Source organism: Lolium perenne, chromosome 4 (assembly GCF_019359855.2).
Source record: "Lolium perenne isolate Kyuss_39 chromosome 4, Kyuss_2.0, whole genome shotgun sequence".
In the NCBI taxonomy this organism is placed as follows: Eukaryota; Viridiplantae; Streptophyta; class Magnoliopsida; order Poales; family Poaceae; genus Lolium; species Lolium perenne.
Genome location: NC_067247.2, coordinates 118,460,217 through 118,604,395, shown reverse-complemented (window position 1 = coordinate 118,604,395; position 144,179 = coordinate 118,460,217). Strand labels below are relative to the sequence as shown.

The window sequence follows — 144,179 nt, the reverse complement described above, 5'->3', positions numbered from 1 at the left end:
CAATCTCCTCATGTTGAACTGCTGCTTCAATCTCAAGTTGAATTGCCGCTTCATTCTCCTCTGCATTTGCTGCTCCCGCCTGATCTTCCATTCCAAAAGCTGGGTCAACTCCATTTTTACAAAGCCTAGCAATGTGTCCAGGGATTCCACAACGTTTGCACTTACGTTTTCGAATCGGTGCACCACCCTCTGCACTAGCTCTGATCCTATTCTTCCTCGGCCTACCTGCCGGTCTAGTCAATACTGGAGAGTACAGTTTGAAGCCTGGATCGACTTTCATCCATTGGTCTTTTCCCGACAAGGTAGGAACATTAATAGCATATGCAGCCCTAAATTTGGTAACAGAGAAATATTCTGACACATACTGATCAACTTCACCATCTTCACCCCCTATAACACTCATGAAAAACAATGCGTGTATGCAGGGTATCCCACGGATCTGCCATCCCCTACAATGGCATGTCCTATCAACCAAACTCACTGGATACCTCCACTGCCTGTTTTGACTGTCAGTGTAGGTTACCTCAGCCTCCATTCCTTTTCTGACGCATTGCATCCTCAATTGTTTTGCCCTGTCATGCAAATACTTAATCAAAGATGGGAGCATGAGATGGCCAGCATATTTTGTGGATGCAATTCTTTGACGCAGATCGATCTTTATCATGATCATCTGCCTAATCTTATCAAATATTTGCCACAGCATAAGCCCTTTCAATGACTTGACCTTTGAATTGAAACTCTCCGCAAGGTTACTTGTTACATAGTCTACCTTGCAAATTTCATTGAATTGGCTTCTTGACCACACCCTACCATGATGTTCATCCAAGTACTCCTTCACCCCAGGTTTTTGTTTATACAACACATCCAAATGAAACAGATGCTTCCTAGAGCTGCATGTGTATGAAGCTGGCCATAGGTTGTCAGTAAAAACTTTACCCTTGAATTTCTTTGTAAAATTCTGTACCAAGTGTCGCATACATTCCCTATGCTCCACTCCAGGGAATACTGCTTCTACCGCAGTCTCCAAACCTTTGCAAGCGTCTGTGTGGATAACAAGTCCTGGTGGATGACCTATAAGGTCGCGCAAATTCTGCAGAAACCAAGTCCAACTTTCCTGTGACTCAACCTCCAAAACCCCATAAGCAACAGGGAACATCCAATTATGTCCATCAACTGCAGTAGCAGCAACTAGCTGTCCTTTAAACCTGCCATGAAGAGCTGATGCATCCACGGCCAAATAAGGCCTGCAACCGTCCAAAAAGCCTTTCCAGCAAGCTTTGAAACAAACAAAAGCCCTTCTAAAACATTCCTTGTGCATTACCTTCCCGCTTTTCAATTTGTAGGGAACTGTATGCTTGTCTATCGCTACAACACTGCCTGGACTAGCCATCTCCACTTCAGCTTTGAAAGTGTAAAGCAACTGAAAGCTTTCATTCCATGGACCATTGATCTTGTCAAGAGCCATTTCCTTTGCATAGAACATCCTCATGTAAGGTACTTCCATTTTATACTTCTCAACCACCTTTTTTATGAGTGTTGTTGGACCAAGTGAAGGATTTTCTCTCAGCCAATCTAGGATTATATCTGCCAACCACCTAGTCTTCGTGATAAGGGGTGGCCCGATCTTCTCAGTAAGCAACGGTGGTGATGATGATCACGGGGTGATGGCAGCGGAGATACACGAGGATGAAGTGGAAGATAACTTGTATGACGCAACGAGATCTCTCGATTGATCCCTGTCGCCAAGGCAACAGCTGTCAACCCTGCAAGATATTCGCAACTCCACACACTTGCGCACGTAGCCGCCGACCACGAAGCGGTAAGTTGCAACCGTCTAATTTCCAATGGAACAGCAGATCACACAAGACTTTTTCAGGATCTACACAATATCAAGCAATATGGTGTAGGGATTCAATAGTTTTGCTAGAGAAAACAACTAAGAACTAGGGTTTATCTTAAACATGGTCTAAAGCAGCTAGGGGGCGTCCTGGGCACTTATATAGGCGTCCGGGACGAGTTCTGGTCGAAAAGATACAAAAATAACCGACCCAGAATAGATCTGGTCGAGACAGACTCGGACGAATCCAGTCTGGAATCCGGTCAACCGGGCCAGGGACCAGATCGGCCGGTCTGGCGTCCGGTCAACCGGGCGGCAATCGGAAAGTTGCGAGGTTTTCCGGTTTTGATCCGGTACGAGGCAACACGTCCGATTGGCGCCCGGTCAACCGGGCCAGGGACCGGACTGGCCGGTCTGGAGGCCGGTCTAACCGGGTGCTGGACCGGCCTGGACGTCTTCTTCTCCTCTCGCACATGCCTCCCGCTCCTTCCTCGCGCGTCCATGAGATATCTTCATGTCCAGCTACATGTCCAGCTTCACGTCCATCTTGACGTCCGTCTTCATGTCCAGCTGCTCCTCTCCTCCTCGTGCGATGTTTGTCTCCTCTTGATACCTGATGATACATAAGTAATAGGACTTAGGCAGTATAAAGTTCTCATCAATCAAAGTACCGTTTAGAAACAAGTTCACCTGTTGTTTAAGTAGCTTCGCACGAGCCCTTGTAATTGGTCCAGTCCGAACTTCATTGGACTTGAGCTTCACAGCAGGTTCATCTTCATTTATCAATGACGGAGGTAATGGTGTAGTAGGGATGTCCTCATCACTTCGCTAGCTTTGTTTTCAGCTCTGGCTCTCCCCCTAGAGGTGGACAAGAATGGACGTGCTCATTCTTCTTTATCTGAAACATAATGATAAGGGATGTCAGTAATAGATAACAAATTTTACACCGTGATCTAAAATACACAACTGGTTGGCGTAGTACCTGAACCAAGGCACAAGCGCATTGTGGATGCATGCAGCCTCCACCTACACCTCTTGTATGGGCATTTAACTGTGAACCTACCTGGCTCACTTTTAATAACCTCATAATTATTCTTAGAGAGAATGCAATATGTAGTAATTGCATTACGGCAGTCCATCATCGTTTGAAACACGGTGCCTTCTGCAAGCTGAGGGTTCTCCCTGTTCCACTCAATTGTTGGCAAGTCTTCACCTTCGTAATCGGCTAAAACGAGGCTGTCATCATTCTCATTCTTCTCTTCATCATCAGTGTCATCAAATCTGGCACCAAAAGCAATATCTTCCATGTATTGATCCTCCATTGCACCTTCTTGCATCGATCTACCAATTCAGGAAACATCAACTCATCCTCATCATCTTGAGGAGACTGATCCTCAATGTCTGCATCGTCCTCCACATCGACCGTACGAACGATCTGGCTACCACTAGCACTGGGGACAGATGGTGCTGCTGTGGACCTACAAGGAGTGCCACGGCGCACACTATTAGCAGAGGCAGCAGCAGTAGAGAGACATGATGCCCGACCACCTGATGATGCCCCAGCACCAGATGATGCCTGGCCCCTGTCCACATGGATACAAATTTTACCGAACCGGCAAGAAGCATTCAAAGCAAAAAGAATTCCCAGATCGTCTTCGGAAATTAGTGGAACAAATCTTCCCTCCGGGCTGTTGAAATATTCGAAATGAACTGCATCGAAAGAGCTCCAGGGGTACTGATCGAAGATGTTAGCTTTGAAATCCCTTAACGAGATGGTGGTTGCAACCACCGCAGGGAAGTCAAACCCAGTCTTACAGCGTTTAGAATCACGCGTAAAGCTAGAATCCACCCTAACCACCAGCCGAAAAGCTAGCGCTGGATCCATCCTATTCGAAAAGCAACGCAGTTAGTTGAGCAACAACGATTGGCGCTCAAAACCTTCCTACTATTAATTCACATAGGTAGATGATGCTTACCCAGATGGAATCCATGCGTTAGATCCCTCCGATTCCCAATCTTCTCCACGGCTAACGGGAATAGTCGGCACACCAGACGGAATTACAAAGAGGACAGGGGTAGATCCAGTTCTGGTGGAGGCGGAGCCTGGGGGTGGTGGTGGGGGCGGGGCCGGCTCGGCGACGGACGACGCCATAAGCTAGGTGGGCAGGATGGCGTGGCGGCGGAGGGGCGGTGTGTGAGCTCCTCCAGTCTCGGGCGGAGGGGAAAGCTTTGGGTCAGCTCTTCCAGTCAATAGTCAACACATTTCGAAAGCAACGGTCAAGTCAAAACCACCGCGGCTCCCTAGCCGTCACCGGTAGCGGAAGGCCTCTGACCAGACGGCAACCCTCCCGTCCGAGCCTTGATGACCCACAAGTATAGGGGGTGTATCGTAGTGTCTTCGATAAGTAAGAATGTCGATCCCAACGAGGAGCAGAAGGTGTTGACAAGCAGTTTCGATGAAAGATTCACTGTAAATGCTCATAGACAAGTATTCAGGGGGTTTTGATGTAACAGTTGAATAAAGTACGAGTATGTAAAGTGCGAGAGTAACAATTGCAGCGAGTGGCCCAATCCTTTTTAGCACAAAGGACAAGCCGGTTTGTTTACTTATAATGACCAAACGTTCTCGAGGACACACGGGATTTTAGTCTAGTGCTTTCGCTACATACGGCTAAATAATCTTCATTGTTATGATAAGTGTTGTGTGGGTGAACCTACGCTAATGTATCGCCCTTCCTAGGACTAATACATACTTGTGATTATACCCCTTGAAAGCATCCGCAACTACAAGAAAGTAATTAAGAATAAATCTAACCACAGCCTTAAACTCTGAGATCCTGCGATCCCTCCTGCATCGATATACCAACGGGGGTTTAGGTTTCTGTCACTCCAGCAACCCCGCAATTAGCAAACGAATACAAGATGCATTCCCCTAGGCCCATAAATGGTGAAGTGTCATGTAGTCGACGTTCACATGACACCACTAGAAGAATAACACCACAACTTAAATATCATACCATTGAATATTACTCAACCATAGTTCACTACTAACATTTAGACTTCACCCATGTCCTCAAGAACTAAACGAACTACTCACAAGACATCATATGGAACATGATCAGAGGTGATATGATGATGAATAACAATCTGAACATAAACTTGGTTCAATGGTTTCACTCAATAGCATCAACAACAAGTAGAGATCGATACCGGGAGAGTTTCCCCTATCAAACAATCAAGATCAAACCCAAATTGCTACGGCGGTGACGGTGTCCAGCGGTGAAGACGGCGGTGATGATGGTGGAGATGATGATGATGGTGATGGAGATGATGTCCAGCTCGATGACGGTGACGATGGCGTCGATTTCCCCCTCCCGGAGGGAATTTCCTACGGATTCCCTGCCCGCCGGAGAGCTCTTTCTCTCTGGTGTTCTCCGCCCCGCAGAGGCGGTCAGTAACTCTTCGCGAGGTACCCCCTGTGGCTTAGGTTTTCGGGACGAAGGATTTCGCGAAGAAAAAGAGGCGAAAGGGGTCGTGGGCCCCCCAAACCACATGGCGGCGCGGCCAGGGCATGGGCCGCGCCGCCCTAGGGTGTGGGCCCACCCTGGGTCCTCCTGGCCCCTCCTTCTGGCTTCCTTCGTCATCTTGAAAAATAGGATTTTTGGTATAATTTCCTCCCACAGTTGATCTTCCGAAATATTGCGTTCTGACGGTGCTTTTTCCAGCAGAATCCTGGCTCCGGTGCTTGATCCTCCAATAATGATGAAACATGCAAAATAGATGAAATAACATAAGTATTGTGTCCCAATATGAAATATATCAATGAATAACAGCAAATTATGATATAAAATAGTGATGCAAATTGGACGTATCAACTCCCCCCAAGCTTAGACTTCGCTTGTCCCCAAGCGAAACTGAACTCGATAGACAGGACCACATGTTTATGGAGTGAAGAGTCGATAAATAAAATACGGACAAGAAGCATCATATTCATTCACACAGGACATTATAGTAAACAACCTCTTATAACTCATCTTGAAACAAGTATAAGGTAATCACAAGTAAAGGTGCATAAGAAATCATAATTGGTGATGGCAAACTTCGTTCTTGGTCAGAGAACAATTAACAGATTATATTTATCTCATTGAGCAGCGCTCTCATGTTAAAGTTTATAAGGCACAACTTGCATACTCAATCATAATGGTCTTTTCATGATCATTGATAACTTGCAAAGCTATATTCATTCGGATAAAACTTGTACTAAACAAAGAAGAATAGAAGACATGACGTAGCAAATCACAATATAATGGTTTGATCACAACTACTCAAATGCTTGCTTGAGATGGAGGGAAATAGGTTTACTGACTCAACATAAAGTAAAAGACAGGCCCTTCGCAGAGGGAAGCAGGGATTAAATCATGTGCTAGAGCTTTTTCAATTTTGAAATCATATAAAGAGAATAAAAGTAACATTTTGAGAGGTGTTTGTTGTTGTCAACGACTGGTAGCGGGTACTCTAACCCCCTTGCCAAACAACCTCCAAAGAGCGGCTCCCATATTATTTTCATTTTGTGTGGCACTCCTTCCAACCTTTCTTTCACAAACCATGGCTAACCGAATCCTCGGGTGCCTGCCAACAATCTCATACCATGAAGGAGTGCCTTTTTATTTTAGCTTTATGATGATGATGACACTCCCCCCAACCTTTGCTTACACAAGCCATGGCTAACCGAATCCTTCGGGTGCCGTCCATCAATCACAGACCATGGAGGAGTGTCTATTTAGTTTAATTAATTTGGGACTGGGAATCCCATTGCCAGCTCTTTTTGCAAAGTTATTGGATAAGCGGATGAAACCACTAGTCCATTGGTGGAAGTTGCCCAACAAGATTGAAAGATAAAACACCACATACTTCCTCATGAGCTATGAAACATTGACACAAATAAGAGATACTAAGTTTTGAATTGTTTAAAGGTAGCACATGAAGTATTTACTTGGAATGGCAGAAAATACCATGTAGTAGGTAGGTATGGTGGACACAAATGACATAGGTTTGGGTTAAGGTTTGGATGCACGAGAAGTATTCCCTCTCAGTACAGGTCTTTGGCTAGCAAGGTTAATTAGCAAGCATAAGAGTCGAGGGAAACAAACAAATATACATATGATAGAAACAATCATGCATCTTCCTTGTAAGCACAAACAATCTTAACTTCGGAATAGTAAGCTATGAGCTAACAAGAAAGACAATGAAACATCTACATGTATTTCTCTTTTCTACTTAAACCTCAAAGTGTTGTTGCTATTGACCAATGCTAAGTCTGCCAAAACCAAATAAATTTATTCAATGCTCCCAAAGTGATACCAATACTAACAACAAGGTAAATCATATAATAGAGATTGCAAACTAGAATAAGATGTGCAATATGTAAATGATAAGACTTCTCATTAATATTCCATAACGATAACTCACACCAAGGGATACATAGATAACCAACTAAAGGAGAGATACTTCCAAACGCAACCCATTTTATATGATAACTTCCCTACTCATGATATGACACTACTTGACAAATAAAAGTAAAAGGTAGTGATAATGTGATACCGCGGCACTCCCCCAAGCTTGGAACAAACCAAGGGGATGCCAATACCGATGATGAATTACTCCTGCGGAGATGGTGGTGATGAATTCCCGTCATCAAACTTCCAAGGAAGAGGCTCTCCATCAAGAAACGACATCTTGGTCTCGGGGATCCTGAAACTAGCAGCACGGCTTATGTATTTAAACCTGTTTTCATACTCACAGTTCTGATTCTGAAAATCATAGAGTTGTGCTTGGAGCTTGTTGGTGGTGTCGTGAAGTGAGAGGATGTCGCTCCAAAGCTTTGCAGTTTCCTTCTCATGTTCAGCAATGAGTTCAGACACAATCCTGTGGAAGATATCCACCTCACGCTCAGCCATCTTCTTGTATTTGAAAACCTCTTGTTCTAGCTTCTCCATCCTGTCTTCCAGGCTTCCTTCTCCTTTAGGACCCTGGACATCCTTGACCTGCAGTTCTCCTTCAACGAGCAGCAACTCCTTGGGGTGCATCCCCAGCTCTTCCATGTACAAGTTCCCAACATCTTTGCTGGAGCTGTCCTTCGGAGTTTCCGACGAAGACATGATGGCTCTAGATCCGAAGCAAATCCTGGCAGAAACAACTCGAAACAAAACACGTCGAGAACACGATATACGGACCTCCAGGGGTCCGGGGGATTATATAGCAAAAAATTTCACGACAAACGGAAAGTACCAGATCGAACCAGAGTCGGAAAGGGGCGACGGGGCGGCCAAACCATAGGTCGGCGCGGGCCCAGGCTTGGCCGCGCCGGCCTATGGTGGCGCCCCCTCGTGCGTCCTTTCCACTCCGTTTCGAACTCGTAATTTTTCATATTTTCCAAAAACAGCAAAAATATTGTTCGGAAAGTAAATTGCGTACTTTTCATTACCGCATCATACCTATTCAAAGTCGAGTTCTGGCGGACTGTCAATTTGCCCTTTGATGAAAGCTTCCGGTGTTTCCACTTGAATAATATCAACATCAACATCAACATTATAAGAATCACCCGAGATATAATGCTTGAGTCTTTGTCCATTCACCACTTGCGTAGCATTGCCTTGGAGAGAGCTAATTTTGATTGCTCCTGAACGATACACCTCCTCGACAACATACGGTCCTTCCCATTTCGAAAGTAATTTCCCTGCAAAGAATCTGAGACGAGACCGATACAATAGGACTTTATCCCCAATATTAAATTCTCTTTTGATAATCCTCCTATCATGCCATTTTTTAACTTTCTCTTTAAAGAGTTTAGCATTTTCATAAGCTTCACTTCTCCATTCATCTAGAGAACTCAATTGCAACAACCTCTTATCACCGGCAAGTTTAGGATCTTTATTTAATTCTCTAACAGCCCAATAAGCTTTGTGCTCTAGTTCTAAAGGTAAATGACAAGCTTTCCCATAAACCATTTTATAAGGTGACATTCCCATGGGATTTTTATAAGCAGTTCTATAAGCCCATAGTGCATCCTTCAATTTACTAGCCCAATTCTTTCTAGTTTTATTAACGGTCTTTCCCAAAATAGATTTAATCTCTCTATTTGATAATTCTACTTGACCACTAGTTTGAGGATGATAAGCGGAAGCAATTCTATGATTAATGCCATACTTAGCAAGAGTTTTTCTAAAACCTCCATGAATAAAATGAGAACCTCCATCAGTCATAATATATCTAGGTACTCCAAATCTAGGAAAAATAATATCTAAAAGCATTCTTAAAGAGGTCTCACCATCAGCACTTTTTGTAGGTATAGCTTCCACCCATTTAGTAACATAATCAACAGCAACAAGTATATGAGTGTTACCTTCCGAAGACGGAAAAGGTCCCATGAAGTCAAATCCCCAACAATCAAATGGTTCAATAACAAGGGTATAATTCATAGGCATTTCATTGCGTCTGGAGATATTACCAACCCTTTGGCATTCATCACAAGATAAAATAAACTTTCTCGCATCCTTGAAGAGAGTTGGCCAATAAAAACCTGATTGTAGAACCTTTTGCGCGGTTCTTTCTCCGGCATGATGTCCTCCATAAGCACTACCATGACATTTACTCAATATCTCCTGTTGTTCATATTCGGGAACACATCTTCGCATAATACCATCCACTCCTTCTTTATATAAGTGTGGGTCATCCCAGAAATAATGCCTCAAGTCATAAAAGAATTTCCTCCTTTCTTTGAGCTGAAAAGGTTGGAGGCAAGTACTTGGAAACAATAAAGTTAGCATAATCAAGATACCAAGGACTGTCTCATGAGCTCACCTTTATTACAGCCAATTGTTCATTTGGAAAACTATCATTAACAGGAACAGGATCATAAGCAATATTTTCCAATCTAGACAAGTTATCAGCAACAGGATTATCAGCACCTTTCCTATCTACAATATGTAAATCAAATTCTTGCAAAAGAAGTACCCATCTAATAAGCCTCGGCTTAGCATCTTTCTTTGTCATTAGGTATCTAATTGCAGCATGATCAGTATGAATAGTAACTTTTGAATCAACAATATAAGATCTAAATTTATCACAAGCAAAGACTACAGCTAATAATTCTTTTTCAGTCGTAGCATAATTTCGTTGAGCAGCATCAAGAGTTTTACTAGCATAGTGAATAACATTCAGTTTTTTATCTACTCGCTGTCCAAGAACAGCGCCTACAGCAAAATCACTAGCATCACACATAATCTCAAAGGGTAAGTTCCAATCAGGAGGTTCAACTATAGGAGCAGTTGTTAAGGCTCTCTTAAGAGTTTCAAAAGCTTCCTTACAATCATCATCAAAAACAAATGGTATATCTTTTTGAAGAAGATTAGTAAGAGGCTTTGAAATCTTGGAGAAATCTTTAATAAATCTCCTATAAAACCCAGCATGACCAAGAACACTACGAATACCTTTAACATCCCTCGGATAGGGCATCTTCTCAATTGCTTCAACTTTAGCTCTATCAACTTCAATACCTCTCTCAGAAATTTTATGTCCCAATACAATTCCTTCATTAACCATAAAGTGGCATTTCTCCCAATTAAGAACAAGGTTAGTTTCTTCACATCTCTGCAAAACTTTATCAAGGTTTCGCAAGCAACTATCAAAAGAATTCCCATAGACGGAAAAATCATCCATGAATACCTCTACAATACTTTCACAAAAACCATGAAAAATAGCAGACATGCATCTTTGAAAAGTAGCAGGAGCATTACATAAACCAAAAGGCATGCGTCTATAAGCATAAGTTCCATAAGGACAAGTAAAAGTGGTTTTCTCTTGATCTTTAGCTTTAACAGCAATTTGTGAAAACCCAGAATAACCATCAAGAAAGCAAAAATGAGTATTTTTAGACAATCTTTCTAGCATTTGATCAATAAATGGTAAAGGGTAATGATCTTTCTTAGTAACTTTATTAACTTTTCGAAAATCAATGCACATTCTATACCCTACAACTACTCTTTGAGGGATGAGCTCATCATTATCATTAGGCACAACAGTAATTCCTCCTTTCTTGGGAACGCAATGCACATGACTAACCCATCTACTATCAGCAATAGGATATATAATACCAGCTTCAAGAAGTCGTAATACCTCATTCCTTACCACTTCCTTCATCTTCAGAATTAGACGACGCTGATGTTCAACAACAGGCTTTGCATCATCTTCCATATTAATAGCATGTTGGCAAATAGAAGGAGAAATCCCTTTCAAATCATCAAGAGTGTAGCCAATAGCTCCTCGGTGCTTCTTCAATATTTCCAATAACCTTTCTTCCTCAATCTCTGAAAGCTTAGAACTAATAATAACAGGATATATTTTCTTATCATCAATATGAGCATATTTAAGATTATCAGGCAAAGGCTTTAAATCAAAAACAGGATCTTCCTTTGGTGGAGGTGTTGTACCCAAATCTTCTACCGGTAAATCATGCTTGAGAATAGGTTGGCGAAGAAAAATTTCCTCAAGCTCATCTCTTTCTTTCCTAAAAACTTCACTCTCGCTATCCTCCAAATGTTGCTGCAAAGGATTGTTAGGAACAAGAACGATAGATGCACACTGTTCCATTTTAAAATCATTACTAGGCAAATCAGCTTTATAAGGAGTTTTGGTAAATTTAGAGAAGTTAAACTCATAAGATTCACCAGCAAATTTAGTCAAATTTTTCTCTTTCTTGCAATCTATAATAGCTCCACAAGTATTTAGAAAAGGTCTACCAAAAATAATAGGACAATAATCACTAGCAGCAGAACCAAGTACCAAAAAGTCAGCAGGATATTTAATCTTACCGCATAAAACTTCCACATCTCGAACAATACCAATTGGAGAAATAGTTTCTCTATTAGCCAGCTGAATAACCACATCAATATCTTCAAGTTCACAAGAATCAATTTCGTGCATAATCTCCGTGTAAAGCTCATAAGGAATAGCACTAACACTTGCACCAATATCACATAATCCATAATAGCAATGATCACCAATTCTAACAGATAGCATAGGAACACTAGCTTGTTTGGGTTTATTAGGATGTGAAACAATATTAGAAGCATCTTCACAGAAAATAATATGACCATCCTCCACATTTTCTGTCACAAGATCTTTAGTTATTGCAACAGCAGGTTCAACTTTTATTTGTTCTTCAGGTTCTACAGGTTTCTTTTCACTTTTATGAACTGCACTATTTATAACAGAGTACTCCTTCATTTTAGCAGGGAAAGGAGTTTTTTCAATATAAACTTCAGGAATAACATGATCAGCAGTTTCAACTACAACGCATTTATTAATAGATGAATCAATTTTATCTTTATACGGTTCATGATACTTATCAAAATTCTTCTTTGGCAATTCATAATGAGAAGCAAAAGCTTTATAAAGATTTGCAGCAACTTGAGAATCAAGACCATATGTAGCACTCATATTATGAAATTTATCAGTATCCATAAAAGCTTCAATGCATTTATAATCATAAATTATACCTGATTCTCTATTCTTGTCGTTCTCCCAACCTTCAGTATTTTATTGGATTCGATCAAGAAGGTCCCTTTTAAACCCTTCTTTGTTGCGTGTAAATGATCCAGAACAAGAAGTATCCAGCAAGGTCTTGTCTTGAAAAGAAAGTCTTGCATAGAAATTATCAATAATAACATTACCAGGAAGCTCATGAATGGGGCATTTGAGCATTAAAGACTTCAATCTCCCCCAAGCTTGGGCAATACTCTCTCCATCATGAGGCCAAAAATTATATATGCGATTCCGATCCTTGTGAATTTCACTTGGAGGATAGAACTTAGAATAAAACCGGGGCACAATATCATTCCATTCAAGAGAATCCCCATTATCCAGTAATTTATACCAATGCGCCGCTTTACCAGACAGCGATAAATATAATAGTTTCTTCCTCACTTCATCCATAGCAATACCTGCACATTTGAATAAACCGCATAATTCATGCAAAAACAGTAAATGATCACCGGGATGGACAGTTCCATCCCCTTCATAGCGGTTATCCATAACACGTTCAATAATTTTCATAGGTATTTTATATGGTATTACTTCCTCACCTGGCGCCTCATCCACTACCGTTGCAGTAGTAGTAGATTTCCCAAATAAAAATTGAAGAGAAGATCTCTCCATAATGACTTATAGCAGCAGGCAGAAATAAAATCAGCACAACAGTAAAGGTTTTCCTTACCAATTCCACTTACCAATAGCGCTTCACTCCCCGGCAACGGCGCCAGAAAATAGTCTTGATGACCCACAAGTATAGGGGGTGTATCGTAGTATCTTCGATAAGTAAGAATGTCGATCCCAACGAGGAGCAGAAGGTGTTGACAAGCAGTTTCGATGAAAGATTCACTGTAAATGCTCACAGACAAGTATTCAGGGGGTTTTGATGTAACAGTTGAATAAAGTACGAGTATGTAAAGTGCGAGAGTAACAATTGCAGCGAGTGGCCCAATCCTTTTTAGCACAAAGGACAAGCCGGTTTGTTTACTTATAATGACCAAACGTTCTCGAGGACACACGGGATTTTAGTCTAGTGCTTTCGCTACATACGGCTAAATAATCTTCATTGTTATGATAAGTGTTGTGTGGGTGAACCTACGCTAATGTACCGCCCTTCCTAGGACTAATACATACTTGTGATTATACCCCTTGCAAGCATCCGCAACTACAAGAAAGTAATTAAGAATAAATCTAACCACAAACTTAAACTACGAGATCCTGCGATCCCTCCTGCATCGATATACCAACGGGGGTTTAGGTTTCTGTCACTCCAGCAACCCCGCAATTAGCAAACGAATACAAGATGCATTCCCCTAGGCCCATAAATGGTGAAGTGTCATGTAGTCGACGTTCACATGACACCACTAGAAGAATAACACCACAACTTAAATATCATACCATTGAATATTACTCAACCATAGTTCACTACTAACATTTAGACTTCACCCATGTCCTCAAGAACTAAACGAACTACTCACAAGACATCATATGGAACATGATCAGAGGTGATATGATGATGAATAACAATCTGAACATAAACTTGGTTCAATGGTTTCACTCAATAGCATCAACAACAAGTAGAGATCGATACCGGGAGAGTTTCCCCTATCAAACAATCAAGATCAAACCCAAATTGCTACGGCGGTGACGGTGTCCAGCGGTGAAGACGGCGGTGATGATGGTGGAGATGATGATGATGGTGATGGAGATGATGTCCAGCTCGATGACGGTGACGATGGCGTCGATTTCCCCCTCCCGGAGGGAATTTCCCCGGCGGATTCCTGCCCGCCGGAGAGCTCTTTTCTCTCTGGTGTTCTCCGCCCCGCAGAGGCGGCTGTAACTCTTCGCGAGGTACCCCCTGTGGCTTAGGTTTTCGGGACGAAGGATTTCGCGAAGAAAAAGAGGCGAAAGGGGTCGTGGGCCCCCCAAACCACATGGCGGCGCGGCCAGGGCATGGGCCGCGCCGCCCTAGGGTGTGGGACCACCCTGGGTCCTCCTGGCCCCTCCTTCTGGCTTCCTTCGTCATCTTGAAAAATAGGATTTTTGGTATAATTTCCTCCCACAGTTGATCTTCCGAAATATTGCGTTCTGACGGTGCTTTTTCCAGCAGAATCCACAGCTCAGGTGCTTGATCCTCCAATAATGATGAAACATGCAAAATAGATGAAATAACATAAGTATTGTGTCCCAATATGAAATATATCAATGAATAACAGCAAATTATGATATAAAATAGTGATGCAAATTGGACGTATCAAGCCTCTGCGAGGGGTTTCAAACTAGAGGGAGGGGAAAACTGAGGAAAAGTTAGGAGGCTGGGGAAAACTGAGTACAACTAACGAACCAGGGGCACGAGAACAAATATCCCTAAGTTATTTGCTATAAGCTTTCGATACATAGTTACCTAGTCCTTATGACCATGAGATCATGTAAATCACTTATACCGGAAAGGTACTTTGATTACATCAAACGCCACTGCGTAAATGGGTGGTTATAAAGGTGGGATTAAGTATCCGGAAAGTATGAGTTGAGGCATATGGATCAACAGTGGGATTTGTCCATCCCGATGACGGATAGATATACTCTGGGCCCTCTCGGTGGAATGTCGTCTAATGTCTTGCAAGCATATGAATAAGTTCATAAGAGACCACATACCACTGTACGAGTAAAGAGTACTTGTCAGGAGACGAGGTTGAACAAGGTATAGAGTGATACCGATGATCAAAACTCGGACAAGTAAAATATCGCGTGACAAAGGGAATTGGTATCGTATGTGAATGGTTCATTCGATCACTAAAGTCATCGTTGAATATGTGGGAGCCATTATGGATCTCCAGATCCCGCTATTGGTTATTGGTCGGAGAGAGTTCTCACCCATGTCCACATAGTTCGAAGTCCCGGATGGGATCCCGGACATCACGAGGAGTTCCGGAATGGTCCGGAGAATAAGATTCATATATAGGAAGTCATTTTATAAGTTTGAAAATGATCCGGTGATTTTACGGAAGGTTCTAGAAGGTTCTAGAAAAGTCCGGAAGGAATCACTAAGGAAGGAGGAGTCCCGGAGGGACTCCACCTCCCCATGGCCGGCCAACCCTAGAGGGGGGAGTCCAAGGTGGACTCCACCTAAGGGGGCCGGTGTAATATCCCAGGTTTAGAGGCAACAAGATGAGAGAACACCAAAGTGTGCATTGCATTCATGCATAGAAAATCCGGGGGATTTTCGCGCTTTCAAATAAAACTTACCACAGTAACTGAAGTTTCACTTGACTTGATGGAATTGAAGTAGATCATCAAGTCAAGCGCTATAAACTTCACTGTTATCTTTGTTAAAACCTTGTTTTGGGAAGAGATGATTTGATCTATGGATTAGATCAAACGGAATTAGTTTTACAACAACACATTCTTTAAGAATCAAACCCTAACTTATTAACACTCAAAAGTTAGCAACTACCTTTGTGTGTAAATTAATTCACTTCTAAACTTATTACCAAATAAGGTAAACCACAGGGTCTAAAGTGCATAAAAGCCACACATTCTTATTTAAATCATAACTTATTAAGTATATGGAATATCATAAAACTAAATACATTTACATTACGATTTATGGTTCAAACTATTTGAATCAAACTGACTATGAGTATTTTGAAACTCATATGATCATGCCTTGGTAAAATCAAACACCAACTATCCAAATTTGAGGAATAACCTTCAACTTTGATCTTTTGATCAATATTATAATGAAATCCAATTCAATATGATATAGTGACTCATCCACAATAATAACACCATCCACAAGATATTTAGTAACAAATGCCACTTGGCTATCCAAAAATAAATCATATGAGAGGATAATGATCTTGCCACATAGGATGAAAATATCTACATGACTTGCTTTCCAAGCTATGCCACCTCATGCTCAAAGGATTGCTATGGATGAGGGCATGACAACCAAGCACCTTAGTCATCTAACCAACACAAGAGTCACCACCTATGTGTCATGATGCTAGAGCTTGCCCAAGCCTATAAATAGAGCCACACCCTTCATTCCTTTGCTCATTTTGTAGCATGATACATGGGAACAAATTCATAGAGCCACTCCATGTGAATTAGCTAGGATCAAGATGAAGAAGCTAGGAGGTGGAGGCATACCACAAGATGTAGGTTTATCAGATTTCCTGAAGAACAAGCTTCAGAAGATACCAAGGTAGAATCCCTAGGCAAACCATATATTTAGAGGATCATATCATCATATCTTGAGTAGGACCTTAGGCTATTACAAGACATTTAGAAGTGATAGAGATTATAGATGCTAACCATAGCCATGTCTATCTTAGAGAATTTTAGAGTAGTATTACATATTACTTGTTTAAACCAACCTTTAATCTTGTAGATGAGAGCCATGTTCCATTAGTGAAACATAACCAAAGCCTATGCTCATATTCTAATCCTAGTTGTGTATCACATTGGTGATCACTACTTAAACCCTAAACTACATCTGAATTCCAACCCATGGATTAACTTGGATTATAATTAGAACCCTGCCATACCTCATGCCTATTTATACTTCAATTTAGTGAAGCTTATGCAAAACCCTAAACCTTTCAAGTAAAATTCACACCACATAGAATATAAGGTCCTAACTTGTGTATCATGGATCACAAGTATAAACCAATCCATATACACTTATAAACTAAATGCCATTTGGTGAGTAGAGTGAAACAAACATTCAATTCTATTTGGTTTTCCAAGTACTTGCTTTGGGAACCAAATGAAATAGTATTTTTATAAAATAGAATCACCACAAGAGCAATTGAATTAACTATGAGGATTAGAGGATTCATCCTAAATAATTTAAGTCAAAGCTTGATTGATGATTATAGAGGTTATATCACCACTCTTCTTAAACTCTAAGAACCATCATTCACATAAAATCATGAACCAATCCCATTTCCTTTACCATTTGTTAAACCCTAGCCATAATTAATTTATATGTGAATAACCAATATGGTTAAGCACTTGCAAAATAGAATATGTTCATCATTCACATTTCAAATTATTTACACAGATTTTGTTCCTAAGTAAAAAGGAATAAACATTTAAACCATACCCATTTTCAATTTAAAATGCACTTCATAATAACACCAAGTTAATCATCTATTAAATAGTTGTTTGAACAAAAGAACTATGCAGTGAGTATTATCATAAAATGATATTGATATTCAAATAGTTTTGAACCTGCAAAACAAAATAGAAATCAGATCTGAATTCAAATAGAAATATCAAACATAAAATAAAAACAGAAAATAGAAATTTGAAATAAGAAAGAGAGGGAAAGCTCACCTGGCTTACCTGGCCGTGCAGCCCATCACCACCATGTCGACCAGGCCCAGCACCAACCCAGCCCACCAAAGGAAACAACCCAACCCACCTTACCGATTCGTCAAGGAAGAAAAGGAACATCGTCGTCTTCTCCAACGACGACAGCGCACAGGAGCACCCCGGCCACCTCACCGTGAAGGATAGGGACGACCCGGGCGCCGCAGAAGGTTCTAGAACTCCACTCTATACTCCTCGCGTCCGAGCCTATCCAAAACCATCAAGATTCGCGCTCAGAACAAGCACCGACCTCGCTGTGCATCCCGGCCATTGTCGCCGGTGAAATGCCGATACGAACCTCGCCGTGCTCTATAAATAGGCCTAGAGCTTCTCCAGGAAACCCTAGTTCCTCGCCGCCCATCCATTCTCTCTCAATCGCTCTCTATCTCTCACCATTATCCACTTACTGTCGCCGGCGTCGTGGACGAGTTCGACGGAGGAGACCACCCCTAGCTCCGTGCAGTGGCTCATTGGAAGCGCCTCGTCGAGAGGAGCCACTGGGTGCAAGCAATCATCAAGCGAAGCAAGGTGCAGGGCGAATTTGAAGGTTCCCTTTCTCAGTACATCGCCGGCAATGGTGGAATCAAGCTCAACTCCGGCGGCAAACGTCGTCGCCGACCACACCTTGAGCTTCACGGTGAGATTCCGCGTCTGTAGAGCATACTCCCGCATCCTATCGACGTCCGTAGCTCCGATTAGCCACCTCGCCGGAGTGCACCGCCGCGGGACATGGTTTCCGACGAAGCTCCGGTGAGTCCCCGCACAAACCATCACCACCAGTAGTTTTGTTTCGTTGTTCTCGTTCGATTGGTACCAACCACGCGTCCCGGGGAACCCTAAATCGGCGGCGCCACCGTGCTCTGGCCGCCGGCGTTTAAACGCCGGTGAGGTCAAAGGCCACGGTCAATTTTGACCAAACCTTGCCGACGTGGCACCTGACGTGTAACTTGGTCCCACTCGTCAGTGTCTGGGACTAGAAGTGAACTGGTACATTTAGTATTTTCTGTTTAATTTAAAAACCAGTAAATTGCTGAAACTTTGCAAAATCCTATAAAATTCATTTCAACTCAGAAAAATGCAAATAATATATCAAAATGCTCATAAAAATAAACTCTATTCAAATAAAATATAAAACAAAAATGTGTGTCAAAATCAAAATTCATTTATTTTTAACCATATTAACTATGCCATTTCATTTATTTAAAATACCATTTGAATTCAACAAATTGTTAAGTGTAAAAAATTAAATTTTAACTATCCAGTAACTAAGTAAAATGTTAAGATTAATTTTATTTATCATATTTTCATTAACTTAATCATTAGTGGTAATTCATAAACCCTAATTTGCAAGTTACCATTTACCATTTTCTTTAAATAGTAATAACTCAAGAAAATATTATAAGCCAATATTATTTTGGTAGCTCAACAATTATTTACTTAAACATTCTTAAGTTAACAAGTTACATACTTTAAACCTAATAACAATTATTAAATCCTGATTCTTAATTAAACCTAAATAAGAATTACTCTAATTATTAAATCTTGTAAAAATTAATAAAATGTTAAACCATTCCTAATTTTGATTCAAAGTAATTAGTAACCACAACTCTATTACCAATTATCATTTTAGGAGTTGTACCATAACTTAGAAACCCTAGTTTCAATTTAAGTAAGACATTGATCCCATTATTTCATGTGATCATTCCACTTTAGTAGTAACTCTAAAACCCTAGTTATGTGTCATATGAGATCATATGAGATTCATATATACCTATAGAACCCTAATAAGAAACCAATGAATGCATGCTTATGATCCATTAGCATAAACCAAGTCACATGAGATTATCATTTCATGTTCCTATTCTTAATTAAAACCTATATGATTCACTAGTATCACCTAGGTATAAACCCTAACTTATTAATTGAATTATTAGCATTGAACACTATTCTATATACCACACCATTAGGATTAACCTCAACCATCAAACCCTAGTTAAACCATGATGATAAACCCTAATACCAACCTTGTGTAGCAAATCACATCACATGCTCCTAATCAACTAAACCCTACTTAGGAAATGATAAGTCACTTAGCTTAGAAACTATTAGTGATTATTTAGTGAAGCAAATGAGAAACCATAGTAAACACTAGTAGCTAATTTATAAAACCATCTGGATAACCATCCTTTGATATGATATCATAATCAACCATAGTAATAAACCTGCCCATACTTGTTGTATATAGAACCAATTCAACTTAAGCACCCAACTAGTTCCTATTAGTGGAACTAAATGAATTCAATAGTAAACCCTAGAAAGCCATAGCTCCTATGCATAGTAGTTCATATTCTTATTTAACCTGTTCTTCAAAAGTTATTCTTTTGAAGTACAAATGTCAATCAAACCTTAGAAGCCCTATCCTTCTTTGCAATACTAAATGTTTCTTAAACAACATGTTCTTCAAAAGTTATTCTTTTGAAGTATAATATAAATAATCATCAACCATGTTCTGTAGAACTTAAAATTGACAATTGTTCTTTACATATTATTCCATCACTATTCTTATGTGTATGATTGTTATGATGCCTTACATCACTTGGTTATGATGCTAATATAACCAAACCCTAATAAGAACCTTGTTTGAGAACCATTCTAAAAATGCAACCAACCCTAAAGAAATCTTTACAACTCATACATCCTAAATCATTGAGGTTAGGTTACGCTCGGGATGATTGCATCTCATACTATACATTATAGCATCTTTGCCAGTTCTTTAAACATTGTCCTTACCGGACGATGATGGTATTTCAGCATTTGGAGTTCTCACGTATCGAAGCTTTTGCCTGCATAATCTTGCAGTCAAGAAAGGCAAGTTCATCGCTTGCTCATGTCATTTGATTAATTGTATCAAACTATATGCAAAGTACTATACTTATCACTCATGCATTGAAAAGCAAAGTATTATTTTACAATTATGAATATGACTATGTGGTGGGCAATGGAACCATGGTATGCGTTGATATGGTGGAGGTTCCATTGCATGGGTACTACTCATCTAGGACTAAGTACCAATGTCGTCCAGTGATTCTAGCGCCGTACATATCGCGTTATCCATAAGATCTATAATGGCTCTGGGGAAGTCAGCTCTATCTTTTCCCTTCTGCACACCAACGGATTGGTAGAGCCGGCGGGGTGTTGGAGGCACTGCCGTAGGTTGGGATAGCCTTTTAAATCCCCATCCATTAGTGATGATGGCTCTACGATCTATGATGGATTGTCCGGAGTACACCATGAGTAAAGCCGTATTATCGGGGGAAGTCTACTGGAGGTGTACGGTTGGACAAAAGGGTGGGTTTGCAGGGTCGCGGAGAAGGCAGTGATTGGCTTGGATCTTATACTGGGCCTCACACCAAAGGAAGTGTGGACGAGGACATACTCTCGGCCGGCAACATGGTTAAGATCTCTTGTGGGGTAAAGTAACGCACCTCTGCAGAGGGTATCAAGAATTGTATTGTCACTCCTGTTCGGGAAGGGAACTATGACGCGCAGAAAGGAACTCCACGAAGTTCTAGTCAACCCGTGAAGACTGACGGGCATAGTTTTCAGAATAAAATAAACCTTTTGAAGAAATGTTTATGAAAACTTGCATTGGCCTATGACTTTCTGGTCTATGGCTGTAGCTAGTGCATGATACACCTATTTCCTAATATGAACTTGCTGAGTACGCTCGTACTCATTCTATCTCGTTTGAACCCCCTTCTTAGATCAAGGCACCGAAGGAGAAACTACCGTGGAACCCGAAGACAAAGGAGTCAACTGCAACAAGATGAAGAATCCAATCAAAGAAGTCAATGGAGTCAACTTCTGCATCAGCCATGATGGAAACCTAGACTAGTAATAGAAGGGAACCTTTCCCTAATCCTAGCACCTAAATAGCTAGAGTTCTATAACAAGCCAATTAGCTCTTAAACTTGAGTTAGCAAAATAAGATAGACTACGAGTCGTTCTTCTGGAGCTTTATTTGAAGTTTTACCTCACTGTAAAGTAGGAGGTTGTGTTGATCTTATGTAAACAGTTCGTGTGTACTTCTATAGACATACCTTGGACTCGCATATGTTTCTGTTGTACCACTCTGAGAGATGTAATATGAGTGGAACGGTGTTTCACTTGTGTTATGTCAATGACTTGTGTACTACACCATGCAGTGGTACGCTGGGTCACCGCAGCTGGTATCAGAGCAAATGCTTTGACCCTAGGATTAAAACCCTTTAAAGGAGACCTATAGGTTTGGTAGTGTCTATAGGAAGGGATTTAGCTAAGCCAACTATGCTAAACCAACTATTCTTTTGACTTGAGATGGGTATTCACTTGAGAATAATCCTGACACACTTGAGTCAATCTTTCTTATCTATCTTTCTTAAGTAAAGTTAGTTAGTTATATAGCTTCATTCCAAATAATTAGAACACCATTGAAGCTTAAGATAAATGGTGGTAGTAAACCACAGTTGGTATACAACACATGGTAGTCCAAAGAGAGGATACAACCATAAGGAAGATATCCTATTGGAAGAAGTATACCAATGCAAGTTATAGTTAAGTACGAGTCATTATAAATGTCAAATGGCTGATGTTAAGTAAGGGAGATAAGTTATATAAGGTAGTATATGTCTATGATGAGTCAATCATAGGAGGTAAGGAAGAGTGATAGGAGTTACATGAGTCTACTTTTAATAATAAACTAGGTACTCATATATGATTCACTTGAGAATCATGGTATGATGGAGTAGAACATCATAAGTACGATAACAAAAGGATGATAAGGAGTAGGATTTAGGGAATAGTTCGAAAGCTTAGGCCTTAAAATCCTAATAACTGTGTCAAGAATGTTAGAACCATAGTCCTTAATTTAAAGAAGGCTTATTTAGAGCATATCACATAGAGAAATCCTAGAGTTATAGGTGGTATATTCTAAACAATCATGTGTTTAGAGTAGACATGTTAGAACTAATTGTATTATAGGAAGTAGTCCTCAATAGCACATATATATGGTATACCATTTTGTTAGTACTTCCAAAGAAAACTAGGTTAACTTCAATTATCCCAGGCCATCTTTCTCGAGTTTATTTGATTGCAATTGTGCAATTAAGATAAATGTTGAGACAAATAGTAGAAATTCACGTATTGTGCTAAGTATCACAACCTAAACCTATCTTATGTGGTGTTATATACTACACATCTGATCCTGATGTTTAGGGATGTCTTACCCAACTTTTATATTCAGGCATATAAGGATGTGTATTATAAGCACAAAGCTGGATCTTCTTGGATTTTCTTGAATCTTCATTGATTGACTAGATCCATACATGAAGTTTGACTTTGATATGCAAATGCATGTTGCAATATCAAGCACTTACTTGATGTTATAGGTCTAGAGGGTAAAGGTATTCTTGTGAGGAAGTGACGAATTATGAAGATTTTTGGAAGACAAGATGAAGGTTCACTAAAAGAAGGAAGTAAAGTTGTGGGAAGCAACCACAACAATCTGAAGGAAGGACCAATTAAAACTCACTTCTATCCTTAATCGAGGAGTACTTCAACATGGAAGTATCACGGAAGTGAGAAAAATAGTGAATATGGAGTAGTAGAAGTAGAGCTGTATTCATTTTGGAAGAAGGGAATGCAAGTGAAGTCACTTACAATACTATTTTCATAGTGTCCACAAGTGGTTATTTTGCAAAACAAACCCTAGAAGAAGGAAAATAGACAAGTGAAGTCGCAGTTGGTATAATAAGACCGCAACTGATATAGGATAACCATGAAGAGAAAGTATGTGAAGTGAGGTATATTTTATCTAAAACTATAAAAGTAGCCACAACTGGTAAGTAGATATTGACTAGAACCATAACATAGCCACAGCTGGTATCCAATAAGCCACATCTGGTACTAGGTAGTCTGCAGCTGGTACCAGATAGCCACAGCCTGAACATTTCTTTACCCTAAAAGAAAGGGGGATTCCGCAGCTAGTATTTCACAGCTGGTATTTCGTAGTTGGTAAATATTTAGTCGGAGGATTCATAATGGATACCCACAACTGTGTGGATACACCAGAAAGAATTCTTCGTGAGACTCTTGAAAAGTACAAACTATAAGCCAGACCAAAACTAATCTTCTAACCTTGGAGTTTAATGATTAGAAGAAAGGAAGTTTGAAGATTATTAGTAAACTCCAAGGGGGAGAGGAAGGCTGAAGGAGAAGTATTAAGATATTATTGGTAGTGTGATAGATGGAGAAAAAGGTCTGAACTGAGAGGAAGTCCGATCTTATTTTTATAAGGTTGTTGGGAAGAACCCATATAAAAGTACTCTCAGGAGGTTGTCAGACCAGAAGCCGAGGTTCATATCTCGAGGAAGTAAGGGTTAGACCTTAACTTGAGTGGGTAATTGTAATTACTCGAAACCAAGAGAACTTAAGTAAGTATTCGATAATGATGTTGGAGGAAGAAGTTATCGGAGGACAATCAAAGCCTAAGAAAACAACAGACCAAAGGGTTTGACCATACCAGAACATAAGCCTATTAGAAAGATTCCTTTCATGGAACCTAAAGAAACCAAAAGGAAGATAATTAGTACAAACTAGAAGCCATGATTGGATGGACTAAATGAGTCTAATCCATTCGTAGGAATAAACCACCAGGACCATGCTTATTGTAAATACCTTACCAAGTACCATTACTTTTGTTATGGTAGTAAGGGAAAACAATACTTTACCTTAAATGAATCTTTTAGAATTAAGGTTTGGACATCGCAGCTGGTACACCATAGTGCCATATTACATCGCAGTTGGATTATCGCAGCTGATAGAACCAAGTTTTAAGTACCCAAATAGGAAGATGTCACCACAGCCATTAGTAAAGTCCATTAACACAATAAGATGTCTTAATCCAAGAATCTTTGGATAGTAAGCCTATAAGCTTAGAGTGTTGGAAGAAATCATAGATTAGAAGAAAGTATCAGTGCCAGACATCAGAAGACTTCCGGAAGGATCTGGACAAGGGATATATTTCACTATATCTAGTGTGATCACCATGGAGTTGAAGGATGGTGATCTGTTCAAGACATTTCAACAATTCCGAAACATGAGAGCGTTCGAACTTCGGGACGGAGTTCAGTTTAAGGGGGAGAGGCTGTAATATCCCAGGTTTAGAGGCAACAAGATGAGAGAACACCAAAGTGTGCATTGCATTCATGCATAGAAAATCCGGGGGATTTTCGCACTTTCAAATAAAACTTACCACAGTAACTGAAGTTTCACTTGACTTGATGGAATTGAAGTAGATCATCAAGTCAAGCGCTATAAACTTCACTGTTATCTTTGTTAAAACCTTGTTTTGGGAAGAGATGATTTGATCTATGGATTAGATCAAATGGAATTAGTTTTACAACAACACATTCTTTAAGAATCAAACCCTAACTTATTAACACTCAAAAGTTAGCAACTACCTTTGTGTGTAAATTAATTCACTTCTAAACTTATTACCAAATAAGGTAAACCACAGGGTCTAAAGTGCATAAAAGCCACACATTCTTATTTAAATCATAACTTATTAAGTATATGGAATATCATAAAACTAAATACATTTACATTACGATTTATAGTTCAAACTATTTGAATCAAACTGACTATGAGTATTTTGAAACTCATATGATCATGCCTTGGTAAAATCAAACACCAACTATCCAAATTTGAGGAATAACCTTCAACTTTGATCTTTTGATCAATATTATAATGAAATCCAATTCAATATGATATAGTGACTCATCCACAATAATAACACCATCCACAAGATATTTAGTAACAAATGCCACTTGGCTATCCAAAAATAAATCATACGAGAGGATAATGATCTTGCCACATAGGATGAAAATATCTACATGACTTGCTTTCCAAGCTATGCCACCTCATGCTCAAAGGATTGCTATGGATGAGGGCATGACAACCAAGCACCTTAGTCATCTAACCAACACAAGAGTCACCACCTATGTGTCATGATGCTAGAGCTTGCCCAAGCCTATAAATAGAGCCACACCCTTCATTCCTTTGCTCATCTTGTAGCATGATACATGGGAACAAATTCATAGAGCCACTCCATGTGAATTAGCTAGGATCAAGATGAAGAAGCTAGGAGGTGGAGGCATACCACAAGATGTGGGTTTATCAGATTTCCTGAAGAACAAGCTTCAGAAGATACCAAGGTAGAATCCCTAGGCAAACCATATATTTAGAGGATCATATCATCATATCTTGAGTAGGACCTTAGGCTATTACAAGACATTTAGAAGTGATAGAGATTATAGATGCTAACCATAGCCATGTCTATCCTAGAGAATTTCAGAGTAGTATTACATATTACTTGTTTAAACCAACCTTTAATCTTGTAGATGAGAGCCATGTCCCATTAGTGAAACATAACCAAAGCCTATTCTCATATTCTAATCCTAGTTGTGTATCACATTGGTGATCACTACTTAAACCCTAAACTACATCTGAATTCCAACCCATGGATTAACTTGGATTATAATTAGAACCCTGCCATACCTGATGCCTATTTATACTTCAATTTAGTGAAGCTTATGCAAAACCCTAAACCTTTCAAGTAAAATTCACACCACATAGAATATAAGGTCCTAACTTGTGTATCATGGATCACAAGTATAAACCAATCCATATACACTTATAAACTAAATGCCATTTGGTGAGTAGAGTGAAACAAACATTCAATTCTATTTGGTTTTCCAAGTACTTGCTTTGGGAACCAAATGAAATAGTATTTTTATAAAATAGAATCACCACAAGAGCAATTGAATTAACTATGAGGATTATAGGATTCATCCTAAATAATTTAAGTCAAAGCTTGATTGATGATTATAGAGGTTATATCACCACTCTTCTTAAACTCTAAGAACCATCATTCACATAAAATCATGAACCAATCCCATTTCCTTTACCATTTGTTAAACCCTAGCCATAATTAATTTATATGTGAATAACCAATATGGTTAAGCACTTGCAAAATAGAATATGTTCATCATTCACATTTCAAATTATTTACACGGATTTTGTTCCTAAGTAAAAAGGAATAAACATTTAAACCATACCCATTTTCAATTTAAAATGCACTTCATAATAACACCAAGTTAATCATCTATTAAATAGTTGTTTGAACAAAAGAACTATGCAGTGAGTATTATCATAAAATGATATTGATATTCAAATAGTTTTGAACCTGCAAAACAAAATAGAAATCAGATCTGAATTCAAATAGAAATATCAAACATAAAATAAAAACAGAAAATAGAAATTTGAAATAAGAAAGAGAGGGAAAGCTCACCTGGCTTACCTGGCCGTGCAGCCCATCACCACCATGTCGACCAGGCCCAGCACCAGCCCAGCCCACCAAAGGAAACAACCCAACCCACCTTACCGATTCGTCAAGGAAGAAAAGGAACATCGTCGTCTTCTCCAACGACGACAGCGCACAGGAGCACCCCGGCCACCTCACCGTGAAGGATAGGGACGACCCGGGCGCCGCAGAAGGTTCCAAAACTCCACTCTATACTGCTCGCGTCCGAGCCTATCCAAAACCATCAAGATTCGTGCTCAGAACAAGCACCGACCTCGCTGTGCATCCCGGCCATTGTCGCCAGTGAAATGCCGATACGAACCTCGCCGTGCTCTATAAATAGGCCTAGAGCTTCTCCAGGAAACCCTAGTTCCTCGCCGCCCATCCATTCTCTCTCAATCGCTCTCTATCTCTCACCATTATCCACTTACTGTCGCCGGCGTCGTGGACGAGTTTGACGGAGGAGACCACCCCTAGCTCCGTGCAGTGGCTCGTTGGAAGCGCCTCGTCGAGAGGAGCCACTGGGTGCAAGCAATCATCAAGCGAAGCAAGGTGCAGGGCGAATTTGAAGGTTCCCTTTCTCAGTACATCGCCGGCAATGGTGGAATCAAGCTCAACTCCGGCGGCAAACGTCGTCGCCGACCACACCTTGAGCTTCACGGTGAGATTCCGCGTCTGTAGAGCATACTCCCGCATCCTATCGACGTCCGTAGCTCCGATTAGCCACCTCGCCGGAGTGCACCGCCGCGGGACATGGTTTCCGACGAAGCTCCGGTGAGTCCCCGCACAAACCATCACCACCAGTAGTTTTGTTTCGTTGTTCTCGTTCGATTGGTACCAACCACGCGTCCCGGGGAACCCTAAATCGGCGGCGCCACCGTGCTCTGGCCGCCGGCGTTTAAACGCCGGTGAGGTCAAAGGCCACGGTCAATTTTGACCAAACCTTGCCGACGTGGCACCTGACGTGTAACTTGGTCCCACTCGTCAGTGTCTGGGACTAGAAGTGAACTGGTACATTTAGTATTTTCTGTTTAATTTAAAAACCAGTAAATTGCTGAAACTTTGCAAAATCCTATAAAATTCATTTCAACTCAGAAAAATGCAAATAATATATCAAAATGCTCATAAAAATAAACTCTATTCAAATAAAATATAAAACAAAAATGTGTGTCAAAATCAAAATTCATTTATTTTTAACCATATTAACTATGCCATTTCATTTATTTAAAATACCATTTGAATTCAACAAATTGTTAAGTGTAAAAAATTAAATTTTAACTATCCAGTAACTAAGTAAAATGTTAAGATTAATTTTATTTATCATATTTTCATTAACTTAATCATTAGTGGTAATTCATAAACCCTAATTTGCAAGTTACCATTTACCATTTTCTTTAAATAGTAATAACTCAAGAAAATATTATAAGCCAATATTATTTTGGTAGCTCAACAATTATTTACTTAAACATTCTTAAGTTAACAAGTTACATACTTTAAACCTAATAACAATTATTAAATCCTGATTCTTAATTAAACCTAAATAAGAATTACTCTAATTATTAAATCTTGTAAAAATTAATAAAATGTTAAACCATTCCTAATTTTGATTCAAAGTAATTAGTAACCACAACTCTATTACCAATTATCATTTTAGGAGTTGTACCATAACTTAGAAACCCTAGTTTCAATTTAAGTAAGACATTGATCCCATTATTTCATGTGATCATTCCACTTTAGTAGTAACTCTAAAACCCTAGTTATGTGTCATATGAGATCATATGAGATTCATATATACCTATAGAACCCTAATAAGAAACCAATGAATGCATGCTTATGATCCATTAGCATAAACCAAGTCACATGAGATTATCATTTCATGTTCCTATTCTTAATTAAAACCTATATGATTCACTAGTATCACCTAGGTATAAACCCTAACTTATTAATTGAATTATTAGCATTGAACACTATTCTATATACCACACCATTAGGATTAACCTCAACCATCAAACCCTAGTTAAACCATGATGATAAACCCTAATACCAACCTTGTGTAGCAAATCACATCACATGCTCCTAATCAACTAAACCCTACTTAGGAAATGATAAGTCACTTAGCTTAGAAACTATTAGTGATTATTTAGTGAAGCAAATGAGAAACCATAGTAAACCCTAGTAGCTAATTTATAGAACCATCTGGATAACCATCCTTTGATATGATATCATAATCAACCATAGTAATAAACCTGCCCATACTTGTTGTATATAGAACCAATTCAACTTAAGCACCCAACTAGTTCCTATTAGTGGAACTAAATGAATTCAATAGTAAACCCTAGAAAGCCATAGCTCCTATGCATAGTAGTTCATATTCTTATTTAACCTGTTCTTCAAAAGTTATTCTTTTGAAGTACAAATGTCAATCAAACCTTAGAAGCCCTATCCTTCTTTGCAATACTAAATGTTTCTTAAACAACATGTTCTTCAAAAGTTATTCTTTTGAAGTATAATATAAATAATCATCAACCATGTTCTGTAGAACTTAAAATTGACAATTGTTCTTTACATATTATTCCATCACTATTCTTATGTGTATGATTGTTATGATGCCTTACATCACTTGGTTATGATGCTAATATAACCAAACCCTAATAAGAACCTTGTTTGAGAACCATTCTAAAAATGCAACCAACCCTAAAGAAATCTTTACAACTCATACATCCTAAATCATTGAGGTTAGGTTACGCTCGGGATGATTGCATCTCATACTATACATTATAGCATCTTTGCCAGTTCTTTAAACATTGTCCTTACCGGACGATGATGGTATTTCAGCATTTGGAGTTCTCACGTATCAAAGCTTTTGCCTGCATAATCTTGCAGTCAAGAAAGGCAAGTTCATCGCTTGCTCATGTCATTTGATTAATTGTATCAAACTATATGCAAAGTACTATACTTATCACTCATGCATTGAAAAGCAAAGTATTATTTTACAATTATGAATAAGACTATGTGGTGGGCAATGGAACCATGGTATGTGTTGATATGGTGGAGGTTCCATTGCATGGGTACTACTCATCTAGGACTAAGTACCAATGCCGTCCAGTGATTCTAGCGCCGTACATATCGCGTTATCCATAAGATCTATAATGGCTCTGGGGAAGTCAACTGTATCTTTTCCCTTCTGCACGCCAACGGATTGGTAGAGCCGGCGGGGTGTTGGAGGCACTGCCGTAGGTTGGGATATCCTTTTAAATCCCCATCCATTAGTGATGATGGCTCTACGATCTATGATGGATTGTCCGGAGTACACCATGAGTAAAGCCGTATTATCGGGGGAAGTCTACTGGAGGTGTACGGTTGGACAAAAGGGTGGGTTTGCAGGGTCGCGGAGAAGGCAGTGATTGGCTTGGATCTTATACTGGGCCTCACACCAAAGGAAGTGTGGACGAGGACATACTCTCGGCCGGCAACATGGTTAAGATCTCTTGTGGGGTAAAGTAACGCACCTCTGCAGAGGGTATCAAGAATTGTGACTGTCACTCCCTGTTCGGGAAGGAAGCTATGACGCGGCAGGAAAGGAACTCCACGAAGTTCTAGTCAACCTGTGAAGACTGACGGGCATAGTTTTCAGAATAAAATAAACCTTTTGAAGAAATGTTTATGAAAACTTGCATTGGCCTATGACTTTCTGGTCTATGGCTGTAGCTAGTGCATGATACACCTATTTCCTAATATGAACTTGCTGAGTACGCTCGTACTCATTCTATCTCGTTTGAACCCCCTTCTTAGATCAAGGCACCGAAGGAGAAACTACCGTGGAACCCGAAGACAAAGGAGTCAACTGCAACAAGATGAAGAATCCAATCAAAGAAGTCAATGGAGTCAACTTCTGCATCAGCCATGATGGAAACCTAGACTAGTAATAGAAGGGAACCTTTCCCTAATCCTAGCACCTAAATAGCTAGAGTTCTATAGCAAGCCAATTAGCTCTTAAACTTGAGTTAGCAAAATAAGATAGACTACGAGTCGTTCTTCTGGAGCTTTATTTGAAGTTTTACCTCACTGTAAAGTAGGAGGTTGTGTTGATCTTATGTAAACAGTTCGTGTGTACTTCTATAGACATACCTTGGACTCGCATATGTTTCTGTTGTACCACTCTGAGAGATGTAATATGAGTGGAACGGTGTTTCACTTGTGTTATGTCAACGACTTGTGTACTACACCATGCAGTGGTACGCTGGGTCACCGCAGCCGGCCACCCCGCCACATGGAAGGGGAGAATCCCACTTGAGGTGGGAGTCCCACCTTGGGTAGGATTCCCTACTACATGGAAGGTTCTTGTGTTGGGGTCTTATTCGAAGACTTGTAGTCCAACACTTGGGGTTCCACCTATATAATGAGGGGCATAGGGGAGGGGGCCGGCCACCACAAATCCACAAGCTGGCCGCACCCCTTGAGGCCGGCCACCCCCTCTCCAAAACCCTAGCCGCCCCCCTCTCTCCTCCACCTCTCCCGCACGCTTAGCGAAGCTCCGTCGGAGTTCTCCATCGCCACCGCCACCACGCCGTCATGCTGCCGGATTCAAGGAGGAGCTACTACTTCCGCTGCCCGCTGGAACGGGGAGAAGGACGTCATCTTCATCAACACCGAACGTGTGACCGAGTACGGAGGTGCTGCCCGATCGTGGCACCATGATCAAGATCTTCTACGCGCTTTTGCAAGCGGCAAGTGATCGTCTACCGCAACAATAAGAGCCTACTCTTATAGGCTTTGGAAATCTTCAAGGGTGAGTCTCGACCATCCCCTCGTTGCTCCCGTTTTCTAGATTGCATCTTGGCTTGGATTGCGTTCTCGCGGTAGGATTTTTTTTTCTATGCAACGAATCCCTACAGTGGTATCAGAGCCGTGTCTATGCATAGATGGTTGCACGAGTAGAACACAATGGTTTGTGGGCGTTGATGCTTTTGTTGTCTTTAGTTTGAGTACTTTGCATCTTTGTGGCATAGTGGGATGAAGCGGCTCGGACTAACTTTACATGACCGCGTTCGTGAGACTTGTTCCTCGTTCGACATGCAACTTGTATTGCATAAGAGGCTTTGCGGGTGTCTGTCTCTCCTACTATAGTGAAGATTCAATTTACTCTTCTATTGACAACACTAGTATCACCGTTGTGGTTCATGTTCGTAGGTAGATTAGATCTCTCTCTCGAAAACCGTAAACCACGTAAAATATGCAAACCAAATTAGAGACGTCTAACTTGTTTTTGCAGGGTTTGGTGATGTGATATGGCCATAATGTGATGATGAATATGTATGAGATGATCATTATTGTATTGTGGCAACCGGCAGGAGCCTTATGGTTGTCTTTAAATTTCATGTTGAGTAGTATTTCAAAGTAGTTGTAATAGTTGCTACATGAGGTGAACAACCATGAAGACGGCGCCATGGACCTTGACGCTACGCCGACGATGATGGAGATCATGCCCGTTGATGATGGAGATCATGTCCGTGCTTTGGAGATGAAGATCAAAGGCGCAAAGACAAAAGGGCCATATCATATCACATATGAACTGCATGTGATGTTAATCCTTTTATGCATCTTATTTTGCTTAGGTCGCGACGGTAGCATTATAAGATGATCCCTCTCACTAAATATCAAGATAATAAAGTGTTCATCCTTAGTAGCACCGTTGCCAAGACTTGTCGTTTCGAAGCATCTCGTGATGATCGGGTGTGATAGAATCAACAAGTGCATACAATGGGTGCAAGCCAGTTTTGCACATGCGGATACTAAGGTGGCCTTGACGAGCCTAGCATGTACAGACATGGTCTCGGAACACGTGATACCGAAAGGTAGAGCATGAATCATATGATTGATATGATGAACACTTTGAGTGTTCGCCATTGAAATTACATCTTGTCTCGTGATGATCGGACTTAGATGTGATGGATTTGGTTCGTGTGATCACTAAGACAATTCGAGGGATATTGTTTTGAGTGGGAGTTCACCTAGATTTTTAATTATGTTGAATTAAAATTTGAACTCAATTTGTCATAAACTTAGTCTAAACTATTGCAAATATATGTTGTAGATATGGCGTCCCCAATGAGTTACCTGAACTCTTTGGCCTGCTAAAAGCTGCAGAGATTGAGATCAAGAAAGAGCACCAAGTGTTGATGGTCAACAAGACCACCAGTTTCAAGAAACAGGGCAAGTCTAAGGGAAAATTCAAGAAGGGTGGCAAGAAAGCTGCCACGCCTCCTATGAAACCTAAGAACGGCCCTAAGCCTGATGCTGAGTGCTATTACTGCAAGGAGAAGGGACACTGGAAGCGTAATTGCTCCAAGTATCTGGCTGATCTGAAGAGCGGCCTTGTCAAGAAGAAGAAAGAAGGTATATCTGATATACATGTTATAGATGTTTATCTCACTGGTTCTCGTACTAGTACCTGGGTATTTGATACTGGTTCGGTTGCTCATATTTGTAACTCGAAACAGGAACTAAAGAATAAACGAAGACTACTGAAAGATGAAGTGACGATGCGCGTTAGAAACGGATCCAAAGTCGATGTGATCGCTGTCGGCACACTTCCTCTACATCTACCTTCGGGATTAGTTTTAAGCCTAAATAATTGTTATTTTGTACCCACGTTGAGCATGAACATTATATCTGGATCTTGTTTAATGCAAGATGGTTATTCATTCAAGTCTGAGAATAATGGTTGTTCTATTTTTATGAATAATATCTTTTATGGTCGAGCACCTGAAAAGAATGGCTTATTCCTGTTAGATCTCGATAGTAGTGATACACATATACATAACATTGATGCTAAGCGAATTAAATTGAATGATAATTCTACTTATATGTGGCACTGTCGTCTTGGTCATATTGGAGTGAAACGCATGAAGAAACTCCATACTGATGGATTACTGGAATCACTTGACTTTGAGTCACTTGATAGATGCGAAGCATGTCTGATGGGAAAAATGACTAAGACTCCATTTTCTGGTATGATGGAGCGAGCTATTGACTTATTGGAAATCATACATACCGATGTGTGTGGACCAATGAGTGTAGCATCGCGCGGTGGTTATCGTTATGTTCTAACCTTCACAGATGATCTGAGTAGATATGGGTATATCTATTTCATGAAACATAAATCCGAAACTTTCGAGAAGTTTAAGGAATTCCAAAGTGAAGTAGAAAATCAACGTAACAAGAAGATTAAATTTCTACGATCTGATCGTGGAGGTGAATATCTGAGTTATGAGTTTGGCATGCATTTAAAGAAATGCGGAATACTTTCACAATTGACACCGCCGGGAACACCACAACGAAACGGTGTATCCGAACGTCGTAATCGAACTCTCTTAGATATGGTTCGTTCTATGATGTCTCTTACTGATTTGTCATTATCATTTTGGAGTTATGCATTAGAGACAGCCGCATTCACTTTAAATAGAGCACCATCAAAATCCGTTGAAACGACACCGCTAAGCTGTCGTTCCTTAAAGATTGGGGTTGCGAAGCCTATGTAAAGAAGTTACAACCGGACAAGCTAGAACCCAAAGCGGAGAAATGCGTCTTCATAGGATACCCTAAGGAAACTATAGGGTACACTTTCTATCACAGATCCGAAGGCAAAATCTTTGTTGCTAAGAACGGAACCTTTCTTGAGAAAGAATTTCTCACTAAAGAAGTGACTGGAAGAAAAGTAGAACTCGATGAGATTGATGAATCTTTACTCGTTGATCAGAGTAGCGCAGTACCGGAAGTTGTTCCTGTGCCGCCTACACCGGCAACAGAGGAAGCTAATGACAATGATCATGAAACTTCGAACGAGGAAACTACTGAACCTCGCAGATCGACAAGGGAACGTGCCACTCCTGATTGGTATGATCCTTGTCTAAATGTCATGATTGTGGACCAATGATGAAGACCCTGCGACGTATGAAGAAGCGATGATGAGCCCAGATTCCAACAAATGGCAAGAAGCCATGAAATCTGAAATGGGATCCATGTATGATAACAAAGTATGGACTTTGGTAGACTTACCTGATAGCCGCAAGGCTGTCGAGAATAAATGGATCTTCAAAAGAAAAACAGATGCTGATGGTAATATTACTGTCTATAAAGCTCGACTTGTCGCAAAGGGTTTCCGACAAATTCAAGGAGTTGACTACGATGAGACTTTCTCACCTGTAGCGAAGCTAAAATCTGTGAGGATTTTGTTAGCAATAGCTGCATTTTTCGATTATGAGATTTGGCAGATGGATGTCAAAACGGCGTTACTTAATGGAGACATTGAGGAAGAGTTGTATATGGTACAACCCAAAGGTTTTGTCGATCCTAAAAATGGTGACAAAGTATGCAAACTTCAGCGTTCAATCCATGGACTGAAGCAAGCATCGAGAAGTTGGAACTGACGCTTTGATAAGGTGATCAAAGACTTCGGGTTTATACAGTGTCATGGAGAGGCCTGTATTTACAAGAAAGTGAGTGGGAGCTCTGTAGCATTCCTGATATTATGTGTAGATGACATATTACTGATTGGGAATGATATAGAACTATTAAGCAGTGTAAAAGGTTATTTGAATAATAGTTTTTCAATGAAAGATCTTGGTGAAGCATTGTAACGGCCCCGGGTAGTACCCCATATTAGACTTGTTTGTGCCTTCCTATTATGCATCATCATGCATCCTATCATTCACAAGATTTTATTAAATAAAAATTATTTCTCCAATAAAAACTATTTGTGTTTCCCTCTCATATGGTTTTATAATAAACCTCCCCTCTCTATTTCTTTTAACTAAAACCTAACAATCAAAACTATATTAATAAATAAAACTATTTCAAATGTTTCACAGTTTTAAAAATGGTTTGGTTTTGTTTGGTTCTGTTTTCAAATACCAAAGCAGTTTTGAGAATAAGAGAGAAAAGAAAACAGTTTCAAAATCAAAATCCTAACCCCTCTTCCCTAGGCTCTCTCTCCCCCGGCCCAGCCCTCTCTCCCTCTCTCTTTTCCTCTCCCTCTCTCCTCTTCCGCAACAGCCCAGCCCACCTATCCTGGCCCGTACCGCTTCTGCAAAGCGACGGAGTTGCTCGTCGCTTTCCCCTTCATGCAGGAAGCGTGATCCTTTTTCCCATGGCCGTGGTCCTCCCCTCCTCACACACCTCCGATGCTTTTCCCCCTCCTGCAAATAAGACCACAGAGCCAACCACTCCATCGCCTCTCCTTATCTTCTCCTCCCCTTTTTCTTCTTCCTCTCCAAGCCATAAACCGAAGGAGAAACCCCCATAGTACATCTCCTCCCCGCCATGGCGCCGCCGCTGCGGGCACCCCCCTCGCCGTCCGAGCGCACCAGAAGGACCGCAACGTCGCCCTGAGCCTCTCCACGGAAGGAATCGCTCCGGGAGCGCGTGAATCGACGTCACCGACCTCGTTTCTTCCTCAGCCCCGGCGGACCTTCTACTCGATTCCGGCCGCCGTGGTCCACCTCCGACGTCATCGACCACACCAACAGCTGCGGGGTGAGCTCACGCACCCCCTGCACCTCCTCTCATCTCTCCTTGCTTCCTGGTCTGTGTCCTCACCGCGTTGCCGACGCCGCTCGCCGCAGATCCTCGTCGCCGGCGCGCCTCCATTGACCCCTGTGCTCGCCGCCGCCTCCGTCAGGTCCGCGCCACCGAGCCGAAGCCTTGGCGCCCACTCTCGCATCTTGGGAGCCCCCACACCGCCCGCGCTCTTCCTCGCCGTGCCGCGGTGACCGTCTCCGAGAACGCGCGCGGCAAGCCTGTGATCGAACACCTTGCGCGCGTGCGCACGGAAGCTTCGCCACGTCGGCATCCACCGTGGCGCACGGGCCCACCCGTCATCCTCTTCGGCTAGCCAGCCCGCGGGTGAGAAAACCCCCACCCCCTCAGATCTGTAACTTTGCATCCGGGCCCCTGCCTGTTTTGTTTTATTAACCCGCAGCCCCCAGCGCTGCTGCTTTTCAGCATAACCCCCTGAAACTATGTGAATCTAACCCGGGGTCCTTCCCCTGGATAGATTTTGTTTTTGGGTCCTTTCCTAATTAAAATAAACCCTGTTTTTCTATTTTCTACCAATAAACACTAATATGTTAATAACTTTTAAATGGTAATTCATATGAAAATGTTTTCTATATGAAAATTGATCGGAAAAATGCACTGAACATGAATATGCCATCCATTCATCTTTTTGCATCTCGCATCATGTCGCGCGTTGATAGTTGTGCATTTCCACCTCACATATATGCGGAGTATTTCGGAATTCCAACTAGGTTTTCCCCGCTCCGTTTAATTTTGAAGTAGCGCACCCTTGCCATGTCGTGCCATGCTAATCAACACTTAACTTTGTCGGTAAAAATGCAACTCCAACCTTAATTGTTTGTTCGGGGTTCCGACTCCGATTAAATTGGATAAGATGCATTGCACCATCTATGCCATGTCATGCATATCATCTTGATCATGCTGGATCTTCTTTATCCGTAGTAGTAAGGCTTGCATACATTGTGTGTGTTCCAGCATTTGCTTCTTCCCGGATAGGATCGCGAAGTGTTGATGTGAGATACGATGAGTTCTCCGACAAGTTCTTCTTCAGCTTTTCACAGGCGAGCCCTCTCTCTTCACCTATTTTACTCTCTCCCTCGCATTGCTATCCTTATGTTGCGCTTCTTTATCGAGTCACGTGTCCTATTCCACTTGTTACCATAATAATCCTATATGCACCCTTCCTTAACCATAGCCGTTGCTTGATGTTTGAGCCTTGCGAGTCGTAGGCGTATTTAGGTTCTGTTGTTTATCTCGATCTGTTATCGGGATATGTTGGGTTGTTGGGAGGTTATCACATGCTATATCAGTTGTTGGAGACACACATGCTTTACTTATTTGTTAACAACTAAAATTGTAAGCAGAGGCATCTGTGAGCCCCTTTGCGAAAGCATCGGAACTTTGACTTGCTAATGTCCCCTAGGACCCGAGTTCTTGTTATCTGTTCCGAGATTGAGCGCTCTACCCATGCGTGGGGACGATTATTGGGACCCCCCTCACCCATTACCTTTTCTCAAGTCAGTTGAAAAGGGGGCCACAACCTTGGTTTTATTTGCCTATACCATGTATGCCATGCTTTACTTACTGTTGCCTTCGGGTGTTTACTTCCTGTTGCCTTCGGGTGTTTATATTCTGTACTGTACCCCGCGGGACGTTTAGCGAAAGCGTGTGGTTCGCACGCCTAGCCGCCGTCGCAAACCCTGAGTCCGCTTCGGAGTACGGCCGGACTTCGTTACGGGTAGCTTAGTCGGGTGGCCCCCCTAGACTTTCTTGTTGAACTGGGAACGGTCTTGTTGTGAGACATCCACCTATCGTAAGTGGGTCGAGCATGCGTATGGTTACATTTGGGCAACCCCTGCAGGGTGTACATCTTATCGATAAGCCGTGTCCGCGGTTATGGACGACTTGGAATTGTATAGCTTGATCATAGAACAACTTACACCTTTATGTTGTTGATAATAATTTGCTAATAACTTGATTAGTAATATAGCATTACTACAACCGATACCTAATAAAACTTGTCCACCGTTGAGTGCCTTTTACATTGCCTCTTCGCTTTGTTGAAGGGGACATGTGTATTTGGCTGGGTTATGTTTGTGTAGTATTTATCTGTTACCTTATGCGCTCTCTTATCTTATCTGAGTAGATGGATGTTGTAGTGTGTCTCTATTGGTTATAGTTTTGCTGCCGCTAAACCGACCATATAGCCCCCGGCGATATATATATTATACTCGCCCGGCAAGCATAACCATTTCTAGTCTCGCTAAGTACGTGCCGGAGTTCGTTCCTTGGTACTTACTCTCGCCTTTTCCCCTTTCTCTTTTGCTTCCTCCCTCTTGTCGGCAACCGATGGCCCGACTTTGACAGGTACAAGATGATGATGTTAGCAAGGTTACCCTTCCGGCTTGGCCTGGGCAGGGTTATGGACGCTACTGGTTATCTTCAGGACTCTTAGTCCAATTTGTATCTTGTCTGTACTCGGACGTATTCGATCTTCTGTATGATTTGGATCTTTGTATTGTATATTTGTATCTTGACTCGTTGGAGTCGTTGTTGTAATATATGTTTCTTGTGGGCTCTATTGTAATCCTGTTGTAATGTTACCGCTCGTGTTAATTCCTCTGGCATCACGTGTGTGATTCGTCGCGCACGTCGTGTCGGAGGGCGTCTCTGAATCGATATCGTGCGGATTTCGGCGGGATCGCTGGAATCCTCAGGATACCAGTTCCGGGGCGTCACAAGCATCGTATATATTAGGCATCAAGATTTATAGAGATAGATCAAGACGTCTAATAGGGCTATCACAGAGTACATACCTGGACAAGATTCTAAAGAAGTTTAGAATGGACGAAAGTAAGAAAGGGTTCTTACCTATGTTACCAGGCAAGGTCTTGAGTAAGACTCAAGGACCGGCTACGGCAGAAGAAAGAGAAAGGATGAGTCAGATCCCCTATGCCTCGGCAGTAGGCTCTATTATGTATGCCATGCTATGTACTAGACCGGATATAGCATATGCTGTTAGTTTGACTAGCAGATATCAAAGTGATCCAGGGATGGAACACTGGATAACGGTCAAGAATATCCTGAAGTACTTGAAAAGAACTAAGGATATGTTTCTTTGTTATGGAGGTGACCAAGAGCTCGTTGTAACCAGTTACACCGATGCAAGTTGGAACACTGATCCTGATGACTCTAAGTCACAGTCTGGGTACGTGTTTATATTGAATGGTGCTGCAGTAAGCTGGGCAAGCTCGAAGCAGTGCACGGTGGCGAAGTCTTCAACAGAATCAGAGTACATAGCGGCTTCAGAGGCTTCATCAGAAACGGTATGGATGAAGAGGTTCATTGTAGAGCTCGGTGTGGTTCCTAGTGCATTGGACCCACTAGTCATCTACTGTGACAACATGGGTGCCATCGCCAATGCACAAGAACCAAGGTCACACAAGAGGCTGAAGCATATCAAGCTGCGTTATCACTCGATTCGCGAGTACATCGAAGATGGAGAAGTAAAGATTTGCAAAGTACACACTGATCTGAATGTAGCAGATCCGTTCACTAAAGCTCTCCCTAGGGAAAGCATGACCAACACCAGAATGCCATGGGTGTTAGGTACCTTACAATGTAATCTAGATTATTGACTCTAGTGCAAGTGGGAGACTGTTGGAGATATGCCCAAGAGGCAATAATAAAAGTGGTTATTATATATCTTTATGTTTATGATAAATGTTTATATACCATGCTATAATTGTATTAACCGAAACATTAATACATGTGTGATATGTAAACAACAAAGAGTCCCTAGTATGCCTCTTAACTAGCTTGTTGATTAATGGATGATTAGTTTCATAATCATGAACATTGGATGTTATTAATAACAAGGTTATATCATTGTATGAATGATGTAATGGACACACCCAATTAAGCATAGCATAAGATCACGTCATTAAGTTATTTGCTATAAGCTTTCGATACATAGTTACCTAGTCCTTATGACCATGAGATCATGTAAATCACTTATACCGGAAAGGTACTTTGATTACATCAAACGCCACTGCGTAAATGGGTGGTTATAAAGGTGGGATTAAGTATCCGGAAAGTATGAGTTGAGGCATATGGATCAACAGTGGGATTTGTCCATCCCGATGACGGATAGATATACTCTGGGCCCTCTCGGTGGAATGTCGTCTAATGTCTTGCAAGCATATGAATAAGTTCATAAGAGACCACATACCACGGTACGAGTAAAGAGTACTTGTCAGGAGACGAGGTTGAACAAGGTATAGAGTGATACCGATGATCAAACCTCGGACAAGTAAAATATCGCTTGACAAAGGGAATTGGTATCGTATGTGAATGGTCAATTCGATCACTAAAGTCATCGTTGAATATGTGGGAGCCATTATGGATCTCCAGATCCCGCTATTGGTTATTGGTCGGAGAGAGTTCTCACCCATGTCCACATAGTTCACGAACCGTAGGGTGACACACTTAAGGTTTGATGTTGTAATTGTAGAACTTGAATATGTAATGGAGTTCGAAGTATTGTTCGAAGTCCCGGATGGGATCCCGGACATCACGAGGAGTTCCGGAATGGTCCGGAGAATAAGATTCATATATAGGAAGTCATTTTATAAGTTTGAAAATGATCCGGTGATTTTACGGAAGGTTCTAGAAGGTTCTAGAAAAGTTCGGAAGGAATCACTAAGGAAGGAGGAGTCCCGGAGGGACTCCACCTCCCCATGGCCGGCCAACCCTAGAGGGGGGAGTCCAAGGTGGACTCCACCTAAGGGGGCCGGCCACCCCCCCACATGGAAGGGGGGAATCCCACTTGAGGTGGGAGTCCCACCTTGGGTAGGATTCCCTACTACATGGAAGGTTCTTGTGTTGGGGTCTTATTCAAAGACTTGTAGTCCAACACTTGGGGTTCCACCTATATAATGAGGGGCATAGGGGAGGGGGCTGGCCACCAAAAAGCCACAAGCTGGCCGCACCCCTTGAGGCCGGCCACCCCCTCTCCGAAACCCTAGCCGCCCCCTCTCTCCTCCACCTCTCCCGCACGATTAGCGAAGCTCCACCGGAGTTCTCCATCGCCACCGCCACCACGCCGTCGTGCTGCCGGATTCAAGGAGGAGCTACAACTTCCGCTGCCCGCTGGAACGGGGAGAAGGACGTCGTCTTCATCAACACCGAACGTGTGACCGAGTACGGAGGTGCTGCCCGATCGTGGCACCGTGATCAAGATCTTCTACGCACTTTTGCAAGCGGCAAGTGATCGTCTACCGCAGCAATAAGAGCCTACTCTTATAGGCTTTGGAAATCTTCAAGGGTGAGTCTCGATCATCCCCTCGTTGCTCCCGTCTTCTAGATTGCATCTTGGCTTGGATTGCGTTCTCGCGGTAGGAAATGTTTTGTTTTCTATGCAACGAATCCCTACAAAAACCGTCACTGCCATGCCACAGAAGAAGAAGGCTCTGGCAAAACCGCGCGCGGTGGCGCCGAAGGAGAAGCCGACGAACATGACGCAACAGGAGTGGGAAGGCGAGAAGCGGCGCTGCTCCATCTTGACGGCGGACCGCAGACGGCGCCGCCTCGCGAGTGATGCGGAAAAATTGAGGAAGCGGTGGCGGCCGTGGCCGAGGTGTGCCACAGCTTGGGTGGAACGTCGTCCGAAGCCAGAAATGACTCCTACCCCCTCACGGCCGCAACATGGCCACTCCCTCTTCACCGGCGTACTTCGTCGAGCATCCGTTGCTCCCACAGATGCGTTTCTAACAAATGGAGGGGCGCGCCTGATGACCCACAAGTATAGGAGATCGCAACAGTCTTCGAGATTCGACACAAGGGGAGCCAAAGAATATTTATAAGTTTTAACAAATGAGTTGTCAATTCACCTGCACCTGGAAATAGACTTGCTCGCAACAGTTTATCAGTAGTAACAGTTTTATAGTAGTGGTAGTAGTGAAGTAACGGTAGTAGCAAAATAAAGACAGCAGTAGCGATGATTGCAGTAGACAGCAGGATTAAAATGTTGTAGGCACATGGATGAATGAACCTGCGTTGCATGAATGAGAGAGTCCATATAATAGAAAGATATAGGCATTGTAAGTAATAATGATATAAGTATCCTAGCATAATATAACCATATGCATGTGTTCCTATTTAGTCGTGCATGCTCGCAATGAGAAACTTGCACGATATTTGTTGTCCTACCAGCCCGTTGCAGAGGGGCCTCAAAGAAAACTACTGGTAATTAAGGTACTCCTTTTAATAGAGTACCGGAGCAGAGCATTAACACTTCATGAACACACGGGGATCCTCACATCATAGCCATCCCCTCCGGTTATCCCAATTTTTGTCACTTTGGGGTCTCGGGTTCCGAACAACAATATGTGTATACAACTTGCAGATATGATCAAAAACAATAATTATCATCATGAATCAATAACATGTTCAGATCTAAGATCATGGCACTCGGGCCCAAATTGACAAGCATTAAGCATAGTAAGTTGCAACAATATCAAAAATACTAACAACGGATACTAGACACTATGCCCATAACAATCTTATAGCTATTACATGACCAATCTCATTCAATACCTACCATCCCCTACAACCTACATCGGGGAATTACTCACACATGGATGGGGAATCATGGATGGTTGATGGAGAGGCGTCGGTTATGGCGATGGCGGTGATCTCCTCCAACTCCCCGTCCCGGTAGGGTGCCAGAACGGAGTTTCTGGTCCCCGGATTTGGGTTTCTAGTGACGGCGGAGCAACGGAACTCTTTCTAGAAAAACATCGAACCCCCTCGGTTTTCAGGTCAGGAGGCTTATATAGTGCGAAGGAGAGGTCGAGGGGTGTCCGAGGTAGCCAGACCACCCCTAGGCGCGGCCAAGGCCTAGCCCGCGCCTAGGGTAGGTGTGGGCCCCTCGTTTCCCCCCTCCATCTCGTCTTCTGACTCCGTGAGTCTTCAGGTGAAATATGAGTTTTTCTATATTTTCCGAGAATTTTCCCAAAAGTTGGATTGCTGCACAAAAATGAGAAACTAGAGCAATTCTACTGAAAACAGCATTAGTCTGCGTTAGTTGTATTCAAAACACACAAGATAGAGGACAAACAATAACAAAAGTGTTCGGGAAAGTAGATACATTTTGGACGTATCAACTCCCCCCAAGGTTAGCTTATTGCTTGTCCTCAAGCAATTCAGTGACAACTGAGTGCGATAAAAGAAACTTTCACGAACCTATTTGCTTCATATGATGTATATATTCTCACTATATGATCAAATGCTCAGGTAATTCATAATAAGAAGCATGCAACTAAGGATACTCAATAGTTATGCAAGTCATGAAAGGATTGTTGGAGATATGCCCAAGAGGCAATAATAAAAGTGTTTATTGTTATATCTTAGTGTTCATGATAAATGTTTACATCCCATGCTATAATTGTACCGGAAACATTAATACTTGTGTGTTTTGTAAACATAAAAGAGTCCCTAGTAAGCCTCTTGTTAAACTAGCTTGTTGATTAATAGATGATCATGGTTTCCTGATCATGAACATTGGATGTTATTAATAACAATATCATATCATTAGGTGAACTAGCAAGGTGGCCCTCGCAAATGCGAGGGCAACGTTTCAAAATGTGTAGTAACTCCAAAATTACCCTTCTATCTGTAAAACGATATCTGAACTTTATATAAATTTAGATGTATGTGAAACCTATTTAGTATATAAATATATTCAAAATTTGAAACAGTAGAAATATAAAACGTTAGACTGCCTTGTTAGGTTTTTCTCATTCATTGATCTGCTCAATGTGGAGATGCAGCGCCTGCCACCAGGTGAGCTAGCTAGTTGTGGTGGGTGCCATCGTTGCACGACGATGATGCATGTCAAGTTGTGTGATGAGTCTCTCTTCTATATGCTATGACGACGGTGATACATGTACATGTACGTACGTTCTGCCCTAGGCTCACATCGCAAAGTAGAGTGCACTGCTAGGTTTTTCTTACTCATCGATCTGCTAAATATGGAGATGTGGCGCTTGCCATCATGCTGAGCTAGGTAGTTGTGGGGGACGTCGTCGCTATAGGTGGATATCGGGGAGGGTGCCGCTGCATGACGATGATGTAGGTGACGTTGTGCGATGATTCTCTCTTGTCTCTGAAACGACGACGACGATGCATGCACTTGTTCGACCCTAGGCTCACATTAAAACTGAGAATCAGGTGTGCGGTGGGAGGTGGACATCACCAGCACACCTGATGTGGTTATATCCTGACCATAAATTTTTGTTTGCTAAGTCAAGCGAACTTGCACGTACTCTTAATTCTTCACAAAAAATCTTGAAATAATATCCATGAAAGTTTCATATTTGCATCATATTTGCGAGTGTGACATCGTAAATGACATCACTACATGCATGTACGTGCATGCATGTTACGTACTAAGTTTTGTATCAAATATTTTCTAGTTAGTTGTTCGATTTTTCTCCATGGTGAATACGTGTATACATGTTTTTTTAGCGCTGACTTAATTTAAATCCGGTCGTAGGATATTGCATACAAAACATGTTTTTTGTTTCTGGAGGACTCCGATCGCGAGATAAACAGCCTGAGTGGACCTACGGACAGATCCTGAAAATCTAATCCGGTCAGAGTAGATTGATTGTGACTCGTGTCTATGCCGGGAACCCGTCTTGTACTTTTATGTTTCTTTATGATACCGTATGTTCTATTATGTATGGTTCTTATGTGTCATCAATTTAATTTTGTACACATATATTATTGTACGTAACACTTCTTATCTTTTAATCTCGTACGTTAAGATTAAGATCATTAGTTCATATTTTTTAAGCATACGTGGATTAATCTAGTGCCTCGAAAAACACCCTTATATTAATTTTAGAATATAATAGAATAGATGAGCCTAACTTGCTTGGTTCGAGGATTAGAGGTACATCTTAAAGCTCAAGTTCAAGTTATTTATAAATGCTTTTTTTGACTTTGGAAACCAAAACTTGAGTGTATCATCAGGATATTAAAGTACCCACTGTGCCGCCAATTAGAAAAAAAGTTGAATCGGTATTCCACTCTCATATATATGCAGTCCGCCGTCCGCTTAAAAAAAAGGTAATCTATAATTCCTATTCGATCGTAGACTATCACTGCTATTTAAGGGGACATGGAATTCTAAAAGAGATGTTCGTGCCTAATTTAATTTGATCCGGGTTGGACGTACATAAGTTGTATACTCCACCTTTCTTTTCTGAAAATACATATCTAATCTATGTGGTGCCCTACCACGTTTCAGCCTATTGTAACATCTTCTTTTTTTTTAAATCTGAACCGAAAATTTGAGATCTAACCATCAAAATCATTAAGATGATGTGGATTAATAGGAAGGCGGCCCTCGCAAATGTGAGGGCATCATCTTCAGTATGTCGAGAAGTCTCAGCAATGAATTCATGAAACAGGAAAAAATAACCCGTGTACCAAAATATTGAGATCCAATTTATTCATTAGAAAAAATAATTTATGGTTACATGTGTTCAATATATGCTACTTCTTCCGTTCCTAAAAAAGATTTAAAACTTTTTCTGTATATGGATGAATCTATAGATAAAACATATCTATCTACCCCGTCTAGACAAAGTTTGGAAGCTTTTTAAAAGAATGGAATGAGTTTATGTATGTTGGCTGTAACATTTGGAAATGTTCTTATTCAGAAAGCGAACTTCTTAACAGCGAACTTCTTAACAGCTTGAAAATTTGTAATACTTTTTTTTCAATTTCAACCGTTGAAAGTTGACTTTAGGGATGCTCTATATAGATCTCTTTGATGCTCCAAAGAATTTACACATTGATGTCATCTCATGCGGACTTTTCTGGCCAGCCTTTTCCTACTTTAATATTTTTCTGAAGGAAGAACACACGTTGCCAAACCACCATCAGATGAGGCAGAGAACCTTTGCACAGGGTTGGCTCAAAGAAGGATCTGTGTGCAAGAATGAGGACATGCTGACGAAAAGGAAATCGATCAACTGTTTGTTCCTTATTAAGAACCCAACGTCTATGTATGTGGTGATAGTGCCGTCCTGCACCAGCTACATGCCACAGCTCACTGCTCTCCTCGTCCTTGCACACCCGGGAGATGAGCCTTCAGTCGTGGATCACCAGCACGACCCCTCCCACGAACTCGGACAGCGCGTCGATGGTCTGCATGTCCAGGTGGTTTGTGGGCTCGTCCAGTAGCAGCATCGTGCGGCTCCTCCAGATCAAGGCCAGCACCATTCTGCTCGCCGCATAGCGGCTCCTCCAGCGCCATTGAGGCCAGCACCATTCTGCTCGCCGCATAGCAGCGTCATGTAGCTCTCGCACGGCATCCTGAACTCAGCCAGCGCGGCGCCGGCCTCCGTATCATCGCCCTCTAGGTCCGGGTGCTCCTCGAGGAGGTGCTGCACTGTGGTCTGGTCTAGTTTCAGGGTGTCCACGAACCGCTGCAGCTTGTGGTGCGCCCTCATCTTGCATCGCGTTGGGGAGAGCGCGCGGGACAGTAGATTGAGTAGGCTGGACATGCCTTCCCTGATGGGCCCGACAATGGCGGCTCGGGTTCCCATGTAGACATCCACGTCCACGTACACCTGACAGCAGGAAGTCCGGGTACCTGAACCCTGCCTCCAAAAGCTGGAGGAACGGGCGGCGTCGGGGGAGCTTGTTCGGTGCCACGAAGTGAAGATTCGTTGGGTACTCGAAGGCCATCAGCTGCAAGAGATTGCCTCCTACTCGATCCGGTGGCGAAATCTCCCAGCCTGCAGCCTAGGTAGCCATGACCTTCGCTCTGAGTGAATTCTCCCATCACGGGCATCGTTCCTATCGGAGACATTGCTGCAAGCGCGACATCACCGTCCACGGCGCGGTTTCCCTCAATCGAGTTCTATCCCTCCGATTCGTCTGCGGCATCACTAACCATTGCTTGTCGGTGTCCTCCAACACCGGGCAAGCCAAAACCCGGCAAGCGGAAGCCCACAGCGGGATACATCGATGACGCCTCATGAAGTGGCGCAGCACTCTGCGGCGTGAATGAGGCTGCCCCTATCCCGGTCGTCGGGGCGCAGCACTCTACGGCGCGGAAGAGGCTACCCGTATCCTGGCCGTCGGCAGCGGCGGTTAGAAAATATTTATAGAAGGTGGAACCATACATCACGAGAAAACATAGAACAGAGAATTAGGTTAGCAAGGAGTTGTTTCGCTTGATGACCCGTAACATACGGAATTGAGGACGTGGGTTTTTGTTTTCAAATAAGCATCGTGGAGCATATAAAGTCTAGGACTTGCTTCCGGTTATAGTACGAATTGTTTGTTCATGAGATTGCCTTTTATTCTGTTTTCCTTTGAGATATGTTTCTTTTTCTTGTATCCAAACGTGTCATATAAGTCTACTTCTGTACACAAATGGTAACACTTGTTATCTTTTAATCTCAGACGTTAAAATTAAAATCACCGGCTTATATTTTTTAAGCATATGTGGATTAACCTAATGTCTCGAAAAACACCCTTATTTTGCTTTTAGTATATAATAGATGATGTGATGGACATACACCCATAGTAAGCGTAGCATATGATAAGTCATTAAGTTTGTTGTGTTTCAAGCTTTAAGATACATAGTAACATAATCCTTCGACCATGAGATCATGTTAATCACCTACACCGGATAGATGCTTTGATGATATGAAACACTACTTCATAAAGGGGTAGTTATAAAGGTGGCATTAAGTGTTTGGAAAGTATAGGTTGAAGCACGTGGATCAATAGTGGGATTTGTCCATCCAAATAACGGATAGATATACTCTGGACCCTCTCGGTGAAATGTCATCCAATTAGCTTGCAAGCATGTGACTGGCTCACAAGTGATGTCTTATCACGGTACGAGTAAAGAGTACTTATCGGTAACGAGGTTGAACTAGGTATAGAGATACCGACGATCAAACTTCGGATAAGTAAAATATCGCGAGACAAAGGGAATCAGTATCGTATGCTAATGGTTCTTTCGATCAGGAAGTCATCGTTGAATATGTGGGAGCCATTATGGATGTCCAGGTCCCACTATTGGTTATTGATCCGAGATGTGTCTCGATCATGTCTGCATAGTTCACGAACCGTAGGATGACGCACTTAAAATTCGATGTTGTTTAAGTAGATATGGAATATGGTATGGAGCTCTAATGTTGTTCGGACTCTCGGATGGGATCCGAGACATCACGAGGAGGTTCGGAATGGTCCGGAGAATAAGTTTCATATATGGAAAGTCATTTTCCGGGGTTCGGAAAAAGTCCGGTGTTTGGACCGGAGCTTCTAGAAGGTTTTGGAAGGACCGAAACAGTCCAGAATATTATGGAAGGTTTCAGAAGTGTCCGGGACGACCCGCGCTGTGTAAGGAAGTCCGGAGGGTTCCATAATAGGTGCAACCATATTCCCTTAAGGGAAAAGGAGTCCGAGTAGGAGTACGTTTTCGGAACCGAAAACTTGTCGGAACTCAGTCAAACTTGGGGGCATGTTTATGGACGACCCAAGGGCCTGGCCACCTATTTAAAGGGACCAAGGGGCACCCAAGGGCACCTCAAGTCGCAGCCCCAGCTCCCCAAGTCGCAGCACCACCCTGCGCCCATACCCTAGCCGCCCCTCTCCTCCCTCCTCAATCTGCGCCGGCTTGGCGTAGCCCTGCAGAAATTTCTCCTCCATAACCACCACGCTGTCGTGCTGGTGGGATTCCACGGAGATCTACTACATCCGCTGCCCGCTAGAACGGGGAGAAGAACGTCTTCATCGACACCGTACGTGTGACCGAGTGCGGGGTGCTGCCCGATTGTGGCATCGTCAAGATTTCCTACACGCTTTTGAAAGCAGCAAGTGATCGACTACATCCACCACGAGATTTATCTTGTTAACGCTTAGTGATCTTTGTGGGTATGTTGATCTTCACATCGTTGCTACCATCTACTACATGAGATCTTGGCTTGTTATTCATTCTTGCGGTAGGAAATTTTTTGTTTTCTATGCTACGAATCCCTACAAGGATACCAACAAAATAATAAGAAACATGAAACATAAGTATTTGAAGGATTGCAATGTTCATAATATGATATGATAAAGTGGTATCTCTCTTGCCCTATTTGTGAAGCAAAATATAAATGTCGGGGCACCTCTGAAGTTCAAGAGAAGACTAGAAGTAAAATTATCGAAAGATTCAAGCATCACAGTTATGCCACAATTAATCTTATTCCGGGACAAACACATTAAACTAAGAATGACAGCTATGCTTTCAATAAGGTGCTCTAAGAATGGATGGTGACTCAACATAAAAGTAAAAGATTGGCCCTGCAAAGAGGGAAGTAGGTTTGCTCATGTGCTAGAACTTTTCATTTTGAATGCAATAGGAGTGTTGAAAATATACATTTTGAGGAGTGCAACTCATGTCAACAGTAGTGTTAAATAATATGGTTCATGCATAAAACTTCCTATAAGTTTGCTTACCTCATGCATAATATACTAATAGTGCTCACACCTTGTCCTAATTAGCTTGGATTTTCATCACATACATATGTTTCAACCAAGTGTCACAAAGGGGTACCTCCTTGTCTCCTGTAAAAAGGTCCTAGGAGATGAATCTCATTTGATTTCTCAATTTGATGAATCTCAACTTTTTGGACATCCATACCGGGAAAACAAGGACAATAGATATTTGGACTTTCGTCCAGCTAAAACTTCCACCATGTGAACATGGATTTAGTTGGCGGTCCAATGTTCCTCTCTAACAATATGCATACTCTAGTCTTTTCAACACATGGTAAATCTCCCTTACTTCAAGCAAGATGAGCATGCATAGTAATTCACACGATGTTCAACAAGGGCATATTGATGGTGTTCCCCATGACAGCATGGTTATCACACAATAAACAACTTATAAGAACTAATAATGCATAAGTAACATAATCCTTACCACAATAGTTTTTTTAGACTACTTTACCATGAGTTATAAATTACACAAAACAAGTGATAATTTTTCTGAAGGTTTAAAGGTAGCACACAAGCAATTTACTTTGGAGTGGCAGCGAAATACTACATATAGGTATGTATGGTGGACACAATTGGCACTTTGGTTTTTAGTGGTTGGATGCACGAGTAGATCTCAGTGCAAGCGAAGGCTGGCAATAGGCTAGGGAGCGACAATCAAGAAAGCAGTAGTTGTCATTATAATTCTTGCGACAGATAATAACGGAAGCATAAAAGTAATACAAGAACTCCGAGGCAAGATAAATCACCGAGGCTTAAATGACTTTTGTTTTAGTCTTATGCATTCTTGAGCATGTGCCAAGTCGATTCAAATGAAGCATTCAGAGGAGGATACCACAATGTCATACCGTTATATGAATAGAGCAATGCAAGCAAACATCTATATGACCTGTTACCTAATATTAACAAATTGGAACTAATCATGAGAGAGCATAAACTACTGAAAATCATTAAGTAGCATACACCTTACACAAACAAACTAAGCATGTTCACATAAATGAGTATATGTACAAAAATAGAGTTCATACCAACCTCTCACCACAACTCGAATTGTCGTGACCGTCATTATTGCTCTTCACTTGTGTGACTTGAATGATATGAAATGATAACCAAGCTCCAATGAGGTCACGGAAGACCTTTGAACCCTGCAGCAACCTTACAAAATCAAATAAGAAAAACAAATATTTTTGGGTTTTCGATTTTTAATCAACACACAAAGCAAAAATCTTTTTGGATTTTCGAATAGTGATACGTCTCCGACGTATCGATAATTTCTTATGTTCCATGCCACATTATTGATGATATCTACATGTTTTGTGCATACTTTATGTCATATTTATGCATTTTCTGGAACTAACCTATTAACAAGATGCCGAAGAGCCAGTTGCTGTTTTCTGCTGTTTTTTGGTTTCAGAAATCCTAGTAAGGAAATATTCTCGGAATTGGACGAAATCAACGCCCAGGGGCCTATTTTGCCACAAAGCTTCCAGAAGACCGAAGAGTCAATGAAGTGGGGCCACGAGGTGGCCAGGAGGTAGGGCGGCGCGGCCCAAGCCCTGGCCGCACCGACCTGTCTCCTGGGCCCCTCGCGACGCCCCCTGACCTACCCTTCCGCCTACAAATAGCCTTCGTCGCGAAACCCCCAGTACCGAGAGCCACGATACGGAAAACCTTCCAGAGACGCCGCCGCTGCCAATCCCATCTCGGGGGATTCAGGAGATCGCCTCCGGCACCCTGCCGGAGAGGGGAATCATCTCCCGGAGGACTCTACGCCGCCATGGTCGTCTCCGGAGTGATGTGTGAGTAGTTCACCCCTGGACTATGGGTCCATAGCAGTAGCTAGATGGTTGTCTTCTCCTTATGTGCTTAATTGTCGGGTCTTGTGAGCTGCCGAACATGATCAAGATCATCTATCTGTAATTCTATATGTTGTGTTTGTTGGGATCCGATGAATAGAGAATACCATGTTATGTTGATTATCAATTTATATCTATGTGTTGTTTATGATCTTGCATGCTCTCCGTTATTAGTAGAGGCTCTGGCCAAGTTGATGCTAGTAACTCCAAGAGGGAGTATTTATGCTTGATAGTGGGTTCATGTCTCCGTGAATCTGGGGGAGTGAGAGAAACCTCTAAGGTTATGGATGTGCTGTTGCCACTAGGGATAAAACATTGATGCTATGTCCGAGGATGTAGTTATTGATTACATTACGCGCAATACTTAATGCAATTGTCTGTTGTTAGCAACTTAATACTGGAGGGGGTTCGGATGATAACCTGAAGGTGGACTTTTTAGGCATAGATGCATGCTGGATAGCGGTCTATGTACTTTGTCGTAATGCCCAATTAAATCTCACAATACTCATCATAATATGTATGTGCATGGTCATGCCCTCTCTATTTGTCAATTGCCCAACTGTAATTTGTTCACCCAACATGCTATTTATCTTATGGGAGAGACACCTCTAGTGAACTGTGGACCCCGGTCCAATTCTCTATACTGAAATACAATCTACTGCAATTGTTCTACTATTTTCTGCAAACAATCATCATCCACACTATACATCTAATCCTTTGTTACAGCAAGCCGGTGAGATTGACAACCTCACTGTTTCGTTGGGGTAAAGTACTTGGTTTGTGTTGTGCAGGTTCCACGTTGGGGCCGGAATCCCTGGTGTTGCGCCGCACTACATCTCGCCGCCATCAACCTTCAACGTGCTTCTTGGCTCCTACTGGTTCGATTAAACCTTGGTTTCATACTGAGGGAAAACTTGCCGCTGTACGCATCACACCTTCCTCTTGGGGTTCCCAACGGACGCGTGTTGTACGCGTATCAAGCTCTTTTTCTGGCGCCGTTGCCGGGGAGATCAAGACACGCTGCAAGGGGAGTCTCCACATCGCAATCTCTTTACTTTGTTTTTGTCTTGCTTAGTTTTATTTACTACTTTGTTTGCTGCACTAAATCAAAATACAAAAAAAATTAGTTGCTAGTTTTACTTTATTTACTATCTTGTTTGCTATATCAAAAACACCAAAAAATTAGTTACTTGCATTTACTTTATCTAGTTTGCTTTATTTACTATTGCTAAAATGGGTACTCCTGAAAATACTAAGTTGTGTGACTTCACAACCACAAATAATAATGATTTCTTATGCACACCTATTGCTCCACCTGCTATCACAGCAGAATTCTTTGAAATTAAACCTGCTTTACTGAATCTTGTTATGCGAGAGCAATTTTCTGGTGTTAGTTCTGATGATGCTGCTGCCCATCTTAATAATTTTGTTGAACTTTGTGAAATGAAAAAGTATAAAGATGTAGATGGTGACATTATAAAATTAAAATTGTTCCCTTTCTCATTAAGAGGAAGAGCTAAATATTGGTTGCTATCTCTGCCTAAGAATAGTATTGATTCATGGACTAAATGCAAGGATGCTTTTATTGGTAGATATTATCCCCCTGCTAAAATTATATCTTTGAGGAGTAGCATAATGAATTTTAAACAATTGGATAATGAGCATGTTGCACAAGCACGGGAAAGAATGAAATCTTTGGTTAAAAATTGCCCAACCCATGGACTGACTACTTGGATGATCATCCAAACCTTTTATGCAGGACTGAATTTTTCTTCGCGGAACCTATTGGATTCAGCTGCTGGAGGTACCTTTATATCCATCACTCTTGGTGAAGCAACAATGCTTCTTGATAATATGATGATTAATTACTCTGAATGGCACACGGAAAGAGCTCCACAAGGTAAGAAGGTAAATTCTGTCGAAGAAACCTCTTCCTTGAGTGATAAGATTGATGCTATTATGTCTATGCTTGTGAATGATAGGACTAATATTGATCCTAATAATGTTCCGTTAGCTTCATTGGTTGCTCAAGAAGAACATGTTGATGTAAACATCATTAAAAATAATAATTTCAACAACAATGCTTACCGGAACAATTCTAGTAACAACTATAGGCCATATCCTTATAATAATGGCAACGGCTATGGTAATTCTTATGGGAATTCTTACAACAATAATAGGAACACACCCCCTGGACTTGAAGCCATGCTTAAAGAATTTATTAGTACACAAACTGCTTTTAACAAATCTGTTGAAGAAAAGCTTGGGAAAATTGATATACTTGCTTCTAAAGTCGATAGTCTTGCTGCTGATATTGATCTTTTGAAATCGAAAGTTATGCCTCATGAAAATCATAATCATAAAATTGTTACTACAGCAAATGCCATCCAAGTTAGAATTAATGAGAATATAAGATTGATGGCCGAATTGCGTGCTAGGTGGGAAAAAGAAGAAAATGAAAAAGAAGATAATATAGCTAAAGTTTGGACTATTACCACCACTAGTAATGCTAATGCTACACATGTTGCTGCACCTCCTACTATTAATGGTAAAAGAATTGGTGTTAGCAATGTTTCCACTTCTAATGCAAAGCGCGAAAAACTGTCTCTAAATCGCTAAAATCATTGAAACTGCACATGATAAAACTGCTGAAATTTTTTCCAACATTGGGGATGATGATCCCATTGCTTTAGATTATAATGGTTTGGATTTTGATGATTGTCATATCTCTGAAGTTATAAAGTTCTTACAAAAACTTGCTAAAAGCCCTAATGCTAGTGCTATAAACTTGGCTTTCACAAAACATATTACAAATGCTCTCATAAAAGCTAGAGAAGAGAAACTAGAACGCGAAGCTTCTATTCCTAGGAAGCTAGAGGATGGTTGGGAGCCCATCATTAAGATGAAGGTCAATGACTTTGATTGTAATGCTTTATGTGATCTTGGTGCAAGTATTTCTGTTATGCCTAAGAAAATTTATAATATGCTTGACTTGCCACCGCTGAAAAATTGTTATTTGGATGTTAATCTTGCTGATCATTCTACAAAGAAACCTTTGAGGAAAGTTGATAATGTTTGAATTACCGTTAACAATAACCTTGTCCCCGTTGATTTTGTTGTCTTGGATATTGAATGCAATGCATCTTGTCCCATTATTTTGGGAAGACCTTTTCTTCGAACTGTTGGTGCTATCATTGATATGAAGGAAGGTAATATTAAATATCAATTTCCTCTCAAGAAAGGTATGGAACACTTCCCTAGAAAGAGAATGAAGTTACCTTTTGATTCTATTATTAGAACAAATTATGATGTTGACACTTCGTCTCTTGATAATACTTGATACACAATTTCTGCGCCTAGCTGAAAGGCGTTAAAGAAAAGCGCTTATGAGAGACAACCTATGTTTTTACTACAGTACTTTGTTTTTATTTTGAGTCTTGGAAGTTGTTTACTACTGTAGCAACCTCTCCTTATCTTAGTTTAGTGTTTTGTTGTGCCAAGTAAAGTCGTTGATAGTAAGGTTCATACTAGATTTGGATTACTGCGCAGAAACAGATTTCTTTGCTGTCACGAATCTGGGCAAAATTCTCTGTAGGTAACTCAGAAAATTATGCCATTTTACGTGAGTGATCCTTAGATATGTACGCAACTTTCATTAAATTTGAGAATTTTCATTTGAGCAAGTCTGGTGCCTCAATAAAATTCGTCTTTACGAACTGTTCTGTTTTGACAGATTCTGCCTTTTATTTCGCATTGCCTATTTTGATATGTTCGATGGATTTTTCGATTCCGTTGACTTTTAGTAGCTTTGTGCAATGTCCAGAAGTGTTAAGAATGATTATGTCACCTCTGAACATGTATATTTTGATTGTGCACTAACTCTCTAATGAGGTATTTTGAGTTTGATGTGGAGGAAGTTTTCAAGGATCAAGAGAGGGAGATGATACAACATGATCAAGGAGAGTGAAAGCTCTAAGCTTGGGGATGCCCCGGTGGTTCACCCCTGCATATATCAAGAAGACTCAAGCATCTAAGCTTGGGGATGCCCAAGGCATCCCCTTCTTCATCGACAACATTATCAGGTTCCTCCCCTGAAACTATATTTTTATTCCATCACATCTTATGTGCTTTGCTTGGAGCGTCGGTTTGTTTTTGTTTTTGTTTTGTTTGAATAAAATGGATCCTAGCATTCATTGTGTGGGAGAGAGACACGCTCCGCTGTTGCATATGGACAAGTATGTCCTTAGGCTTTACTCATAGTATTCATGGCGAAGTTTCTTCTTCGTTAAATTGTTATATGGTTGGAATTGGAAAATGATACATGTAGTAATTGCTAAAATGTCTTGGATAATGTGATACTTGGCAATTGTTGTGCTCATGTTTAAGCTCTTGCATCATATACTTTGCACCTATTAATGAAGAAATACATAGAGCATGCTAAAATTTGGTTTGCATAATTGGTCTCTCTAAAGTCTAGATAATTTCTAGTATTGAGTTTGAACAACAAGGAAGACGGTGTAGAGTCTTATAATGTTTTCAATATGTCTTTTATGTGAGTTTTGCTGCACCGCTTCATCCTTGTGTTTGTTTCAAATAGCCTTGCTAGCCTAAACCTTGTATCGAGAGGGAATACTTCTCATGCATCCAAAATACTTGAGCCAACCACTATGCCATTTGTGTCCACCATACCTACCTACTACATGGTATTTGTCCGCCATTCCAAAGTAAATTGCTTGAGTGCTACCTTTAAATTTCTATCCTCTACCTTAACAATATATAGCTCATGGGACAAATAGCTTAAAAACTATTGTGGTATTGAATATGTACTTATGCACTTTATCTCTTATTAAGTTGCTTGTTGTGCGATAACCATGTTCCTGGGGACGCCATCAACTACTCTTTGTTGAATATCATGTGAGTTGCTATGCATGTTCGTCTTGTCTGAAGTAAGGGAGATTTACCACTAAAATGGTTAGAGCATTGCATAATGCTAGAGAAGAACATTGGGCCGCTAACTAAAGCCATGATCCATGGTGGAAGTTTCAGTTTTGGATAAATATCCTCAATCTCATATGAGAAAATTAATTGTTGCTACATGCTTATGCATAAAAGAGGAGTCCATTATCTGTTGTCTATGTTATCCCGGTATGGATGTCTAAGTTGAGAATAATCAATAGAGAGAAATCCGATGCGAGCTTTCTCCTTAGACCTTTGTACAGGCGACATAGAGGTACCCCTTTGTGACACTTGGTTAAAACATGTGCATTGCGATGATAATCCCGGTAATCCAAGCTAATTAGGACAAGGTGCGGGCACTATTAGTATACTATGCATGAGGCTTGCAACTTGTAAGATATAATTTACATGACACATATGCTTTATTACTACCGTTGACAAAATTGTTTCTTGTTTTCAAAATCAAAGCTCTAGCACAAATATAGCAATCGATGCTTTCCTCTTTGAAGGACCATTCTTTTACTTTTATGTTGAGTCATTTCACCTATCTCTCTCCACCTCAAGAAGCAAACACTTGTGTGAACTGTGCATTGATTCCTACATACTTGCGTATTGCACTTGTTATATTACTCTATGTTGACAATATCCATGAGATATACATGTTACAAGTTGAAAGCAACCGCTGAAACTTAATCTTCCTTTATGTTGCTTCAATGCATTTACTTTGAATTATTGCTTTATGAGTTAACTCTTATGCAAGACTTATTGATGCTTGTCTTGAAGTACTATTCAAGAAAAGTCTTTGCTATATGATTCAGTTGTTTACTCATGTCATTTACATTGTTTTGATCGCTGCATTCATTACATATGCTTACAATAGTATGATCAAGGTTATGATGGCATGTCACTCCAGAAATTATCTTTGTTTATCGTTTACCTGCTCGGGACGAGCAGGAACTAAGCTTGGGGATGCTGATACGTCTCCGACGTATCGATAATTTCTTATGTTCCATGTCACATTATTGATGATATCTACATGTTTTGTGCATACTTTATGCCATATTTATGCATTTTCTGGAACTAACCTATTAACAAGATGCCGAAGAGCCAGTTGCTGTTTTCTGCTGTTTTTGGTTTCAGAAATCCTAGTAAGGAAGTATTCTCGGAATTGGACGAAATCAACGCCCAGGTGCCTATTTTGCCACGAAGCTTCCAGAAGACCGAAGAGTCAACGAAGTGGGGCCACGAGGTGGCCAGGAGGTAGGGCGGCGCGGCCCAAGCCCTGGCCGCGCCGACCTGTCTCCTGGGCCCCTCGCGACGCCCCCTGACCTACCCTTCCGCCTACAAATAGCCTTCGTCGTGAAACCCCCAGTACCGAGAGCCACGATACGGAAAACCTTCCAGAGACGCCGCCGCCGCCAATCCCATCACGGGGGATTCAGGAGATCGCCTCCGGCACCCTGCCGGAGAGGGGAATCATCTCCCGGAGGACTCTACGCCGCCATGGTCGTCTCCGGAGTGATGTGTGAGTAGTTCACCCCTGGACTATGGGTCCATAGCAGTAGCTAGATGGTTGTCTTCTCCTTATGTGCTTAATTGTAGGGTCTTGTGAGCTGCCGAACATGATCAAGATCATCTATCTGTAATTCTATATGTTGTGTTTGTTGGGATCCGATGAATAGAGAATACCATGTTATGTTGATTATCAATTTATATCTATGTGTTGTTTATGATCTTGCATGCTCTCCGTTATTAGTAGAGGCTCTGGCCAAGTTGATGCTAGTAACTCCAAGAGGGATTATTTATGCTCGATAGTGGGTTCATGTCTCCGTGAATCTGGGGGAGTGAGAGAAACCTCTAAGGTTATGGATGTGCTGTTGCCACTAGGGATAAAACATTGATGCTATGCCCGAGGATGTAGTTATTGATTACATTACGCGCAATACTTAATGCAATTGTCTGTTGTTAGCAACTTAATACTGGAGGGGGTTCGGATGATAACCTGAAGGTGGACTTTTTAGGCATAGATGCATGCTGGATAGCGGTCTATGTACTTTGTCGTAATGCCCAATTAAATCTCACAATACTCATCATAATATGTATGTGCATGGTCATGCCCTCTCTATTTGTCAATTGCCCAACTGTAATTTGTTCACCCAACATGCTATTTATCTTATGGGAGAGACACCTCTAGTGAACTGTGGACCCCGGTCCAATTCTCTATACTGAAATACAATCTACTGCAATTGTTCTACTGTTTTCTGCAAACAATCATCATCCACACTATACATCTAATCCTTTGTTACAGCAAGCCGGTGAGATTGACAACCTCACTGTTTCGTTGGGGCAAAGTACTTGGTTTGTGTTGTGCAGGTTCCACGTTGGCGCCGGAATCCCTGGTGTTGCGCCGCACTACATCTCGCCGCCATCAACCTTCAACGTGCTTCTTGGCTCCTACTGGTTCGATTAAACCTTGGTTTCATACTGAGGGAAAACTTGCCGCTGTACGCATCACACCTTCCTCTTGGGGTTCCCAACGGACGCGTGTTGTACGCGTATCAAATAGCAAACCATAATGAGAAGATGAAGCAAACTAAGAAGCAAATAAAAAGAAACAACAGAAATATTTTTGGTCTTTTTTGTGTTTTGGAAAGTAGAAACAAAAGCAAGAACAATAAAAAGAAACAAAACTAACATAAACACACAAATGGAACAAGTTCTAGAAATCTTCCAACCCAGACCAACATGAAAAGATCGGTTTTTATGAAAATGTATGTACCTCGTATCGAAAAGTGCTCAACTAACGACAGTTAGACAAGCTGAGGCATATTCTCAGAAGTTGTCAGCTCAAAATTCCATTATGGATATTACGAATTTTTATGGTGACATCACAAAATCTGTTTTTAGACAGCAACTTCCCAAATTCTTACCTCGTTCCTATTAGAGGATATCCTTGGTATAAAAATTAAATAAATAAGCTAAAGAGAGGTTATTACAGTAGTAACAACTTCCAAGATTCAAATAAAGAGAAGTTACATAAATAAACTAACAAGAACAAAAATAAAGCGAAACATGGATATACAAAGTTCTGACGGAATATGATATGTAGATAAGCGAGATGTCAGTATACCTCGCCCCCAAGCTTAGGATTTTTTCCTAAGTGGAGATCAACCCCATGGTGAGTAGTGGCTCCAGGATGGTGGGTCATCCCTGGCATGATCATACCCCGAACCTCGTGAGGAAGAAGAAGCTGAAAGCCCATAGTCATAGTCAGGTTGCTGATATGGAAACCCAGCAGTGTTGGAGGGCTGGACGAAGTTATCTTACGCCTCCCCTTCATCGTCATGTACATGTCGTCCCTGCTCCTCTATGTATGTTTCAAGCTCTTATTCCGTGAGTGACCATCCTTCCCTGGCATCAAGGTTAAGCAAAAGGGGCGCATGCAAATTGACTAGACGATCGGTCTTAGTTACCCACTGAGATAATGATTTTCTCTTGAAAAAGATAATTTCATAAGGTAGGTAGCCAATGTTAGCTTGGTATGAAACAAATTGATGTTGCATCATTGAATTAAGATCAAGCCTCTCTAATGAAAATTGAAAGTCAAAAGCATGTGGAACTAGACCGTGAAAGGCTAATAAACGAGAGACAATGAGGCCTCCACAAACTCCCCCTTTCTCGCGATTAATAGTAAGACGGGAGGCTATCAAAGCACCCAAATTATATTCTCTATCTTGTTTCAAGGCAACAGCCAGGAAGGCTAAATCATGAGAGGATAATTTACTTGCAACCTTTCTAGCTAGAACACACTTAGTAATAAAATAAGCAAAATACCGAATAGAGGAAGTTGAATGCTTCGGATTTTACCATCCTCCTCTGAGAAGCTCCTCCCCTGACAAATTTCTTTGTAGAGTTCCAGCAATGGCTTGGGTCGCTCCTCGACTGGGTATGTCTTGGCATTGTATTCATGTCTACCATTTAACATTGGGCATGTCTTGGCATTTAATTCATGCATTGGTTGCTCTTCATGCATTAGCTAGATGCTCGACGCCTTCGCCACGTACAAGTATCGAAATGGTGACAAGGACTTCCCCTTCATGCATTTCTTCAAGATGCTTGAGGGTTGCAAGAAATGGGACGCCATCCGCCCCACTCTCAATGACAAGAACCGCGTCGGAGAAGATGGCCCAATCGCAGCCGCCTCCACCGGGCGCCCCAGTGGCAATAAGAAAGCCAAAGTCGAGAGGAATGCGGCACCGACATTAGCTGCTATCGACGCCCCCATCGAGAAGATGGTGGCCTCCTTCTCCATCCAGAACAAGGAGGTGGCAGATAGGAGCGCCACCATGTGGAAGGCCATGTTGGAGAAGCAAGATGTAAAGATTGTGCCGGAGAGGGAGAAGGTGTAGGCGGCCAAGATGGAAGCAAGATGTAAAGATGAGCATGGCTGCGCCGGCTTCCCCGCCTCCGCCGACGTTCACTGACAAGGCGCCGCGGGTGATCGCCGACGAGGAGGATGTCGTCGAGGTGCAGCTGCCGTTGGCGCCCTTCCTGTGATCATTTAGCCTTGAAACCCAAAATGTTTTTTTTTTGGCAACCTGACTATGATGAATGGTGGCGATTTGGTGGCTGGATGTTGGCCAAGACTTGTATTCGAAAACCTTGAATTTAAATTTCTATCTATATTTGTGATTTTTATTTATTTTTAATCAAATATTTTTATTGGAGCCGCCGAGGGTATTGGAACCGTGGGGGTGGGGGTACCGGTGTAGCTGTCGGAGTTTATTTGTGGGGATGCTCTTGTCTGTGTGGTGGTCGCAGGGCGAAGCGTCCTAGTATATCCATGTGGCAACCAACCAACCAAGCGTCGCCGCTACAGGTTGCCGCGGAGTCGTACGGCCCTGTCACGCACGATTCGTGACCGAATCCCAGGGGAAATCCAGTAAGATAGCCTCATTTGCCACGCGTCCCTGTAAGAGCCGACCGGCGCCGTGGTCCGGGGGCGGGTCGCCGTCGCCGATCCTGTGCCACACACGACCACGGTACCATGTTGCTTCTTCCTCTCCACCTCCGACCTCCCCTCCTTTCCGCCATTAGTCCTCCCGGATGAGTATTAAATCTGTTCCCCTCCCAAGAATCGGCATATCCAATCCATTCAAAAGAGGAAGGGGCGAAAGAATCAGCATAGCGCAGCCCTCACCTTCCCCGATCCTCTCCGTCGGCTCTGCTGCTGTTCCTCCTCGAGGTCGAGGGTCGTCCGTCCGCTTCCCCATTGCTGTACGTGCTTGCGCTTAATCATCCATGCTTTTGCCGCTTAATCGGCGGGCGCAGCGCGCTTCTATTCTCTGTGAGCGCTGGATGCATGATCCAATGCTTCGGCGTAGAGTTTATTTACTCCGGCCGCAGGCGGCCAGCAAGACCCCCTGTTCTTCTTTTGGCCTTAAAATTTGTTTTTTGTTTTTCAAGAAATTTGGCCTTGGAATTAAGCCATGGGTATTATTATTAGGTCCTGCGGTTTAATAGCAAGCGCTGGGCTTCGTAAGGTCAGTTTCAGGTATGTTGTGTTAGTTAGGCCCTTCTGGATGGTGGTTGGGTAATGAGCTACATAGAGTAACAGATCCAGGAAAATTATTCTACCTAGTATGGGTTATAGTAGTAGTTTATTATGGTGAACTTGGTGAGAGCTGTGTTTACCGAGACAGGATCTGCTGAAAGCACATAGAGTATTTTTTTTTATTCTTGTTTACCATCCAAGGATAACCATAAACGTGGTCAAAATCTCAGATTCTTCTTAGGCCACTTCAGCCTCTCACTTCCTCTTATCACGATAGCACGCTGAACCGCACTGCTGTCGTACAATTTGACTGCTTAGATTTGTTGATGTATCTTTGTCCTTCAGAAACGAACTCTAGGAGCATATTTGACTTTCAATTGTTAATACATGCAGTAAGCGTCTCCAGCTATCTATTCATTGTTGTGTGTGCCGTTTGCAGGTGGACGTTGAGACGAGCGAATACTTACCTGACGGATTTTGTCATCGGCTTGCCTTTACTTTGCTGAATCAGCAGACGCTGCTAACATGGAAACATACACCACGGATAACGCGCTTGCAGCCATGGGATTTGGGAAATTCCAAGCACTTGTTCTCGTATATGCAGGCATGGGTTGGGTTGCGGAATCCATGGAGCTCATGCTATTGTCGTTTGTTGGACCGCTGATACGGGAGGAATGGAAAATCTCTGCCCAAGATGAGAGCCTACTCTCAAGTGTAGTGTTCTTGGGCATGTTAATAGGGGCATGTGGTTGGGGATTTGTTTCCGACAAATATGGGCGAAGGTAAGGATTTAGTCTTACAAGCGCTTCCATGTTTGAGTTTCTCAGAAAGACCTGTTCTTATTATTTTTACTTTTTAGAAGAATGTTATGATTGTAACCATGCCTATGAATTTTGTTTTTGTATTCCTGATGTATGACTAAGCGCCTTCGATACGTTCAGCCTGTTTAGAGTAGTAACATAATTTCAGTGTGGTCAATGGCGCACGGATTTATAATTGCGACATTGAACAAATTAACCCCTCAACAAAATTTATATTTTTCTTGTTTCAGGACTGGTTTACTGTTTTCAACACTGTTTACTACCGGAATGGGTTTCATGAGTGCTTTATCTCCTAACTATTTATGCTTGATGGCTCTTCGATTTCTCGTTGGTGTTGGAGTGGGTGGTGGGCATGTGTTTTCATCTTGGTTTTTGGAGTTTGTTCCTGCACAAAATCGTGGCACTTGGATGATTGTTTTTTCCTTTTTTTGGACTCTTGGCACAGTCTTGGAGGCTTCACTTGCATGGGTATCAGACTAGTACATTTTGTAATTTCCTACTTATATTTATATTCTGGCAGAGTAATAAACTACTATTAAATATGTTCCTATTGCAGGTTGTGATTGCGGCATTGAGTTGGAGGTGGTTGCTAGCATTTACCGCCGTTCCATGCTTTCTCTTGCTTCCTTTCTTTGGAATTACACCCGAGTCGCCACGCTATCTGTGTGCACAAAATAGAATGTCTGAAGCAACACTTGTCCTGGAGAGAATCTCTAAGACAAACCAAGCAGCTCTTCCTCCTGGAATTCTCACATACAACCGTGGAATAGAAGTTGATCAAAGTGCTCCCACCTGTGAGATAGATCATCTTCTTCCAGTCAGAGAGAAGGAATGCACAGATGATAATGCCATGAGCTCCAAATCTGGTAGTGCTGCTGCATTGCGTAGTCTATTGTCACGAAATTTGCGCAGATCAACGCTTCTGCTGTGGTTTGTTTTCTATGCAAATTCCTTTGCTTATTATGGGCTAGTCTTGATGACTTCCCAACTGAGTGATGCAAATGGAAGCTGTGCATCTGGGCTGAGATATGTGAAGAGTGAACAAGATGCCAGCCTTTACAAGGATACGTTTATTACTAGTTTCGCAGGTAGCATACAGTAGCATGTCTCTTCATCCAGTGTGACTGGCTACTGACTATGTCACTAACTCATCACTCTACTGCTCCATCAGAGATTCCTGGTCTAATTGTGTCTGCTGTTCTTGTTGAATGGCTTGGCCGAAAAGCTACAATGTGGTGCTTGCTGTTCACATGCTGTGGTTTCCTTGGACCACTTGCATTTCATCAGAGTGAGATATGGACAACTGGCCTTCTGTTTGGTGCTCGCGCTTGTGCCATGGGTAGCTTCACAGTTCTATGTTTATATGCCCCAGAGGTTCGTATCGGTTTTTTGCGGCATGTAGTAAATGTGTTTATTTGTGACTTGGTTTTCACAGTATGTTGAGTTTAATATGTTAAAATTTTCCTTCGTTATCCCTATGAGTTGCAATTCTAACATTATATCCATCCAAGTGGCCGTGTATTGAGATGGTAGTTTTGCTTCTTGATTATTATTATGTAGGTTTGCATTGATAGGTTCAAAACAGAAATACAATATCCTGACGGTAGGTATACCATAATAATATGAATCCATGTAGGAAGAAAAGCATTCCAAATCAATTCACTTCTGCTAAGCAATTGAGCACTCTCTTGCAATCACTAGGTGTTTTTTCCTTCCAATGTCCTTGTTGTTAGATCCTAAATTAAATCTATTAACTGATGAACCATCTGAATCTTGAGGTGTCCATTAGTGTCTGCATGGAACACTTGTGTGAACAAAACGGACATCCTGTTAGATAACTCTGGCTAAATGAAGTCTACGACTTTGGTCCATTCTGCAGACGATAGGCTAAGTTATCTATCTAATTTATTTTCTTGTGTTTGTAGGTATATCCAACATCAGTACGCTCAACTGGTGTTGGAATTGCTACTGCCATTGGTAGGATCGGTGGGATTGTTTGCCCCCTTATAGCTGTTGGGATGCTGAGAAGCTGCCATCAAATGGAAGCTATCATTGTGTTTGAGGTGGTGTTATGCCTAGCTGCAATTGCTTGCATGTTATTCCCTGTGGAGACCAAGGGCCGTGATATGAACTGATGTTAGTAATGGTGCAAAAAGAAGAAAACACTTCATCACCATTCATATAATTTATCACGCTGTTACGCGTGAATGTTATGTATATCGTATTATGTATAGTATTTTAGTAGATATGACGATGAAGATTCCTCAAGTTATATTCTGCGGTTTCGGATGTTATTGCACATTATTTTGGGAAGTCCTCGCTCTGTAAAGGGCTATGGTATATATATGTATGTATCGGAATGAAGTGCTAGACTATGTCGGGATTGGTGATTGGATCAGTACTCTCGCCAAGGTCATGCATTTAAGTAAAATTTCAAAATTGGCATTATCGAAGGTGGTATTGAACCTTGATTATTGAAAATGTCATTAATGCTAAGAAAACTGATACGTTGACTGTATCAGAGTAGCACTGCGGTTCAGGTCATAATGGAAAGAATCACATTCACGAGTACAATCATGATGGTCTTTTAAGTCCCTATGATTTGGAATCATGTACACATGTAAGGCTTGCCAAAATGACTATGAAGGTGTTCACCACTGATGTTGAAAAAAATGTAAATTTTTTAAAATTCATATATTTTGATGTATGTAACCCAACGTTTTTACCGGCATGCAGAAGCTAGTCCTATTTAATTAATGAAGTAGAAATCTGAAATATTTGAGGAGTTCAAAATTTCAGCGATTAAATGGGAGCTCATCATAATAGAAATATTGAGTTTCTGTGATTGGATCATGGAGAACAATTCAATCATAAGTTTAGCAAAATATCTTACTGATTGCGAAACCTATGATGTTTTTATTTCCAATGCCATTATTTTGTTTTCTAGATCGTATTACTATATTTACAATTATTAAAATGTTGTAAAAAGTCTGTTGAAATGACCTCATATGAGATATGGTTTGGTATTGCACCTAACGTGCTATTTCTTAAATATCTGTGGATATGAAGCTGATGAGTAGCATTCAAATCTATATAAGTTGAAAATCCCAAATCAAACATGTTTTATTTTGTTGGTTATCCCAAGAGATAAAATTTGGGGATTCCTCCCATCACCATACCGCTAGCAAATTATTTACCACAGATGATGGGATATTTCAAAAGAAATGGTTTCATTTGGAAGAGATGAATATGGGGAGATAGCACAACTTGACAAGATTATAAATCTTCAGTGATTATTTATATGATTGAGACAAATGAAGTATTTACGCTAATCATTCACATAATGGATCCGGAAGTTCTTGCAAGAGAAGCATAAACTTTGTTCAAGATTGTTGGTGAATGATAAAGTAAAACAAATGACACTGCTAGCTCCAATGAATGGCTCAAAGCCACGAAGGACCTAAATGAAATCCATGTTCAAAAGGAATTTTGAAGTTTGGTGATTTTTTTGATGTCATATTAGCATAATATTTATTATATGATATTGGTAGGTGAATGATCAAGTGTTGGCTTGATCAATTTAGGGTACAATTCTTCTCTTGCACTCCCTTGAATGGACATGGCTATGGTGGCATCAATAACTTCTCTCTCTTTGAAATGCCTGGGATAAATGCCTAAGGCTATGCTTAAGAGACAATGATGTGATCATCAAGATATATGGATAGTCCTCTCCTTTCTCTAAGGTTCGATGGAAATAAATTTGGATAGACAAGATTGGAATAGTCAAGGTTTGATAAAGAACTTGTGTGAATGTCCTTGACATGAATTCAAGATTAGAAGTGAAGATATACCATGTGAATCATGGTACGAATATTGATTTAGTAAAAGACATGGAAAAGATAAGTAAAGAATAATTTCTCAATTCTTTCCATTCTTTGGTTTGTAGTTGAATAAACATCCATGTGTGGTTGTAAGGAATATCATGTTATGATCATTTATAAGATCTGGCATTGATCCTCACTTAGGGTATTGTTATATTAGAACTAATCTTATTTGATCTAACCCATAAATCAAATCATATCTACCTAAAACAAGGTTTTAGCAAAAATCACATTAGAGTGTATAGCGTTTGACTTGATGATCTACTTTAGTTCCATCAAGTCAAGTGAAATTTCAGTTACTATAAAATATTATATTTGAAAACGAAAATTTCTCGATGTGCATGAATGCAATGCACATATTTGTATTCTCATTTTTTGTATCCTCTAATAAACCTGGGATGTTAGAGATATGGTGTCAGCCATGCAAAAAAAAAGAAACCCCCGCATAAGTCAGTTTTGTTGTTTCATTATTTGAAGCAAATGTACATGTCTATTAGAAGCATTGTCATGATTATACATTTTGAAAAATAAATAAATAAAATAGATATAAGATATAAATTCGCCGAAGAGGAGAGGGGGCAAGTGGCCGCCTAGTCTTACGGCCCCGTCACATGATTCATGCCCGAAAACGATGTCGGATCACCGGAGAAATCCAAAGAAATAGACTCGTTTGGCACGCATCCTCTTGACCACGACTGGTGCATTTAGATGGGTCACCGTCGCTGCTCCTGTAGCAGTTGCATTAGTTTCCCTCCTCGAGTATTATATTGGATCCACTCCCAATAACGGAATATCCAATTCTCCCCCACAAAAAGAAGGAATCAGCATATCGCAGGGTCCTTATTCCCCGTCCTCTGCGTTGGCTGTGTTGCTGCTGCTACCGCCCCCGAGGATTATCCACCGCCGAGGCTCCTCCGTCCGCTTCCCAATTGCTGTACGTGCTCGCGCTTAATCGTCCATGGTTTGCCCCCCAATTTGCTGGACGTATAGTTTATTTGCTCCGGCCACAGGCGGCGAGGCCTCTGTTCTTCGTCTGGCCTTTGATTTTCTTTTAGTTTTGTATAAGAAATTTGGCCTTAGCATTAAGTCATGGCTATCATTAGGTCCTGTCACTTACTATTAACAACAAACCCTGAGCTTAGTTAGTTCACTTTCAGGTGTTGTGTGAATTAGTCCTGGACAGTGGTTCGGTAATAAGCTGCATAGAGGAATAGATCCAGGCAAAAGTTTCTATCGATGTGTCACAGTAGTATAGTTTGTTAAGGTGAACTTGGTGAAAGCTGTGTTTACCGGTACAGTATCTGGTGAAAGCTTCAATCCAAGAGCAATACATACTGGATTTCCATAAGCTGTCAACACGATTGGTTACTGTTTATTTCATAATTATTTACCATTCAAGGATTACCATACTTAAAGAAACACACAGAGCTGCTGTTATGTAGTAGTATTAAACCGGGAAGGGGTTAAGATCTTCAGAAAAGAGGCAAATAGAAAAGCAATGCAATAAACCTCCTTTTAGGCCACTTCCTTTGGCATGCCAATATGATATTTCTCTTATCATGATAGCACCCTGAACTGCATTGTTCTCGTTTCACTTGAGGGCTTTATCCTGCAGAAACGAACTCTAGGAGCAAATTTAAATTTCAGTTCTAATATGTTCAGTAAGCCAATTATTATGTCGGCGTTATTTATTGTTTGTGTGTGCCATCTGCAGGTGGAGGTTGAGACAAGCAAGTACTTGTACCTGACGAAGATTTTGATGCTGACTTGCCTTTAGCCCTTTACGTCGCTCAATCGAAAAACGCTGATAACATGGAAACATACACCACGGATAACGCGCTTGCAGCCATGGGATTTGGGAAATTCCAAGCACTAGTTCTTATTTATGCAGGCATGGGATGGGTTGCAGAATCCATGGAGCTCAATCTATTGTCGTTTGTTGGGCCATTGGTGCGAGAGGAATGGAAAATCTCTGCACAAGATGAGAGCCTACTCTCAAGTGTAGTGTTTTTTGGCATGTTAATAGGAGCATGTGGTTGGGGATATGTTTCCGACAAATATGGGCGAAGGTAAGGATTTGGTCTTACAAGTGCTTCCAAGTTTCAGTTTCTCAGTATAACCTTTTTCCTGTTCTCGATAATGTTATGACTGTAACCATGCTTATGGATTTTGTTTTCATATTCCTGATGTACAATAAGACCCTTCCATACGGTCATCCTGTTTTGGAATTGCAACATAATTTCAGTACGATTCTTTGGCACACAGCTTAACTATGACAGTGTGCAAAATTAACCCCTGAACAAAGTTTGTATTTTTTTCTTGTTTCAGGACTTGTTTACTGTTTTCAACACTATTTTTTTTTTTTTTTTTTTTTTTGAACATGTAAAGATTTTATTACATCTAACAACACTTTACAGAGAGGAGTGTGAACGGACTCACACTTAACAAGGAGAGAACATCTCTACCCGGACAAAGACATGTGTCCGAAGAAAGGCACCTAACAAGTAGAGTCCTCTTCTGAATTCTAAGCGCTAGATTTGCTTGATGATGTGCCTTTATATTATAACACCTGTTGATATGGGCTACCCTGCTACGATGGAAAGTTGAGGATGCCTGTATAGTAGCAAGGATAGGTCTAATGTTCCAGTGACCTGCGTCTTTGAAGATGGATGTTGCCGCTGTTGCCGACACCAACACAGAGCAATCTGTGAAGAATTTTGGTTCGTCTATGTGAAGTGCTTCAGCCAACATGGTGGCAAGGAGCAGCCCAAACGCTTCAGCCTGGAGGGGTGAAGATGCCGGTGGAGACAAAGCTGACACCTGTAGCTGCTGGCAGTGTTGATTGTCTTCCAATCGCATGATGATGCCTATGCCTGCGGAAGTTGATTGGACATTTCCTTCATTTTTCCATGCCGCATCACAGAAGATGGCATTACCTACAACCAAAGAAGAATCCTGCAATGGAACAGGCTGTTGGTCCATAACATTAGTGGATTTCTGTTCCTGTTGTGTCTTCATATCGTCTAGATTTGATTCCTGCATGATGGCGTTAGCTACAGGAAATACTTGTGATGGCCTGCAAATTTTTCTACCAAATAGAGCATCATTCCTTGCCTTCCAAAGACACCACAAGAATGTGTATAGACTAGTAGTATTGATATGATGATGATTAGATGCAAGCAAAGCCTGAACCATCTGAGCCACTGAATGATGGTTTGCAGCAATAACCTCTGTTCTAATAAACCAGGGAGAGGAGAACCATGCAGCTTTTGAGAAAGGGCAGAGAAAAAGCATGTGCATTTCATCCTCTAGGCCACCACATCTAGCACAAGTTTCACCTATATGTTTGGAGAATTTACTTGCTCTCTTACCCGTTGGAAGCGCTCGGCGAAGTAATCTCCATGCAAAAGTTTGGACTCTTGGGGCCATGAGCTTCTGCTTCCATACCTGATTGAGAAGGTTAACTACATGGGTTGGAACAGATTTCGGCCTCTGATTTGCCGGTAGTGCCAGATTATTGAAGCAGTGTTTGTAAGCACTTTTGGAAGTACATTCACCTGCAGGGGTTAGTTTCCAAACCAAGATATCTTGTCCAATAGCATTAACAATGGGCGTTTGCAATATAGCATCAGCAGTATTAGCAGCAAATAAAGATTTGACAAGCTGAATATTCCAAGTTTTTTGATTTGGAACCCAAAGGTCCTTAACAACAGCCGGGTAATTATAGGGAGGTTGTTGAATAATCAGATTTTCATAAATGGATTGCCATTGTGAGAACCAAGGTGAACTCCAAATGGAGCTACTGCCATCAACAATTTGGCAAAAAGAAGCCGAGATTAACAAAGGTCTAACCTTCAGAATTGCTGCCCAAAAGGCGGATTTTGGCATGTTTTGCTTAGCCCTCCAAATGGATGTGTCACTATGGTACTTCGACTTAAGTATTAGAGCAAGATGACTTTGGGGCTCCTTTGCTAGCCTCCAAGCCGCCGAGAGAATTAGACCTTGGTTAATAGCCTGCAAGTTTCTAATTCCTAGGCCACCAATTCTTTTTTCCGTGCAAATGTCTGCCCATGCTCTTAAGCAAAGAGTCTTTGTAGATGGTTCTTCTTTCACCCCTGTCCACCAAAAATTCCTAATAATAGCTGTGAGTTTTGCTAGGAATTTTTTTGAGAAGAGAATATTTGACATATAGTAAGCGGGGATAGAGGAAAACACAGATTTAATAAGTGTTAATCGTGCTGCATGTGAAAGCCTATTAGCTTTGTAGGCACTCAGCTTTGATTTAAACTTGTCATAGATGAAGTTGTATGCTGCTGATCTATCCTTTGCTGGAAGTGTGAGTGGGTGTCCTAAATGGATAGTGTTGTTGTCAATGTCCGAAACCGGGAAAATTTCCTTGATGTCTTGTTTGACCTGCAAATTAACCTGTTTACTGAACATTATACCTGATTTGTTCCAGTTTGGGAGCTGACCCGAATGTTGACAAAATTGTTGCAAGATATGGAATATAGTGTTTACTTCCTGCATATTAGCTTTTCCACAAACCAAGAGATCATCCGCAAACATCAGAGAATGAATCGGAGGGCAATTCGAACCAAGAGAAATACCAGATAGGTGGTTGACCTGAAGAGCTTCTTGTAGCGCGAGGGAAAGCTCATTTACTGCAAGAACAAATAGCGAAGGCGACAAAGGACATCCTTGCCTTATGCCTCGACTACTTTTAAATTGGGCAAAAGATTGACCATTAATAATAACTGAAAACATAGGCGACGAGATGCAAGCATGGATCAAATTTATGAAATGGCCATGAAGCCCTAAGCGTGTAAGAGCAGAAACAATAAAATGCCATTCAATTCTGTCAAACGCTTTGGCTAAATCGATTTTTAGCATAAAATCAGAGCCATCCCAAGAATTAAGAGACAAAGAGTGAGCAATTTCTTGAGCTACAATAATATTATTACTAATACGTCTACCTTCAACAAAAGCTTGTTGAGAGGGATGTATATAGTCTGGTAAGTGTGGTTTCAGTCTATTAGCCAAAGATTTTGCAATTATTTTGTAAACAACGTTGCAAAGGCTGATGGGCCTATAGTCTGAAGGAACATGGCAAACAAGTTTTTTTGGAATGAGAACAATTTGAGTTTCATTGAGACGAGGAGGGAGCTTACCCGTGATGTAGAAGTTTCTAACCAGATTAGTAACATCTTCTCCAATCCAGCTCCAAACCGATGTGTAGAATCCTACATTAAACCCATCAGGTCCTGGCGAAGCATTTCTCCTCATGGACTTGAGAATTTCCCAAACTTCTTGCTTGTCTGGGATCGAGTTTGTAAAATCCTGTTCACCTTGTGGATGAGAGGTATTCATGAACGGCCTGTCATTGTTAGGACACAAGGAGTGGAAAATATTTTTAAAATAGTCAACAAATTCATTAGCAATGTCTTCAGGGTCAAAAAGATTATTGCCACGAGCATCTTTAATGGACACAATACGATTGCGTCGCTTGCGCTTGAGGACAGCATTATGAAAAAAAGAAGTGTTCCTGTCGCCTTGAGTAGCCCAGTGTTTTTTCGCTCTTTGCCTGTAGAATTCTGTAAGTTTTGTCATGTTTTCTTCATACTGAGATATAAGCTTTACCTCGAGGGAGTGATCTTGGTCTGGAATAGGCTGCATCTGGATGGAGTTGATTTGTTGTTGAAGCGTATCAAGTTGACGTTGAATCGGCTTTTTCTTCTTGCACCATTTCTTTAGAGTACCTGCAAGGTTAGTCGTTCTAGAATGGAAAGGTTTGTTAGCAGACAATTCCCAAGCCGTTTTAGCAACATTTTGGAAGTCCTCTTCCATAGTCCACCAATTCTCAAATTTAAATTTTAGCTTTGGTCTACGATATTGAGATTGTGTTGATAAAAGAATAGGAGCATGATCACCAAACATGATAGGAAGGTTAAACACATTTGTATTCGGAAACAAATCACACCATTCAGCATTTGCAAGACAGCGATCAAGTCTTTCGAAAACAATATTAGATGTGAAACGTTTATTTGTCCAAGTGTAAGCAGGACCACTAAAGCCAAGATCAATAAGACCACACTGTTTAACATAGCCATTAAAAGTACGCATACGACAATAATTTACATTACTAGAGGTGGTGTCCTGAGCGCACATGATGTTGTTGAGATCACCTATACAAACTACCGGCTTTCCTATATTGTCATGAACAAAATTGTAAATTTGGTCCCAAATCATCTTGGTGAAGCGATGATGGGGATCCCCATAAACACAAGCCAGTAAAAACTGAGCACTAGTAGCTATGTGAACAACTATTGCTAAGATAAGGTAGCGGTTGGAGAAAATGACTGAGACTTGAACTTCATCCGACCACAACAACCAGAGGCCCCCGGAGAGCCCAACTGAAGGAACTACAAAACTACCTAGGATATTAAAACGAGTATTAAGCTGAACAGGAGTAATTTTGGATGATCTTGTTTCAGAGACGAAAGTTACCTGTGCACCGGTTGAGTTCATGAGTCTGGCAAGAAATTCCATTTTGCTAGAACGGTCAAGGTTCTTACCCTTGCCTTGGCAATTCCACCCAATCAGCTTCATGGAGCCTTATGGCCTAGCGCCAATAATTTGCCGAATCAAAGCTCAGGAGCGGAGTACAAGCAAGATCACTCCACTTCTCTTCTACTGGAATAGTTTAAGAAAAGGGTGAAACAAGAACGAATCTACCAGGGGATTTTCTCTCTCTTTTTTTGGGAGAGTGGAACCGTGGGTGAGGCTAGAGGAAAGCTAAAATTTTGATTGGAGGCAGATAGATCAAGGAGTAGAGATATAGGTAAAGTTTTGAATGAGAGAATAGATTAGATTTGGGGAAGGATTGGAGGAAGATCATCAGGAGGGAAGGAACGGCATGCCAGCAGACACCACACGGGCAAGAACATACGGATCGAGGAAGATTAGAGGGATCTAGGCAGATTGAGAAGAATCAGAGGGGGATTAAAACGGCATGACGCCAATCTCCGGCAAATCGCCAAGAACGCCACAGAGGGCAAAGTCAACCACTTTTCAACACTATTTGCTACCGGAATGGGTTTTATCAGTGCTTTGTCTCCTAACTATTTATGCTTGATGGCTCTTCGATTTCTCGTTGGCGTAGGAGTGGTTGGCGGGCATGTGTTTTCATCTTGGTTTTTGGAGTTTGTTCCTGCACAAAATCGTGGCACTTGGATGATTGTTTTTTCCTTTTTTTGGACTCTTGGCACAGTCTTGGAGGCTTCACTTGCATGGGTATCAGACTAATACATTTTGTAATTTTGTACTTCTGGTTTATATTTCTATTCTGGCAAAATAATAAAGTAACTTTAAATCTGTTCCTATTTTAGGTTGTGCTACCAGCGTTGAGTTGGAGGTGGTTACTAGGATTTACCGCCGTTCCGTGCTTTCTCTTGCTTCCTTTCTTTGGAATTACACCTGAGTCGCCCCGCTATCTGTGTGCACAAAATAGAATGTCTGATGCAACGCTTGTCCTGGAGAGAATCTCTAAGACAAACCAAGAGGCTCTTCCTGCTGGAATTCTCACATACAACCATGGAACAGAAGTTGATCCCAATGCTCCCACCTGTGAGATAGATCATCTTCTTCCAGTCAAAGAGAAGAAATGCACACATGATAATGCCATGAGCTCCAAATCTGGTAGTGTTGCTGCATTGCGCAGTCTATTGTCACGAAATTTGCGCAGATCAACTCTTCTGCTTTGGTTTGTTTTTTATGCAAATACATTTGCTTATTATGGGCTAGTCTTGCTGACCTCCCAACTGAGTGATGCAAATAGAAGCTGTGCATCTGGGCTGAGATATACGAAGAGTGAACAAGATACCAGCCTTTACAAAGATACATTTATTACTAGTTTAGCAGGTAGCATGCAGTAGCCCATCTCTTTACCCAGTGTGACTTGCTACGGACTATGTCACTAACTCATCACTCTACTGCTCTATCAGAGTTTCCTGGTCTAATTGTGTCTGCTGTTCTTGTTGAATGGCTTGGCCGAAAAGCTACAATGTGGTGCTTGCTGTTCACATGCTGTGGTTTCCTTGGACCACTTATGTTTCATCAGACTGAGCTATGGACAACTGCCCTTCTATTTGGTGCCCGCGCTTGTGCCATGGGAAGCTTCACAGTTCTATGTTTATATGCTCCAGAGGTTTGTATCGACTTTTTAAGGCATGTAGTAAATGTGGTCTTTCGTGACTTGATTTTCAGTGTGCTGAGTTTAACATGTTAAAATTTCCATCTGGTATCACTATAAGTTGCAATTCAACATTTTATCCATACAAATGGCCAGAGTATCCAAATGGTAGTTCTGCTTGAGTATTCATTGTCTTTGTAGCTCTGTTTTACATTTCATTAAATACCCTGGTGTCAAAGAACCAAAACACAGATAAAGCATTACTATTTCATCAATCTTATTAAATTTACTGCAATGTGGTGACTTCCTGCTACACTATCATACTGTGACATTGTGATTCTCTTCAGTTGCATAAGAGAAGGGTCTTTCTAGAACATCTATTGAAGGCTTGCACACTAATATAAGCACGAGGACACAAATATTTTCCTAGCTAGAACATCCATTTGAATTTCATTTTCATTTGCAAATCTGGAGTTTATTATTGGATTCAAGGTGTTAACCACCAGAAATATGAACTTCCATATTTAGCGTTCGATATTTGGATAGGTTCTCCTTGGTGGGTTAAAAACATAAATACAAGATCCTAACTGTAGGTACCATTATAGTACTAATTTAGGGGAAAGTATTCCTAATCAATTCACGACTGCTAAGCATTCTCTTGCAATCACTGGGGTGCTTTTTCTTCCAATGTCCTTGTTGTTAGATCCTAAATTAAATCAATTAACTAATGACCCATCTGAATCTTGAAGTGTCAATTAGTGTCTTTATGAAGCACTTGTGTAAATAAAACGGACATCCTACTAGACACATAACTCCGGCTAAATGAATTCTACATTTTTGGTCCATTCTGCAGACGAGCTAAGTTAGTTATCTCATCTGGTCTGCCCATCTTAGGGTTTTGGCTATGCTAAGTGGCCAGTTTTCTTAGCTGAGAACGTTTGAATGTCACAACAGAGATTCAGAAATAACTGGAGCAGTTTTTATCTGAAGAAGTCTTGCTAAAAAGTTGTAGTTGATTTTTTTTTTGAAGCACGGTTTTCCTATGAGCTGATTTATTTTCATGTCTGTCTAGGTATATCCGACATCAGTACGCTCGACTGGTGTTGGAATTGCTAATGCTATTGGTAGAATCGGTGGGATTGTTTGCCCCCTTGTAGCCGTTGGGATGCTGAGAAGCTGCCATCAAATGGAAGCCATCCTTGTGTTTGAGGTGGTGTTATGCCTAGCTGCAATAGCTTGCATGATGTTCCCTGTAGAAACCAAGGGCCGTGATATGAACTGATGGTGGTTCATGGTACAAAAGAAAAAAAAAAACACTTCAATTCATCACCATTCATATAATGTATCACGCTGCTGCGCATGAATGCTATGTACAGATCATTAGTTGTATAGTAGTATTATTGTATAGTATTTTAGTGCATATGATAATGAAGATTCCTCAAAATATATTTTGGGGTTTCGGATGTAATTGGACTTGATTCCGTGAAGTCCTCATTCTGTAAAGAAGGACTACGGTATATGTACGTATATGTATGTATCAATTCTTTCAATGCGATTAAGTGTCAACTGGCAATTTTTCACTGTTAAATTCTCATGTTGATTTGGTCCCAAGCGTCGAAGTCAGAGTTGGAGCGCCATTTTCCTTCCTGGAGGCGCTGGTATGAAGTTTCCCCCTTCGAGCTCTGGAGGTTCGCCGGCTTCACTAGCGTAGTTAGCCAGTTCTCGGGGTGTTGGTGGTCCTCTGCTTGACATGCTGCTCAGTGTGCTAGTCCTGCGTGGTTTCAGATCTGCGGAGTGGCGTCTCGGGGAGCCGCCGGTGTTTTGCTGAAGTCTTGGGCGTTCTCGGAGAGCTTGTAGTTTAGGGCCTGACCCTGGTCTGCATGTTCCTTTGTTGTAGGCTTTAGCTCTTCACCACCTGGGCTTGTATCTCTAGCTGGTGTCCCCAGTTTTTTCTTTTTTCTTTTTCTTTGTTGCGTGATACCTTGTACTCCTGACCGGTTGTTGGCTTTGTTAATTCTGTTTAAAAAAAAGAGTTGCAGGACCATGGTCAGTGCTGGATTGGATGTGGACTGCATGCAAAAATGTACAATAAGCTGGATTGGAACTTGAAACCTCGCAGTTTAGGTCGTTAACAAAGATCTAATTATCTGAAATGAATAAGAAATTTCGAGAATGCAGACATAATGTGAGCTTCAGAAATAAGGCATGGCCGTTCAGTCTTCTGTGAGGGGATAAGTCTGGGCTACTTGCCAACATTGTGATTTAATCTGTATTCCCTCTAACCTTGTCAAATCTCATGCGGGGACATCAGCTCAAGGTGTCGACTTGGGCATAAGAAAATCCATATGGCACCGTCCATATGGCACCGTTGAAAATCCTACATGTTTCAGTTTTTTTTTATCGGTTGAGTAAATCATATCCACAAACTATATGGCACCGTTCAAAATTAGCGACACCCAGAAAGTGTATATGCTATTTTTACATGCTAAGGGAGTCATCTATGGTCATATAATCATGTCTGCCTTCCGCAAGAGCGAGGATTTGCTCCACAGTCGCCTTTGAGAATTTTCTGCCCTTGTTCATATCTGTCTTTATGTTCAGAAAAACATGTCCTCAGGTTTCAGATTCCTCTTATATGCTTTTTTTTAGGGATCCTCTTTTATGATGTTAATACAATTTTATGATGTTAATACAATTTTATGATGTTAATACAACATGGGCCAAAAGGGAGTCTCGTTTCCCCGTTTGTTTGGCAATCAGCCTAACTAGAAATGTACCCCGACCCATAAAAAAATTGCATGCTTTGATTATAAGTATCCCAGATACATCCGTACTATAATAAAAGTTCAGATATATTAGTACTTGGAAAAATTAAGCAAATTATTTTAGAATGGAGGGAGTAATCTTTACGTACTCTAACAAAAATTACTCCCTTTATTTTGAAATACATCTTAAACATATTTTGAAATATTAAAAAATTGAAACAAAAATCTCATTTTTTTCATGAAAATTGACTTGTCATGCTGTATGTGTAAAAAAGATAAAATTCATTGCTAAAAATAAAGTTTTTCATAAGATATTTTTTCTATTTTTTACAAAGACCATAAGAAGTAACAGTTTTTCTCGGAACTTTAAGAACGCACATATATCATCGAGATATAAATTTAGAACTTTCTGTAAAAAAATTTAGATACTTCATCTTATCTTATCTTATCCTATATAGTGTACGAGTTTTGAAATGTGTTGGAGGATGAATCCTAACCGTTGAATTGTTAAATCTAACGGCTAACGTCAGCTGGATTCGCTATGAACAGTGATTTATGAACTGCTCGAGATCTGTCTGGAACCATCGCGTTTTCCTTTTCTGACTAAAAGATGTGTGCATGCACCTTGTGGGCCATGTTGCGGGAGACATGTACATGTGCAGCTGAAGAGATTGCCCTGGGGAGAATGAAGAAGTACAGACTATAATATGTACTCTGTGTTCCAGTAGGTATTTTTTTTTTAAGGTCTGAGACAAGGATTCGAGCCTTGAGCCCTTGACTCGCTCTTATGCTACTTTTACCCTTATGAAATAATCTTGTGCAGTCATGCGCACTCTGGAATTTTCTAGCTCTCTCACATTACAGAGCGTCCATGCATCACTACGATAGCTTTTTTTTTTATCGGGACTAGCGACCAGCTAAAACGTTGGTTTGATCAAGCGATGAGCCAGCATGATGAAAAAAATGCACGCAGCCACGGCAAAGGCACAAAAATAATTTAATATAATACGAAACAGAAAATATTTACATGAAGTAGCTTGTATTTTTTTTATAAACCTTTCTTACTAATATTAGACCACAATTTTTTACTTATATTTTTTACATTATATGTACTGTACAAAATTTGAGCAATCAAAGTTCAAATAGTTCTTTGATTTCTATCGATGAACAACCTTCAAATCGGAGTATTATTTTTGTATGGGAACGCGGGGTAAGTTGCTCATATTTGTCACCTTTTTATAAAGTTATGATTCATACGATTATCATTTCTTAGTAAGTGGAACGGATGCATTTATCGTATTTAAAATTAAAATACTTATAATTTATTTTCTCTGATAAAAGACAATTAAAGTATTAGGTTTGTCCTAAGTAAAAACAAAATAGAATGCGACCGGATTTGTAGAAAAATAGGTAAATATCTATAATGTCAAATCTGTAGTACTAAATATAGTTTACAACAAATCTAATGAAACTAAAATGCCGTTATATACATCAATATATTTTTCTACGGAGTACAAACTTGGACAAACTTAAAGTTGTCTGACTTCCGCCAGTCCTGGAAATTAAATCATCATGAAATGGTGAAAGTAGTATTTATACACATTTACTTTGACAAAAAAAGCCAAGAGATTATCATATCTAGGCATATGTTAACATAAAGCACTCGGAGATGTGTGTTAATGTATGCATATTGCTTAAAAATAATTTTAAAAATCACTAAGTATCACACATTTATCTCAACATGCGAAGCATGTACCGTTAACTAGTTTTTGGTAGAGGGGGAATAAGCACATGAAAGCCGAATTAAACTTCCAAAATTCGCTTTCATGAAAAAAGAAGAAACACAAGAGATGCCCCCTTAAAACACACAAGATATTTTCTTAGCACGCGCGCTCAACACAAGCTCGAGTGGCAAAGGAACAGAGTGAATTATTTCGGCGGCAAGTGAGGACAACAACAATTCGTCACACCGCCACCGTCCTGCTTAATCTATCATTCCTAAGTTTGGTAATTCCGCACTCCACCGCATCCGCAATGATGCACACCGTATGCATATTGTTTACATAGAGGCGCATAGTCTACCTATCAAAGACAAGTGATCACAACACGACACCGAGATTTAGCAACACAGCTACGAGGCATGTTTGTTAGATGCTCCTCCCCAAATACTATTATAATAACATTGACGATAAGCCCACCGAAGTGTACAGACACATAAGTTGTACAACACCACGTTGGCCTAGCGTCCCTGCCACGGGCGCTGAACCGTCTCGAAAACTCGATCTTGCATCTAAACTACAACCAGTGTCTAGTCTATTTTAGCTACTTCCGGTGCCTTTATATATTAAACCAGGCTACAAGAGTTTAGCTAGAACATGTAATTCTTCCTTAATTACAGGTCTAACTATAACACAACTGCTACACATATTCAACATATCTTAGCACATACGATGCAGATAGTCATGAGGCAATAGACAGGTCACTTTCGAGATGGTCGATCATGATGTACATAGAACGCCCGACCGTATGGTCGGTCCGAGCATAATTTGTAAATATTCCGCCTCTGTTTTGGTTCCTTGCTCGCTCGTGCATCTACTGCAACACTTGAAGAGGCTTCGTGAGGATCTATGGTGTGGTCTAAAGAAAGAGCCATTTTCCGGCAGGTACCTGTATGTTGGCGGTGACGATGACATGACAGGCAAGGGCGAACTGCTTCAAGGTGGGTGGTTTTCCAAGGATCCCAAGCTCACCACCATTTGGAAGGACATGGCTTCGGTGACCGTTCTTCTCTGAGAATGACGAGTGCTTGTTGCGCGACTTAGGAGGCCAAGTTGTTGGCGTCGACACGAGCCTTGATGTCTGCGATTTGGATGACTCGACTTGGGAGAGCAGAAAGTGTGTGGAGTGGGTGGAAAACATGGCCGGTACTACTAGCGGGCGGATAGTGTCCGCTTGGCATTAATCGGACCCAAATTTAAGGTCAAAGTGAGGCAAAATTGACCATGCTGATAATCGGTTTGGGGCGTCGATTGGACCATAGTCTCACGAAACAAACAAATGAGGGCAAAATTAGGTGCTATTGAAGTTACCATGGAATGGCCAGTCTTTTTAAAGTTGCCAAGTTAGATTTTCATAGTTAGAGTAAAAGAGAATAAAGATGAGAAAGTTTAAAAAAAATTATCTCTTATTAAGAATTATTTTCTCATATGCTTGTCCCGTCCTTCACTTTCCGTTCATTTCTCTCTAAAAAATAAATAGAAGCCGTTCAATCCTCCCCACTTTTCGTTTCCGTCTCGTCCTCTACCGCCGGGTGCTGCTGACCCCGCCGCTGTTGCTGCTTTCCGTCCGGGCCTCCCTTTCCTGTACGTACGTGCTCCACTCGCCTCTAATTGTCCATGCTTTGTCGCTTGATTTACGGACCAACGCTATTCCTCTTCGCGTGCGTGCGGTTGTCGTTTGGTTTCGACTTTCGAGCACTGCGGCAGCTCGGTGCTGGGAGCCGTCGAGACGCAGGGTCCATCTTCAAGCAGTGATCCTTTTGTTCTTCGATTCGATCCAGTTATGGGACCTGCTCTCTCTGAGCTTAGTTGGTCCATGTCAGCTGCTGTTGTGATTAGATCCACCAGTATACCACAAACAGATCCAGGAGAACTGACGCTTGAGTTTAGACCTACTTAGGCCGCCTCAGCTTCAGCTTCTCACCTACTTGTGTTCAGACCTCATAATTAGATTTGCCACCATTTTAATTTTCCTGAAAAATACAGGCGACTCATTCAATCTCAAATGCACCACAGTAACATTATTAGTACTGAAGTCTATAACTATCGGGGGCTTTTTTTTTAATCTAACTGCGCATCTGTTGTCTGATTTTGTCTTCTATATAAAATCCAGTATGTCTTCTAGCCTAGTCCAACTTGCAGTGCTTGACTGTTCGCCAAACTGAATGTGAGTAGGGGCAGCGAAAATGGACTAGATCTGGCGTGCCATTGTTCCTATCACCCTCAGATGAATTGGAGCTTGTAGATTCACTGTTGCTTGTTTATCCTGCAGAAGCAAACTCTAGGCGCATATTTAACTTTCTGTTCTCTTCAGCACCATTGTACATGTCGATTGGGATTACCATGGTGCTGGCCGAGGCGGGCATGTCATGTCTGGTGCGCTAGGAAGTCCAGATTATCTCAACTGCTCATGTTGAGTTTGAGATCGTAGAGCTACGGCAGAGGCGAGGATCTTGAATTGGGAGAAGACCATGATTCATAGCTCACTGCAAGAATACAGTTTTGTTGCGTGGCGATTTCCACATCTGAACCGTGCGCGTAGTGAGTAGTGACTCTGCGCCTTATGATCAGTGCATTGCAGCAGATGTTGTTTTTTCTTCTGACGCGAATCATTTTGGCATGGTTTTTTTTTTTTCTATATTTTGTTTTTTTATCTTTTTGGCTCTGTGCATCCTTGATGTCCTAGTTCTTGATACCATGTGAGGTTGTAGAGACTGAGTGTAATTGGTATCTTCTTAATATTAATATATTCTCTTTATCGATTTTTCTTTTAACTTTCAGTTCTCTTCATATATGCAGTAAATCTACTTATGATTTGGCATCTCTAAGTTTGTACTTATTGTTTGTGTGTACTATTTGCAGCTGGAGGTTGAGACCAAAGCAAATAATTACATGACAACAAGTTTCGATACAAGATTGGCTGAACCAACACCCACTGCTAACATGGAAACATACACCACGGATGACGCGCTTGCAGCCATGGGATTTGGGAAATTCCAAGCTCTTGTTCTTGCTTATGCAGGCATGGGTTGGGTTGCAGAAGCCATGGAACTCATGCTGTTGTCGTTTGTTGGACCATTGGTTCGGGAGGAATGGAATGTCTCCGCCCAGGATGAGAGTCTACTCTCAAGTGTAGTGTTCGTTGGCATGTTAATAGGAGCATGTACCTGGGGTTATATTTCTGACACATATGGGCGAAGGTAAGGATATACTCTTGTAAGTGCTTCCATGTTTCTGTCTTCTAGTACAACCATTTCTATATTTGACAATGTTCTGCAGACTCTGTTATTCTGAATTTGACTGATATTCTTGATCTACGATTATGCAACTTCGGCATGACTGGTCTGTTTTGGACTTGTAAAATAAGTTCAGCACTATATATGGTGGACGGGTTTATAGTTGAAAACTTGCAACGGTGTACCAAATTAACCCCTAAACAGAACTGTATTTTTCTTGTTTCAGGACTGGTTTACTGTGTTCAACTCTGTTTACTTCTGGGATGGGTTTCCTCAGTGCTTTGTCTCCCAACTATTTATGTCTGATGGCTCTTCGATTTCTCGTTGGCGTAGGAGTGGGTGGCGGGCATGTGTTCTCGTCTTGGTTTTTGGAGTTTGTTCCTGCACAAAATCGTGGCACTTGGATGATAGTTTTTTCCTTTTTTTGGACTATTGGCACAATCTTGGAGGCTTCGCTTGCATGGGTATCACACTGATACTTCCTAATTTATATTTTGAACTATTAATGAAGTCTTATACAGTTTATTCCTACTGCAGGTTGTCTTATCAGCATTGAGTTGGAGGTGGTTGCTAGCTTTGACCGCCCTTCCTTGTTTTCTCTTGCTTCCTTTCTTTGGAATTACACCAGAATCGCCACGCTATCTATGTGTTCAAAATAGAATGTCTGATGCAACACTTGTTCTGGAGAGAATTGCTAGGACAAACCAGGCAGATCTTCCTCCTGGAACTCTCAGATACCAACGAGACAGCGAAGTTGATCATAGTGCTCTTACCTCTGAGATAGATCATCTTCTTCCAGTCAGAGAGGAGTGTGCAGATGATAATGCCATAAGCTCCAAATCTGGTAGTGCTGTTGCATTGCGCAGTCTACTGTCACGGAAATTGTGCAGATCAACTCTTCTGCTTTGGTTTGCTTTCTACGCTAGTTCCTTCGCTTATTATGGACTAGTCTTGCTGACTTCGCAACTGAGTGACGCAAATAGTAGCTGCGCATCTGGGCTGGGATATGTGAATAGTGAAGAAGATGCCAACCTTTACAAAGATACATTCATTACAAGTTTTGCAGGTAGCATATAGAAGTCCGTTTCTTCACAGTGTGACCGGCTGCTGTTTATATCACTTACTCATCACTCTACTATTCTATCAGAGTTTCCGGGTTTAGTTGTGTCTGCTGTTCTTGTTGACTGGTTCGGCCGAAAAGCTACAATGTGGTGCTTGCTCTTCGCATGCTGTGGTTTTCTTGGACCACTTGTGTTTCATCAGACTGAGCTATGGACAACTGCCCTTTTATTTGGTGCCCGCGGCTGTGCCATTGGTAGCTTCACAGTTCTATGTTTATATGCCCCAGAGGTTCGTATTGGCTTTTTATGGCATTTAGTAAATGTGTTTTTTGGTGACTTGGTTTTCATAGTATGTTTTGAGTTTAATATGTTAGGCCAGGTGTATTCAGATGGTAGTTTCGCTTATTGGGTATTCTTGGATAGGTTTCCATCGGAAGTTCTAAAGCAGAAATGCAATATCCTGACAGTAGGTGTACCATAATAATATGAGTCAATGTAGGTAGAAATATTCCAAATAATTCACATCTGCTAAGCAATTGAGCATTCTCCTGCAATCACTAGGGTGTTTTTTTTCTTCCAATGTCCTTGTTAGATCCTAAATTAAATCACCAATGACACATCTGAATCTTGAAGTGTCCATTAGTGTCTTCACTGCTAGACAGATAACTCCGGCTAAATAAGTCTACGATTTTGGTCCATTCTGCAGACTATGGGCTAAGTTAGTTATCTCTTGTGGTCTGCCCATCTTACGGTTTTGGCTATGCTAAGTGCTCAATGTTTTTAGCTGATTAATTTGAATATCACATAAGAGATAAGAACAATCACTGCATCCGTTCTTATCTGATGAAGCCTTGAAGAGAAGTTGCAATAGTTTTTTTTTAAACAGTTTTTCATTTGAGCTAATTTATTTTCTTGCCTTTCCAGGTATATCCAACCTCAGTACGCTCGACTGGTGTTGGAATTGCAACCGCCATTGGTAGAATCGGTGGTATTGTTTGCCCCCTTGTAGCCGTTGGGATGCTGAGAAGCTGCCATCAAATGGAAGCCATCGTTGTGTTTGAGGTGGTGTTATGCCTCGCTGCAATTGCTTGCATGCTCTTCCCTGTAGAGACCAAGGGCCGTCATATGAACTGATGGTGCAGGGGTCACGGTGCCAAAGGAAAAACACTTCAATTCATCTCTGTTCATAAAATTTATCACACTGCTAATGTTATGTACACACATCGTTACAAATATTCACAGTGATATAGTATTATGTATAGTATTTTAGTAGATATGACGATGAAGATTCCTCAAAATATATTTTGGGGTTTCAGATGTTATTGAACATTATTTTGTGAAGTCCTCCCTCTGAAAAGCAGGACTATGGTATATGTATCAATTCTTTCAACGGGATTAAGTGTCAACTGGCATTTTTATCAGTAACTTCTGTTGAATTCTCATGTTGATTTGGTCCCAAGCGCAGCTGAAGTCAGAGTGGCAGGAGGACTATGGGAAGTGCTGAATTGGATATGGACCAATGGACCACAGATGCAAAATTTATACAATAATAAGCTTGATTGGCCTTTGAAACCTCGCAGTTTATATCATTAACAAAGATCTGATTATCTGAAACGAACAAGCAATTTTGAGCATGAAGACATAATGTGAGCTCCTGGAACAAGGCATGAACGCTCAGAATGTTAAGTGGTACTCTGGCGCTAGTAGTCTACATTTCCTCTAACCTTGCACAAATCTCAATCAAATCGCGGTGCACAGATCTTCTTTAATGCTGCGCACATAGAAACTCTGCCTGGCTAGTGACATACTTACATAACCCTGGGCTCAACATCAAGATCTTCATCCAGGCTGTTTCATCCTCGGGGACTGACGGTAACTGACGAAACCCTCACGAAACCCCCTCCCCTCTCGCGACCCGCGCCGCCCCCCTGCGGCGGCCGGGCGCGCATCTCCCCCTCCGGCGGCAAGCTCCCCCCCTCCTCTCCCCTGCCGCCGCCGTCGGCGTGCGCCGCCGGGCCTTGCCCGTGCGGTGCCGGCGGTGGCGGGCCGGACTCTACCCGCAGCTAGGACGGGGGCGCGGGGGCCTCGGGACGGCGGCGGTGATCTCAGGCGGCGGCGGTCTGGTGCGGCGGCGTGATTTCCGCGCGCCGGGGTGGTCGGAGGTGCGGCGGCGTCGCCGTTGGCGGCGGCACAGCGCGGCCGGGGTGGTGGCGGCGGATCCTGCTCCGCCCGGATCTGGGCCAGTTCGGGCCCCATCTGGGCTGGGCGGGCCGTAGCTCCCCCTGACCGGCGGCGGTGCTCCTGGGTTCTGGTGGTGCTGGGGCGGTGGTGGCAGGGTGGCGGCGGCGCCATGGCCGGCTAGCAGCAGCTTGGCGGCGTGGGCGTACTGGGCCAGGCGGGCCTGGTTGTCCCATGCTGCCATGTCCGGTCGGCTCCCGCGATTGCGGTGGAGGTAGTTCCCTCCCGCTAGGCTATGGTGCTGCTTCCCCCGGCCCTGCCTCTTCGGTCACATCATCCTAGGCCCTGCGTCGAGGACCACCGGGGAGACAGCGAGGATGACGTCAAGATCGTGGTGGCGCGTGCTTGTGGGCGGTTGGTTGGGCGGAGCACTTCGGATGAACGGGGTGGTGGTGTTGGGGGTTGGGAGAAATCCTTGTTGGCCTTGCCGACGCCGTCGGGTGTACCCCCTCGCCCAATCCCCTCCGTGGACCGGGGGAAACCCTAGGATTAGTCCGGACAGCAGCGGCGTCATCGTCGTCCTCCTTGTTGAAGGTGTTGTTTGGTACGCGGTAGTTCGGAGTGCTAGGAGTGTGGTAGGACTTTTCCGGGAGGCGCAGCGGTGGCGGGTTGTCCTCGTTCTTGTCGATCTGCCGGTGTTGGCATTCTTTTTCTTTTTCTTTTTCTCTGTTGGTTCCTTTGGGCTTGGTTGTGCTACGGCCCCAGCATGCTTGTTATATCGTGGTTGCTATATTAATATAGCGGGGCGAAAGCCTATTTCGAGGAGTTTCATCCTCGGGACAGTTGGATAACAGGCGTTGCTGATGGCAGTTGGGGCTATCAAGGCGCTTGCTTGGCAAACAGCAATAAATTGCATGCTTAAATTATTTCTCAATGAGTACCTAAAAAAAAATATTACCCTTGAAGTTCGCCCTCCAAAGAAGAACAGAACCTTAAAAGTAAGAGCACTGCTACATGTACGACGAAATCAGTCCGATTTTTGTCCGACCATGGCACATCACCCTTGGATTAAATTGCTGCATGAACGAGGAACACAGAATGACATTGTCGTATGGGATTCGTACAGGAAATGTCGTGTGCAGTATATCTACAGTAAAACACATCTACTCCCTCCGAACTTGTTTAATTGACGCCAAACAGTGCCTAAACAGTGCTTAAGAGATGATAATTCTTTCATGTGGTGCCAGATATATATCTACAGGATTTGGGTTAACAAAGTAATTCAGATTTGAGTGTTCCCCAACCAATCGACCAACTATCTTCACAGTCGTGTTCTAAGAGTATAGCATATAAAGCATTATACCTAAGTTGAGATATATATATTAAGCATAGACACATGCCTAGAATTCAAACAACCTGAGCTCTTGAAGTGGATTGCTGCAAATTTTTGAAGCAACATAATCACTTCGGCATGAACACATTTTTTGAGGCATTCATGCTAATTTCCATCTTCTGCATTATCGAGGATCTCGTATGTACAATCAATAATCAAAATATAACCTGTCATATGGTTATTTGTACTTCGTATTGGTATGTCGTCCTGGTGCACAATCCTTTTTTCTACATGAAGGAGATATATGATGGTTTTGGAGAACTATGAAATTCTAGATAAATCAAGAACAGTCCGATCTACTATATGAGATTATTGATCACGCGAGACCACATTTTCGATCATGCAGGACCACCACTTTCGACCATATTGTCAGTGAGGTCAAAAGGACTATTGCGTGCTTAACTTCATCCTAGATTTGGAAGACCCATATTTAGGGTTTTCCCCATAACATTTGGGCGAGAGAGGCGGGAGAATCTCAGCGATGACACCTCCAACAAGGTAACAACGCCCGCATGCGCCACCATTGTCAGCCCTGAGCGCATTGGAGCCTCGCCTCCCAGATCCACCACGAAGACCACCGGGGCACGGAGGACGCCTTGGAAAGCGCACCATAGGAGGCCGGGCCAACAGATCCGCCACCCCTCATGTCTGGCTAGGGTAAGTGACGCGCCGCAGCCCCAAGGGAGCCGAGCCGCGGGGGAGGTGTCCGCCTCTACGCCATCCCATCCCCACCGTACTGCCCGGGAAGATGCTGCCGCACGAGACATGCCTCTCCATCGCCACCCGCCTAGTGGTTTCATCTGATCAGCGGCGGAGAGGTGGGGGAAGGAGAAGGGGGTGGTGGTGACGCGTAGCCGGGGGTTCCCCGTTTCGCCTGCAACACTTTAAGAGGCTTCAAGGATCTCTAGGGTTTGGTCTGATGAAACAGGTAGTACTTTTGCAAGTTTTATGGGTGTGGTGGCGCTCAACACATGTAAATATTTAATTAGATGTTTGGTGCACACATATTTGAATAAAGCATATCCGTTCTTTATAGATAAAATTTCATACTTATTTTATATAGGATAAGCAGAAAATACAACCATTCCTTCTTTTAGCCCAAATGTTTATTACCATGTCTTTTAGATGCTCCTTGTTTGCGCAACCCATGGACAAGTATCTCCTTAGGGCATCTCCAGTGGCCCAACGCAAATGAACTCAAAGTGACCATTTGTGTATGTGCGGACAAAAAATGGGCCTGCCACCAGCCAGCGGCTCGACTCAAAGTGGTCGGGCTATCCGAGAGATGTATTCCTGGCCCAAATTTGGGCCGTGAATGCATCTGCGCAAACACGGCGCGGTCACCTCGCGTGACCTATCCAACCTCGCCCGTGAGGGATAGCAAAATCCAACAAACCAAATTCACGGCCTCATCCCCTTCTTTGCAGCCGTAGGGCGGCGTCTCCAACCTGCCGCCACCGGCCGCTACCCCCTCGCCGTAGTAGCCAAGCTCTAATCGGGCCACGAGACTCGCCGGAGTCCACACTCGGTGCCAGGGTACGGGAGAGCCCTTGCCCACATCGGTCACATCCTTGTTGGCCGCCCATCTGGTCGGATCCCCCACCGGCCTCAACGCACAGGGCATGTTCGGTCAATTGCGCAGTACGATACCGACGAACACTCGGCCATTTGTGCCAACTATACGCGGTTACTGTGCTCTACCGCTCTCCGGTATTCCACCGGCTTCTAAAAGGCACTGCTCCTGTGGTGAACTATGAGATCAATGGCAATGTATACAACAAGCCATACTATCTTGTTGATGGCATTTATTGTGACTGGGTCATAATTGTGAAGACATTCTGCAAACCTGAACTAAGTGGTTTTCCCAGAGTGACATAGGCATCCCGAATGGGACTGCCGAATAAGGTACCCGAGGTTATCTGGAGGCCCATGACTCGAAGCTTTCAAGGCCCAGAAGCCCGACGAATCTCAATAAGGAATATAGAGTTATATTAGGAATCACGAATCATGTAATCATACGAGAAAGACTCGGATGGCTTCCCAGCTTGTAACTTGTACGACACGAAGTCCCTCGGCTCTTCCTCCTATATAAAGGAGAGCCGAGGGGAGGAGAAAGGATCGAATCTATTGTCAACATACAACCTGGTTTCTTAGTCGAGCACCTTTTTGGCTGAACCTTCGAGATCTACTTGCCCTCTACTTTCTACGAAACCCTAAGTCTACAATCCGTAGGTATTGACAAGTTAATCCCTTGTCAATTGGCGCCGTCTGTGGGGATTGGAGGCTGCAAGGATGTGATCTCGATGGCATCGTCAACATCATCAACAGCAAGCAATGCGATGGACGGAGGTAAACGGATCCAACCTGATCTCGACGATTTTGTTCCTCACCCTCCCGCCCGTTTGCATGCATATGCCGATATGGAGGAGTCGACGGAGATGATGTTCGGGAGTTTCCGCTTCCTCGTCGGGAAAGAAGGATCTCATCGTCTCGCGGCACTGATTTTTTCGGGACCGTTAGCCGCCGATTCCGATTTCTTGGGATCATTAGCATCATCAATCGAGTCAGGCGACGAGGAGGTTTCGCCACCAAGCTTCACCAAGCCCGCGTCGGCGGGGGACTCGCCGATCTGTTCGGCGACATGACTTTCGGGTCTTTCACGGATTCCGATCTGGGTAGTGACTCGGAAAGCATCGACAACTTTGACTTCATCGACATATCTACTTCTATTAGGGAGGTCTTCATCGATCTATACGACGGTTTCACCGAACCTGAAGATGATGAAAACAAAACTACAATATATCATCATTTCTGTTCAATCGGGGAAACAAGCCGCCAAGAGGACGAAGCGTGGGAGGATTTCGATGATTTGGGCAACCCATACATCGATCCCGCAGATCTCACACGTGGAACAGGAAACAAATACATCGGGTCCATGCCGCGAGAGAAAATACAGCTGCCGCAAGCAGCTTGGGATAGAGCTCAGAGAGCCATGAACGGTACATAGCCGATGACCACCACGGCTACACTAAAGGCGTTGCAAGCATATCAATATAAACTCGCTCGTGCTGGATGAGAGCTAGAAAAACAAAGAAAGTGATGAAAGAAGAGCTGCAGCTTCTGCGTCAAGTGCGCGCAGGGCCAACCTGAGTCGACAATCAGGTACTTTGGGAGATAGTCACAGAGACGCCCGTGCAAAAAAACAGATCGCGATTGGCAAATGTGCCTGAGCATGAACGAGAGAACTTGATCCAAAACCTCGACATGTCATTTATGTCGATAGACACGAGAGGGCACATCATCCCAAAAACACCGGAAGCAGGATATATGACGACACATGACTTCATATTGGCATCTAAACCACCTCTGGGAGATCCCAGGGAAGCACTATACCAGATGGCTATGGCAGGAGTCGGCGTTATGGGGACAGCAATAGCAGGTTTAAGTACACCACAACCCGAAACTGCTCCACGAAGAAATAGTCCAAGGCAAAATAGTTCTCGACCAACTACGGTGGCAGCGCGTGACCCTCCACGAGAAGGCGACGCGAGAAACACGGTGACGCAAGCACGAGAAGCTCGTGGATGCGGGTCATCAGGGCGTCAGTGGCCGCCTTTTCTTCGGTTGTGGCCTCTGTGTCCCAAGACTTGCGCCTCTGAATTTCTTCGGTGGGATCAAAGGGCGCAAGACCATACTCTTGGGCGACAGAGGACTCATCCTAGATGTGCAGCCACTTCTTGCGCCAACCTTGGACGGAGTTGGGGAACTTCACATCAAAATAGTTGACATCGGAACAGACGCAGATACAAACGCCACCTACGTTGTAGATGACGTTCTTCGAATTGTTGCGCTGGAGGTAAAAGATGCGTTTCCAAAGGCCCCAATGAGGATGGATGCCCAGGAAACACTCGCAAAGAGTGATAAAAATAGAAATGTGGAGGAGAGAGTTTGGGGTCAGCTGATGCAGCTGGATCCCGTAGATAAACAGTAAGCCACGAAGAAATTCGTGGACAGGAACGGAAAGGCCGCGAACGAGGAAGTCGACGAAAGTTACCCGGAATCCAATGGGAGGATGAGGAGAGCTCTCATCTCCGTCCATCTTCAGGGCCTCCTTCTTGAGCATGCCCATCTTCTTCAGCAGCTTTTGGTCATGAGCGGAGATCTTCGACCGCTCCCAACCTGAGACCTTGACCTTCTCCGCGAGCTCGTCGGTGCCCGGAGCACGGTTCTTGCACTGCTTGGTGCGCGGAGCCATGGCGGACACTTTTGTGGAGGAACAAGGGGAACGAGAGCGTGTGCACGAGGAGCTCGAGAAGCAGCAATGGCAGAGAGAGAGAGAGAGAGGAGATGTGCGGCATAGCGAATGGGATGAATGAGGAGTAAGAAGTGAATATATTGGGAGAAGATGATGCGTCCAGCCATTGGATGAAAAGGGGAAGTGTTCTAAACCCTAAGCGTGTCCAAAGGGTAAAAGGGTCTTATCTCTCCAAATTTACTGAAGGGAAGTTACTTCGCGCGTGCCGGAAATTACGAAGGACGTGTGTCCCCCACTTGCGTGACTTGTCGATGGTGCATAGTTTTGGACCCACGACCCAGTGGGTTGACAGGAGTCGTGGCTTCCCAAGGTGGGCGAACGTGGCTATCGTCAGCATCGACGTCATTCAAGAAAGCTTCGAGTGGTATAACAAAATAGAGTGACAAAGAAAACTTCGAGTTCTAAAAAGGTGCATGGTTAAAAAGAAAAACTTCGAGAGCCTATGATCAAATGCAAAACATCTGTTCATATGCTCGGGGGCTACTCTTATAAGAAGTATTGTTTATACTTCTGATAAGAGGATGAGGCGAAAGAAAAAATACAGAGTTGACCAAAGTACCAAAAGTTGAGCCTACAAAGTGCAAACACTCGGCTGTAGCCTCGGGGGCTACTCCCACCGGGAGCGCTGGTCGCGCACCCAATGAAATATGAGAAAGAAAAAAAAAGAGAATGACAAGACAATATAGAAGTGCAGACGAAGAATTTTCATCATACATCTTCGAGTTACATATAACTCGTCATGTACTCCCATCGGGAGATCAAGATATTGTCATTGGACAACTCGAAGAAATTTACAATTCCAACAGCCGATAAAGGCACTCGACAATATATTCTCAGAGCGGGTCTGCCGCGGTAAAAAATCTGAATGCCGTAACTCAAAAGAGTTCATGAAGATAAGTCCCCGGGATCCGTCCTGTGTGGCGTGGTATCGCACCCGAATGCGCTCTCCCACTTTACCTGTGTCAACAGATGCGAAGAAAAATCCTAGTGGACGTGTTAGGTACTCGATAAAACATAGCTGGTATTCGATCAGTCCTTAAGCGCCGCGTGTCGAGTTACGCCAGTATCCTGAGTTCGAGTCCAGGGACTTGAGCTCGAAGTAGGTTTATGCGGGTTTGCCACAAGAGCAGTTAACTAGTACCTGATCCGTCAGATGAACCAGCCACATTTACCAATATCCCTGTACAAAATAGATGTTAAGCAAGATATTCGATTCTATGATGAGTAAAGATGCGACTCAATTCTACGTTGGAGATTTTACTTGATTCTAGCAAAATCTCGGGGGCTACTAACATAGGCATTCCGAATGGGCCTGCCGAATAAGGTACCCGAGGTTATCTGGAGGCCCATGACTCGAAGCTTTCAAGGCCCAGAAGCCAGGCGAATCTCAATAAGGAATATAGAGTTATATTAGGAATCACGAATCATGTAATCATATGAGAAAGACTCGGATGGCTTCCCAGAGCTTGTAACTTGTACGACACGAAATCCCTCGGCTCTTGCTCGTATATAAAGGGGAGCCAAGGGGAGGAGAAAGGATCGAATCTATTGTCAACATATATACACCCTAGTTTCTTAGTCGAGCACCTTTTCGGCTGAACCTTCGAGATCTACTTGCCCTCTACTTTCTACGAAACCCTAAGTCTACAATCTGTAGGCACTGACAAGTTAATCCCTTGTCATAGAGGCAAGAGGCTTGCAGGACAGATGTAAAGCGGGAATTTGGTGTTCTCCGTGCTCGGTGGGATATTTTTCATTACCCACCTAGAACATGGTCTTTGAAAACCATGAATGTGGTGATGAACTATTGTGTGATCATGCAGAGCATGATCATTGCGACAGAGCATCCTGATGTACTCAATGACCACGGATGAGAATTTCGGGATGACTTCGTGCAACCACAACCTAGGACAGGAACATGGGAGGAGATTCTGCATATGAATGTTGAAGTCTCTGACAACCACATTTCCAAACGCACATAGCCGGATTTGATTGATCACATATGGACATTGGCATGCATGAAGATAATAGTCAATCTCATCTCATTGCATTTGTTAATTATGAAATGTGCTCTTTCATTTTTAACCTTTGTTATTTGTTTTGATGTAATAAAGATTGTTAAATATCACATTGAAACATTTGTTTTTTTACATATCTATGTGCCAATTTGGAGAGACTAAGGTGAGAAAAATATCTAAAAATGTTAGGGAAAATGCGTCGGACCGTTGGGGCTACCCAACGCAAACGGTCAATCGTGACCGGACAATCAATTTCATTTGGTGTTCGTGTTGCATCGAACCGCTGAAGATGCCCTTAGGTATCACCAATGCTTGTCACTTAGCACGATCTCATAGGTAGAATACGAAGGTGACACTATAATTAATGAGGAAAGGATAGTAATGATGTATCTTAGTGGTAACATATGGCACCTGCATTTGTTCATAGGACAAAAAACTTTACTACCCTAATCACGTGCAAAATGACCCTAAATCAATTAAATGCAACATTTCTTTGATAATAACAAACTTAAAGAAAATGCATTGACATAGCTGTTGTTTAAGTTCCTGTATCTTTTATGACAACGTGCCGAGATATAATGCATGCAGTAAGATAGGGCATTTGCTCGTTTGAGAACATGATCTCCCAAGTTCTCTTTACGTGTCCCATTTGAAGCTTATAGACCACAGGACTCGATCAAACATTGGTTATTTGGCGGAAAAAAAAACACTGACAACCAAACTACATACACGTCAACGCATCATACGACTGGAATCCTAGCAACTTTTAATCGGAAGATCAGGAAGGTGCGCTCATCAATGTTTGGTTCAACAACTGCAGTGGTCAGAATTTCTCCAACTCCATGGAAGCAAATCAAATGCAAAAAAGCTAGAGGAGCCAGAAATTCATGGACATCCTGACCAAATACTCCTGGTGCATCCTATTCGTAGTGATTCTAGCAACCAAATCACCGAGTGTGATATGACACTTGTTCATGCTATCTTTATATACCCAGCAGTTCTGCAGAAAGAAATGCTCATATTTTCTTTTGTCTGCTTAGGAGATGATGATTCTTGAATGGGGTGCTAGATATATATATCTATGGGGTATGGCACTACAAGAAGACCTCCTCTACTGCAACGCATTTATGCGTATCTAAATGTGCATATAGGCGTTGCTATCGACTGTACCAACGAATAAAAATGCGTTGCGTTTTTGGGTGTTGCTAGGGCACAATACAACGCATATAGGTGCGTTGGTAACCAATGGGATAAGCGTTGCAAAATAGCTACAGATCTGAAGCAACAAGTGTATCCGTTGGTAGAGGCATCCTAAACGGGTTGAAAATTAATTCACAAAATATTATTTTCTAGATGGATGGTTTGCTTGATCTATTAGTTGGCAGAACTTTGTTTCCAAACTTCTTCCCAGCGAGAGAACACAGCTCACACGAGACATACCAAATCACACAAAAACTGTACAATATGAGAATGCACCGCGTCACAATAACTCAATATTTATTATTGGGCCACTATTCCATACACAAAAATTCCTTGAAGAGTAGACAATTTACAATCTTGTATCAAAATATTGTATACCACCTAGTCCTATATATTTGCAACTCCAAAAAAACAAAAAAACCTAACTAAAGAGTAGAAAATTGCTGTCGTTCTAATCTTTTTTCCTCATAAGATCAATGCTAATATGTGAATATCTCAAGTCTTGCTGATTTATGGAACCTGCAAATATAAATTTCATTTTCAGCATCACTATGGAAAAAGACAATGTGAATGGTATAGTGAATTCTAAGTACTTGCTTGAAACTCTGTAGGTATACTCACCTCGGTGGCATGCCAAAACTACAATTTTGCCAACATGTGCAATTGAAATAGCTCTTCAGACACATAAGTCATAGTGGTTACCACACATGAAAAAATGAAAGGAAACCTGTACAAGAAATAACCACGGCAAGATTTGAAAAAATCCACCAAACAGAATATAAAATCATTTAATTAGCTATATCGTTCATGTAACAACAGATCCAAATTTTAAATTAACTAATTGCTAGAATAGTCAATAACAGTAGCTAAACAGTCAATGTGATAGGCATAATTAAAAATTCACCCATAGTGTGGCAGATCCGGGATACCTATCTATCTTCTTTTTCAGAGATAGGGGTTTGCTATTCTCACAGGTTGAGGATACTCGAGGTGAACATTTAAGGTTTAAACTATTTTAAGCCACGCATACAAGTACTAACATGTCGCTTGAAGCTCTAAATTACGATCTCATGGGTTGTCGTAAGCCGATCAAAAAATTATGAATCTAAATCTTACCATAAGTGTGATGATGGTTATAGCTTTTACTAACTTGTAGTACAAGTATTACGAAAAAGAAACATGCTTGCAGTTTTGGACTTGAGATAACTCGCTAGAAGGAGAGGAATTGATACCTGCCAGTAGTATAGCTGTTCTTTCTTGCGGCTGATGCGCGCCTGCTTGTGGCTTCTCTCGTTTTGTCTCTGCGTACAACGCCATCACAGATATCTTGTATTTCATAACGTAAGTAGCTCAAGGTCAATAACATTACATAAATCACGGTATATTGATTAACTGCAGTTTACATCTAGAGAAATAGTTAAAAGGTATTTTTTTGCCACGATTCTGCTGCAATTCAAGTATTAAGTACAGTAATGGAAAACCTGCATGAAATTCAATGGAACGGGCCTGCTTACCTTCCTCAGTGCACACGGAATTAGAAACAAACTTGGCGCAAAATCTGTATCTGCTCATTGCAGACCTTGCAGGGGCAGCACTCACATCAGTACTGGACTTAAGGGTGGCACTCGCGGCAGAAGCCGTCAACAAAGCCCACACAGACGATGTTGCCTACCAGCCTGTACATTAGTTGCTCCTCTAATGCTCATTGCTGGACTTGTAAATGCACGTGTATTGATAGCCCAATAATTGAACCACTGAAATATAAACTGATCGTACTGAAATAAGTAGATAATTTAGTAGTGGATTGAGATTCATTACATGTCAGAAAGTCACAATGAAAATATATAAAGGTGAAATTGATGTTTCGGAAAGTCAATAATCAATTGCAGAACTTATGTGTATCGAGGTAATGTAGCATCCCAGTAAAATATGACATGTTATCAAAGTTCCATGTGTCAACACTTAACCTTGCAGATTGAATTGATTAGAAGAAAATTCAAAACAAATGAATGGCCAGTCTCACTCATTTGAGGTACACAAACTGTAATATCAGGTGTCTTTTGTAATCTACAATTTCATAGCAGATTTGAGGAAACGAGAAGAGTACCTATGGTATTGATGGTCTGATCCGTGCACTAATACTGAGAGCGTATAAGACATGTGAGCGACTATGCTTGGCATCTAACCAATCCAAACAAAAAATGACTGCAGATGATGATGGGCCGACGTCAGGAATCGGTATTCGGTAGCATGCCTAAAAATCCTAGAAAAGTGGCAACAGCGGGTCAAGCCAAGGGAAAAAAGGAGAGTAATCTCTATCAGGGGAGAGGGAGAAATTGCACCTTGCTGGATCCCAATCCTCTCAGGTACCCTTGCTCCGCGACGCTCCCTCTGGTCCAACTCGCCGTCGCAGAGTTGGCAGCGTGACGCGCGTCACCGGCCGCCACCGATCACCGGCAAGGGAGGCGATTTTGCAGTGCTCCAATAGCCAAGAGACGCCAATGGGAACGGGAAGGAGGCGGCTAGGTCTATGGAGGCGAGGAGTGTGGGACTGCAAGATGGGGGCGTGAGATCGTGGCTGGTGAGGTTAACCTAACGGAGTAGTGCTTAGTGGGCTGGGCTCATAACTGCGTTATGTATAAAAGTGATTAATCATAACGGATGGAGCGTGCAACGCATATACGTGTATCTATGCTAAAATTTTGCAACGAATATCTCCAGCGTTGCAAAATATGTATTCCTGTATGGGGTATCTTCTTGTAGTGTGGGTTCATAAAGTATCTTGAATTTTTAGTGTTCGCCAACCAATCAACCAACTATCTTTACAGTCGCGTTCTAAGAGTACAATATCTAAAATATTATAGGACGATACCCGTAAATTGGAATATATATTAAGCAAATAGGACCTGGAAGGTGGTCTTGGTTTGCTTTGCTCGGGTGCCATACTCAGATTTGCTTGGTTACAGACCTATCGAGCACGCAAGCGGCTAGGCAAACAACAATGATACATACATGAGGAGTATATACCATTGGATGATGGAAATATAACAACTTCTGTAAACACAATATACTAACTCTCAACCATGTATATAAACTTTTTGAGAGTGAATTTGGTGATCAGAGGGATAGATGAGCATGGTCTAGCTACCGTTGGATCAACTTTGAGATTCCTTTTCTACTCACGGCGAACCACACGGCGTGAATATTTTTCCTGGCTGGCTGGCTGTCCGTCCTCGCCGCACCCTCGTTGTGCACGTCCCCGAGATTTCCCTCATCAGCAAACAGCTCTTTATAAAAAAAAAAACAACACCTCAGGCGATTTCCACAGAAATAAACTTTTCTGAAACTATAACACAGACTGATCCTCCGGCGAAACTATTTCACCCATCTAACCCTTTGTGTGGCGCCCCTCACGCCGGCGCCACACCTCATTGTGTGGCGCCCGTGCGTGCGGCGCCACTATCCCATCCGACGTGGCGTCCTCGACGCTGAGGTGTGCACCGATCTGACGTGGCAGCATGTGTGGCGCCGCTCCCATCGACGCCACACGGTGAAACTGTGGCGCCGCTCGGAAGGGCGCCACACATCCACTTATGTGTGGCGCTCGCGCCCGCCCCAGCCCGAGATCTCCTCTCTTTGCCTCTCTGTTTCGCGTGAAGAAGAAGGGCGGAAACAGACATGTGTAGCTGTTTTTGGGATGTCGGAGCGCTCTGACAAACATGTTATACACAATTTCAGCGAGCACATGCCAATATAGATGATGTACTAGCTAATGAGAGAATACATTACCACGAAGTTCAGAGAGGAAGCAATAGAAGTAGATCTGCCTTGGCGAGCAGTCCTGTCGTACTGGCTTTGCGCAACCTCATCGAACTCGATGGGGTCGTCATCATACGCGTGGTTCACTAACTCGATATGCGTACTATCATGAAACCATTGGAGATAGTTGTTGAAAGCGGCCAAGTCGTGAGGGACAAACTCGTCATTTCCGCCATTCCGTATCGCTTCCAAACAGTGTTGGAACGCTGTCAAGTGACCTCTATGATGTTTAGGCCAATTTGTGATCTTCCTCTGCTGTTGCCTATCAAGCCTATGGAGCGCGTGGTCCGTGTCTTGCCACTGAGGTGTGCACTCCTGATACAACATAAACTGTCTCATCACTCTATGCGGCTGGTGGTATTCAACAAGCCACATGCATATGAGTGGGCACCGTATACGCCAGAAACCCGCCTCCTCCGTGCACTTGGGGTTGAGGTCAGTCATCGCCCCGCCAATACGGTAGAAGGTACCATATGGCTCCCAATCCACCTGCAACATACAAATATTTCAGAATTTACAACATGCCAGTAGAATTTATGAAGTCGGATTGCAAAAGAGTGATGGCTTAAAATCGGTTACTGCTCAGCGGTAAGAGTGTCCAACTCCTCAGTGTACTGTCTGTACATGACCATTGGATCGCTCGTCATCTCCGAGACATTGTCCCAAAGGTATGCCCAAGTGGGCTCCCGATCAGGGTTGTCCGGGTAATGAGGCCATGGCCTCTCGTTGAATACCCTGGGCCGCCCAACTGATAGGCGGTCCCAGCTCCATACGGAAAGTAGGAGCAAGCATCCACCAATACCGCCTTTCCCAGTCCTGCGACAAGCTTTGTCCAACTGTGTACATAAGACATTTGGTTAGTACTTTGTCTAGCAGACTACTATAGAGGATAGTACATGTACCAAATCTTCACCTGGCGGTAGAGGTAGGCAAGTGCTGCTGTTTCCCAACTCCACGGGTGCTCCAACACCGTAAGCGCCCTGAGCCAACACCAATTGGCCAACTTCCCACCACTATCAGCAAAGAGAGTCCTCGAAATCATATACCACAAGTACACACGGGTGTAAGTCCTGATAGTGTCACGCTCGGCCCCTTGCGGGCAAGTACCAAAGTTTGCCCTGATCCAAGCAAAAGGTGCGCCGGCGGGAGTTCTCTCCTTTGGATCTGCTGGCGGCGGAGGAGCCCTACCAATAAGGTCCTCCATCTGTCTGCGCCACCCATCAGAAGTTGTGTTCATACAAAGTGGCTCGCCCTGAATAGGAAGTCCAAGTATCATTGAAACATCCTGAAGAGTAGGGGTCATCTCGCCGGCCCTCAAGTGGAAGGTGTGCGTCTCCGGCCTCCACTAGCGACAAGGGCGGTGAGTGCCGTGGCGTTCATGTTCGCCCCCCCCCCCCCCGGCTGACAAGCGTGATGAACGGGGAAGACCGGTGGGCTGGATGAACTCCGTGTACCTCTCGTCATACGACATTTCACTAACTGTGCCGTGGTAACGAATCTTCAAGGGTTGAAGAACCCTTCTGTTCTCCGTCATATGAAAAGCCCGGTGATCCCTGTCATACTCTTGATCTAGGAGCCACGCCATCCTACATGTTTACACAAATACACCATATTATGAGCCATTCCACTAAGAAATATGAGCAACACATACATGAGAATCTAGCTTTTGCATCACATATACATCACACATACATGAGAATTCATATCCAAATAAGCCATCACACATACCTCACATACATACATCCACTTACATAAGAATATGGATACCTCACATACATATATCCTCATTGAAATTTGATGTCTAGGGTTTCAACAAATCTAGGGTTTCAACACATAGATACATGAGAATATGGATTTCAACACATACATGAGCACATTGATTCAATTTCTAAGATTTTCATATCTAGGGTTCCATGTCTAAATTGAATTAAATCCGAGAAAATCATGGATGAAACGAAGGGGATCGAGGGAGAATACCTTGAGGAAGGGATTGGGAAGAGATTGCCCGGACAGATCTGATGATTTGGTGGTGGATTTGGTGGGGGAGAGGGGGGGGGGGGGAGGACCGCCGGCCGCCCTTCTTCTTCACGTGAAACAGAGAGGCAAAGAGAGGAGAGCTCGGGTTGGGGCGGGCGCGGGCGCCACACATAAGTGGATGGGTGCCACACATCCACTTATGTGTGGCGCCCTTCCGAGCGGCGCCACAGTTTCACCGTGTGGCACCGATGGAAGCGGCACCACACATGCTGCCACGTCAGTGCACATCTCAGCGTCGAGGACATCACGTCGGATGGGAGAGTGGCGCCGCACGCACGGGTGCCACACAGTGAGGTGTGACGCCGGCGTAAGGGGCGCCACACAAAAGGGTTAGATGGGTGAAATAGTTTCGCCGGAGGGTCAGTCTGTGCTATAGTTTCAGAAAAGGGTTATTTCAGAAAAGGGTTATTTCTGTGTAAATCGCCCAGACCTCACGCACAGGTGAAGAGTAGCAAGTTCGTTCCCTTTATTTGATAAAGAGCCTCACGCAGTATGGTATTGCCAGCTGTTTGTTGATATATCATAGCGCAAACAACGAGAAAAATTAATGCTAAACAAATTTTGTACATAAATTTGCATTGAGATTCTAAAAAATATTAAATATTGCAAGACTATGATACTACTCCATGATAATACCCACTATAGAGATAGTATCATATAGTAATATCATATACATGATACTTACAACTATGACCAGTCTAAGGCCGTACTAGAGGCTTTTTTTAAGGACTTGGTAGGGCAGCAGCGCATGGTTATCATCTAATGGACAACAAACGGCCGTTGTACACGTATCAGTCAGTTACCGTATGCACACCTATACATGTGATCACCATGATTCTTTTGTAACCTTTTTTGAAAGAGTCCGGCGTAACCATCCATGTGGTGAATTGAAATGGTGCCGGCCAATACTGTGCCTAGACCAGAGCAATTATCTCATAACTTAGAACTAGCATGCCGCGTAAGAGCAAATCAAGGTAACAAGCAGACTAAAATAGCATGGTTTAGGCTGAGAAATGCAGAGTGGCTCTCGGGTGCCACACACCTCCATACTTAGAAAAATATTAAAATAATAATAAAAGAGGTCAAAAAATATTTGAACTTTTTTTGAAATCAAAGATGATCGTCTATTGTACTTGTATAAAAATATTTCCTTAGAAAATTACTTTCATTGTATCCTGCGTAAAAAAAAACTCGAAACATCCCATGATCATGTACTATTCACTTTATATTCGTTACAATATTGTTTTTTTTTCTGAAGACCATAGGAATCATTTCTTTTCCAAACAATTTTGTTTTCGAGTACAAACTTGACCATCCTTGGTTTCTAGAAAGATTCAATTTTTTTGACTTTTTAAAATTACTACAATTTTTTGGTGTATGGGGGTGTGGCACCCGACATGTAGGATAACGTTGCATAGAAAACAAAAATTTTCCTACCGCGAACACGCAATCCAAGCCAAGATGCAATCTAGAAGACGGTAGCAACGAGGGGGTATCGAGTCTCACCCTTGAAGAGATTCCAAAGCCTACAAGATGAGGCTCTTGTTGCTGCGGTAGACGATCACTTGCCGCTTGCAAAAGCGCGTAGAAGATCTTGATCACGATCGGTTCCGGCGCCACGAACGGGCAGCACCTCCGTACTCGGTCACACGTTCGGTTGTTGATGAAGACGACGTCCACCTCCCGTTCCAGCGGGCAGCGGAAGTAGTAGCTCCTCTTGAATCCGACAGCACGACGGCGTGGTGTCGGTGGCGGTGAAGAAGTCCGGCGGAGCTTCGCTAAGCTACGCGGGATTTTTGGCGGTGTGGGGGGCGGCTTGGGTTTGGGCGGGGGTGGCCGGCCACTTCAAGGGGGGCGGCCAGCTTGTGGTCTTGGGGTGGCCGGCCCCCTCCCTTGGCCCCTCATTATATAGGTGGATCCCCAAGGGTTGGTGTCCAAGTCTTCGAATAAGACCCGAACCAAAAACCTTCCATAAGAGGGGGAAACCTAGCCCAACTAGGACTCCCACCAAAGGTGGGGTTTCCACCTCCCATATGGGGGGGTGGCCGGCCCCCTAAGGGGGAGTCCACTTGGGAGGTCCCCCACTAGGGTTGGCCGGCCATGGAGGTGGAGTCCCATGTGGACTCCACCTTCCTTGGTGGTTTCTTCCGGACTTTTCTAGAACCTTCTAGAACCTTCCATAGAACCTTCCGCGACATTTTATTTCACATAAAATGACATCCTATATATGAATCTTATTCTCCGGACCATTCCGGAACTCCTCGTGATGTCCGGGATCTCATCCGGGACTCCGAACAAATATTCGAACTCCATTCCATATTCAAGTACTACCATTTCAACATCCAACTTTAAGTGTGTCACCCTACGGTTCGTGAACTATGCGGACATGGTTGAGTACTCACTCCGACCAATAACCAATAGCGGGATCTGGAGATCCATAATGGCTCCCACATATTCAACGATGACTTTAGTGATCGAATGAACCATTCACATACATTACCAATTCCCTTTGTCTCGCGATATTTTACTTGTCCGAGGTTTGATCTTCGGTATCACTCTATACCTTGTTCAACCTCGTCTCCTGACAAGTACTCTTTACTCGTACCGTGGTATGTGGTCTCTTATGAACTCATTCATATGCTTGCAAGACATTAGACGACATTCCACCGAGAGGGCCCAGAGTATATCTATCCGTCATCGGGATGGACAAATCCCACTGTTGATCCATATGCCTCAACTCATACTTTCCGGATACTTAATCCCACCTTTATAACCACCCATTTACGCAGTGGTGTTTGGTGTAATCAAAGTACCTTTCCGGTATAAGTGATTTACATGATCTCATGGTCATAAGGACTAGGTAACTATGTATCGAAAGCTTATAGCAAATAACTTAATGACGAGATCTTATGCTACGCTTAATTGGTTGTGTCCATTATATCATTCATACAATGACATAACCTTGTTATTAATAACATCCAATGTTCATGATTATGAAACTAATCATCTATTAATCAACAAGCTAGTTTAAGAGGCATACTAGGGACTTCTTGTTTGTCTACATATCACACATGTACTAATGTTTCGGTTAATACAATTCTAGCATGATATATAAACATTTATCATAAACATAAAGATATAAATAACAACTACTTTATTATTGCCTCTAGGGCATATCTCCTTCAGTCTCCCACTTGCACTAGAGTCAATAATCTAGATTACATTGTAATATACCTAACACCCATGGCATTCTGGTGTTGGTCATGCTTTGCCCTAGGGAGAGCTTTAGTCAACGGATCTGCTACATTCAGATCAGTGTGTACTTTGCAAATCTTTACTTCTCCATCTTCGATGTACTCGCGAATCGAGTGGTAACGCAGCTTGATATGCTTCAGCCTCTTGTGTGACCTTGGCTCTTGTGCATTGGCGATGGCACCCATGTTATCACAGTAAATGATTAATGGGTCCAATGCACTAGGAACCACACCGAGCTCTACAATGAACCTCTTCATCCATACCGCTTCTGATGAAGCCTCTGAAGCCGCTATATACTCTGATTCTGTTGAAGACTTCGCCACCGTGCACTGCTTCGAGCTTGCCCAGCCATCGCAGCACCATTCAATATAAACACGTACCTGATTGTGACTTAGAGTCATCAGGATCAGTGTTCCAACTTGCATCGGTGTAACCGTTTACAACGAGCTCTTGGTCACCTCCATAACAAAGAAACATATCCTTAGTTCTTTTCAAGTACTTCAGGATATTCTTGACCGCTGTCCAGTGTTCCATTCCTGGATCACTTTGATATCTGCTAGTCAAACTAACGACATGTGCTATATCCGGTCTAGTACATAGCATGGCATACATGATAGATCCTACTGCCGAGGCATAGGGGATATTACTCATCCTTTCTCTTTCTTCTGCCGTAGCCGGTCCTTGAGTCTTACTCAATACCTTGCACAGTAACATAGGTAAGAACCCTTTCTTACTTTCGTCCATTCTAAACTTCTTTAGAATCTTGTCCAGATATGTACTCTCAGATAGCCCTATTAGGCGTCTTGATCTATCTCTATAGATCTTGATGCCTAATATATATGATGCTTCACCAAGGTCTTTCATTGAAAAACTATTATTCAAATAACCTTTAACACTGCTTAATAGTTCTATATCATTCCCGATCAATAATATGTCATCTACATATAATATCAGGAATGCTACAGAGCTCCCACTCACTTTCTTGTAAATACAGGCCTCTCCATGACACCGTATAAACCCGAAGTTTTTGATCACCTTATCAAAGCGTCGGTTCCAACTTCTTGATGCTTGCTTCAGTCCATAGATTGAACGCTGAAGTTTGCATACTTTGTCAGCATTTTTAGGATCGACAAAACCTTTGGGTTGTACCATATACAACTCTTCCTCAATGTCTCCATTAAGGAACGCCGTTTTGACATCCATCTGCCAAATCTCATAATCGAAAAATGCAGCTATTGCTAACAAAATCCTCACAGATTTTAGCTTCGCTACAGGTGAGAAAGTCTTATCGTAGTCAACTCCTTGAATTTGTCGGAAACCCTTTGCGACAAGTCGAGCTTTATAGACAGTAATATTACCATCAGCATCTGTTTTTCTCTTGAAGATCCATTTATTCTCGACAGCCTTTCGGCTATCAGGTAAGTCTACCAAAGTCCATACTTTGTTATCATACATGGATCCCATTTCGGATTTCATGGCTTCTTGCCATTTGTTGGAATCTGGGCTCATCATCGCTTCTTCATACGTCGCAGGGTCCTCATCATTGTTATCCACAATCATGACATTTAGACAAGGATCATACCAATCAGGAGTGGCACGTTCCCTTGTCGATCTGCGAGGTTCGATGGTTTCCTCGTTCGAAGTTTCATGATCATTATCATTAGCTTCCTCTGTTGCCGGTGTAGGCGGTAGTACAACTTCCGTCTTGCGCTACTCTGATCAACGAGTATAGATTCATCAATCTCATCGAGTTCTACTTTTCTTCCTGTCACTTCTTTAGTGAGAAATTCTTTCTCAAGAAAGGTTCCGTTCTTAGCAACAAAGATTTTGCCTTCGGATCTGTGATAGAAAGTGTACCCTATAGTTTCCTTAGGGTATCCTATGAAGACGCATTTCTCCGCTTTGGGTTCTAGCTTGTCCGGTTGTAACTTCTTTACATAGGCTTCGCAACCCCAAACTTTCAGAACGATGACTTAGGTTTCTTATTAAACCATAATTCATACGGTGTCGTTTCCACGGATTTTGATGGTGCTTTATTTAAAGTGAATGCGGCTGTCTCTAATGCATAACTCCAAAATGATAATGGCAAATCAGTAAGAGACATCATAGAACGAACCATATCTAAGAGAGTTCGATTACGACGTTCGGACACACCGTTACGTTGAGGTGTTCCCGGCGGTGTCAATTGTGAAAGTATTCCGCATTTCTTTAAATGCATGCCAAACTCATAACTCAGATATTCACCTCCACGATCAGATCGTAGAAATTTAATCTTCTTGTTACGTTGATTTTCTACTTCACTTTGAAATTCCTTAAACTTCTCGAAAGTTTCGGATTTATGTTTCATGAAATAGATATACCCATATCTACTCAGATCATCTGTGAAGGTTAGAACATAACGATAACCACCGCGCGATGCTACGCTCATTGGTCCGCACACATCGGTATGTATGATTTCCAATAAGTCAGTAGCTCGCTCCATCATACCAGAAAATGGAGTCTTTGTCATTTTTCCCATTAGACATGCTTCGCATCTATCAAGTGACTTAAAGTCAAGTGATTCAAGTAATCCATCAGTATGGAGTTTCTTCATGCGTTTCACTTCAATATGACCAAGACGACAGTACCACATATAAGTAGAATTATCATTTAATTTAATTCGCTTAGCATCAATGTTATGTATATGCGTATCACTACTATCGAGATCTAATAGAAATAAGCCATTCTTTTGTGGTGCTCGACCATAAAAGATATTATTCATAAAAATAGAACAACCATTATTCTCAGACTTGAATGAATAACCGTCTTGCATTAAACAAGATCCAGATATAATGTTCATGCTCAACGCAGGTACATAATAGCAATTATTTAGGCTTAAAACTAATCCCGAAGGTAGATGTAGAGGAAGTGTGCCGACTGCGATCACATTGACCTTGGATCCATTTCCAACGCGCATCGTCACTTCATCTTTCAGCAGTTGTCGTTTATTCTTTAGTTCCTGTTTCGAGTTACAAATATGAGCAACCGAACCAGTATCAAATACCCAGGTACTAGAACGAGAACCAGTGAAATGAATATCTATAACATGTATATCAGATATACCTTCTTTCTTTTTCTTGACAAGGCCGCTCTTCAGATCAGCCAGATACTTGGAGCAATTACGCTTCCAGTGTCCCTTCTCCTTGCAGTAATAGCACTCAGCATCAGGCTTAGGGCCGTTCTTAGGTTTCATAGGAGGCGTGGCAGCTTTCTTGCCACCCTTCTTGAATTTTCCCTTAGACTTACCCTGTTTCTTGAAACTGGTGGTCTTGTTGACCATCAACACTTGGTGCTCTTTCTTGATCTCAATCTCAGCAGCTTTTAGCATGCCAAAGAGTTCAGGTAACTCCTTGTTCATGTTCTGCATATTGTAGTTCATCACAAAGTTCTTGTAACTTGGTGGCAGTGATTGAAGGACACGATTAATCCCCAGTCTGTTAGGAATCACTATTCCCAAGTCACTGAGTTTCTTCGCATGCCCGGTCATGGCGAGCATGTGCTCACTAACGGAGCTGCCTTGTTCCATCATACAGCTGAAGAAATGTTTCGATGCTTCATAGCATTCCACGGCCGCATGAGTCTCGAATATAGCTTTCAGCTCATTCATCAACTCATGAGGATCATGGTGCTCAAAACGTTTTTGAAGATCGGATTCCAGCGCACAGATGGCACACTGAACTTGAGAGTACCGAGTTTTCCGAGTCGCGTAAACAGCTTTTACTTCATCGGTTTCATCTTCTGCAGGAGGGTCACCTAGCGGTGCATCAAGCACAAATTGCAGATTTCCACCAGAGAGGAAGATCCTCACATGACGGAACCAGTCGGTGAAGTTGCTACCGTTGCTCTTAAGTTTCTCTTTCTCTAGGAACTGATTAAAATTGATTGGGGACGCCATCTCTACAACATATATTTGCAATAATTTAGACTAAGTTTATGACAAATTGAGTTCAAATTTTAATTCAACATAATTAAAAACCTAAGTGAACTCCCACTCAAAACAATATCCCTCGCATTGTCTTAGTGATCACACGAACCAAATCCACCGCACCTAAACCCGATCATCACGAGAAAAGGTGTGATTTCAATGGCGAACACTCAAAGTGTTCATCATATCAACCATATGATTCATGCTCTACCTTTCGGTATCACGTGTTCCGAGACCATGTCTGTACATGCTAGGCTCGTCAAGGCCACCTTAGTATCCGCATGTGCAAAACTGTCTTGCACCCGTTGTATGTACTTATTGAATCTATCACACCCGATCATCACGAGATTCTTCGAAACGACAAGACTTGGTAACGGTGCTACTAAGGATGAACACTTTATTATCTTGAGATTTTAGTGAGGGATCATCTTATAATGCTACCGTCGCGATCTAAGCAAAATAAGATGCATAAAAGGATTAACATCACATGCAGTTCATATGTGATATGATATGGCCCTTTTGTCTTTGCGCCTTTGATCTTCATCTCCAAAGCACGGACATGATCTCCATCATCTTCGGGCATGATCTCCATCATCGTCGGCGTAGCGTTAAGGTCAATGGCGCCGTCTTCATGATTGTCCTCCATGTAGCAACTATTACAACTACTTTGAAATACTACTCAACATGAAATTTAAAGACAACCATAAGGCTCCTGCCGGTTGCCACAATACAATAATGATCATCTCATACATATTCATCATCATATTATGGCCATATCACATCACCAAACCCTGCAAAAACAAGTTAGACGTCTCTAATTTGGTTTGCATATTTTACGTGGTTTAGGGTTTTCGAGAGAGATCTAATCTACCTACGAACATGAACCACAACGTTGATACTAATGTTTTCAATAGAAGAGTAAATTGAATCTTCACTATAGTAGGAGAGACAGACACCCGCAAAGCCTCTTATGCAATACAAGTTGCATGTCGAACGAGGAACAAGTCTCATGAACGCGGTCATGTAAAGTTAGTCCGAGCCGCTTCATCCCACTATGCCACAAAGATGCAAAGTACTCAAACTAAAGATAACAAGAGCATCAACGCCCACAAACCATTGTGTTCTACTCGTGCAACCATCTATGCATAGACACGGCTCTGATACCACTGTAGGATAACGTTGCATAGAAAACAAAAAATTTCCTACCGCGAACACGCAATCCAAGCCAAGATGCAATCTAGAAGGCGGTAGCAACGAGGGGGTATCGAGTCTCACCCTTGAAGAGATTCCAAAGCCTACAAGATGAGGCTCTTGTTGCTGCGGTAGACGATCACTTTCCGCTTGCAAAAGCGCGTAGAAGATCTTGATCACGATCGGTTCCGGCGCCACGAACGGGCAGCACCTCCGTACTCGGTCACACGTTCGGTTGTTGATGAAGACGACGTCCACCTCCCGTTCCAGCGGGCAGCGGAAGTAGTAGCTCCTCTTGAATCCGACAAAGACGACGGCGTGGTGTCGGTGGCGGTGAAGAAGTCCGGCGGAGCTTCGCTACGCTCCGCGGGAGATAGGGCGGAGCGGGGGGCGGCTCGGGTTTGGGAGGGGGGGGCCGGCCACTTCAAGGGGGGCGGCCAGCTTGTGGTCTTGGGGTGGCCGGCCCCCTCCCTTGGCCCCTCATTATATAGGTGGATCCCCAAGGGTTGGTGTCCAAGTCTTCGAATAAGACCCGAACCAAAAACCTTCCATAAGAGGGGGAAACCTAGCCCAACTAGGACTCCCACCAAAGGTGGGGTTTCCACCTCCCATATGGGGGGGGGGGTGGCCGGCCCCCTAAGGGGGAGTCCACTTGGGACTCCTCCCCCACTAGGGTTGGCCGGCCATGGAGGTGGAGTCCCATGTGGACTCCACCTTCCTTGGTGGTTTCTTCCGGACTTTTCTAGAACCTTCTAGAACCTTCCATAGAACCTTCCGCGACATTTTATTTCACATAAAATGACATCCTATATATGAATCTTATTCTCCGGACCATTCCTAACTCCTCGTGATGTCCGGATCTCATCCGGGACTCCGAACAAATATTCGAACTCCATTCCATATTCAAGTACTACCATTTCAACATCCAACTTTAAGTGTGTCACCCTACGGTTCGTGAACTATGCGGACATGGTTGAGTACTCACTCCGACCAATAACCAATAGCGGGATCTGGAGATCCATAATGGCTCCCACATATTCAACGATGACTTTAGTGATCGAATGAACCATTCACATACATTACCAATTCCCTTTGTCTCGCGATATTTTACTTGTCCGAGGTTTGATCTTCGGTATCACTCTATACCTTGTTCAACCTCGTCTCCTGACAAGTACTCTTTACTCGTACCGTGGTATGTGGTCTCTTATGAACTCATTCATATGCTTGCAAGACATTAGACGACATTCCACCGAGAGGGCCCAGAGTATATCTATCCGTCATCGGGATGGACAAATCCCACTGTTGATCCATATGCCTCAACTCATACTTTCCGGATACTTAATCCCACCTTTATAACCACCCATTTACGCAGTGGTGTTTGGTGTAATCAAAGTACCTTTCCGGTATAAGTGATTTACATGATCTCATGGTCATAAGGACTAGGTAACTATGTATCGAAAGCTTATAGCAAATAACTTAATGACGAGATCTTATGCTACGCTTAATTGGTTGTGTCCATTATATCATTCATACAATGACATAACCTTGTTATTAATAACATCCAATGTTCATGATTATGAAACTAATCATCTATTAATCAACAAGCTAGTTTAAGAGGCATACTAGGGACTTCTTGTTTGTCTACATATCACACATGTACTAATGTTTCGGTTAATACAATTCTAGCATGATATATAAACATTTATCATAAACATAAAGATATAAATAACAACTACTTTATTATTGCCTCTAGGGCATATCTCCTTCACGACAGCCAAAAGTCTCATTCCGATTTAGCCCTAGCTACTTTCAAATAGCAGTTATACATATGTTGTTTAGCCCTAACTAATATTAAATGGTAGTTTTAGCACACAAGTACTACTTATAGACACAAATAGGGGTAGTTCATAGTAGACGACGGCATGGAACATCTCATTCTTCTTCTTCTTCTTCTTCAGATCTTGGTGTCGCCCTCTTAGCCCATATAGTGTCTGCCCACTCCTGCCTCGTGTTCCTCTAGGATTTGTTATCGGTGGCACCAACACCATGGTCAACATCAACCTCGTCGGGTGTCACTGCATTCTCCTGCGGGAAGAACTCATCCAAACCCCACCCTAAGATCTAGTTGTGTAGAATATAAGATGCAAGGACTAGCTTAAGTTGGGTGGAGAAGGTGTGTGACGGCTTCCGATAAAGGATTTTAAATTTGTTATTCAAATCAGTGAATGCCCTCTCGACAGTGGCTCTAAGGCTAGAGTGTCTAAGATTGAAAAGTTTTTTGATATTTTTGGGGTAGAACCTTGATGGGAACTTATTGAGATGGTACCTTGTTGATCTGAAGGGTGGAAAAAATCCAGGGCGGCAAGCATATCCGGCATCAGCTAGGTACAACTTACCCTTGAGGACTTGGAGGCAGTCATGTCTCTCCACACTATTAGATAGCATCATGAGCTGAACTTTTCCACCCAGCAAGCACATATGTGAACCTCGTATAAAAATCAACAGTGACAAGCACATTTTGGCTTATGTACTGCTTTGTTCCCCTATAAGCATGAGCCTGGATCTGGGCACTCTTGTAGTAATATAAGTACCATAAATCACCCCAATACATTCCTGCCATGAACATGAAAAAATTGTTATGCTTAAGTGCAATACAAGTGTGTAATTGTCTGGAAGATAGTATTGCTCACCTTAAAATATGGAAACCGGTGGTAACTATCTTTGACCTTCACTAGTAGGAAAAGCTTCATCAGTGGCGCACGAAAATATGATTCTGTGGTGCACGGGCGGTGCACCACAGAAACTTCGCCACAAAAATAGAGTTTCTGTGGCGCACCGTAGCATGCGCCACAGAATTAAGGTGTTCTGTGGCGCATACGTTCCAGCTGCGCCACAGAAATAGGTGCGCCACTGAATTCTATTTTGGTGCGCCACAGAACAATGTACAGGTACACTCGATTTTGTGCTCCCTGGTGTATTATACAGGTTTTATACAGGTTTTGTACACAGTATACAGGTATAATATAGACAGATAGACAGATATAATATGGACACATATAACATAGCAACATTATACATCATCATCACAGTACTTAGAGCCCGATTGAGATACATATATAGTGGCAAGTGTCAAATGTTTTGCATACAACTCTTAATTCATACAAATTTCACAATTTCGAGATACAAAGTAGTCTTCATCCGGTTCCTCCTTTGCTCCCTCATCTCTACCCACCAGGCTCGCTTGCATCGGGGTCTTCATCCAGTTCCTACTATGATGAAAATGGAAGAAAGTGAGACCAACAAGTCCGATGCACAAGAGAAATGGAATAAATGCCTCATACATTGTTGGTCAACACAAATATTAACATTCAGGGATGACGTAAGTGAGACCAAGTCCGATGCACAAGAGATTGATATTTGTGCTATCTTACCAGGCTCACTTACGCCACCCCCGAGTGTACGGTGACCAAACATTTTAATCATCGGCATTTTAAAAATCTCAAAGCAAATGGAACGACAAAATGGAATAAGTGCCTCATACATTGTTGGTCAACACAAATACTATGGTCAGAAACCATAGTTGCAGTATACACCGCAGTATACTTTGCTGAAGGGCCCCCTTTCCCCGGCCGCCGTTCCGTGAACGGGTGATTGACGACACAACAACGCCGATCTGCCTCTCCGGCGCAGAACCACGGTAGTCCCTCGCCGTCCAGTGAACGAGTCCTTGATGCAAAGACCGTGCCGGCCTGCCCAGCATTATGCCGGGCCGTGTTGCCGCGCTTCGGGCCGTGTGTCCCGCGCCCTGCACTGTTCGCCTTCTTGCCCGGTGAACCAATAGACTGATCGTTGGAATAAGGAAACCGATGACGGCCGGTCGCAAGATTAAATTGCGATCGGCCGTCATCGGCTTCCTTATTCCAACGATTAGTCCATTCGTTCACCGGGCAAGAAGGCGAAGAGTGCAGGGCGCGTGAGACACGGCCTGAAGCGCGGCAACAGGGGTCGGCATGATGCTAGGGAGGCTGGCACCGTCTTTGCATTAAGGACTCGTTCACGTACTGGACGGCGAGAGAAGAAAAGTGGCATCTGCTGCAGGTCGGCATTGTTGTCTCGTCAAGGACTCGTTCACGGAACGGCGGCCGGGGAAAGGGGGCCCCGTCTACAAAGTATATTGTGGCGTATAGGTGACCAAACATTCTAATCGTCGGCACTAAAATGGAAGAAAGAGCCAAGTGGTATCTCAACTAGATATCATATGCCTCATACTTTGTTGGTCGAAAGGAATATTAACATTCGGGGATGGGGTCAGCGAGGCCAGGTAGGATGCACAAGAGATTGATATTTGTGCCATCGCACCAGGCTCACTGGCCCCACCCCAGAGTGTACAAGTGACCAAACAATTTAATCATCGGCACTAAAATGGAAGAAAGGCCAATGCAATTAAGAAGTAGCTAGTATGAACTAAATGGAATGCCTCATACTTTGTTGGTCGAAACAAATATTAACATCCAGGGATGGAGTAAGTGAGGCCAGGTAGGATGCACAAAATATTGATATTTGTGCCATCACACCAGGCTCACTTGCTCCACCCCCGAGTGTACGAGTGATCGACCAACCATCTAATCATCGGCAAGTACAAAAACACCAACAAACCAGCAACCATGGTGACATAAGTCAAGATGCTCATACACACATAGCATGCATGGAGCAGATGCTCCAAAGGGATTATTCATCACTTGGTATATAGACCAAGTGATGCTGGCAAAAGAGAGGCCAATCAAGAACCAGTAAATCCAGTAAGTGATAGATATGCCTAAACAAGCAACAACACATAGCATATCCCAGCTAACCAGATGAGACAAGTCTTGGTAGCCAACTGAATCACCTAGCACCACCTAGCCTTTTAAAACCATCAGAAACAGTCCTTTTTCTTCAAAGGATACCACAGTGGCATTCATTTACATGATCCCCTACTGTGGATATCTCTATTTTCATCAAAGCCAACAAGAAAAAGAAATTTATCATTACTCAGTTGAGTTCAAAACAAAGCTGGGGTACCATAAGGGATTATTCATCACTTGGTAGTAACCAAGTGATGCTGGCAAGAGAGAGGCCAAGCCTGAGCTAGTCAATCCAGTAGAGATGGATATGCATAAGTAAGCAAGAACACATAGCCTATCCAAGTTAACCAGATAAAACCAACCTTGACAGCCAACTTAATAACCTACCATCACCTAGTCGTTTAAACCATCAGAAACTTCCCATTTTCTTCAAAGGATACCACAGTGGCATTCATTTACATGATTCCCTAATGTGAATATCTCTATTTTCACCAATTATCCAACTATGAGATGCAACCAGTGGCAGTAGCAAGAGCTACTGAGGTACATCAACCATAAATTCATCCAAGCCAACAAGAAATAGAAATTTATCATTACTCAGTTGAGTTCAAAACAAAGCTAGGGTACCCAACTCTAGTTGGCTTCCATCCAAGCTTCAATAACACATCAAAGGAATCATTACTGCATAATTAAGGAGTTCATCCAATACATGGTGAGAAGCTACAGAGACATAGCTTCGGACAAAGACAAAGAATGACAGCATACATGGTGAGCAATAGCTTCGGACATTAAGTAAAAGGCAACAGCAATGAGCCAACAGCAGCAAGCACAGCACAGCAACAGCAGCATACATTGGTGAGCAATAGCTTCGGACATTAAGTAAAAGGCAACAGCAATGAGCCAACAAAGAAGAAGTTAATAAAGACAAAGAATAAAGAAGCAGACATCAACAAGAACAAGACAACAACAACAACGTACATCAGCACACCGATAGCAGCATTTCGTCGAGCACCTTGTGCGCGCGCGGGAGATGAATTAAGAGGGAGGGGAGGGGATAGAGATCACCGACGACAGGGGTGGAGGAGGAGGTTGAAGATGACGGCAGGGGTGGAGGAGGAGGAGGACGCGGCGGCTCCTCCACCTTGACGCGACGGCGGCCCCTCCTCGCGGCGGCCCCTCCTCGCCGTAGCGGCAGCTTGTGCTGCAGGTGGCGGGGATGGGAGGAGCGTGGCGGCATGCGGCCCTCGCGGAGGAAGGCGGCGGCGACGGCGATGGCGACGGCGACGACCATGGTGGCGCGCGGCGGTACGGATCGGAGGAGAGGGGAGAGGGGAGAGGCGCGCGGAGGTGAACATGCGTGGGGGAGGGCACGGCGATGATATATAAGTTCCCTTAGTTCTGTGGCGCACCAGAACAAGTGCGCCACAGAATCAACTACTTCTGTGGCGCACCGAAGCACGTGCGCCACAGAAACAGTTATTTTTGTGGCGCAGCACGCCATGTGCGCCACAGAAATACCTACACTAATAATTGGTGGTGGCAGGATGTGGGCCCCATATAATTTCTGTGGCGCAAGGTTCAGTAGTGCGCCACAAAATTAAGCTATTTATGTGGCGCACCTAGCAAGGTGCGCCACAAAATAACATTTTGTGGCGCATTTTTAGAGGTGCGCCACAGAACTAAGCTCCGCCTATAAGGGTTTTCCTACTAGTGCTTGGTGGAAGTGCTTGGAGATGGTAGCTTGATCATCTCTCCTCTAAGCTCTCCAATAGCATAAATGACTTCCTTGAAGTACAGATAGATTGTATCAGTCGATCCCCTCCATGAGCTATGAATCACTCGGAATCTTTGGTTATGGACAAGAGCATGAAGGAACATAACCACTTGCTCTTCGATGTAGGTGTGAATGTTATCTCTGAGCAAGTGCCTTGACTTTAATGTGTGCACAAGTTGTTAAAAGCCGCTCTTTTCATCCTAAGCATGTTCAAAGCTTATATGTCGCCATTGTTCTGGATGTAGTTCATATTTATCATCCTCTCTCTGTCGCGTTCAAACATTGGTGCATATGTGACGCGGGGCCTAGTGTGTCGACTCTCTCTCTCTGTCTCTCTCTCTCATTAAAAGGATGTAGTCCTGAAGCATAGCTACGAGGGCACCCCGCTTGAACGAAGAGCCTCAGCAACTCGGCCTAATTATTTCTATGTGGCGTACATATGAGCTAAATTGGCCCGAGGTTTAAGAAAATGAACTAAAGCACTAATGGTAGAGGTGGAACAAGGTTATAGGTGCTTACAGTTTACTTCGATGGAGGCCTTATTCTGCCGGAGCCGGAGTCAATTCTAGCTCACGCCATCTCCCCCATGTTCCCTGCACAATCCTTTCATCGATTTGCGCTTGCCAGCGCTACGGAAACCGCCGAATCAAGCGTGCCTTCCCGGCCAACTTTTGGGGCGCTTTAATTTTCATGCGCTGCATCAACTCTGTGCGACCGAGCCTACCAAACATCTTTTTTTTTACCCAGCGGATACGGGGAAACAGGCTTACAAGCAGACAATCACGCCCTTACTGGTAACTAACATATGACATTTGCATTTTTTCATAGGAGAAAACTTTACTACCCTAATCACGTGCAAAACGACCCTAAATAAGTTAAATGCAACATTTCTTAGATAATAACAAACTTAAAAGAAAATGCATTGACATAGCTGTTGCTTAAGTTCTTGTATCTTTTATGACAGCGTGCAGAGATACAATGCAGTTAGATAGGCCATTTGCTCATTTGAACCTGATCTCCGAATTTCTATTCACGTGTCCTGTTTGAAGCTTATCGACCACAAGAGTTGATAGACAATGACTCGAAAAAAAAAGTCGATAGACAATGGTTATTTGCGAAGAAAAACACTCACAGCCGAACTACAGAGCACAGACATGTCAACTCATCATACGGTTGGAATCCTAGCAACTTTAATCCAAAGACTACGAAGATACGCTCATCAGTGTTTCACTCAACAGCCGAAGGGGTCAGAAGTCAGAACTGCTACAATTTTGCAGAAACAACGCGGATGCAAAAAAGGTAGAGGAGCACCAAATTCATCCGTTCTCGGGCCAAATACTCCCGATACATCCCATTCGTAGTGATTCTAGCAACCAAACCACGACGCTTGTTTATCCTATCTTCCTATACACAGCAGTTCTCCAGAAAGAAATACAGTACATGTTTTTTTGTCTGCCTAAGAGATGATGATTCTTTCATGTGGTGATGGATGTATATATCTACGGGGTTTGGGTTTAGAAAGTAACTTAGACTTTTAGTGTCCACCAACCAATTGACCAACTATCTTCAATCTTGTTCTAAGAGTATTATAGGACGACACATGTAAATTGAATATATATTTGCATACAGGACCTAGAAGGTGGTTTTGGTCGGCTTTGCTCGGGTGCCAATACTCGGATTTGCTTGGTTACGGGCCTATCTAGCACGCAAGCGACTAGGAACAGAGCAACCATGCGTACATGAGTATATACCATGGGAATATAACAACTTTTGCAAACCATATGCTAATTCTCAACCATGTATATAAACTTTCTTGAAGCAGTCAGTCTAGGGTAACCATCCATGTGGAGAATTGAAATGGCGCCGGCCTAATACGTGTGGCCAGACCGGAACATTCCACTTTCGACTTGTAGCAGAACCGCTGTGTGCTCACTTCCAACGCAAGCGACGGAAGTCCAGGGCGAGGGAGCGGACAAGCCGAAGCTCATCAGCAGAGCCGGTGGCCACCAGCGAGAATAAACAAATCTCAGCCAGCCTCCCCCACCCGCTCGCTGGCCATCGCTTAGCTTCGTTCGTCAACACCCGCGAGCGAGGACCGAGAGCTAGCGAGCCGCCGATGGTATCGCCGCCTCGGTCCGATCGGAGATTCCCATCCTTGTAGCAGCCGAGGCGCCGCCCGCCCTCGCGGATTTCGGACGGCTCTGGTCGGTCTGATTTGACGGCTTGGACGGGCCTTCTTTCCGGCGAGCTTCCTCCCTCCCTCCAGCCTGGTCGGTCAAACTTGTTCTTTTCCATTCGCCACGCCCGGCGCTCTCTGCTTTAGTTTCCACCGGATCTGCCCCCTCCCCCTTGTCCGGCAGCCTGCGCGGTGAGCTCCGGCCGGATCAGCGTCCTCCCGAGCCAGGTACCCTCTACTTTTGTCAAGGAGGCAGTTCTTGGTTCAGGTGCCCCATCCCATCCCAACTCCCAAAGATGCTCTGCGGCGCACCAGTTTCGCGTCTCCGATAAGCAACTCCTGGTTGTTGGACCTGCGGTCTAGTTCTTGAAGAACAAAAAAAAAACATCTTCTTTCGGCTTCCTGGAAAGAAAGAGAGAGATGGCGTCGAGCACCAGCGATTTTCCGGATGTGAAACCCAAGCTGAAGAAGTCCGGGAGCATGGGGAGCAGCGCCGACGCGTACGTGCGCGCCGACAAGATCGACCTCACCAGCCTCGACATCCAGCTGGAGCAGCGGCTCACCAAGAAATGGGGCAAGGCCGATCTCAAGTCCCAGGGACCCAAGGCGGACTGGGAGATTGACCTTGCTAAGCTCGAGATCCGCTACGTGATTGCTCAGGGCACCTACGGGACGGTCTACCGCGGCACCTATGACGGCCAGGAAGTTGCAGGTATCTATCTGTCTATCTATCTCAGTAGATCCATTAACACGTGTGTATAGGTAATGGCATTCAGTTTCTTGCTATGAGAATTTGGTTTCTCTAGCATGAGATGAATGATATGTGTTTATTTGCGTTGATTGTACTCACTCCTTTCCTATGTTCTACAATTTTCAGTGGGTACAGGTTCTTAGTAGTGTTAACTGTCAACATTCAGTAGCATGCTTATCTAATCCAATTCCAATTCCAATTGGACGCTTTAAATCATACTAGTTATTTAGCAAAATGCAATGTCTGACAGCTTGACAGTCCCTTCGACGTGTTCTGTTAATTAATCAAGAATTTCATGCTAGCTCTCTATGCTTCACCCAAATGCCTGGCCATATGTGTAAACTCGCTTACACACATCTAAAAAGCCACGTCTAGTTTGTTTTTATGCACTTCCGTATTCGTTTATCCTGTTTTCAGTACTGACATGCTGTATATGAATCATGTAATCTATGGTGATTTTGTAGATCATTATTTTTCCCTTCCCATGCACTGCTTAGTTCACACAGCATACGTATTGTGGAGTTGGCTTCTAGCCTTGTATGGAGTACGAGCATAGTTTGATAAAATGTCAACCTACTGTGAACCCAACAAATTTTGTACTTGCTTTGTTCTAAGGACCCCCCTTTATAGATGAGTTCAGATAAATTTATACACGGGTATTTAGCAACTTAGTCGAACAATTTCTTCCAATAACTAAAATCAACGTCATGCAAAGCTTATTTGTGTTGCTTTGTACCGTCTGTCCAGGGTTCCTTCCCAAGCTTCTCATTTCTTGGCCCAATTTAGTGTTTTTCGAGTTTCATTGTTTTGCGAGCAATATGGAAGAGACTTTGTTGTTCCACTGAGGACTTCAGTTAGATTTCATAGTTTCGCCACCAAGATGGTTTAGACTTCTTCCGTTGAATACTTCAGATAGTTGCAATTCTTATTGGGGTTCTTTTCAACAGAATGTATTATTTTTTAACATCAAAATCTCCAGTTTTTACTCAAAATGTGCTATCAACGTGCTTGCCGCTTAATCAGATTGAGGACTTGGCATTGTCCTGTTCACAGTTGTACACATTATATAACCACTATTTCATGGAAGAAATTATAATGTTTCTTCATATTATATGCAGTGAAGCTATTGGATTGGGGAGAAGATGGTTTTGCCACAGAAGCCGAAACTTCCGCTCTGCGAACATCATTTAAGCAGGAGGTTGCTGTTTGGCATAAGCTCAGCCATCCTAATGTTACAAGGGTGAGTATTTCCAATCATACATAGCTTCCAGAAATGTTATCCATCTTCATGTGATATACGTGTTGTTCTTGTAGTAACAATGATAGCTCAATGTATATTAGCTTATTATCCAGGATTAACATTTGTAGCTGACATCACCCATACTACTCTCGAGCTACTTGACAAGTACTTAAACACATGTCATAATATCTTCTGCAGTTTGTTGGTGCATCTATGGGGACGACCGACCTTAAGGTTCCAGCCAACGACAATGGTGCGCGTGCCAACTTGCCGGCCAGAGCGTGTTGTGTTGTGGTAGAATATCTAGCTGGAGGCACTTTGAAGCAATATTTGATAAAGAACAGACGGCGGAAGCTCGCATACAAAGTTGTGGTTCAGCTTGCATTGGATCTGTCCAGAGGGTAATAAGCACTTCAGCTGAAATCACTACCATGCATTATTTCTGTCTGAATACACTATTGATAACCTGGCGCTTTTATTTGCAGATTGAGCTATCTACACTCTAGAAAGATTGTACACCGTGATGTGAAAACCGAAAACATGTTACTTGATACACAGCGAAACCTTAAGATTGCAGATTTTGGTGTTGCTCGTGTTGAGGCTCAGAATCCGAAGGATATGACTGGTGCGACAGGCACACTTGGTTATATGGCCCCAGAGGTAATGTATTGGACTGATTCCTTCAGTTTTGTATCTTCTACAAATTAACATCCCACTGAGTAATCTGTTCTTGTATGCATTTACAGGTTCTTGATGGTAAACCATACAACAGGAAATGTGACGTTTACAGTTTTGGCATATGTTTGTGGGAAATCTATTGCTGTGACATGCCATACCCAGACCTAAGTTTTGCTGATGTCTCTTCAGCTGTTGTTCATCAGGTTTGTCCTGTATTCTAGATATACTACTGCTATGCTATTTCCTTTCCTTCTCTCCTAATGATTTGCGTGGAACACAAAGAGCAAACGTAATTATTCCTCGTTGGTGTACAGAATTTGCGCCCAGACATACCTCGTTGCTGTCCAAGTCCGTTTGCAAATATCATGCGTAAGTGCTGGGACGGGAATCCTGATAAGCGTCCTGATATGGACGAGGTGGTGCAGCTTATGGAGGCTCTCGATACAAGCAAAGGTGGCGGTATGATACCAGATGGCCAGTCATCTGGTTGCTTATGTTTCACCAGGGCACGAGGCCCGTAGGGTACTCTCACCCTCGGTTTATGTTTTGCCCATCGATATGACTGGGAGCTCCACAGCATGCTTCCCATTGTCACTTGTGCAGTCGCTGCTTGCAGCCCCCGGTGGTTGTGGTCGACATACGTCCTATAGCAGTTTGATGTTGTAATAGCTGTTGTTAAGAAAGTCGGTGGCGGTCACACATGTTGTGTTTTACAACTGAGATCACAGATAAAGGCCTTTCATTCTTGAAACTGCTGCCTTTCTGTGTCCATTTGGCGGCATTGTTCGATGTCTTTTAAATCTTTTTTCACTGTGTATACCGAAAAACAAATAAAGGTCATATAGATACTGCTGTGTGCGTCCATTTCCTCTGTCTGCGCCCATTTTTTTCACTGTGTTCTGCATATAGTCTGTTTATCAACCGTTCACATGCTCAGGTCACTCTGAGCCATGATATGGCGCTGCGGTTTTCCATCACCTACTGGTTCTGCATGTATTGAAAGGAGCAGAACTGATTTGGGAGATGTCATTGATATGTGACTTGTTCTCCAGTGAAAGCCGCAAAATTTGAAATCCAATTTGTAGTCCAAGATAGCGTGATACTGTCGCTAAAAAAAGGACAGTGGGATACTGTAAACCGTCTCCAGCAAAGTAAGATACCGCAGTTCACAGTATCACACTAGTAGACTGTGACTTCATGGGTAGTTGTCCACAGGAAAGATGTGCTCAAAGAAAGTAGAACTGATCAACCATGAAGTCACTGTCTACTACTTTCCTTTGCATAATAACCAGTTCAGTGGCTGTGATCATCCGCCGACTGATCCCAGCCTGCTCTACACGCTTTTTTTTCGCGTAAAAGCTGGTGGTAAAATAAACTTCATCGTGGGTGGCACAATCATTCATGGGACTGACTGGGATAAAAAAAAAAAAAACTACATGGATTTTGATCAAAGGGCGTTTGACACCACATGAAAAACAAAGAACTTCTTTTTTCCCTAAACGGGATCAAAAGCTTTGCTCTAACACAAAGCGCAGCGTGTGTTTGTTGGGGAGTGTCCAAGCATTGCACTCATTCCTTATTTCCCAAGAAATTAGCAATGTGAGAGAGGAGGCGATGGCCTTGCGATTCGGGATTACTCCGTTCATCATCATACTTCACCAGTTCTTGATTGTGAGGCCCGTCCATTGAGTCGGATGCATATAGGAGATGCCAAGCTAGGCTCCCGCACCCCCCCTAACCTAGCCGCCTCCCGCACCCCCCCCTAACCTAGCCGCCTCCTGCCGCCGCCGCCGGTGGCGCCGCCGGCCAAAGGCCGCGGGGTGTGGCGGCGGCAGCGGCCATCCCTCTATCCGTGCCGGGGACGGCGACCTAGCCCCCTTCTCGACGCCACGGCCGGTCGCGTGATGGCTGGGCGGCGGTCTGCGCTGCGGCCCTCCTGTCTCCCGTCAGCTCTTCCCCCGCCGGTGGTGGCTGATGGTGGTGGCTGGTGGTGGCACGCCGGTGGTGGTGGGCGGCGGCTCTGAGCCTTTCCCGCCTGCCTCTCGCCGGCGCGTGGAGGTGGTCTTCGGTTTCTCCCGCGGCACGAGGTCGCCCGGGGCAGCAGCCTTGGGTTCGACGGTGGAGGCGGCCTTCTTCTTCGTCGGAGGAGGTCGGCTGGTTGCCGGGGTGGCGGATCACGAGATCCGTCTACTCCGGTGATGAAGATCTAGTCGACAACGAGATGGCGGCGAAGGGGCCACCGGTGAAAACCGCGCCTTGACTTCGTTCTTGGCCGATGATGGCGACGGCTTTTGGCGTCGTTCCCTTGCGAAGGCATCATCTTTGCCAGCCTTTTCGCTTGCTCTCGCCGAGTTGGGGATTCACGGATGCCGGTGAAAACCGTGCCTCGTTTGGCGGGCGATGGCGGCGTTAAGCGTCGTTTCCTTCTTGAAGGCATCGTCGTCGCAGTCTGCGGCTATTCACTCGTGCTGCTCCGGGGGAAACTCTAGATCCAACCAGGATCGGACGATGACGGCGCTCCCTGCGTCGTTCTACCTCTTGGGGCATCGTTTTTGGAGCAGCGGCTAGATGGAGGTGGATCTTGGTGGTGTGGTGTTCATCTACCACATTGTCGTTGATGATTCTCAGCGGCGTGGAGCTGCGGGGTGTCGAAGACGGGCGAGGACAGCTGGACGCGTGCAGGATGGCGGGGCCGTCTGGCGTCATGGTGGCATCAACGGCAGGTCTTGCAAGGTTAATGCGATGATCTCTCTTGAAGATGGAGTCGAGGAAGACGGCGGTAGCAACTTCTGTGGCGTGTGCGTTGGCATGCGCGGAGAGTCTGCTTGACTGGATGTGCTTCTCACCTGCTATTGGGCGGTTTGGGAAGGCATTTGGTTTTTGGATGATGTCAGTTGGTGTATTGTCACCCCCTTCATCCCACTGTAGGTCTAGTGAGGTGGCTTCGAGGTTGATTTTTTGTATTACTTCTTGTAAGGTTTGCGAATAATCTAATAAAAAGTCGTGTGCATCCTTTGGATGCAGAAGCTGGGGCGATTTTCCCCCTTTTCGAAAAAAAGGAGATGCCAAGCCAACCTTTAATGAGAATTGAGAAGTGCCAAATGTGGATGGAGAACTGACAATAGACACAAAAAAACTAATTGACCAAGAATTGGATTTCATATGCCAATTTCACTGAGTATTAGCCGTTCTCTGTGAGTTTCCAAGCAATGCCATCATCATTGTCATCAAGGTGGATGTTTTGAAGGAGAGTCCAAAGCTCCACAAATTGTGTGAGATGGTTTATGGAAAAATTTAAAAAATATCTCCTCAACCCACTTGGCCGACCCATGCACTATCTTTCATGGCTTGTGAAACTTTCCAATTTTTCCTTTTCGAGCAGAAAAAATGAGCTTTGCGTGGATCGAAACTCTTTGAAGGTGTCGAAACCAAATCCTCGAAGAATCCTATGAAATTCATTTTAGTCAAAGGAGACCTCAATAGCTCATCTGAAATTTGCTTCTCCAGTGAAAGCCTCAAATTACGAAATCCAATTTTGTAGTCAAAGACAGCGGGTTACTGTAAACTCCTGGCACTAGCAACTGATAAATTTCTACACCAGCACGTCTGCGACAAAGATCGTTCCCGCCATAAACTACTGGATTCTTTTCTACAGGAAAGACGACGAGTTCAAAGAAAGTAGAGTTGGTCGACCATGAAGTCACTGTCTACTACCTCCCTTTGCATAATAACCAGTCCAGTGGCTGTGATCATCAGAGTGATCGCAGCTTCATCTCGATCCATGCTTTTTGTCGCGTAAACGCTGGTGGTAAAATAGACTTCATCGTGGGTGGCACAATCATTCATGGGATTGATTGGGATTAAAAGGCAATAAGGCATACATAAACGGCTCATACGCTCGTGCGTGCGGCTGATCACTTTCATAACCGATGAAGCAAGCTTTCCGCAAAGGAGATTGAAGGCGGCGTGAGCACTGATCGATCCTTGTTAGTGATTGGATGCTCTCCTAGTCGTGAAGCTTCTCTGCTGGTCTATAATAATTGCCTGTCACATCGCACTAGGCATGAAAAAACACCTTCTCCTGAATTTTTTTGCCAAGTTCGCGTAAACTTGCTGCGTTCAGAGCGAGATTGAAGGGACGTTCCGGATTGCGCTGGAGGTTCTTTCACTGCACATGTTGGTGACATGGTGTGAGGTCGTTTCTCTCAAATTGGACTACTAATTTTGTTTGCTCTTGCTGCTTCTGGAGGAAATCAAAGCCATGTCGAGCTTAATTTCAACGAGCAGGGAACTACAGCTGCATCGATCTCGGAGGAAAAAGAAAGAGAGAACAACGACGGAGCTTCGATTGTGTGGTAGGAGGTGTGTTCTCACGCCGTCCACTCGTGGTGCACGTAGCCGTCAAGAATGCCGCCCAATTGCAAGTATCCATACATGGTCCACTCGATGCATGGCTTCTTGCGTTGTCCAGCGTGCTCCCTATGTGTTCAGAGTCGGCACCCAATATCCCAAGATTGAGCGAGCCAGAGTGGTCCGCAACGGCCACATCGCTGAACGCTAAAGCGCCCAAATTCAGGTGGGAAACCGGTTCTGAATATGTGCACGAAGCGAGGCGTATTATCAGTGCTGCCAGGAGGCAGGAGCCGCAACAACACAACTTCTAATGATTTGCAGCACCTCTGTTCCAACGTGTCTTACATGTTGGAACTTGGAACAGAGATAATACTAGTACTTAGTACTAGTATTAGCAAGGGAAGCATCTCTGAATTTTGCATGCTGCAGTCTTACTTTGCGGCCGGAGTATTCCTACGCGTAGCAGATTAAGACATCTCTGACCGAAAGGTTAAGATGAGGCGACGTCAGAAGATTTAAGTTGCTTCTGGGGTCATCCCAAGCTAAGCCGGCCTGCCCTATCCTACCTTTTCTTTTGCGATGTGCATTATCCAACATCAGAAGGGTCGATTGATGTACATTACTTCGACATCACATTGCTCTGATCAGTCTTCAAGAACATCTTAAAGAAAATCACACTCGGGAATTCGGCTCAAAGAAGAAGACCAAGATAAGAAACAAGTCTGCCTCTGTACTTCTTGTAAGTGTCATGGTCATCTCAGCAACAGAGTGCTGTGGCCCGTAGGGGGCTAGGGGCAAGACTGGTTAAGTTTTTTTTTTCTTTGCAATCTAGGTTTTAGCCTGACTTTTCACTGATTGATCTGGCAATATTTTCTAAATTTGGTGAAAAGTTTATATATAAAGGTTGCCTGATTTATATAGAAATTAAGAATAAGCTTGGAAAGAAATTTGGATCAGCTTATAACAAAGATGCCAACTATAGAAGACGAACCTGTCACGTGGTCAATACCAAATTAGAATCAGGCCGTGCTACACTGTAGTTGAAAGCACATCGGTATTGTCAATGATAGGATGCTCCATCTTAGAATCAGGCCGTGCTACACTGTAGTTGAATGCACGTTACCCTTGGACGAGATTTTCCAAACTGACTTAACAGGTGAGCAGTAGTCACAGGAACATGACGAATATGCATACGCTCCTGTTCATGGCATTACTGCTGAAAGCAAAGGTATGGACTAACACTAGACATAAGAAAAATCAAACCTTTCCAGAGGTGTCTGCAACAAAGTATTTCTGGATCTGACTGTTTCTCCTCAATGTTCGTTACACCGAGTCGCTGACCTTTGTGCTGATGCCATTCCAGCGCCAGCGCTCTTCGCTGTATTCGGCCGTAGGTGTTCTGGGGACGCCAACATTGCCTAGATTTCATTGGTCATCTACCTCCAACGTTTAGGGACCAGTGGTGCACGTGCAAAAAACGTACGGCCCGAATGCAGAAATGAAGGTGGAAACAAGAGCTAATTACACCTCAGGTCCACGAACTTGCACATGAGGGAGCGTCCGTTTGCGTCATTGTGGCCGAGGAAATACGTCGAGGCTGTTCAGTAGAAGCGTATAAGTGATCGAGCCGTCGCGGAGGCATAAACCCTGGCCCAAATATGCGCCAGATTTGCGTCTCGGCGGACGCTCGGCGAACGCGCAAAATGTCCGCTCGCTTCCCCATCGGGCCCGCCTGATTCTAAGATGGAGCATCGATTTAGGCGATCAGCGCTTCCGCGTCTGCGCCGCAGCCTTCGCCATCAATGGCGCGCCACATGTTCTGTAGCGCAGCGGCGGGCGGCGGCTGGGCCTGCGGGCGCCTTCAATGGCATCGTATCCCGCGCGCGCCCGCCCATAAAAGTCCACCGGCCGCGTCGCTCCTTCGCCCACACCTCCACAACCACCACCACGCCGCGGCGCCATGGGGAAGAAGAATGACTTCGAGGCCTCCGGCGGCGGCAGCAAGAAGATCCCGCTCCCCGTCTCGGTGGGGAGGCTCATGCACGGCAAATGGATGCCGTGCGACGACGCCCTGATCCGGCGTGCGGTACTGGTGGCTGGCGGCTCAGCTGCCGCCGGGTGCCTATCCCTCCAGTACCTACGCGCGAGCCTGATCGGACCGCGGAGATCCGGCGCAGGAGGCGGTATCTGCCGGCGGACCTCCGCGACGATCCGGCGTACGCCATCGACTCGAAGCTTTGGCGTACGTACCTGTCCACGGAGACGGACAGGAGACGAAGGGCAGGCTTAATGGGCGACAGGGATTACCCCTTCGGACCTGCACCGCCGACTCGTCGTGAGCAGGCGCCGATGCGTCGTGAGCAGGCGCCGACGCGTCGTCAGCAGGCGCGGACGCGACGTCAGCAGACGCAGCACAACGACGCCGCCGACGACGACGAAGCCTACGCCGTGTACGACGACGACTACGTCCAGGCGATCGCGTACCATAGCGAGGAGGTGAAGGACGACAGCGACGACTACATCGCTGTCGTCTTCCACGAATGGCAGCAGGCCTTCGCGGAGGGCCGGAACTTCGACTTCCTGGACAACATGACGGATGACGAGATGGCGAAGGTCGTCGTCCTCGTCTCCGAGCACGACGCGCCTGTGCAGCCGCCGCTGCCCCGCTACGCCACCGCCATCATGCCGCCGGGCCTGTCGGCGGATGAAGCACTTCGACAGGCGCTCCTGGAGTCGGCGGTGCCTCCGCCACCGCCGCCACAGCCGCAGGCCTGGGCGCCTCAACCGCTGCCACAGCCGCAGGCCTGGGCGCCTCCACCGCCGCCACAGCCGCAGTACTGGACGCCTCCACCGACGCCACAGCCGCAGTACTGGGCCCCTCCACCGCCGCCACAGCCGCAGCCTCCTCAACCTCGAGCACCGGCAGCGCGCCCGACGTACGCTCCCCCGGATGCCAACTGGCCTTGGGTCGTACCGGAGCTCATCGTGCTCGACAGCGACGAGGAGCAGCACAGCGGCGAGGAGCAGTAGGCGTTTTAGGTTTATTTTTTAAGTATGTAAACTATGTTTCATGTTTAAAAAAAGGATTCGTCCTAAAAATGCGTCGTGCCGCTGGAGATGCCCTAATTTGCAAACGGACGTGCGGTCGATTTCGACCAAAAGGGTCGACGCAAACGGACGCGCGCGGACGCTAAAATGCGTCGTGCCGCTGGAGATGCCCTGATGTGAAGATTTGGTCCTACTACTTGCAAAAGGTGATAACCTAGTTCAGGAACTTGCAAATCGGGTTCAACGTTGGTCCTCGCCAATCAGAAGCCGCCAAGTGTCATCCACGCTGGCAGTTTGGATGCGCTGACATGTGTTGGTTTTGCTGATAACCCCCTGCGTTTTTTATTTTCTCTGTTTCAAGCCTATCTCAACTGCCCGTTGGATCGTGACAGGTATCGTCGTTCGCACGAATCTCCAACCCTAGTAAGTAGATCGTGAGCTGACCGAGGCGGGCGGGCGGGCGGGCGAGAGAGGAGCGGCGCAGCAGGTCGGCGGGAGGGCGGCGAGAGAGGAGCGAGGGAGGTGCCCCGCGGACAGGAGCTGCCTCGTGAGCTCAATGGCGTTGACGGTGGGCCGTGAGCTCAATGGCGGCGGTGGCGGACGAAGATGGGCAGAGGAGGAATGGAAGGAGACGTCGGTCGTCTACTACCCCACGGCGACGAGAGGTGTTGCGACGCCGTCAAAGGTATGAGCTTCTTTGTCGTCTCCTGCTGCTTCCCCTTCTGTGCCTCCCCTGTTCCTTAATTCTTCTTGAACCAAAATTGTGCTGCCAATTTTGAACCAAATTTGTTTTTCCAAATTCGTAGGAAACATTGGATCAATTGGAGAATGATGGTGTCATTAGAAGCAGGAATTCCAGAGACATTGAGGAAGAAAATAAACAGCTAGTGCAAAAGCTTAATGAAATGGAAAATGAGATGAAGAGAAGAAAATCTAGGAAGAAAGAAATGCAGAGGGCACACCAGCAAGATCTTAGAAATAGAGATAGGAGAGAGTTTATAATGTTGAATGTTGTAGCCTCTGGCTTGATCTTGTACTGTGTTGTTGCTTTGTTCACCAGGGGCTTTGTGTGAGCCATATTTGTACCAATGTACATGTTTTTGGTGAAATAATAATTGTGTGTTGTATCAATGGCAGCAATTGGATGCACATCAGATGATATTAAACACAAATTGGAACACAATTCCTCCATGGCAGTAGTTGATAGCACAATGGCTATAAATCCAAATTACATCAGTTCCATAGTGAACATGTTTAATTCATAGCATAGTCTAAAATAAATAAGGACAAAAAATGATGCTTGTCTAGGAATTGTCACAGACCATATTATGACAATATGAATCACATCTAGATGTCATCTAGTGATGGTGCATTCTGGCTTAGTTGCATCTCTTGTACATTCATTTCTGGAATGTATTCCTCATTTAAATCAGGGAAAGGATTGTCATCTCCAAACATCAGGTAGTAGAAACTGCTAGGCCCTGTTCTGTATCCTCTATTTGTCCTCTCTCTGCCTACAGGTGCATCAACTAAAGCTTGTGCTTCTGCTAGCATCTCCAGGTTTGTATCATGTACTCCACTTGTGCTAGCATATGCAGGTCTTTTTTTCCCAGCTGGTGCTTCATGAGGTTGGTCTGCAGTTCCACTTGTGCTGGCATCTACACTTATTTTGTTTGTAGCTCTTGTACTAGATCTTCCCCTAGCTCTTCCTCTTGCTGAATCTCCATCTGTGCTAGCTGTTGATCTGTTCCTTCCTCTGCCTCTTCCTCTCTGTGAATTTGCTCTTGCTCTTCCTCTAGTTGTTGCAGTAGTCATACTTCCTTTTGGTAATGGCATGCTTTCCCTGGCATTAACAACAAACTCACTCTCTGGCAGTGGTTCATGTGTTCTAGCAATTGGTACATGAGTTGCTTCCTGGACAGTTAATTTTAGTTAGTACAATATATCATATGAGCATGGATTAATAGCAGTAATACAAGGAGTGTAATGCATTACCTCTTGTCCCATCATATAAACCATATGATCTTGTCTGTGGCTTGGGTCCAGGGTTGGATCAGGGTTTTGAGGGAATAGATTCTGCATAAAAAGCAGATAAAGCTTGTCATGACAAGCAAGTGAATGACTATTCTTTGGAGACTGAGTGACATGGAGTGACAGTGCATATAGAATGAAATTATTCATATTTCACTATCTCTGTCTAGTAACTTGTGAAGTTTTCCTGTTAACTTGTGATTTTCAGTTGTTGTCTACGTGTCTTTTGCTATATAAATAACAGCTACTTGCTATGTGCTCAGCAGGCTAAGCATGGAGTATAGTCGCAGGTCCACTAGTTCAAGGTCACAAGAAACTCCAGGTGCCCATCCTCTAGTGTACCATAGAAGAAGTGCAAGGGAGAGGCAGCTGGCAGAGGAGAGAAATAGAGAGTTCATGGAGCAAGAAGCTGTTACTGGTTTGGAGCAGCTAGGTGAATGTGTTGTTAGAAGGATGTTTATGGCATTGCCCGCTCCTAATGCTCCAGCAAACACTAGAAGGTCTTGTCAACCTACTATGCCATCCATGGATGAGGTGACAAGAAGAGTTGATGGGCTACATCCTAGGGAGGCAAGGAATCAAAGGCTTTGTTCAGGTGATTACCCTCCCTTGGATCAGTTGGAGAGACAATACCTGCATGCATTGGTCCCTCCACAAATAGAAAAGGAAGTGACAGCATCCATTGTGCTATGCAAGGTGAAGAGAGCAATGAAAAGATGGGTGGCTAGGATTAGGAACAAATTAAAGAACCAGTAGTGTGTGTGTGTTTCCCTAGCAAGCAATGCAGTAGTGTGTGTGTGTATGAGTGACAAGCAATGTACTGTTGTTTCTGAAATAAAATGTTTTGTGCCAATTACTTACCAGCATTATGTCAGAAATGTCATATTCTTCATCTTCTTCAATAATTCCAGCAAGCTATTGAGCCATTTGCTTCTGCACAAATTTAATGTGACCTTTTTTGTTGTGCCCAGATTTACCACATGTAGAGCAGTGGATGTGCACTCTAGCCCTGGTAAACACCTTCACTCCCTTCTTCATCTTCTCTTCTGGTGCTTTTCTTCTATTTTTCTTAGGCCTCCCCATGACCTTTGTGAAGAGAGGTGGATGCACTTCTGCTGCATCCACTTTGTCCCAGAATATTATGCCTCTTAGTGGAGCCAAATTAAATCCATATGCTCTGTTGTATGTATAAACTGTGTAGCAAGAATGGACTAGATTTTCTGGATTTAGTCTGTCTGTCCTGCAACAAGCAATTGCATGGTGGCATGGTATGCCTGTTAGTTGCCACCTCTTGCAGTCACAGGTTTTTCCCTTCAAGTCAACACAGTAAGATCTCTCTAGCTCATGTGATTGCACAGAGAATCTATAATTTCCACCTGCTTGGACAATGCAATTCATACTCTACTCAGTCAGCTTGTCTAGTTTCTTCTTTATTTTTGGACAAATCCTTCCATGCCATTTAGCTGCATCCCTTTGTTTTGACAAATTCCTTCGCATCTGCTTGTAAAACAACATCTCAAGCATTGACAGCACTAGATTCTCCCTAGCTGCCAATATGTAACTGTTGAAAACCTCTGAATGATTGTTCAGTAACATGTCACATTTGGAAAAATCAGAGAAGAATGCCTTGATCCATGTGTTTGGTACTAATTCTTCCACCCACTCATATGCTTGCTCACTATGTACCTTCATCTTTTCCATGTTTTTCTGCCAGTTGGGAATATTAGTTGATCTTGATATGGCCCACAAGTCATTCTTCAGTGTCTCTCCTCTATGGCCTGCTTTTTGAAAATTCTGAATCAAATGTCTCACACAAAACTTGTGCTCTGCATCTGGGAAGACCTTCTCCACTGCATTTATCAGGCCCTTTTGTCTGTCACTCATAATTGTCCAAGGAGATGTGTTGGTGATGTTGAGATCATCTCTTAGTGTTGCCAGGAACCACTCACAAGAGCTTGTGCACTCCACCTCCACCATGCCCATGGCAATGGGAAAAATGCAGTCATTGGGGTCTATACCAACAGCAGTAAGCAACACTCCCTTCACCTTTTTTTAATATGACATCCATCAACACATATTAATGGCCTGCATCCAGTGAGAAACCCTCTTTTACAGGCATCATATGACCAGTACATTGTAGCCAAGTGTTCCTTCACAATGTCACTCCCTGTTTCTTTCACAGAATTGGTGGACACGAAGAAAGTTGATCCAGGGTTTGCCCTCTTTAGCTCTTCACCATAATCCCTTAGTAGAGAAAATTGTGCTTCTTCATTACCATTGATTTCTAACAGTGCAGCCTTTCTTGCTCTCCCCAACTTCCACCTGTCAGGGCACATGTTGTATTTTCTCTGAACCTTTGCTGCAAATGACTGCAGGTCCATTTTTTGATTGTCTCTGAATTCATTAATGAATTGTGTGCATAGGAATTTAGCTGTAAGGGTTCTCATTTCATAAACTCTCTCACATCTGCATTCTTCTTCATAAGATGTCACCACATATCCACCTGACCTCTGCAAATCAAAACCTATCTTCAGCCTCCATGGACAACCTTCCTCACACCTAGCCTGAAGCCTGGTTCTGTCATTCTTTGTTTTCCTTGTCTTCACCCTCTCTCTGATGCTGTATGCACTAACTGCTTGCCTTGCCTCTTCAATGCTAGCAAATTTCATGCCAATATTGAATACAGGAGATTCCATGTCCACTACTGGGTTAAATGATGCAAACCTATACTCTAGCTGCAGTCTTTCTCCTTCTTCCAAATTAAGGTCTCTGTCTTCCAGTTGTGAATCATCTTCCAGGTCAGGAGCAATCACAATCTCATTGTTGTCATGCAAGTCACTGTCAACATTTTCCAAGAACAGATCATCATCTCCAGATTCTACATCATAGTCACTATCAAAAAATTCAGAGTCTGTTGAGCTATCACTGTCTGAATCTGTTGCGGTCAGAAACCCACCGGCGAGCAGCGACGGGCAACACAGTAGAGCCGGGAGGCTCCCAGGACTGCGGCTGGCCCTGGTCCCTCCGAGCGACGGCCCGCAAAGACTCGGCACGCACGTCCGATGCTGGTGCAAGGGCGTGCCACCTGACCTATACCTGGTCAGGAAGGTGATGGATCTGCCTCGCTTAGTTTCCTGCATGGCATACACGTAAACATTAAATACGAGCCTCGATCGGCTCTCAGGTTGTCCTGTGAATCGGCTCAAAGAGCCGATCCACCCATGATCCGTACGAGGTGTACGAATATATGGTGGTCCTGCTTGATCAGAATAAAGCTAAAACGACCTACTACGATTTAGGGTTTTCACCACATAATCGGAACATCCTACTCGTGATTGAGCCTGGCGGCCACGCACGGTGATCGTAAACCGACCCTAGACAAGGCCTAAAAACCAACACGAGGTTGATCCCCGGAACATCCTGTCTAGGGCTAGCAAACTACACCCTACGCGCCACTGGATCCTTCAACCCGTTTGTAAGGCCTAACTATGCAGATATTAAACTAATCCTTGGAGAACAAGGAGCAACCATAACGGATCGGATCTACTAAATAATGATCAAGCGGGGTGCCGCCCCTACACCTAAGATAGGCGTAAGGGCGGCTAGACGTCTCAGGGTTGCACGACGACAGCATATGATACGATGAACAATGCTAACCCTAACACATCTAAGATAACTACGTTGCTCGCCATCAAAAAGGCTTCAGTACGAGCAAACGCATGAACAACGAATAAACTTGTACTGCCTAGATCGCAAGATGCGATCTAGGCAGCATGATGCTTACCCGGAAGAAACCCTCGAGACAAGGGAGTTGGCGATGCGCCTAGATTGGTTTGTGGTGAACGTGATTGTTGTTTATTTCATAAACCCTAGATACATATTTATAGTCCGTAGACTTTCTAACGTGGGAATAATCCCAACCGGGCACGAGCCAAACTCTATCTAACCGACACGTATCCTACTATATTACAGATACACGGGCAAATTAGCCCAAACTTTGCATATAAGGCCGATTCACGTATTTCTTCCATGTATATCCTTCAAGCCCATCTTGATCGTGGCCCACCTCTAACTCGGTCAAATTCTGGTGATAACACATGCCCCCCTGGTTTTGGAATTGATAATTCCAAAATCACTCTGCTTTTTCTTCGTCGGGTCATGTCGTGGCAGAACCGTCGCAGTATCCTTCATCATGATGCCTTGCCTTCTCAACTTCTCCGCGTGACCTGGCAGTTTTTTTTTTCGCTGGGCACCACTTCCTCGGAAACTGCTGTGGCATTGAATTTCCACTATATCCCCTTTTATTTAACCGCTCCAAACAGTTTGCTTCTTCATCCCCTTCGCATTAGCACTTCCAAAAGCCCTCCTGTACCACCATGTCTTCTTCCTCCTCTGCCTCATCGGGTTTTTCCGCCCAGTCCTCCTCCTCCCGCGAGCCGACACCGGAGTGGAACCCGGAGGAGACCCATGCAGCCAACATCCGCCGCGCCATCGAAGCCGGGGAGGAATCCAGTCACGATTTCTCCGTCTGGTCTGAGGACGACAAGTCCTCGACCGACGGGGAAAGTGACCTCCGCTTCCTCGCCGACGGGGAAACGGAGGAGGAGAGCGACGACGATCGCTTCTCCTGCGATGACTTCACCTCCCCCGAGGAGGAGGAGGAGGAGAAGGAGGAGGAGGAGGACGACACCTCCTCCGACGAACCGCCGGCCAAGCGCTTCTGCCCCTGGCCGGGGAACCTCAGCGACTTCGACAGCGACGACGACGACGCTGACGAGGAGGACGAGGACAACGAGGGCCCGGCCGGCGGTCGCTGCAACAGCGACGACGAGCCCGCCGGGAGTAGCACCGACAGCGGCGACGACGGCGACGACGAGGGCAGCGATGGCCCGTAGATAGGACCCTTAGCATAGGATCAGCAATAGTAGATGGGGCAATGTACCCCCTAGTATCTCCTTTTGAGAGCAAACAGCTCTTTATGTAAGAAATCTTGTTTATCAATGAAGAATTTCCCCCAGTTTGATTTTGCCGATTTCCTTTAAGCTAATTTAGCCGATTCCCCCTCATACTGACTTTGCCGATTGTTTACTTAGCCAATGCTCAATGAGCCGATAGCAACGCATCGGTTCTTCACAATCTATCCTTCAACTCTTCAACTGATGACTTTGAGATCTGGTGGATAATGTAGAAGACCCTTGCCTTCAAGAGAGCCCTTAAATTCCTCCCACCAGCTCCAGTGATCCTCTTCTGCGTGAACTCCCATTTTTGAAGAAGGTTGCGACGAAGGACCAGCCGATGACACCCCAATCGGCTTCTAAAACAGAGCATCTACCAGGCCAGCTGCCCCCCGAGCCTCAGTTAAGGCGAGAATAGCGGTGAGGATGCCCAGATCAGACAAAGGGCTTTGAACTCAGGTAATTTCGAGACAGCCACCATGCCGAGCCGGCCAAACTTGCCCCCATCGATCGCCCCTTCTTCCGTTGAAAGCCGATATTGTAGACGAAACACCAACGGCTTAATGAACAAAAGGCTGCCTTGCATGCCAAAACTGACGCTTCTGACAGTACTGCTGAACTGGCGTAAAGGGTTGGAAGTCCTCGAAGAGAAAGTTCGGGCACCAAAATCGGCTCATTGCAGCCGAGGAAGCTCTCATTGTTCACTCCCCCAAGGAAGCAGAAGGCCTTGAAGCTGAACACGCAGCGGGTAGATCCTGTGTAATTGTACTAGAGTTGATGGCTGTCCATCGGCTTTGTTTCTTAGCTCTAAAGTTGATGTCCGTGCATCGGCTGTATACCATGAGAATTTTTTTTTTACTGGCCGATTTTTCTATCGGCCCCCAATATTTCACTGCACACATGTTCATCTGCACATGTTCATCTGATTAGGTGCCCCCCGAGCCGAATCTGCCAGGTAACTGCGGATATCGGCTCTGTAGTTAGCCAAGGCACTGTATTTGCACGTCGGCACCGGTAGGACTAATGTTGATTTTTTAGCTCATCAGCCGACGTAAAACCGCTGCCCATTAGATCGACGTTGAACACAGGCAGAATGTGTGGTGAGGATAATTTTTGCCGATTGCTGGAATCGGCCTCCACGTTGATTGAATCGCTCAATGAAGGTTTTGCAATGTTCCTCCATTGATCTTTGGGGCCGATCCCAAGGATCGGCCTTGCCACGTCTGCCCATAGGTTTGTTCTTGCTATACGGTCAGGCCGGTGGATAAGACCAGCCTAACCCCATCCTTTGTTACGTCGATGCGCTCGCAGTCATCCAAATTGATGCCTGAGAGTGGCTCTTGGCCTGCTGTCTCCCAAGCGTTCATGCCAGCCGTTGAAATCTCGGCTGAGTCATCTGCATGGACGACCTCTACCTCATCTCCATCCCACTGTATTACGCATTGGTGCATCGTGGATGGAATGCAACAGTTGGCGTGCATCCAATCTCTTCCTAGCAGGACAGCATAGGTGCTCTTGCTATCGACAATGAAGAACGTCGTAGGGATGGTTTTCCTTCCTACGGTCAGATCCACGTTCAGAACACCTTGTGCGTCAGACGCTTGGCCGTTGAAATCGCTCAATGTCACGTTGGTCTTGATCAGATCCGAGCTAGAGCGTCCCAACCGACGTAGCATGGAGTATGGCATAATGTTGACTGCCGCTTCGGTGTCCACCAGCATCTTGTTGACAGGCTGCCCATTGATATAACCTCGCAAGTACAGGGCCTTCAAATGTCTGTAGCTTCTTTCTCGTGGCTTCTCAAAGATAACTGGCCGTGGGCCGCAGTCAAGTTGTGCCACAGGTGCTTCGTCTAATCCTGGAGCACTAAACTCCGTCGGAAGGATGAACACCATGTTTGTGCCAGCCGATGTTTCATCATCGGCTTTCCTTTGCTTGGGGCGCCACTCCATTTTTTGTGGTCGACCCTCTTCATCCAGGGTTTGTTGAATTTTCGCGGCCAGATCAGGCCGCGCCTTCCTTAGCGTGTGCAGGTATAACCTTTCGGCTTCCTCCAAGCCACGCAGTCGCTGAACCCTACGCTTTTGGGAATGGCTGGGTCCATCAGGGCACCACCTTGGTCGGTGGTACCTGTCTTCTTCTTCCTCATCATCGTCTTCCAAATCCTCGAGATCTTCCACCCGAGGGGACTCAGCGTGCTTGTTCCGAGGCGGGAGAGGCCCTAGACGTTTGAACACGGACACGTTAGCTGCATCCTTCCTCTTCTGTCTACATTCTCGCGATTGCCGATTGTAGGCAATCGGCTCATTCCTGAATCCCAGCAGTGTCTGAAGAAGGGGCAGTCCCAGTGCCTATCCTCGTCGTCTCGCTCTCTTGACTTTTCCTTGGCGTGGCGCTCATATCTCTCCTCGTCGCGATCATGCCGACGACGTCTCCTGGCGTCCCTAGCCAGACGATCTCTTTCATCATCGTCGTTGGGTCGTCGGCGTTGGTCATATTGACTCACATACTTGTTGAGGAGGTGATCAGAGAGAGGTCGCTGATATCTCACGTTCCTCACTTCTCACTCTGTGATGTAGCGCTTGCCATCGTGACGGAGCCGATCGCGTGGAACGACTTCCTCTGTGTCCTTGCTACGAGAGCAGCTGCCCTCGTCTCCGCCCTTACCAGAGTGGTGTCCAGGTCCTACCATGTTGATGTTGAACGAGAATCCTGGCTGGCACCCTCCAGGGTAAGTGCACTCCACCATGTTAACGGCGGGGAAGGGGTGAGTGTCGACTTTCATGGCGTACTGGTTGAGAATTAGACGTCCTTGTTCTATCGCCATTTGGATCTGCTGACGCCACACCCTGCAGTCGTTGGTGGTATGGGAGAACGAGTTATGCCATTTGCAGTATGGCTTTCCGTTCAGCTCCTGTACCGTGGGGATTTTGAGGCCTTCGGGTAACTTCAGCTGCTTCTCCTTAAGTAAGAGGTCAAAAATTTGCTCAGTTTTAGTTACGTCGAAATCAAACCCTCTGGGCAGACCTGGTGGCTTAACCCATTTGCAGGATATGGGGGTTGCCCCCCGAGTCCATTCAGCCACTACTACCTCTTGATCTCCCGCGGACCCTTCATCTTCATCTGCTTCAACCAAGACTACCGCACGCTTGAATTTGTCCTGGTACAAGTCTGGGTGGCGCTATTCATATAACGTCAGTTTCTGAACCATGTGCGCTAGTGAAGGGTAGTCTGCTTGGGAAGCCATATCCTTGATTGGTGATGCAAGGCCCACCACTGCCAACTCGACTGCTTCTTTTTCAGTCACACGAGCCGAATAACATCGGTTCCTAACAGTTCTGAAGCGCTGGACGTATTCTGCCACAGTTTCTCCACGCTTCTGACGTACTTGTGCTAGATCGGCAATGCCGGCCTCGGAAGCCTCTGAGTGATACTGCATGTGGAACTGCTCTTCCAACTGCTTCCACGTCCGGATTGAGTCTGGTGGCAGCGATGTGTACCACCCGAAAGCCGATCCTGTGAGGAATTGTGCGAAGAACCTCACACGCAGCTCATCTGCTGCCGAGATCGTGCCCAGCTGTGCCAAATATCGGCTCACATGCTCGATGGAGCTGTAACCATCTGATCGATTAAACTTGGAGAAATCAGGGAGCCGATATTTGGGTGGTAGCGGGATCAACTCGTACTCGTTGGGGTACGGCTTGGAATAGCCGATTGTCCTCCTTTTCGGCACCATGCCGAATCGGGTCTCTCAGGATTGTACTGATTTGATCCGCGGTGCTGGCTGCAGGAGTCGAACTCTGAAGATTCGCCGGAGTGGTATACTTAGCCAGCCATGCTTGCTTTTCTAGCTCTGAGCCAACTGCAGGAGCTGAGCTCTGGAGGTTTGTCGGAGTGGCATACTTAGCTAGCCACGTCTGCTTCTCAAGATCTGTTGCTGAAGTTCCTCCTGCCGTTCCAGAAGTCCCTGCTGTTGCAGTCTGGTTTGTGAGTGCCTGATTCGCGTAGCCGGCACGTATGTGCACGTGTATCCGTGAGGGATCTCCTTAGGCGCCTCATACAAGAACTGGTAGTCACTAGGGTCACCACCGATCTTGTAGACGACGTATGCCGGTGAATTCGGCACTTCTGGTGCTGCCAACGCGAATGGCAGCGGTGGACGGGACTGGAGCGGCATCTCTCCTTGGTAAGTCCCGAGAGCTGGTCCTGACGGAGAGTACTGAAGCCTCATGATTTCCTGGATCACCCGAAGAGCGACACGCTCCAAAGTGTTCACCAGGCTCTCAGAATGGCGGTGTAGCGAATGAGCTACCATGAAGTTAACCTCCTGACGCAGGGACCTGGTGCGTTCTTCTGACGGGGCGGACAGGTCCACCCCATCGAGCGCCTTCAGTGAGAACCCTTTCCACCGATGCCATGTGAGCGGGTTCTCGTGAAAAGAGCCGATGAGGTCGGCTTCGAGGATTGCTTGACCTCGTCATACTTCTTCTTGAGCTCCTCGGTCGGATCCTCGTACGTGATCGGAGTGCCGTCCGCCATCTCGTATGTAGATGGCGATGCGGTTGATGTCGCAGATTGTCCCACCGGGTGTGCCGAATGTGTTGCGGTCGAAACCCACCGGCGAGCAGCGACGGGCAACACAAGAGAGCCGGGAGGCTCCGGATCGCGGGCTGGCCCTGGTCCCTCCGAGCGACGGCCCGCAAAGACTCGGCACGCACGTCCGATGCTGGTGCAAGGGCGTGCCACCTGACCTATGCCTGGTCAGGAAGGTGATGGATGTGCCTCGCTTAGTTTCCTGCATGGCATACACGTAAACATTAAATACGAGCCTCGATCGGCTCTCAGGTTGTCCTGTGAATCGGCTCAAAGAGCTGATCCACCCATGATCCGTACGAGGTGTACGAATATATGGTGGTCCTACTTGATCAGAATAAAGCTAAAACGACCTACTACGATTTAGGGTTTTCACCACATAATCGGAACATCGTACTCGTGATTGAGCCTGGCGGCCACGCACGGTGATCGTAAACCGACCCTAGACAAGGCCTAAAAACCAACACGAGGTTGATCCCCGGAACATCCTGTCTAGGGCTATCAAACTACACCCTACGCGCCACTGGATCCTTCAACCCGTTTGTAAGGCCTAACTATGCAGATATTAAACTAATCCTTGGAGAACAAGGAGCAACCATAATGGATCGGATCTACTAAATAATGATCAACCGGGGTGCCGCCCCTACACCTAAGATAGGCGTAAGGGCGGCTAGACGTCTCAGGGTTGCACGACGACAGCATATGATACGATGAACAATGCTAACCCTAACACATCTAAGATAACTACGTTGCTCGCCATCAAAAAGGCTTCAGTACGAGCAACGCATGAACAGCGAATAAACTTGTACTGCCTAGATCGCAAGATGCGATCTAGGCAGCATGATGCTTACCCGGAAGAAACCCTCGAGACAAGGGAGTTGGCGATGCGCCTAGATTGGTTTGTGGTGAACGTGATTGTTGTTTATTTCATAAACCCTAGATACATATTTATAGTCCGTAGACTTTCTAACGTGGGAATAATCCCAACCGGGCACGAGCCAAACTCTATCTAACCGACACGTATCCTACTATATTACAGATACACGGGCAAATTAGCCCAAACTTTGCATATAAGGCCGATTCACGTATTTCTTCCATGTATATCCTTGAAGCCCATCTTGATCGCGGCCCACCTCTGACTCGGTCAAATTCTGGTGATAACACAATCATCTGCACATGACTGCACACACTCCTGGCCAAGATCTTGTGCTACAACAATTGATGTTGATGCTGCTTCTTCAGAGAGTTCAACACCATTTCTAGCAATTGCTGCTCTAGCCCTCACAAGCTCAGCCCTGATCAACCTGATAAAATTAGTGTGATCAACAAATATTACCAGGGTTTTATGTACTTTTGCCTCCCTTCTCATGTCTACCAAATCATCATCACTAAGCAGAGGCACCAAACCATCAATCAGCTCTTTACATGGGCAAAGCCAGTACACATGAACCTTCTCATTTCTCAGACAATCAAGCACACACAAAATGTGATCAAGGGTTGAGTTGTTCCAACTGTCAATTAGCAGATTGTCAAATACAGAGACAGTGTCATCCACATAGCTCAACTTTTCAGCAAGGGCATAAAAAAAGCCATTGTGGCACACCTCCAGAGAAAACAGCTTTGGAGCAAGCTTTGGATTACTGACTGCAAAAATAAGAAGAAGACAAAGAATCATTCAATAGTGATATGTCAAGTTGATTTGAATTGTCAATGCTTGTCTCAATAAAAGTACTGTTGCCTTGTGTGTGTGCATTGTCATGTTCCTGCCACATCCACCTTAAATATGGGTGCCTGGCCAAATTGAGCTCAACCATGGAACACATTGAGTGGGCTGACAGAAAAAAGAAGCACTGGTTCCAGAAGAAGCTCTGCTCCATTGTTGAGCTCAAGTGCTAGTGCAAGGGAATATAGAACAAGAGAGAAAGAATTGATAGTCTACCACAGAAGAAGTGCTGAGGAGAGGGAGGCAGCAGGTGAGAGACATAGGCTACATAGGCTAGCTCTAGAACTGGATGTTGCAGCTGGCCTAGAAGGGCTAGGTCATGGCATGGTCTACTCTCCTGCAAATAGCCATGTCATGTCTGAGATAACAACCTCAGTTCAGCCAACCCAACCAAACCAACCTAGATTATATGGCTCAACTGCAGATGAAGTTGTTAAATACCCTGGAAGACTAGCATTTGATCCTTTCTTTGTGCCTAAAAAAAGAGGATTCCATGCTAGCTGATGTCATGTTGTGCAAGATAAAGAAAGGCATCCAAGGCTTTGCAAAGAAGGTGTCCAATAGCATGAGTTGCAAGAAACGGTAATGTGTTATCTATTCCTACAACTTTCTGTCTGTTTAGTTTCAAAGTTAATTTCCTAGCACTTGTGCTTGTTACTACTGCACTTGTATCTCCATTTGCCAATGTCATATGTATGTTGTAATGTTCTTCTTCTAATATGAGTGTTAGCAATGTACTTCTTGTCTATCTCCATTTGGCTGTTAGAGTTAACACTTAACTCAACTTAACTGAATTTAACTGAAAACCTGAAACCATGAACACCAAATTTTCAGAGTTAACACTTGCACAATTCTGCCTAAATTTGAATCTTTTTGCTCCTACTCCACGACAAGGAATCAAACTAACATATCTATCATAGAAAATTAACCAGAACAACTCAAGATTCTCGGATTGAACGAGATTACTGTCCGCTTTTCCGCCTAAATGCAACAAGCAAGAACTGCCTCAATACACCTCACCTATGAGCGATAATTGACTCAGACGACATTGTCGTTCATTACTGATCGATTCGTCGCAAAAAAATGGCGTTCAATTGGTTTCTAACTTACCCTCACCAAGAACAGCTCCGCGAGCCGTGAAGCAGAGGAGCAGAAGCATAGGGAGAAGACGAGATCGAGGACGGCGAGGCGTACCGTAGGGTGGCGGATCATCCTTCCAGAGCCTCTCCCGAATCTCCGGCGCATCCATCGGCTGCAGCGGCGGAGCAGCGGCGGGAGGAGCAGCGCGTGCGCGACGACGAAGAACAGCCGCGCCAATAATTTTGCTCCGAAAAAAAACAAATAAATAACTTAACCACCATGCAGTCCGCGCGGGAGGACTTAAATGACTGTTGAATTCTTTCCAGGGGTTATTTGCAAAGTGACCAACGCGACAAAAACCACCTGGCCACCCGATTCGGACTCCAGTGTGGCACAATCCGACTCCGAGGACTAAACCTTCACGCACGTTGCAAGTTGGTGGACTAGGTTCTCATGTTTTGGAAGTAGTAGGACTAAATCTTCACATCGTGTGCAAGTTCCTGGACCTGAAGTGTAATTAGCTCTGGAAACAATGATGGATGTATGAACATGCCAATATGGTATCCACTTCGAATGCCAACTCCACCAAGGAAAGCGTTTTTAAAGACTTCCTCTTTAGCAGCCTGGTTCAGGGAAGGAAAAACAATGCGATTGTCTTTAGGCCGACATCTGAAATTGATAAACATGTCCAGCAATTCGAATGCGACGTACATTAGCGGAATTTATGTTCTAGTTCTTCTCCTCGTATTAGGGACTAGGATAACACTTCTAATGGTCGCTTTTTTGGGAACTGAAAATTAATTTGGAAAGAGGCGCTAGTGCATTATTTATTTATTTTGATTTTGATATAAACATCGTCTTTTATTAGACTCATAAGTTTACATTAAGGTGATGCAGCCATAGAGCCACACCCAGCACACAACCGCTAGAAAAGAGAGAACTTACAAGGCAAAAAGCATGTCACATGTGACTATGAAATAAACCTATGCTGAAGGTAGACCAATACGCAGATCATGCCGTTACCCATTCAGGGTAAAGATATCTTTGGGCACTTGCTGAACCACGAGCATACCTCACTAAACATGGGGCGGTGTTTGGGCTCTGAGGAGTACA

The 144,179-nt window shown here is 43.6% G+C and overlaps 4 protein-coding genes and 1 long non-coding RNA gene across 9 annotated transcripts; 4 read left to right on the top strand and 1 right to left on the bottom strand.

Annotated features, from left to right (window-relative positions):
* Window positions 1-62,189: 62,189 nt before the first annotated feature.
* On the top strand, window positions 62,190-65,939 carry LOC127293729 (organic cation/carnitine transporter 7). The gene is made up of 6 exons (XM_051323373.1): window positions 62,190-62,443; window positions 63,160-63,502; window positions 63,772-64,009; window positions 64,098-64,629; window positions 64,713-64,915; window positions 65,467-65,939. The coding sequence occupies exons 2-6, from the start codon at window positions 63,246-63,248 to the stop codon at window positions 65,674-65,676; spliced, it is 1,440 nt and encodes a 479-aa protein (XP_051179333.1). The 5' UTR covers window positions 62,190-62,443; window positions 63,160-63,245; the 3' UTR covers window positions 65,677-65,939.
* A 3,376-nt stretch (window positions 65,940-69,315) lies between these two features.
* Window positions 69,316-77,160, top strand: LOC127293730 (organic cation/carnitine transporter 7-like). Of its 2 annotated transcripts, none has more exons than XM_071818752.1 (4): window positions 69,316-69,491; window positions 74,808-75,339; window positions 75,423-75,625; window positions 76,683-77,160. In XM_071818752.1, exons 1-4 carry the CDS (start codon window positions 69,453-69,455, stop codon window positions 76,890-76,892), a joined length of 984 nt encoding a protein of 327 aa, XP_071674853.1. In that variant the 5' UTR covers window positions 69,316-69,452; the 3' UTR covers window positions 76,893-77,160. The 2 variants fall into 2 exon arrangements, with proteins under 2 accessions (XP_071674853.1, XP_071674854.1); XM_071818753.1 differs by lacking the exon at window positions 69,316-69,491 and adding an exon at window positions 74,470-74,712.
* A 4,462-nt stretch (window positions 77,161-81,622) lies between these two features.
* On the top strand, window positions 81,623-85,840 carry LOC127293728 (organic cation/carnitine transporter 7). 4 transcript variants are annotated; one of them, XM_051323371.2, is made up of 6 exons: window positions 81,623-81,741; window positions 83,016-83,353; window positions 83,616-83,853; window positions 83,927-84,455; window positions 84,537-84,739; window positions 85,375-85,840. In XM_051323371.2, exons 2-6 carry the CDS (start codon window positions 83,046-83,048, stop codon window positions 85,582-85,584), a joined length of 1,488 nt encoding a protein of 495 aa, XP_051179331.1. In that variant the 5' UTR covers window positions 81,623-81,741; window positions 83,016-83,045; the 3' UTR covers window positions 85,585-85,840. The 4 variants fall into 4 exon arrangements, with proteins under 4 accessions (XP_051179331.1, XP_051179330.1, XP_051179329.1 ...); XM_051323370.2 differs by having other exon boundaries at window positions 81,639-81,737; XM_051323369.2 differs by lacking the exon at window positions 81,623-81,741 and adding an exon at window positions 81,839-81,933.
* A 10,178-nt stretch (window positions 85,841-96,018) lies between these two features.
* Window positions 96,019-97,773, bottom strand: LOC127348584 (uncharacterized). Its single transcript, XR_007879831.2, has 3 exons — window positions 97,069-97,773; window positions 96,787-96,880; window positions 96,019-96,281 (listed from the first exon to the last, which is right to left on the bottom strand). It is a non-coding gene; the product is annotated as an uncharacterized lncRNA (long non-coding RNA).
* A 20,558-nt stretch (window positions 97,774-118,331) lies between these two features.
* On the top strand, window positions 118,332-122,147 carry LOC127293727 (serine/threonine-protein kinase 54). The gene is made up of 6 exons (XM_051323368.2): window positions 118,332-119,326; window positions 120,484-120,605; window positions 120,804-121,006; window positions 121,091-121,265; window positions 121,352-121,486; window positions 121,598-122,147. The coding sequence occupies exons 1-6, from the start codon at window positions 119,035-119,037 to the stop codon at window positions 121,802-121,804; spliced, it is 1,134 nt and encodes a 377-aa protein (XP_051179328.1). The 5' UTR covers window positions 118,332-119,034; the 3' UTR covers window positions 121,805-122,147.
* The last annotated feature ends 22,032 nt before the right edge of the window (window positions 122,148-144,179 follow it).

Bases quoted from the DNA above. Each gene is read 5' to 3' on its own strand.
- LOC127293729 (XM_051323373.1), top strand. From the start codon at position 63,246: ATGGAAACATACACCACGGATAACGCGCTTGCAGCCATGGGATTTGGG. The intron at 64,630-64,712 runs GTAGCATACAGT...CTGCTCCATCAG, and splicing joins GTTTATTACTAGTTTCGCAG to AGATTCCTGGTCTAATTGTG. The intron at 64,916-65,466 runs GTTCGTATCGGT...TTGTGTTTGTAG, and splicing joins TATGTTTATATGCCCCAGAG to GTATATCCAACATCAGTACG.
- LOC127293730 (XM_071818753.1), top strand. From the start codon at position 74,512: ATGGGTTTTATCAGTGCTTTGTCTCCTAACTATTTATGCTTGATGGCT. The intron at 74,713-74,807 runs GTATCAGACTAA...TTCCTATTTTAG, and splicing joins TGGAGGCTTCACTTGCATGG to GTTGTGCTACCAGCGTTGAG. The intron at 75,340-75,422 runs GTAGCATGCAGT...CTGCTCTATCAG, and splicing joins ATTTATTACTAGTTTAGCAG to AGTTTCCTGGTCTAATTGTG.
- LOC127293728 (XM_051323371.2), top strand. From the start codon at position 83,046: ATGACAACAAGTTTCGATACAAGATTGGCTGAACCAACACCCACTGCT. The intron at 83,854-83,926 runs GTATCACACTGA...TTCCTACTGCAG, and splicing joins TGGAGGCTTCGCTTGCATGG to GTTGTCTTATCAGCATTGAG. The intron at 84,740-85,374 runs GTTCGTATTGGC...TTGCCTTTCCAG, and splicing joins TATGTTTATATGCCCCAGAG to GTATATCCAACCTCAGTACG.
- LOC127293727 (XM_051323368.2), top strand. From the start codon at position 119,035: ATGGCGTCGAGCACCAGCGATTTTCCGGATGTGAAACCCAAGCTGAAG. The intron at 121,266-121,351 runs GTAATGTATTGG...ATGCATTTACAG, and splicing joins TTGGTTATATGGCCCCAGAG to GTTCTTGATGGTAAACCATA. The intron at 121,487-121,597 runs GTTTGTCCTGTA...GTTGGTGTACAG, and splicing joins CTTCAGCTGTTGTTCATCAG to AATTTGCGCCCAGACATACC.